The 132,311-nt window shown below is 42.7% G+C and overlaps 1 protein-coding gene and 1 long non-coding RNA gene across 2 annotated transcripts; one reads left to right on the top strand and one right to left on the bottom strand.

Moving 5' to 3' along the window:
- The first annotated feature begins 71,965 nt into the window (after positions 1-71,965).
- On the top strand, positions 71,966-126,206 carry raly (RALY heterogeneous nuclear ribonucleoprotein). Its single transcript, XM_077013678.1, has 8 exons — positions 71,966-72,364; positions 72,492-72,754; positions 78,704-78,776; positions 81,236-81,283; positions 113,466-113,623; positions 122,570-122,683; positions 125,356-125,495; positions 126,198-126,206. Exons 1-8 carry the CDS (start codon positions 72,354-72,356, stop codon positions 126,204-126,206), a joined length of 816 nt encoding a protein of 271 aa, XP_076869793.1. The 5' UTR covers positions 71,966-72,353.
- Positions 116,481-122,045, bottom strand: LOC143521187 (uncharacterized). Its single transcript, XR_013132688.1, has 4 exons — positions 121,107-122,045; positions 119,886-119,979; positions 119,642-119,730; positions 116,481-118,020 (listed from the first exon to the last, which is right to left on the bottom strand). It is a non-coding gene; the product is annotated as an uncharacterized LOC143521187 (long non-coding RNA).
- Positions 126,207-132,311: the final 6,105 nt, after the last annotated feature.

Raw genomic sequence — 132,311 nt, 5'->3', positions numbered from 1 at the left:
GGCGTGGCTGTCGGCCAAACATGAGGAAGAAAGGCGCTTCTCCTGTCGCATCGTTTCGCGTACAATTATAAGCATGTACTAAAGGCCTGACATATTTCCTCCACTCTTCTTTCCTCTTTTCCTCTAAAGTACCTAAGAGGTCAAGAAGCGTCCGATTGAACCTCTCAACTGGATTTCCCCTAGGGTGATAAGGGGTAGTACGTGACTTCACTCCAGAAAGTGCACACAGTTCTGCTACTACTTCTGACTCAAAGCTAGCTCCTTGATCACTATGCAACCTGCGTGGAAACCCATAATTACTTATGAAATTTTCCCAGAGAACTTTTGCCACCGTCTTGGCGGTTTGGTCTCTTGTAGGATACGCTTGTGCATATTTTGTGAAGTGATCCGTTACAACTAGGATGTTACGTGTATTACTTGAGTCAGGCTCTAAGCTCAAGAAGTCCATGCATACGAGCTCTAGAGGGGCAGATACCTGAATATTACCCAGTTTGGCCGCTCTTTGCACATGCGACTTCCTCCTTATACACCTCTCACATGTTTTGCACTTAGCTTCAATATACTGAGCCATTTTAGGCCAGAAAAATCTGGCTCTGGCCAGCTCTATCGTTCTCTCTATGCCCATGTGACCAGTTTCATCATGGACACCATGGAAGGCTCTTTCTCTGTGGCTGCTTGGTATAACCAGCTGGTAGAAAACATCCCCACTAGAATCATTAACCTTGCGGTGTAATACTCCATCCTTTAACAGGAGTTTTGTCTTTTCTCTCAAGAGCAATTTAATTTCTGGATGATGAACATACACTTCCGGGGTCTCCTGAGGGTTCTCCAACATCTCTATTAGGTAGGCCAAACTGGAATCCTCCCATTGCAACTGTCTCCAGTCTTCTGCGGACATCCCAGGAAGTGTTTCTTGACCTGGCCAAAGGGCCGGATCCAGTAGGTCGTCAGGAACGGCTCCCTCACCACACAGTAATGTTTCTACTGCTGGAATTGCACTATTAACTTCCTCACTTCCCCTTGGCGATTCTGTGAGAACATTAGCGTTGTGGTACATGCACAATGTACCTATCGCTTCTCCATCATAGACACTGTATTCTGAGGGCCGTGGGCTGGCACATTTTAACAGCTGAGCAATCCTTTGATCCAGTTCATCCGACTCCTCATCTGTCAGTGGCTGTCCACAAGGCCTCCTCGAAAGCCCATCAGCATCCGCATTATGCCTCCCAGACCTATAATGGATGTCGAAGTTGTAGATTGACAATGCTGCGAGCCACCTATGACTCGTAGCATCCAGTTTGGCACTCGTCAACACGTATACCAGTGGGTTATTATCTGTTAGCACCTTGAATTGAGCTCCATACAGATAATCGTGAAATTTTTCACTCACTGCCCATTTAAGAGCAAGGAATTCTAATTTGTGAGCGGGATAGTTCTTCTCACTCTTAGAAAGTCCCCGGCTGGCGTACGCTACTACCCTAGTCTGGCCATCTTGTACCTGGTACAACACTGCTCCTAACCCACTGGTACTTGCATCCGTATGCAACACATAAGGGAGCCGCCAGTCTGCAAAGCCAAGAATGGGTGCGGAGGTCAGTCTGTCAATAATCACCTCAAAGGCCGCCTGCTGCCTATCTGTCCACCTGTCTCCTAACACTGGTGACTTTGCTCGTGGACCATGTCCAGGGTGCTTATGCCTGGAGACAAAATCCCCAGTCAGTAGATCATTAAGGGGCCGGACAATCTTAGAGTAGTCACGGACAAACCGCCGGTAATAGCCAGCAAACCCTAGAAATGACCTAAGTTCCCGAACTGTTTGAGGGCAGGGCCATGTCTTTACAATAGCAATCTTGTCTGGGTCTGGCTGGATTCCTAGTGCGGAGATTTGATGTCCTAAATACTTTACTGAGGTTTGGAAAAACTTGCATTTTGAGGGAGATAGCTTAAGGCCAAAATCTGAAATGCGTTTTAGTACTTTCATCAACCTGTCCTCGTGCTCCTCTAACGTGCTAGAGAATATTATGAGGTCGTCGAGGAAAGTGATGACTTCTTGTAAATTCAGTCCCTCCATTACTTTCTCCATCGTACGCTGGAAAGTAGCTGGTGAATTGGTGAGCCCTTGCGGCATTCGCCGGAACTGCCATGTGCCAAATGGGGTTGTGAAAGCTGTTTTCGGCCTATCGGCAGGCTCTACTTCCAGCTGATAGTACCCACTCTTTAAATCCAGTACACTAAACCACTTTGAGCCAGAAAGTAAGGTAAATGTCTCCTCTATGCGAGGTAGTGGATACGCATCCTTCTTGGTGAGATTGTTTAATCTCCTATAATCTACTACCATCCTCAATTCACCATTTTTCTTTCTCACTAGTACAATCGGTGATGCATATGGGCTGCTAGATTCTTCAATGATGTTTGCTGCTAGCAGATCTTGTAAATGTCTCTTTAGGTCATTGAAGTCAGCTGGTGAGACTCGTCTGGTTCGTTCCTTGAAGGGAACATGTGGCTCCAACTCTATGCGATGTCGAACGCCCGAAGCAGTGCCCACATCTATATCACTCCGGGAGAAGGCGTGTGGGACTTCCTCCATGATTCTGCCTTGCAATCGCTGTCTGAGATGTTGGCTGATGGGGCTCTCATCAAAATTCAGTTCAAGGGGCTCCATGACCGGGGCAGTATCCTCATTCTGAGAGACCAGTAAAGAGTGTGCCTGTAGCAGGGTAGCCTCGGGAGGGCCGTCTAGATCTCCAGTAATGGGAATAGCCCAGTCAATGGGGGAGCATTCAGCTATGATCATCTTTGGAGGCAGAGTAATGTCATGATGGGACATGTTCTTTACCAGCAGCTCAACTTTAGTATGAGACGTGGTTTTCAAGTCCACTAGTTGGTCATAGACTATAAGGCCTCCGGGGGTATTTACTGTATCGGCTCTTGTGATGAGAGCACGAACCATGGCATTATTACGCTTAGGACGACACATCCCCTTTACCAAGTTCGTTTCACCCTGCTTCAGGTGAACTGGCCCCCTACTACTGAGCCTGACCTGAAGGACCTTGATATTTTCTGATTGAGGTTTTGACTTCTCATATGTTGCATATGCCATAGCCAATGTGGACTCGATGGGCAAGGTCTTAATAAATGCATTACCCCCTCTCTTTCTACACTGCTGCGTCAACTGTCTTAGAACATTAGTGCCCACAAGTAAAGGAAATTTTGCATTATATGACTGATCTGGGCTCACTAATACCAGTGATTTAAATATCTGACCTGAGCCACATGCACTTTGTGGAAACTGCAAATCCGCCTCCAAATATCCTAAGTAGGGGACACGTTGGCCAGCTGCACCCTCAATGCTGAGGATGCTGCCTATCGATTGCAGTTCACGGTGACCTAAATGTTGTGAGAAAAAGGACTGGCATACTATTGTTACTTGCGAGCCGAGTCTATTAAACAGGGGCATTGTATTCCATCTAACCAAGCGACACTTCCACAAGTGTCACCGATAAGGCCATCGGGGATCTGAGCATGTTCATCTGCAGGGGTTGACCCTCCAGGAGTGCAGTGGTTTAAAAGAGAGGAACTAGTTTGGTTTTGAGCTCCTGCCTGTTCCGCAGCAGGAGCCCTTACATGTTTAAAGGCTGTCTTGGTCCTAATGACTGAGACCGATCTTGTTTACTACGATGTCTCGCACACAACTTGCTTTGCACCAGATCTGCATTTGAAGAGTTTGTGCATTGAGGCAGCAGGTGGGAACTCTCACCACAATTATAACAGAACCTCCCCGTCACTGTATTCGTCCCTGAAGAGGAATCAGAGGTAGTCATGGGTCTCTTGCTGTTCTGTGGGGATTTGCGATTAATTCTATCACTCTTAGTGCATTGTCTACTCCATGCAGGCTCATTCTTGAGCATTTCAGCCTCAAGGTGCCGAATCCTCTCCTCAAGTTGCTCTCGGGTTGGGACATCCTGATCATCGTTATCTGAGGAATTGGGCTCTCTATAAGTCACATGCGTTTTAGTATGAACCTGAGTCACTACTTCTCCTAAATGCCTTCTTTTTCTTACTTCTTTAAGTAGTCTTTCCTTCTCATATGTTCTGATCTTAAGTAAAAGCTCAGAGAAGGTGAGTGTACCCTTTGTAGTTTCACTCGGTATACTTTTTAACTGTAGGGAGGCTATCAGATGATCATCCCAACAGCCCCTGAGGAACTGCTTCAACAACTGAGTATCAGCATCCTTGGCATTCACACCCTTCCTCTCTACAGCTTCATGCAGCAAGGTCTGAAGACGGCACAAATAATCACTAACCCCTTCTCCTCTATTTTGATGCGTCTCCAAGAACTGTATGTACAGCTCCTCACCTTCTGTGACATTCCCGTAGGCATTGTCCAGTTCCTGGTGGTAAGCATCTGGTGAGGCGTGTAAGCCTATCCGTAGTGCTACATTCAATGCAGGGGAAAGCAAACTGTCGAGCAGTGCCCTACGCTTCAGATTCTCGTTCAAACTTGGATCTTGTAGCATCTGTTCAGCACGCAGTCGCCACGTGGCGAAATCTACCTCATTAGGAGGTTTATGCGGTTTGCCCGAGAACAAAGGTAACTGCCGCATAGCCGAGGCATACGTCTGAGGATCCTGCCTTACGATATGTTCAACCAGAACGCGATGCGCGTCTAATGGTATGGGTATTACCAGTGAAGAGTCAGCCTTAGCATCTGGAGTGTGGACGGAAGAGTATTTCTGGCCACTCGCTGCTGACTCCATTTCATCTGGAAGGGCCTTCTGTTGGAAATGTGTGGCAGGGGTTGATGTTAACGGGCTATGTGTCTGGTTCCCCTTTCCATACATGTAACTCATAGCCTTCTGACTCAGAGTATCGGGGTTAACATTGTATGCACTTGCTAACTCACCAACTCTCTCCCGGAAGTTGATTGTCATATCATTAAGAACGCGAGCTAATGGGGCTATTCTCTCACTGCTAGGAGATGCTACTGTTTTATCAGGATGGTATTCCTCTAGTTGGAGAACTTCCCAGTAGGAGCCACTGCTATTTGCATACTCAGCCTCTAGGAGTATGGGTGTTACACATTCCCGAAATTGACATAGTAGGGTGCCGGGTTGCACGTCAATGTACTGAATTTTAACTACCCTATCCAGTGATGTGAACACTTCTTGCACTCCCTCTAAGCTGACCTCGGGTGCAACCCCTTTCAGTATTACTGTGTACTCTGGGTCAAATCCGTACTGTTCACAGAGCTCCATTTTACCTAGCTTCCTATTAACGTCTACAAAATGTATAATTTCACGTCACCCGAAGGAACGCTCCAGCCCCACGTTGGGCGCCAAATTTTCCTTATGTAACCAATCTGTGGACAACAATTATAATAATGACGAATAACTCAGTTGATCATTACGTGAAGGAATTTAATGTTGGGTTTGGTAGCAATATACTACCTGTACCTGATAACCTTGTTATCGGGCTGGAGCGTACCTCACAAGATGTAGTCACTCAACAATTTTTAACAATTAAACAGTATGACTAAACACCCTTGCAATTGCATCAGTTATTAATATACAGCACAATATTCGAAACCACATAACAATACATCTCAACTGTCAGATGGGAATGTCCAAAGTACATGACAAGTGTCCTTGGATAATTACACCAACATTTCTGTTGATGTCGAGTTGTCAGATTTGTAATAAAAATAAAATAAAAAATAAATAAAATAAAATAATGAATGTGTGTGTGTGTGTGTGTGTGTGTGTACTTGTAGAATGTCCAGAACACTGAGGAGCGTTGTAGACTGCTCTTTGCTCAATCCTCTTATCCGACGTCTCACTCCAAACACAGTCACAGCAATAACTTTACAGCAGGCTAACAGGAGGGTGAAAAAGCACAATTAGCACGACGGTTGCACATACGACCAACAACGTCGTGATGATCTTTCGCCGAAAGTAATCTGACAGGCGCGCTTTGTAGCACACTTACAAAAATAATCACAATAACAAAATACCACAAAGTTAACTCAACTATATATATATACAGACCACATTTTAACATTAACAAAGTTAAGCTAGATATTTTTGTTCAACAGAGTTAACTGAATTGACTAGCGACAACTAACCAACTCCTAGCATGTAACCAAAATTATTACTCTTGTTAAATTGAACAGATTAATACAAAAATAATATCCACAGTCACATTGTTTCATATTACAACACACTACATTAATATTTACTCAACAACATAGAGTCTGCTCACCTAACAGGAGGGTGAAAAAGCACAATTAGCACGACGGTTGCACATACGACCAACAACGTCGTGATGATCTTTCTCATTTCGCGCCGAAAGTAATCTGACAGGCGCGCTTTGTCCTCCAGTGACGTTCTTTCCAATCTACCGTAACGCAATCCCCATACTCGCAAACTGCACTAGTATACAGTAAACTGACGCAAAGCTCTTAAAGGGCCAGCATCTATTTAATAATGGCCTTGATCATTTTTAATGAAATTCCATGTAGGTTACATTTACATGGATGCAGCCACGAAGTCGCCAGGTTTGCTTCATGGAAAATTCATTTTTAGGAACGTAAAATATTACCGGAGCGGAGCTCGGAGCGGTCGTTTTCTGCATGGTCCTAGCGCTAGATTCGTCGCTATTTAAATATTTATTTTTAACCGTTAAAACTTCAGAGGACCAAACCGGCTTTTGAAAAAGTCCCCCCCAAATTATGTCCGTGAGATTAAATGTACTAAATGTTGGCTTACATTTCAAATATCATGTTCTGCAATTAGGACAAGAGAGGAGGTCAATCCGTCCGTGAGGTGACTGAACTAAACCGCGCGGTCTGAAAAAAGGTAAGGAGCCATTCTCTCCTATTGGCTGATGTTACTACGTCATAGGCTAAATTAAAGTTCAGTCACTAAATGGTCGAGGCGAAATACTCTCTGTAAATTTAGTATTGAAATTGTATACGTGTTACAAACTCGATATATAGACAGGAGGATTGCCCTACGACTCAAAGTCGGGAGGAGGACGCCCTGTAAACTGCCGTAAACGGTTGAAGAGTAGGCAGCCCACGTTCTAAAAAGAACCTTGGTTCTAAAAGAGAACGGTGGAGGACGCGCTCAGAGAAAGAGCAGGTAGCCCACGTTCTTAAAAAGAACTTTGGTTCTAAAAAAAGAACGGTGGAGGACGCGCTCAGGTCACGAGTAGGTAGCCCACGTTCTGAAAAAAAGGGAACTATTGTTCTAAAAAAAAAGAGAGAACGGTGGAGAATACGCTCGGTCACGGTTAAATGAATGAGTAGGTAGCCTGGGATTCCAAGAATAATAGATTATTCAAAGAAATTCCGGAGGACGCGCTCAGCCGGTTTTGGGGGGCCCCCGTGTGTTTTGTTGAAATTGCGTGCGTGATTGGTGAAACTACAGCTGTATCTGTGTATGCGTGTTTGCAAAATTGCAGTGTTGGGTTGGTTTTCATGTACCGTGTGGTTTTATGTTGAATAAAGACCTGTATAAATTGTTTGAGCATACGTGCTATAATAAAACTTGAGAGCCTTTCATTGGGGGACTTACAAACCCACGCCCATAAATCCATGAGCCTCTTATGTGAGGACATTTGAACCCCTGAGTAAATTGCATGAGCCCCCAAGAAAGACGTTCATCATTGTGTACACAAGCACAAGAGAAACATTTCATAAGAGGTTAAAGTGTAAAACAAAAATTATTATATATTTTCATGCATGAGATTATAATTTGGTTTATGACGCTCCGTAAACGTACGATTTAAGTGCTGGAAGTGAAACTCGCGCGAGCTGTGTTGAGCTGGAGTTGTTTGGAGTGTGGAGATATTAACTTGTGTTTGTCTGCCCTTGGGGTGCGCGCTGGCGAATCAAAGCGCTTGCGAACACGACGATAAAGTGATAAAGTTTACTGAATTGATTCTGGGGTATTAAAGTGCTAGTGAGTACAACGAAAAAGTTTTAAAATTTACGGAATCGAATTGCAGAAAAAGTAATTTGGAAGTAGTTTAAAAACCGGAGTTATATCATGGATAATATTAAGGGTTTGGAGGATTATTTGGTTGATACTATGGAGAAACGTGCTGTGCCGAGAATGACACGGTGATGTATGTGAAAAAATGTTTTGAAAAGATGCGATCCGAAGGGTTGTGGCCAGACCCGGACGACCGTGGTGTGTATCAGGTTGATTGGGAGCACATCGAGAAGCATTGGGTCACACAGGTTAATAAAGAGAAAAAAAAGATTAGAGGCTAGCGGAGCCCTAACTAAGCAAAAGCGTAAAATCCAGCTGGAAGAAGCTGAAACTTATTTGTCGTATGTGAGAACATTTCGGAAAATTTGTCAGAAGATTAATGATAAAGAACGAGTTGAAACCAAAAAGACAGAACTCCCTGTGCCCCCTCCCTATGCAGAAAAAGCGTGTGAACCCAGTGCTCCTCAATGTCCGCGTGCAGCGCTGATGGCGCCTGTGTCTGTGAGTGAAATGAGTGACGTTGGTGTGGACGGGGCTTCTGCACGTCCAAAATCAGTGAGAGAGCGTGAATGTGATGAGGGGAGACAAGTAGTAATGGAGGTTGTCAGTGATGTGGCTATGGACAAAATAGAGAGTAGACTAGCGAGGCTCGAAGACTGTGCGCGTGAGAAAACTGGAGAAACAGAGATAAATAATGCATTGCAAAGAATTGAACAGCGAATGGCTGAGAGTTTGAGTCTGAGTGCCCCCACACGGTTCGAACAGACGTTGAACAGAGCAGAGAAAGTGGTCTGTGATGTGGAGAAAGCCATCAGGCAAGAAGAAGCTAAGTTGGAAAAAGAGCATGCGAGACAGCTAGAGGAATGCGCTGCGGATGATAGGAGGAGAGATAGAGGTGCACCTGACAGAAGAGATACATTGATTGTGACTGGTGAAAATTTAGAATGGGAAGTGGAGAATGACGAGGGTGTGGCGAGCAGACGAGTGAAAACTCCCTCTTCAGAGGAGAGCGAGGTGGTAGATGAATGTATAAACCTGACTGAATCCGAGCAATGGGTGAGAGTGCCCGCCTACTATGACAGGCACGGTGTGGTCACGCAATCAAAAGCCAAGAACACGTCGACCCCTGGTGGTCATTATCCGATAATGGCAGTACCAGGGAGCAGTTACGCACACACATACGCTCCGTGGACACACAGAGATTTGTACACTATGATAGATAAATTACCCAATCCTAAAAAGGGCATTCAGTATTTCTTGTCTAAATTTGAACAGTACACGGCTGGGGACATGTTGGGTTTGGGAGACATAAGAACATTGTTTAAAGCCATGGGAGTTTTAAGTATGTTGTCTACAGCCGAGAAGGCGGCTGGAACAGAGCATCTGGCCGATGAGGCTCCGTTCGGTAGAATAAGAAGTGCTTTGTGGGGACAGCTGAGATTGCAGAATCAGGACACGTTTGACACGGCAGCCTTATCAGGGGTTAAACCTAAAGAAGATGAAGACCCGATGTCGTACTTAGATAGGTGCAAAGAAATCTGGCAAGCTAAAACTGGCGTTAGGCATGATAAATCAATCCCAGTGCGGGCTATGTACAGAACAGCGGTCGTGGCGAGTTTATCTGAGGGAGTGCAAACGAAACTGAAAGATGTGGTCGCGCTGGATCAAAAGGAAGACAGTGAATGGGAAGCTGCAATTACACACCATATGAAGCATGAGGCAGAGAAGGGCGGAAACACCGATAAGTTGATGAAAGATGCATTACTTAAATTGTTAAGGGAAAGGGACAATTCAAAGCCTAAAAAGCAATTAGTGTCAAAGGAAGACACTTCTATACAGGCAGTGGCCGTAGAGCCGCCCGCGCAACCAGTGATGCAACCCATACAACCCATGATGCAACCTTATGTTATGCCACAACAGGTCAACAGCTGGGCGGTGCCACAACAATCAATCAATCAATCAAATCAATCAAATTTTATTTATATAGCGCTTTTTACAACAGTTGTTGTCACAAAGCAGCTTTACAAGTGCCGAGTCCTAGCCCCCAGTGAGCAAGCCAAAGCCCGGTTACTACGCCCAGGCAGGCCCATACCGAGGCAGAGGCAGAGCCAAAGGTAGATTCAGGGGAGGCAGAGCAGGGAACTTCCAAACCACACAAAGCAACGGCTGTTTTGGTTGTGGCCAGATGGGCCACTGGGCAAGAGATTGTCCGATGACGCAGCAGCAGCAGCCAATGCTGTACCAGCAGCCGATGCAGCAACAGCCAGCATACCAGCAACCAATGCAGTATCAGCAGCAACAACCAGTACAGTATCAACAGCCAATACAGTACCAGCAACCCCAAAACGTAAATTACCAGCAGAAACCCGCACTCACACAAGGACAACAGGTTGTGCCTCCTGGCATGCAATACATGCCAGCGCCACCTGGTGGCCAATGAAGCTGCCCGATGTCCAGTTCGCCCACATGCAGTGAACCAGTTGTATGTCTATTGGTGGAGGGGGAGCCAGTGGAGTTCTTAGTCGACACGGGAGCCACCACGTCAGTCTTAACAGATAGGAAGTGGAAAGGCTACTTGTCGAAGATGTCACTATCCACTACTGGATTTCTGGGAAAAACCACACTGCAGCCACTGACTGTGCCCTTAAAGGTGTCAGTGGGCTCAGGCCCACAGGTCGAGCACACATTTTTGTTTTCAGAACAGTGCCCAATTAATTTGTTAGGTAGAGATTTGTTGTGTCAATTTTCAGCCATTATTGAATGCACACCGAGTGAAGGTAAATTAGCTGTCTCTGTCACCAACCACGATGAGCGCCTCAGAATACTTAATCAACAAGCAGCGGACGGCCCAGCTCACATTTACTGGGCCACATTACAACATCCTGAGGAACAAGCAACTGCTACAAATTTGCTTTACACGTTTAATTTATGGAAACCATGGTTCCTGTCACTTCAGAGTATGACCCCACCAATAGACAGCACACACTGCACTTTTAATTACATCAGAGGGGAGGATGGGGTTTACGGACAGCTGTGGAATAACATTGAAGGTAAATTACAAAATATAATTTGTGAATCAATGATTGTTGGACCTGAAGGTGTGGCTGCACTAGTTGTGTTAACAGGAGAACAGATGACGTACTGGAGAAACCCGGACCAGCAGGATTCACTACCACATGTCTCACTGTTGGTCTCGGCTGGACACGAACCTCGTGAGCTGGGCCCCATGCTGGCCACTGCCATGAAGGAACAGTTTCGCCCAACCTGTCTGCCAGGGGTAGAGGGTACGTCGGATGGTAAGTACTGGAGAGTCGCATGTGACACCAGTGACTTGGCGTACTTCTGTAACCAGCCCCTGACAGCCACACACGGCAGAGCACTGTTGGATCACCCCCAGGCCAAAGAACAACTAGAGATGGTCCCAGCCAACTTGTGGACCACGACAAAGGTAGATGTAGGATGTGCATCACACCACATGGCTCCTATTAGGTTAAAGCCAGGAGAAACAGTCGTTCATCAGCCACAGTACCGAATCAAGCCAGAAGCCATGGCAGGTATTACAGACACCATTGCAGATTTAATCAAAGTTGGAGTTCTGAAACCCACGACGTCACCGTGGAACACGCCCATACTACCTGTTAAAAAAAACCTGGAAAAGATGAGTATCGTATGGTGCATGATTTGAGGTGCATTAATGATGTCACTGTAACTGAGAACATACCAGTACCTGACCCCTATCGATCTTTGCAGAACCTGACGACTGAACACTGCAGCTTTTCATGCATAGATTTAGCTAATGCTTTCTTTTCTATACCAATTGATGAGAATGTGAAAGACATTTTTGCGTTTACCTTTAAAGGTCAACAGTACACATACAACAGGCTACCTCAAGGCTACAAAGACTCACCAGGCATCTTCAATCAATGTCTGTTGAAAGATCTGTCTAGATTAACTGACAATGATTTGATTGACTCTAACACCGTACTAATACAGTTCGTGGACGATTTGTTAATAGCTAGTACTTCACCTGATAAGTGCCTTAGAGACACCATAACCATTCTAACATTGTTAGCTGAATTAGGTTACAAAGTGAACAAGTCAAAACTCCAGGTGGCCAGGCCGATGGTCACCTTTCTGGGGAGGAACATCTCACACAAAGGTCACACCCTGACTCCAAATCAGAGACAGTCAATACTGTCATTTCCAAAGCCCACTACAGTGTCCCAAATGATGTCATTTTTAGGCCTGACAGGCTACTGCCGCAACTACATACCTAACTACAGTGATTTAGCTCACAGCCTCAGAAAACTCGCAGTGTCAAAAGGTCTGAGTAACGGGAAGGTGGAGCTTGACTGGACGGTTGAGGCAGAGAGGGATTTTATAACTCTGAAACAAGCACTTGCTAGCGCTACTGAATTAGCAGCACCAGACTACACACAACCTTTTCATTTAAATGTTTCTGTAAGAGACAATCATGTTCATGCTTGTCTCTTTCAGAAGGGGGAGAGTGAAGGAAGGAACATTTTATTTTTTCACAGTTCCAAATTAGATCAACCAGTGATAGGAACAGGACCATGCACAACATACATGGCAGGACTCACCACAGCGATAGAGAAGACAGCACACTTGGTAATGTGTCACCCACTAATAGTCAGCACCAATCACGGAGTAATGGCGTTCATAAACTCACAAGCCTTTTCTTTATCAAGAGCACGACAGAACAAGATAAAAGCCATACTCACACAGCCACACATCACGTACAACACTGCATCAAAACTTGTGAATCTGACTGATAACATTGAAGTAGCCGAAGATGCGACACCACATGACTGCGCTGACGCCACAGAAAGATACATTCAGCTCAGACCAGAACTGCACAAGGTCAGAATTACTAAACCAGGAGCATGGGAACTCTGTTCCGATGGGAGTTGTTGGAGACAAGGTAACGAACTGAAGGCCTCTTACGCTGTGGTACAAGCATGTGGGGAAGAGTGGGAGGAGGTGGAATCAGGAGTGGTTCCACAACCAGCTTCAGCTCAGCTGGCAGAAATGATCGCACTCACTAGAGCACTGGAACACGCGTCAGGTCAGATTGTGAACATTTACACAGATTCAGCATACGTGCATGGGGTCATCCACCATGAACTAGTCAGGTGGATGGATAATGGGTACACTAACGCCACAGGACAGCCAATCAAACATTTGAGAGCAGTACATGAGTTGAGTGAAGCTATCATGTTACCCAAAGAAGTGGCTGTGATAAAGGTAAGAGGACATCAGGGTAATGACAGTTTTGTTTCTAGAGGTAATGAAGCTGCTGACAGAGCAGCCAAAGCTGCTGGAGGGTACAACCCACAGAGCTTGTTGTTGCTGGAAACTCATAACATGCCTGAGTTGACAGAGAGCCACCTGGCACAGATCCAAGAACAGGCCACGGTCTATGAGAAGCAATTGTGGATAGACCGGGGAGCCACTGTCACTAAAGGACTCTGGAGGAGTCCAGAAGGGAGGGTAGTTCTGCCCTTAGAGAAGATGAAATTGATACTATGCGAAGCACATGGGCCAACTCACTCCGGAGTGTCGGCCATGGTGACCAAATTAGAATGTTTATGGTGGCATCCATACCTCAGAGACCACGTGAAGCAATACGTGAGCGAATGCGATATCTGTCAGTCATACAATGTGAAGAAACCATACCGGGTGAGAATTGGAGGATACCCAGTGCCCGCGGGGCCATTTGAGGAGATTGTGATCGATTACACAGACATGGGGCCAGACAACAGGGTAAGGGGGTACAGGTACTTGTTGGTCATGGTAGACAGATTCACCAAGTGGGTAGAAGCTATACCCACCAAAAAGGAAGATTCAAAACCAGTCATAAAATGGTTGCAAAATGAGTTGATTCCCAGGTACGGCCTACCGAAAGTGATTAGGAGTGACAATGGGTCCCACTTTGATAACAAACACTTGGCAGAAGTAGAACAAAAGCTGGGCCTAACCCACAAGTTTGGCACTGTCTACCACCCACAGTCACAGGGGTTGGTGGAAAGAGCCAACCAGACCATTAAGACTAAACTGGCCAAAGTGTGCGCAGCAGGAGACATGGACTGGGTTCAGGCGCTGCCACTAGTGTTGATGTCCATGAGAGCAACCCCCACGGGAGAATACAATCTCTCACCACACCAGCTCATGACAGGAAGACCCATGCCAGGGTGCCCTCGACCGAGGATTGAGGGACCAGCTTTAGAAATCCAGGAACAGGAGATGTCAGAGTACATGAGAGAATTAACCAAGTTGCTTTGTGAAATCAATAAGTCTGTTCAACAGGAAAAAGGAGAAGAAGACCTGGAATCACCCAAGGTGAAGGTGAAGCCAGAGGATTGGGTAAGGATCAAGGTGCACAAGAGGAAGTGGAACGAGCCACGGTGGACAGGCCCGTGGGAGGTCGAAGGTGCCAACGAGCACTCAGTGAAAGTGAGGAAAGACAAAGGTAAGACTTGGTACCACATTTCACACTGTGTTGCAGCAAAAGAACCAACAAGAACCACCGGAGAGATCAAGACACACCTGGAGGAGACAGGAGAAGCCCCAGGGAAGGAGTTGGTGGTGAGTACCGACCCCAGTGTAGCTTTTTACAGAGAATACATCACAGCGGAGGACTGGTGGGAGGAAGGTGAAGGAGACCTGTTGGAGACTGACTGTGAGGCTATAGCACACTGTGTGAGCGCGGACTTGAACCTGGGAGCTGGAGTGGCTCTGCAGATCAGACAAGCGTTCGGCACTACAGGTGTAGCCAAGGTGCCCATAGGCAAGTGTGCCACACAAACCACACTGACACACATCATATTCCATTTAGTGACCAAAAGATATTACAGGGAGAATCGATCACAATCTCTTAGGAGATCTGATTTCAAGCATACAACACCTGGCCACATTGTTAATATCATTGAACATTAACACTCTAGCCATACCGAAGCTGGGTTGTGGACTAGACGGATTAGACTGGAGGACTGTGAAACCAATAATTAAAACTTTACTTAAACCAACCGGTACCTAGGATGGAACTGTGGGAAATAAGAGACATGTTGTCGGGACGTGTCGGACGTCCAGATGAGGCTCAGTACCAACAATACGTTAGAGTAGGGAGATTAACTTTGAGAACATGGAATTGGCTATGGGGGGGAACGTTTCTAGCCGCGGTGATAATAGGAGCGGTGGTAATATTTAGTGTAGGAAATCAGAAACAACCCAATAACGTGAACGTAACTTTGTGTCGGTGGGACGACAATCACACTGTCTGCAAAGAGGTGAGGCCCGATGAGATCCACAGCCCTAACCCGCTAGTAAACGCGACCAAACCAGAGAAAATAGACTTTAAAGTAAGAAAACCAAGAGAAGCTGGAACCAGGCCAGTAGGACAATCCAAGGACCGGTGTGTACGGACATACGGAGGTGTGGAGTTGAGTTATAGAGATGGTACAGCCTCGAGCTGGACTTTTGACTTATGTGAGGTAGTGGACTGCGGGGGAGCCAATGCCTCATACAGAGGATGTGATTTGTACATATGTTGGACCAATCAAGTTAATGCGGGCTGTCAAGGAAGGGGGAGTTTCTACAGTGCAGACTGGTGTCCTGGTTGGGGGTCAGTGATACAGTACTCGGGGAGATGGAAACCGACATTAGGAGATAAGAAGGGTAACCCGTCCACGACCTCTTTGAGCAAATGGTGGGTCGATGTGTCGTTTCAGCGAGATTATCACGTGTCCCAAAATCCAGTAACTTTTTCTGTCAAATGGAATGGGCAGATATGGGGTAATAACAGACCGTTGTACTTCACCCTGGGGGTGGAGCAATCAGGACGTGACATATGGGGAATAATTAAACTCAGCTATTTAGCCAAACCCAAGCCACTCAGCCCAGCAAAACCTGAGGCAAAAATAGAAGAGGTGGAGGATTCAGCAGACAAGTTCACTCTAACCACAGATTTCACTAAATTATCGTCCCAGCAGTTAATAGAATTAGCAACCGGTTACAGCGGCTCGAATTTGTGGTTGTCATGGCTAGAACAAAACAGTAGAGAAAATGGGTTAGAAGGTTGTGTGGCCTGTGCAGCGGCCCGACCCGCGTTAATGACCTCACCAGCCCCACTGAATCCTGAAACAGATCCAGTAGGATATCAGTGTATGTTGAATTTAACTAAGGTGAGAAGCATTACGACCTCAAATTGTTCCAGCCTGGACAGTATTTTTCCGTATGTCAAAAATTTGGAAGGAGGTAACGCTCCTTTCGTGCCAGTGAAACTTAAAGGACAGTACCAATGTTTTAACTTGACCGAGAAAGACGCAGTCATGAGTGTGGGAGAAATTGAACCAGATTGGTGTAACGCCACAACGAAGGTCCCGGGGATAGGGAGAGTAGCCCGGGCAGGGATCTGGTGGTACTGCGGAGGACACACTCTGCTGGCATTAATACCAGGAAAAGCTAAAGGAATCTGTGCTATGGTTAGACTAATCACACCAATAACAATGATAGGGCTGAGGGAAATCACACCGCAGCCTGCTACCCGCCCAAGGGAGAAAGAAGCGTGATGCCTTTGATTTGTCCATAGGGTCACCAACATACATTGACTCCATAGGAGTGCCTCGGGGGGTTCCCAATGAATACAAGCTAGTTGATCAAATAGCTACGGGCTTTGAGAACATTCCAATTATATCAGCCTTGTTTCCAGTAACACCAAACAAGAATGTAGATAGGATCAACTTTGTCCATTACAATGTACTGAGATTAACCAACCTAACGAGAGACGCAATAGAGGGGCTGAGCGAACAACTGAGAGCTACTTCACTGATGGCCATACAAAACAGAATGGCTCTAGATATGCTCCTGGCAGAAAAAGGGGGTGTATGTTTTATGTTTGGCGACAACTGTTGTACCTTCATTCCCAATAACACCGCACCGGACGGGTCGGTGACCAGAGCTCTGGACGGACTGAAGGCTTTATCTAAGGAGATGCAGGAGGCCTCAGGTATCAGTAACCCCATGGAGGAGTGGTTCACGAAGGTGTTTGGGAAATGGAAGGCACTAATTATGTCCTTGTTTATGTCAGTAGCAGTGTTTATTGCAATTGTTGTTATTTGTGGATGTTGTTGTATACCATGTATCAGATCTCTCACCCAAAGGTTGATCACAGCTGCGATTGAGAAGGGGGACGCAAAGAACCCACCACCATACACTATGCCACTGATGGCGGAGGATGATGATGACATATCATCTGAAGAAGACGATTCTGTGTGAAAAAACTTGTTGTTTTTGATTAATTATGCTTGCTTTGTAGGTATTGGCAGCGTCAGCGACTGATGAAGAATGAAGACGCACCACACATTAGAGCACAACCAACAGCACATGAAAGCTGATTCACTAGTTTAAAAGTAATATGCATGACACATGGGCACATTAATAGAACGGGTCGAGGTGATCTCCCACCAGGCGGGACCTGGGTCTCGGGGACAACGTCAAGTCACGAGACCGTGGGAGATGAAGGGGGGCATCTCCGAATAGTCTGAAAGGTCTCGGCCCACGACTGGGGAGTGATCCAGAACCCACCAATCACATAAAAGAACACATAGACGTTGTACTAACTGACATAGTCACACTATGAATGTATACACATTTAGGGATTTTTATGATTGTCTTTCTTTTAATAAGTGCACTGGGCTAGATAGATTTTTGTATTAGACTAGAGCAGGGGTGCTCATTACGTCGATCGCGATCGACCGGTCGATCGCGAAGGAAGTGTCGGTCGATCGCGAAGAAATGTGCGTAGATCGCGTCACATAAAATAGTAGTAGATGAATCGCACTTCTGCACTGACGGTTGTATTTTGATTGACATTCACGGTAGCCAATCTGCAATCCACTCAACAAATTACGTTCACCACCCCCCCCCCCCCCCCCCCCCCCGCTCAACATCCTACGTTCGCCACCCCCCCCCCCCCCCCCACCCCCCCGCTCAACAAATTACGTTCGCCGCCACCCCGGTAGATCTTTCTGACTTGGTCATCTTATAAGTAGCTCGCAAGCTGAAAACTGTGGGCACCCCTGGACTAGAGTTAGACCAATGTTTTGGTCTAAAAGGGGGAATGTTGGAAAAAAGAAAATTAAAGGCTAATAACTTGATGTGTCAATTTAGTGTTTTTCAGGAAGACTGTGGGAAAGCAGGAGTAAGGAGGCCTCAGTGGCCTTGAGGAGAACAGAAGGGGCCTATTCAGTGCAGGATGTGTAGCAAGCAGTTTTTAGATAACCAGGCACACAGGCTGGGAGAAGAGGAGCAGGTGAATTTCCATGGAGAGCAGCCAGGATTGGGGAGTTATCGAAACTTAACAAATCGAAACTTATGGACAGAGAGTATGAAAGAAAGGACATCGCCCAGCACGAGAGGCTTTTCGCTTGGACACTGCTGAGATCCACTTGGGTTAGGTAGATTCCTAGGCAACTAGCACCAGTGCACTGAAGAGTTTGTACCACGTATACTTCTATTATATTGCATTCATTAATATTCTATATAAATCATTTTAAAAGAACTTTTGTTGTCAAGACTTTGCTTGGACCACTCAGTCAAAAACCAGTCGGTTCATCGGGGCGGTGTTGGGGCCCGTCTGGGTCGGAGAAGAAAATTCCCAACAGTTGCCAGCTTCTATCTCTCCCGAAGTCCAAAATAGTAAATACTGTTGCCATTAGGGCTGAACGATTAATTGCATTTGCGATAATTTCGCGATTTTTTAAAACGCGATTGTCTAATCGCACAGGCTGCGATTTTAACTGGTCACGTGACTTGGGAGCGAGCCGAGCCGAGGACGAACAGAGCAAACCCGAGCAGGAGGCAGGGAGGTGGAGAAGTGAAGTTAACACAGCGCACTTTAACTTGTTGCACAATGGCCTCAGGCTCGACAGAAGCTGACACAACTGAAAGTCTAATACCAAAGAGGGGCAGCACATAAGTTGTGTGAAATTACTTTGGCTTTTAAAAAGATGCTGCTCAACGTCGGGTACCCTGCAAAACATGCCTTGCTACTGTTGCTACGACGCGAGGTAACACTACAAACCTTCAGCATTAAAAAAACACCACAAAGCCTCGTATGATATTTGTAAGGCTAAAATGCCAACGACCAGTGCTGCATCTTCAAATACGCCAAAGTGTTTCTCTGCGCTTATACAGCTTTAGTATGCGGTGAGCAGCGAAATACCGTAAAATCACGCATATAGGCGCAATAAGATTTAAAGCGCGGATGAATCGCGAAAGCGTGGATAGCTTGACCGCGATCTAGCAGACAGGGTTCACTGACCGAACCGTTTGAAAGTGTAACTCCTTATGGATGTAATTCGAAGCGGCACGCTGAAATAACTCGGGCAGTAACGGAGTTCATAGTGAAAGACATGATGCCCGTTAATATAGTGAACAAGCCCGGCTTCATGGCTTTGTTAAACACACTGGATATGCGCTACCAAACGCCCTCACGCACATATTTTAGCCAAGTTCCTATACCTGCAGGGCTGCCAACTCTCACGCATTGAGCGTCTTAGACTAAAAAATTAGTAGTTCGCTCTGGCGCCAACCACAGGCGATCGATCGATCACGATATAATAATAATACTTAAATTTAGTCCATTTTACACCCAGTGGCGGACTTAGCAATTTGGAGGCTCAATGCGAATTTAGCTAGGGGGCCCATCAACATTAATATGCGAGAAATAAGTTCAGGTTCACACTACAAGATTTTAGGCTGGTTTTTCAGTCGCCGACTGTTTTTGTAGATCGCCGACAGAAACTGTGGTCGGACGCAAATCGGGGATCATTCGGCGCTCGCTCAGTCGTGTAGTGTGAACTGCTGAAAGACGCTCGCCGAGTGGTCGCCAACTCATCGCAGACGACCGGCAGATATCTAGCATGTTTAATATCTAGCATGTTTCATATCTAGCCCAGTCGGCGACTGTGAGTCAACAGCAGCGTCTAGCTTCATACAACTTTACTACAACACTGTGTTTAAGTTATTGTGACGATTGACTATATCTATGTTCACTGCAACGGAGAGATGAAATAATTCTGGCAATTTGGGACTATGGAGTAGTTAAACGGTAAAAAAAAAAATAAATAAACGAAACGAATAATGAAAATGTGGAGTACATGTACGTTGTTTTTATTTTCTTCGTGGTGTTGCTGGTTCTCGCGAGTGTTTCATTTTCATGTTTTTGGACGGCAGCCAGATGAGTCGGCGATTCCCCAGTCGTTTAATTCTTGAGCCCACGTCACCGATCAGTCATGTAGTGTGAAAGCCACAACAACTGAAAGACTTGCGATTACAGCACAACCAGTCGTGTGGTGTGAACGGCACAAAAACCTGATGACTGAAAAGTCGTGTAGTGTGAACCTGGCTTTAGCTAGACAAGGGGGCCCTACAGTGGGAGGGGCCCAAGGCAATTGCCTAGCAACGCCTCTATGCAAAGACCGCCTCTGTTTATACACCCCCCCCCCCCCCCCCCGCAACCCTGTATCTGAGCTGTATAAAAAATGCCGAAACAGAGTTTCCTGAAGTGGAACAATGGGAAAAAAAGCGCGATTTTAAATCGCAATTGCAATTTATAGATAAAAAATTGCAATTAGATTATTTTCCAAAATCGTTCAGCCCTAGTTGCCATTAACCTGCCCAAACTTCCTCTTTCTTCTTTTCTATTCTCTCTCTAAAGACCTCGTGTCCGTCCCTGGGTCCTACGCTAGTTAGGCAAGCCTTAGGATAGTCATATAATACATTTAAATCTCATGACCGTCGATAACTGTATCATTCGTTGTTTAATTTTATATTCTTTGTTGTTCACTATTATATCCCTGGTTTAAATTAGTAGATTCACATATAGGTTTAGTTTCGATTTGAGCCAAATCATTCATATGCTTTGTATCAATTGTAATATTAACCATTTAATAAATGTGGACAGTTATTCATCTGGTCACGGTGGTAAATACATATTTTGGTCGATGGTATTAGGTCACTGCACGGAACCAGAACTTAATCCTTTAGTAATGAGACTGATCAAACCATATTCCACCTAACTCCGTTATCACAATACTGGTTCCTGAGCAATCAGGATGGTGCCCCGTTCATAATCCATAAACTAACATATGTATCCGCTACACCCAATAAGAGTATCAAATTAACGAACGCCGTTAACGCCGTTAACGTCCCACCACAAAAAAATATAGAAACCTCAGTGTGTGATATCTCCAAAGCCGTAAAAAAATCTTACTGTAAAGCAGCATACGCTGCGGAGCGAGGAGGCGGACACAAACGCTGAGGAGTGCAAAATTTTTTTTAGGGAATTCCAGAATCATAATCGTAATGGCAGGCATGGGTCATATCGTATGGGCAGTCTGAACACAAAAAATAAATGGGCATAATGACAAACCCAAGGAGTACTCACAAAACCAGGCAGAGAAACAGAACAGGCAGAAACAAGTGCTAGAATGGACAATAGAACAAACCGAGTAAACTCACGAGAATCACAAATCAAAAAGAGAACAAATGAACAAAATAACCGAAAAAGGCCTAGGGAAACACAGGGACTATAAATGCACAGGTCTAACATGACACAGGTGGAAACGTGGAAACACTGAAGACACAGCCGTGGCAAATGGAGCGAAACCATGGAAAGAGATAACAAGGCGGGGTCGACAAGCAGGGAAACAACACAAGCACGAGGAACAGGGAACCTAGAAGTGACACCTAGAAGAGGGGAGCGTAGCCCTACGTGACACTTACTTTCAGTCACAGCGGGAGAACGTTCTAGACTTTCGTGGGGGTGGGGACGCACGAGTGGAGGTAAGGGGTATTCGGCCAATGGTTTATTCCACAAATCAGAGGCGGGTACCTTAACTTCATTTTAACTTTAACATTGAATTTATCCATTCTTATAAAACTATGCACTATGTGATTTATGTATATGTGTTTTGTAGCTCGAATAAAAAAACTAGGATATGTTTTAAAAAATAATGCCCATGCAACTATAACCCACCTGGGGCCAGGATTTTTAACTGCAGTGGGGCCCACAAATGTAACTCAACTGGTAACCGTCTTCTCTGAAGACGCATCTATAAAATCCGCAACTTTCTGCAGCGCTGCATTTACCAAGTAGCATTTACCATGCACTGCCAAGTAGGAAGTCACAGTTGGCTGTGACTCTTTTAATGGCTGGGATTTGCTTGAAAACACGTTGTATCATCTTCAAGCTTAGTACCCCCATCTAGTTGGACAATCCTGTGAATAAATTTAAAACATAATTGTCTTTAAATATTCTATTCATAAGTGTGCTATGTTAACATTGGGCTGTTTGATCATTAAAATAGGCAGAAGAAATTTAGATTATTGTCCTGTCCGTAAATTTTGTCATGTATTTGATAGGATATTTCACTTCATATTCGTTAACTGTATTGGGTGTGTGGGGAATGGGCACAATAAATTACGACAAGAGTTTCGCCATGTCAAAGAAAGAGGAGTGGAAGTTCAGGAAAACTCACCAGAACCAAGCACTGCTGGGGCAAGTTGAGTTCAGTTTGTTCTTTATGTAGCTTTCTCTCTTCTTTTGCCAGCTCTGTGAGAAAGTCGTCACCAATGTTCTGCATAAATCCTTAGCTCGGGCAGTGCGGTCCTTTTCGGTTTTCAGCACATTTGTAACAGCAAAATGCAGGTTATGGCCAAAGCAACTTGGCCTTTGCCAGCCAAGTTTACGCACCACAGCCACAATGTTGGCCCCATTGTTCGTCGTAATTCAGACCAGTTTCCTCTCGTCCAGGGACCAGTCTTTGACGGAGGACCTGAGGGCTTTTGCAGAGTTGTCACCTGTGTGGCTTTCTGGCACAAATACGGTCTCCAGGCACTTTGATTTTTGTTCTCAGTTAGCAGTGAGATAGTGAATGGTCAGGCTCATGTACGGCATCATATTCATGCTAGACCACATATCAGTTGTTGCTGAGAAACAGTCAATGTTTTTAAGGTCTTGTATTATGCCCTCCTTCACTCCTTCACATTTCAGGGATCGCTGTTTGAGAAATGTACTTTCGGTCAGGCAGCACATATTGTTTTTCAAAAGCCTGCAGCATGGCTTTGAACGCAGGCTTCTCAACAGTACAAAACGGCTCAATTTCTTCAACCAAATAGCGAGTCACACTGTCAGTAAGCGATTGCCACTGCTTGCTGTCACGCTGGTACTTCGCACCTCTCGCAAAGGCCTCGGAGAGTCGCTGCTGACCTAAGGTTGTGCCTCCTAATGCAGGTGTTCTGCTGTCAAGTTCGGCAAACGCAGATGGATGCAGGGTTGCCAACTCTCACGCATTGAGCGTGAGACACACGCATTTGACCGTTTTCACACACTCTCACGCCACACTTCCAATATCTCACGTGGAAAAAAAAATCCAGTTTATTTACCTCAGATCCACATATACAGTTGTGATCAAATTTATTCAACCCCCAATGCTGCGAAGGGTTTTATGGAATTCAGTGCACATTTGTAATTGTGTTCATAATGAAATCTTACAAGGACTTGTTAAAGAACTAAATGCAACTAAGATAGCATCAATTTTTTTTGTCATAAAGTATTAAATGGCCTTTTTGTGATTTCTTCATTGACACAATTATTCAACCCCTTTACGACTACCACTCCTAAGAACAGAGGTTCATTCCAGTGTTTTCCATCAGGTATTGAAAACATCTGTGGATGTCAACGAGCAGCAATCAATCATGATAAGCACCAATTAGGCAGATTTAAAAGGACTGTGATACTCAGCTCCTTCTAGACATCTACTGGTGTGTTTCCAAGCATGGTGAAGGCAAGAGAATGGTCCCAGAAGACAAGAGAAGAGGTTATTGCTCTTCACAAGAATGGCAATGGATATAAAAAGATTGCGAAGTTGTTAAATATTCCAAGAGACACTATCGGAAGTATCATTCGCAAGTTCAAGTTAAAGGGCACAGTGGAAACGTTACCTGGTCGTGGCAGAAAGAAGATCCTGACCGCGACTGCTGTGCGCTACCTGAAGCGTAATGTGGAGAAAAATCCCCGCGTGACTGCTAAGGAACTGAAAAAAGACCTGTCAGATGTGGGCACTGAAGTTTCAGCTCAGACAATAAGGCGCGCACTGCATAACGAAGACCTCCATGCCAGAACGCCCAGACGCACCCCCTTGCTGACTCCAAAGAACAAGAAAAGTCGACTGCAGTATGCCAAAAGTCATGTGGACAAGCCACAAAGGTTTTGGAACAGTGTACTGTGGTCAGATGAAACTAAATTAGAACTGTTTGGGACAATGGACCAGCGCTATGTTTGGAGAAGGAAGAACCAGGCTTATGAACAAAAGAACACCTTGCCTACTGTGAAGCATGGCGGGGGGTCAATTATGCTTTGGGGCTGTTTTGCTTCTAATGGTACAGGAAAGCTTCAACGTGTGCAGGGTACCATGAATTCCCTTCAGTACCAGGAGATCTTGGAGGAAAATGTGATGGAGTCAGTCACAAACCTGCGGCTTGGGAGACGTTGGACCTTCCAACAGGACAATGATCCGAAGCACACATCCAAGTCCACTAGAGCATGGTTGAACATGAAAGGCTGGAACATTCTAGAGTGGCCATCGCAATCACCAGACTTAAATCCAATTGAGAACCTCTGGTGGGACCTAAAGAAGGCAGTTGCAGTGCGCAAGCCTAAGAATGTGACTGAACTGGAGGCTTTTGCCCATGAAGAATGGGCTAAGATACCCATAGGTCGCTGCAAGACACTTGTGTCAAGCTATGCTTCACGCTTGAAAGCTGTCATAACTGGAAAAGGATGTTGTACTAAGTACTAAAAAATAATGTCACTAGGGGGTTGAATAAAACTGATAATGATGTGAGCACAGTAAAGACATTTGTGGTTATTCCATCATAAATATTATGTTATGTTTGTCTAATTTATAAGTGCCTCTTTGATATAATTGTAAATAAGATGACTGAAATGATCAAAATCAATGTCAAACTGGCCAAAACACTTTATTTCAGAGGGGGTTGAATAAATTTGATCACAACTGTATGATTCAATACGTTACTAGTTCGCTAGCTCTGGCGCCATCCACCGGCGATATAACACTGAATCTGTGTCCATTTTACGTTCAGAACCCCCCCCCCCGCTCAACAACTTTCGTTCGCCCCCAACCCCGCTCAACAAAATACACTCGCCACCGGCTCCAGGTTAAAATCTCACTCCAAGCGAACGTCAAAAGTTGGCAACCCTGTGGATGGTTCATTCTAAGATGTGATCTTACATTGGTCATATTTCCTCTTGACATGGATATTTATTCCTGATGTAAAAGATGCCCAAGTTTAAAATGGACACTTGCTGCTCATCCAACACTTCTCAGTCTTGACCATTTGCTATTTTATCAGAATAAGGGCACGTGGCTGCCAGATTTTGGGAAGTATGCAAATACCAATTAATATACCCTATTCTGCAGAAGCCGGTGTGCCCAGCTCATAAATAGAGTTATTAAACGTATTAAACATTGATGGAATTCCAAAATTTCCTATCCCATCTATATGCCTACCGACTTTTAGCCATCTACATGCAGCCGATCGCGAGAAATCCAGCTTGGAAGTTGGTGATGAAAGCGCCTCATGCACGGGGGTCTCCATACATATCCGTTTAAAAAACATATTTATGATGTGAGATGACTTCATGTTTTGTCACCTAAAATTCATTTACTAACAAGGCTTCATTATCACACTCTAAAATAGTAGAGAAAATGTTGGTAAATACTTTTATTTGCTTGCTCACTTCGCTGCAACATTATGCGTAATCCACTTCCTGGATGAGACGCACCGACACTTCTGCCCCTCAGCATCACTAAAGCGTTTTGAAACCTGATTTGTCCTCTAATTATCTAAATATAAGCCTGGAGGTGAATCAATGTGTTGGCCCAACTGTCAACTTCAGTTTGAGCCCTGAATGATTATTTTCCTATATGTACAACTTGAGATAACTAGTGTTAAAGTGTGGAGCTGGTTAGGGAATTCTGAGCCATCTCTGCCCATGGGAGAAACCTAGACCAATCAGCAGGATTATTGAGACAGAATATCCTTAAAAACTTTCTGAGTTCTTGATTGATTCGCTCACACTGGCCGTTAGACTGAGGGTGGTATCCGGAAGTGAGACTCACTGCGATCCCGAGTCGTTTGAGAAAAGCTGACCATACTTGAGAGGTGAATTGCTGTCCTCGGTCAGACACTATGTCCTCTGGGATTCCAAAGGTCCGAAAGACATGTTGGAATACGGCTTCTTATGGAGATTTTTTAGTGTCACCAGAACCTGAACCTGAAATCATTATTACTTGAAAAAACAGTCTGTAAAATCCATTCAGGTGTGCAAAAATTCAAGTTAAAATTAGGTTCAGGTCGAAATTCAGGTTCAGACTGAAATTCAGGTTCCCAGACATCCCAAGTTGCAAAAGTTGATTTCAGGGAGGTTACCCCCCCTGAGTGTAAGTTGTTGAGCAGGGGGTGGGGGGTGGCGAGTGTAATTGTTGGTTGCGGTGGGGGGGGGGGGGGGGGGGGGGGGGGGGGGGGCGGGGGGGGGGGGGGGGGGGGTGGTGGCGCAGAGGCTGACTCTTTGCAGAGAACAGGCCAATCAGAACCCTCTGTTTTTTTCTCTCTCCTTCCCCACTCGCGATTAGAGAAAAAAAAGTCTATTGCCTGTGTGCGCATTTGTGTGGGGCACTTTTTCTGAATTCTGGGAGATTATATGTGACTCGTGGGTATCAGGGAGCCACTACCCGAAATGCGGGAGACTCCCCGCAGGTTCCGGGAGACTTTGGGATGTCTGGGTTTAGGTTAAAAATTCGGGTTGGGAATGCATCCGGGATACTTAGGATGAGCAAAACAAACTCAGAGCTAATCGAACTGCATCTGGGCAATCACAAAAACATATCAGAGGTCATTGGGAGGCGCGTCTTTTCTGCTAAATTTCCTGTAAGGGTGCGGTCCCTGTTTGGCGTGTAAGTAGCATGTAAGCAGCATGACCTGAATTTCGACCTGAACCTGAATTTTTAAACTTGAATTTTTGCATACCTGAATGAATTTTTACAGACTGTTTTTTTCAAGTAATAAGGAATTTCAGGTTCAGGTTCTGGTGACACAAAAAAAATCTCCATCAGCTTCTGCAGTATGAAAGGCACTTGGGATACCGGGAAAAGGAATGAAACGCACTCCTCGCGAACACCGATCAATAAAACATATTTTGTGACATGGTAAGACAAACACAAGCATGGTTCTTTAAAAAATCCAAAACAAAAAATTATATCACTTTGAACAATTACAGCTTTGGCAGAACATTGTTCAAATCCTTGCTGGTGCTTAGTGTGACACTCCTATGAGCTGTAAAAACACACGTGAATGTGAAATGGGCAGTGTAAGGCCCTAAAAGTCATCACCAGGATTTTGCTCAAGCTTGCTAGATTTTCTAATTAGCAATCCAGGTAAAATTAGTGGAATCAACACAATCCAGGAAGCCTGAGCAAAATCCTGGTGAGGACTTTTAATCACAGCACCTGGAATTGACAGTACTAGTAAGAAGTAATGCTGGCTCCGAGGGCTGTGGGAGACAGGTCTTATTCACCGTATTTCGCCACGCCCACTTTCAAGTGTGTGTTTCTTCCGCCTTTGTGTTAGAACTTCCGGTCAGCTATTTTTGCATTAGTGTACACTACTACATTTTAATTATTTTTTTCATAAAATAGGCATTCTTGTCTATTTACTTCTTAAAATTACAAAATGAATGCAAGGAAAAGATGTGGCCACTGAAAATAAAATAGTTACTTATCTGATAGCCTCACAAGCACCGACGCGTTTGCTTCATAACCGAGCCATTTCTCGGGATAAGGATGATCTGGTGTTGGTTTCCCCTCCACAAAATGATAAGAGCAGACGTATGGAGGTTTGGGTGGATGTTTTAAATTTAGCACCTTCAGCCTTAGACGCAGGTCCTCTTCTTTGGAAGGCGGTGGATATAAGTTATAAGGTGCCCCGCAACACTCAGATCTTTTCGAGCTGTGTTCGTAACACTGTTGGTCAAGCCAAGTTTTCCTCTTCTTCAAATTACTGTGACACCCTCTAACTCAGGAGTGGCCAACCTGCGGCTCTTCGCCTGGTTTCATGCGGCTCCCCAGCCGGTCCGCTCTCACCTGCACTAACGGTCTGTGCCGTGGCCTGGTTAGTTAATCAGTTCTGGGGGCGACACACTGCTACACCTTTGTGCTGCGCGGTTTGTTTACAAGCAAGCTGCTACTACCGGGCGTAGTGGAAAATGGGAGACTAGCTGCATGAAGTATCTGTGATATTGTGATTGTGCTTTGAGTCTCGTTGGTGAGACGCGGTTCTTCTGTCACACGTTTTGTAATAAACCACATACGAGGTGCAGCAAAGGCACTGCAGATGACTGAGGGAGGTTTAAAAACTACTGACACTGTCTGTTCTCTTCTTCCTAAAGGTGAGCGCAGGTCAGTGGCATTGTGACGAGTGTTGATAACGGAGTTTATCCACTTTTCACCTAGAAAACAACAGTTGAGTACATAACAGAGCTCGTAGTGCTCCAAACGTGACAAAGTCCTGAAGCATATCACGCCATATGTTTATATCGAAGTTTGTGCTTGTTTTTTTATTTAATACTTAATTTGTGTTCATTTTACATCCCCCCGCTAATAATTTACACTCGCCACCCCCCCCCCTCTTGGTCTCTTGTGGCTCTTGGTCTCTGACGGGTTGGCCACCTCTGCTCTAACTGAACATATTATGCTAGTCATTTTGTGTTTGTTGTCGTTTTGCTTGTAATCGGTATCAGCGTATCCGTAGCACCAGAAGTTCTAACACAAAGTCAACCAAGATTGCCCTGCCCAGCGTTGTCATGGAAAATAGTGTGAATAGTCTCTCTCTGTGCGTGAGTGTCATGGGTTTTCCATCCACCGAGTTTTTGCGCATTTTGAAAATGCGCATGAAAAAAGCTGGATGGAAAAAGTCCAAAATTCGAAAAAAGCCCCAAATATCGCAAAAAGATTTTTACGCTAGGAGGAGGTGGAAAAGTTAGACTATTGCATCGCCAAAATTCAGAAAAACTGGATGGAAAAGGGTTTTTCGCATAAACAATGACGTATCATGCCAAGTCACGTGGTTCTGTACATGATCGCGATGTAAAGATGGCAAATGCATACAAAAACAGTTCTGGAGAGAGCAAAAATTGAATTTAACTTCTCCATGTATAGAAAAGAAAAAGAAAAAAACGTTTCAAAACCTCAATGTGCAAAAATGCGTAACTGCCAGATGGATGTAAAAACCACTATTGTTTTGCGTCCTCTTATGTGATCTAAAGTTTATTCGCATAACTGTAATGAATGGAAACAAGGCTTAATTCGCATTTTCTTCTGCCGAAACTTGGAAATTGCACATTATTTTTTCGAAAGGTTCGGATGGAAACCCACTGTGTGTGCGCGCGCGTGCGTGCGTGTGTGAGAGAATGAGCGAGCGAGAGAGCCGCTTCAGAGGTGGTTGTGATTGGTAGGGAGTTGGACTAAACGGTAGCTGTGTTAAACGAATCAAACGATAAATATTTCTATCATTTTGCATACACCTCGATAGCAAAATTAATGCATTTACTTTGTCGATGTCAGCCATTTAAAAATATATTATTTCTGGAAAGAAACAGAAAAACATTCACAAAATGTGTTTGTTCTGTTCTAAATTTCATAAATGATTGTTGTAGTCTTAGCATTCAGAAATCTATATCTAGCTGCACTGCGTAGAATTTGGAGCACCCCTACTACTCTACGTGTTAGTAATGGTTCGATCCACATCAATACTCTAAGAGCGGAACGGGTGCTCTCTTGGTTCACTGCTGATAGTACTACCTGTGTATGTGCTTGTCGTTGATCTCTGGTTTCGCAACATTTTAATCATTCAGACGTTTTAATTGGTGAGTACTTCTTTCTAAATTTCAAATGTATCTTTCATTTGGCCCGCGTCTGTGTTTTGTTTTCGTGTCACTTCTAGTTTTTTATTTATTTATGTAAACATTACATTACATTTATGGACAGGTTTCTGGTTTGAGTGTCTGGGGAAAAGTATGGGATACTTTTGTTTAGTCTCGGATGTTGGTGTTGGTGTTGCTGTAACATTTAAAACTGGGGTATTGAATGGATGCTTAAACGTCGCACACGGACGACCTAATGACATCAAACAATTTTCAGTTTTTCGGTGTTTAAATTTAGTCTCTTTATAATCTGTCGGAGGTTGACATGACGGATCGGTTGATCTTTGGTTTGTTTTATTTTTAAAAGAAAAGAGTTTAGTTTGCATACTTTGGGGGGCGACGAATTTTACACCGTTGAGGGAAACGCTGTTGCTAACCGGAGAGAATGTTGCATACATATCTGTATACTGTATACATATCTGTATACATATCTGTATGCAACATACTAGTGATGTGTCGGTCGCGAACGATCCGGCTCTAAGAGCCGGCGCTTTGAAGTGAACGATTGGAACCGGCTCCACAATGGGAGCCGTTTTAGGATCCTATTTGGGAGCCGCTTTTTCCTTCAGTATTGCGCTTGTGCTCTGCAAGTGCCACAGTTTTTTTCCAACATCGTTTTTATTTGTCCTCCGGTGCCTCGCTGTCTCTCCCTCTCCTTGCACGTATTGCTCTGCTTCTGCCAGTGGTAGAGAGCGGAGAGTTTATTTCCTCAGTCGGTGCTTAAGCTAAGTTGATACCAGCGCGAGGGTCCGTGCGCCCTGCGTGAGGACCCCCGTGCGAAGTGAGGTCGTGCACCTCTTCAGCGCAATGAACAGTTATGTATGCCGGGTTCATACACCTTTACAAGGTGGAATTCAAGCACTTGTACGTCACTTTTCAATATTGAAAAAGGCCATTTTCAATATTTCCCAGCACCTTAAACTTAAATATTTATACATATACTCGAAATTATTCGAAATAATTTGCTTGTTTATCACATCGATTCAATCAGACAGCTATTTGTTGTGAAACAAAATACAGTTACATTTTCAACTACCTTAGCACTTTTCAAACCTGGAACACAATGCAACATTAATTTTTGTCAGGTAAATGTTCCTTCCCCTGTTTTTAAAGGGTGTTTCTTTATACTACCACATATCGTTTCGGACAACACTGCAAAGAATGTCTCCACTGCCCGCATGTCAAGCGTGTGCTCCACACATCTGACCAATCACACGCAGCTTTCAGTTAATAATATGGTGGTAAAACGCTGAAAAAAAGTTATCTCCACTTTTTTTGTGGAAACGGCAGGCAATTGGCCAAGCTGTATTGCGTTCTATTTTGGTGCTATTTTGTGATAATTTAATAATTGGTTATAATAAAAGTTTTATTTATAAAGCATTGTTATGCAGCATTTTTACTCATCACAAGTGCTTAACAATGTCAATAATGAAACAAAATGTTATAAAATTAGGTTTAAGCTATTAATTAATAATGTAAAAAATATATATGGGGAGCCGTTTGGGAGCCGACAAGAGCCGGCTCTCCACAGTAAGAAGAACCATTAGAGCCGCATCTCAAAATAGAGCCAAAAATCCCATCACTACAACATACTTATCTGCAAATCTAGATATCTCTGAACTTTACAGTAGGTCACTACTGGCAGTCCTTAGAAGTTGTAAAACCAGGTATGCCTAGTTTGGTCATGTACTTTTCTTTCTTTTCTTTATTTGGTCTTTGGACAGAATCTGCGACTCCAGATTACATGATTCACACAATATAAGAGAATGCACTAGTGAGCTTTATGATGTTTTTCAATTCTATTAAAATGTCCGTGTTTCATCAGATTATGTGATCGTTACTGTTTTTACTATAAGTGATCGATTTTGTATGGACGGTGAATGCAGTTAAGAGATCCTTGTAATAACAAACACCTTGTAAAGAACAAAAACAGTAAAACGTAAAATTCGAGGTACACCCTGAGGTCACACTGTGTTGTAGCCTTTAGAGAATAGTCCTAATTCCAGTTATTTTGTGCTGCAAAACACTTAATTGAATGTGATACAATAAACAATTTGCATCAAAACAAATTTCTAAATGGACATAATTCAGTCATCAAATATTTTTTCATTTTCTCAATTTTTTTTATTATATTATTTTTTTATTATGAAAATTTCTAAATGTTCTAATTATATAACATTTCCAAATATATAATTATATATACCACATTTATTTAATTTCAATGCTTCTTTGAGTTCATATTAGCACGTTTTTTTTTTTCAGCATGGTGTTTCAGAGTAAAACAGTTGTAATAATTGACGAGCACTTTTGAATTTTGAGTTTTTTTTTACTAATAAAATATTTTGGGATGACCAAAACAAGATACTTTATATTCTATATTGAATAGTATTGAAACAGAATAATCTCCTTTCTATATGGTATATGGGGTAAAATTTTAAAATATTGTCATTCTTTTCCCTTGTTTATTAGTGTAGTACAGTGTCCTGTATGCCTAGAAGATGACCTGTATGACCTGTAACCTGTGGGCACATAAGGACAAATATCGACAACAGTCTATGCTTAATGTTCAGTTCTTTCATCATAGAACTTTTATCCAGTGCATATTTATTTTTGTTGCTTATATTCAAGACGTGAAATAGTGTACTTGACATTATATCAAAAGCATATATACATAAATATGCTTCCTGGAATCATCTTCATAAAATGCTGTATTTCTCTAATTTTATCAAATGAATTTTTTTTATTACATTTGGGCTTTCAGAATTTACATTAGTTATTTTTGTTTTGTTTGTGCCTTTTAGAACAGTGTATATGGTACAGTACTGCTAGTACAGCTTGGTATGTCATGAGATGTAATCTCAACCTCACCTTCTATCAGTTTCTCTTTTAGTTAATGCTATTGGAGAGGATATGCTTATCAAGAGATGATGCCCTGTGCTGTTGTATTGTTCCCTTGTACTAATGTGCTGAGTAGACTTTTGATATGTTCTGGACTGTACCAAGTCTTAACGAAAACTGCAACCTTTTTTAACTGCTTTGTGTGATGTCTTACTGTGTCATAATCAGTGGGGAACCGTCAGGGCCCTCTACGCCCTCTCAGAGGGCCTAAAATATTCTTAAAACATGAATATATATAATTTATCTTATTTTTTTTATCTACTTACAGTTTGACAATCGACATCTAAACAATTACAAAAATATAAGCAACTAAATTATTCACCTGTGTCTATTCAATCTGTGTTGGAAGGTGAGGGGTTAAGTGGAAGCCTGTGAGCCTGTGTCTTCCCCTATGAGGAGTGTGATGCCCGCTGTTCGTTTACAGAGGGCCTGGCAGTTATAATTCAACGCAATACCAGTTTCAAATGACAGTAAAATTGACCAATCATATTTTTCCTCTTAGTGGGCGGGCTTAACTGTATGATCATTTCCGCCCGCTGTGGCGACGCTAGCTGTCGTTAGCATACCACCGCTAGCTAGCGGGCCCAGGTTTAATGGTCACGGTTCGCTACTGGTCATAATGCCTGTAACTATTCATACTTCTAATGAAGAAGGAGTTAAACCATGTAACTAATGTAGGTGTGTGCAATAGGGATAATAAATGGCATGCAGTAAAGGTCATTATTATATTGCGTATGCTATAACCCAACTTTAAAGAGTTAGCACCACATTGATATGGCAATCAGATATAATTGGAATGAGCTTACAGCCTTGTTATAAAGGGTATACATTTTGTTATGCTTGCCTTTGTCATTCAGAGTGTATAGTGAAAAAATGTCAGACAAGTTTTTAGAGTGGCACATTGTAGCTTTTTGTTGTGTTAAAATTGTCCAATGCTACACTAGATTTGAAGTGCACAGCCATTTTAGATTTTTATATATATATATAAAAATACATATATATATTTTTTTCTATCTGGAATACATATTTATTCAAAATGTATCTTTATTACAGAAAATGCATACGACATTTGTAATGCATTTTTTGTTAGGTTTAGGTTAGATAGATAGTTTAGACAGGTTGATATCCAGGGTTGCCAACTCTCACGCATTGAGCGTGAGACACACGCATTTGACCGTTTTCACACGCTCTCACACCACACTTGCGATATCTCATGCAAAAAAAACAGGGCCATAAATAGGGATGCCATGCCACTTTTACAATAACATATTTTCTTGATGTTCTTTCTTGATTTTCTTTCTTGATTATTGTATAATGGTTCTATAATTACAGACCACTTTTTATATGTGTAATGGGTAGGCCTACAGTCAGTTTTCCATGGATATTTATCATTATTGCATGTACAGCGCAATCCAGTGGCAAGGAAAAATTCCCTATGATTGCAGGGATTGTGAAGAAACCTTGGGAGGATCAAGACTCAAAAGGCAACGTCCTACATTGGGTGGCCCACTAGCAGAAGTCCGTATTTATAGTTCTGTAGTTCTATTTCCAGGCCAAGTAGTCAAAGTTCCTTCAGTGCAGATGGTGAGTCTCAGGTTGGAGTTAGCATCATATGTCCTCTTGTGGCAACAGCACATCCAACCACGGCATCAGCACATCCACTGGCAAGCCAGACCATCTCCTAGGTGCATGCATGGACTTTTCTTTGGTAGAAGCATTCAACCAAGATATAAAATACAGGTTGAGTATGGGGGGGGGGGGGGGGGGGGGGGTGTCATATTTGACTAATATGGTCAAATTTTCTAGCCCTAGTTAGAAGTCTAGCTGCAGCATTTTGTACAAGTTTATTTAAGGAATGTTTAGAGCATTCAATTAGAAGACCATTACAGTTAAGTAAAGTAAATGGGATATTAAGTAAATTGGAAAAGGCAGCCTTCGTGACATTTGCATATCATATTCTCTGACTCAGGGCTCCCAGTGCTTTAACACTGGTCCCCAGGTAATGTATTCTCATGCTTTGTACTTGTACGATGTATGACAATAACGGTTATTCTATTCTATTCTATATATGTGTATCAAATGAAGATCCGAATCAATAGTGACACCTATGCTTTTTGCAATAAATTTAGGTGTTACTGAAAAGTCATCTAGGGTAAGAGGAATATCAGACCAATTGTTTCTAGCAGCTTTGGCTCTAAGAAGCAACACCTCCTGTCTTATCTGAATTTAGAAAAAGAAAAATAGATGCCATCCAGTTTATTTCCTGGATCATCATCATCATCTTTCAGCAATTCCCATTTAGGGGTCGCCACAGCGGATCAAACTCCTCCATCTGGCCCTGTCCTGAGTGTCCTCCACTGACACACCAGCCACTCTCATATCCTCTACCACTGCATCCATAATCCTCCTCACAGGTCTACCTCTCCTCCTCTTGCCTGGAATTTCCATCCTCAAGACCCTCCTACCAATATACCTCTCCTCCTTCCTCTATACATGTCCAAACCATCTCAATCTGGCTTCTCTAACTTTATCTCCAAAACATGCTACATGTGCTGATCCTCTAATAAACTAATTTCTGATCCTATCCTTCCTCGTCACTCCAAATGAGAATCTCAACATCTTCATCTCAGACACCTCCATCTCCCTCACCTGTCTCTTTCAGTGCCACTGTCTCCAGTCCATACAACATAGCAGGTCTCACTACTGTCCTATAGATCTTTCCTTTCATTCTGGCCGACACCCTTCTATCACAGATCACCCCAGACACTTTATGCCCTCCACACCACCCTGCCTGCACTCTCTTCTTTACCACTCTTTCACTTCCTCCCACTCTTTCACTTCCTCCATTACTCTGTACCCTCGACCCTAAGTAGGTAAACTCGTCAACCTTCACCAAATCAACTCCTTGTAACTGGACCTGTCCACCATCTGCCCTCTCATTCACACACATGTACTCTGTTTTACTCCTGCTCACTTTCATTCCCCTGCTCTCCAAAGCATTTCTCCATCTTTCCAAGCTCACCTCCACCTGCTCCCTACTCTCACTACAGATCACAATGTCATCACCAAACATTATACAGACCCTCCAGAAAGTCGCGATGTTGCGATTTGCAACTTCAAGCACACACCGCGAATTCAGGGTGGTGTTGCAACTTCAGCCAATCACCGCAACTTTCCCGCAAATTTGACCAATCACTGATGTCGTCTTGATGTGACGTCGACAAACTCCCGCCTTACTTCCGTATATACGTTCAAGAGGAGCAGACTGAAAGCAGCATGAGCGACGAAAATAACGGCAAAAAGATCGGGAAAAGCAGTATCCCAGTACACTACATGAAAGCGGGGATAAACTGTTTTTTTTTGTTTTCAGTGTTTTATTGTTTCACAACGATGAGTTCATACATGTATTTCCAACAAGTTTAACGTAAATGGCGTAAATATAGTTGCATAATAATACATTTACACCAGTAATGTAATGTATTGTAAAGCTCATGTATGGGGTAAAATTTGAGCTTGACCACATATCTGTAGTGGCAGAGTAAAATGACATGTCTTTAATCTCCTTCAGAATGCCATCTTTCACTTCATTATATAAGGTTGGAATGGCAGTTTTCTTTGGCAGTTCATACTGCTTGTCAAATATTTGCAGCATGTTTATAAATGTTTTCTTTTCGACCTTATTTAACAGCAGCATCTCTGGCTATATAGCGAGTTAAGCCTGGTTTAAGCCTGGTTTTATACTTGATGCGTCGCGAGGGTCCGCGCGGCGAAAATGACATAATCGATGTGGCTCTGCCCGTGCGCGAGCGCCTCGCGCGCTGTCGATTTGCAAGGTTGTGCGCAATGAGCAGTCATGTTAGCAGGGTTCATACACGTTTAAAAGGTGGAATTCAAGCATTTGTACGTCACTTTCAAGGTCCATTTCAATATTTACCAGCAAACTTAATTATGTTAAATATACTCGAAATGATTCGCTTAATCACATTATTTAATGGTGGTTTATTTTCAAAACGCCCAATCTTAACGTCTTAACGTAATACAGGAGAACTATTCAGTCAGACAGCTATTTGTTGTGAAACGAACAAATTCCAGCACTTTTCAAACCTGAAACACAAAGCAACATTTAACTTTGTCATGTAAATGTTAATTCCCCTGTTTTTGATGGGTGTTTCTTTATACTACCACATCGTTTCGAACAAGACTGCAAAGAAAAACAAGTATAAACACTTCCACCATTCACGGAGAGTCATGCGCTACTGTCACTATAATAAACAACCATTAAAATAATAACTAATAAAAAGCTAATTATTTCGAATAATTTCGAGTCTTATTAGCCTCGAATACGTTCGCAAGCTAACACATCTCCACCTGTGTGTGTGGAGGCTCTCCGTGTACTGTACTCATTTCCTAACCGGTAGATGTAGCTCTCAGATCACAGATTCGTCTTCCCTTAAGGGGGGAGTGGGGTGCAAGAGAGCAGCACTGCGTGCCTTTCTGAAATCTAACGTAGTTGCGGTTTATTCTCATGTAAACAAATTTGCGCAGAAACCCAATGGCCAATTATCGACATCAGCAAAAATGATCGCGGTAAAAAAAAATTATCGTCGATAATGTAATTATCGCGACAGGCCTAAGTGTGATCACAAAGCGAGAGTTTAGGGGCGCATTGTCAAATGGCCCCATGATGTCAATTGCCAGCTTTTCCCAGGCACTGGTAGGGTATGGCACAGGCTGCATTAACGTTGGGTGGGTGACAGCTGACTTATCATGTAATTGGCAAGTAGCACATGCTTTGTTGAATGCCTCCACTTGAGTATCCATCCCCGGCCACCAGTACAGCTCTTAGTCATTTTTTTGTCTGGACAATACCTTGGTGTGTATCATGTGCCAGAGAAATAAGCCTAGATTGAAGGTTTCCTGGCACCACAAGGCGGTTTGTGCCCCGTACCACACAATCGTCTTGGAGGGACAGTTCATTCTGTAGCTTGAAGTACGGCTGTAGAGCTGGGTCCAGAGCTTTCACAGACTTGGGCCATCTAAATGTGAGTAACTCACTAAGTTTAGTTTGCACTGGGCATGAGGCGCATGCAGTTTTAAACTCTTCACCTGCAACCGCAGTCAGTATAGAAGTAAGTGCAACAACCTCCTCATCATTATCCAGACAAGGCTCTTCACAATGCAGTGGCAGGTGGGACAAACAATCAGCTGTAACATTTTCCCGTCCTGGTTTATACTGAATGCCATAAGTATATGTCATAAGCCTAACATTCTGCGCGAGGTATCTGATCAGAAATGCAAATAAATATCGGTATCGGATCGGAAGTTCAAAAAGCTGGATCGGGACATCCCTAACATATGCCAAGGTAAAGTCAAGCGTGGTGGTAAAACTAAGAACTTTTAATACAAACAATCTAATCAAGCATTTAGCAAAATACTACCATAAACAACATGAAGAGTTTTTAAAGAAAACCAGACAAAAAGAAAAGTTGTGTAGGACCAACACTGGCAAAAACGTTTGCGAAGCGTGACAGTTTACGATATTTGCATTGATTTTTTGAAGCTTTGGTTTACAGTTGTTCAAGAGCACCGATGAGTACAGCACTCAAGAATACTGATGCTGTTAATAGACTATTTTCTACTCGGGTTGTGTGTTTTGCTTTTTAAATACAATTTACAATATTATTTGCACTTATGGCTTTTTAAGCCTTGGTTTACTGATGCCATTTCTGTTTGTTATTTATTATTTTGTCTATTTCGAGTTTATTAATTGTGTAACGTGGCTCGCGCCACGGAGCGAGAGGACGGACACAAGTGCTGAGAAGAGCGAGATTTATTCAGGGCAATACTGTAATCATCATCCGAAAGCCAGGCAGGGTCGATTAGCAGGAGGGCAGTCCGTGAAACAAGCAAAGACAGGCATTACAAAGACAGGGAGCACGGGTAACAGGGGAAACACGAATACGGTCAGGTACAGAGAACAGCGATGAAACAGACACGATCACAAATCAAAATACCGGATGAAGGACAAGGGAGACTCAGGGGCTTATATACACAGACATTAAACAAGGGGCAGGTGACGGTAATAACAAGGGGCGTGGGAATAAACGAGGTAATCACAGAGACAAACGAGCGGGGCGGGATAATCAGGTACGGACCACAGACACGAGGGGTTCGGAGTGACAGCTAACGGAGGGGGACACGGTCATACGTGACAAATTGCTAAATAAACAGGTCAGTTTCTCCTTACCAACCATTGTGTATTATTCAAACACACCTGTCACGTTGAGGACCCCGGCCCCTCTCTTTTGGGCGTGTGTTTACGTTGTCCACATGTCATCGTCTGTGTCTGTGGATCTGTGTGGTGGTGGTTGTGTCTTGTGAAAATCCGTCTCACCTGTGGCTCGTCTCGTAATCACGCGGGGCTCATGTGGTTTGTCTATTTAATGTTTGCTCGCGCAGTGTCCTGTGCTCGTCGTTGTCTAAAGTTGCACGTCTCTGTGTGGGTTACATGTTCTCCGTGCACTATAAGCGCTTATTTGTTATAAATAAAAGTGACGTTGATCGCCGCTTAGGATTCCGTGTCTCATCCTTTGCCGCTCAACCGCATGTCACAACACCTAATTCAGCTGGCTACTTATCAAGAGTAAAACGCTTTTCAACATGAGTTTGACAACAAAGTAAGTTGGCTAAATAACTTTCGGAAGTTTCTGAACTTCCGAAGTTAAAAAAACTGGACATCCCTACTCTATGTATATATTTTTGTAAATGTACTTGGGTTTTCTTATTTATTTTATTTACTTTTTATGCTTAGTTTTATATTTTAGATTTAAATGTTTAATATTTTTAGGTGTGTCTTATTGCAAATATTGTTCAGCACTTTGGTTGGCACTTGATGTCTTTTAAATGTGCTATACAAATAAATTGACTTAATTTGACATTTGCTACAAAACATGAACTAAACAGATAATACAGTGATCCGTCGCCACTTCTCGCTTCAGCTTTTGCGGCTTCTCTCTTTTGTGGGTTTTAATAAGATATTAATGGGAAAAAATGATTTGTGGATCTTCGTGGAATTCGATATATTTTATGAATTTTAACATGACAATATCCCAAAATGTATATTAAATATATTACAAATATTAATTATAACAAAGGAATGTTATAAATAATGGTACGAATTACAGTAAATAGTGCATATTTACACTCGCAAACGAGAACCAGAATCGTTTGCCTGAGACGCTACTCGCCTAAATGAGATTGTAAACAACACATGATTGGTTGCTCGCTGGAGAAGCACACATGCACAGAACAGTGTGGGAATGGTTATAAAGGGAATGGGAAAGGTTCATGTAAAAAAGTGTGGGGAGGATTTATAAAGCCTTAATATAGTGTATAAATAGTTTAGCACCAAATTCTGCAAAGGTTTATCAATATCTTCAGTCAGTTATTGATCAAATGCAAGATCAATTATGTATTAACGTATGTTTTTTTTTTGTCAAAAGCACAAACAGCTAATGTGTCTGTCTGCACTAAACTGGGTCAACAGATTGAACTAGTGTCTAGTTTTAATTATATGGGTTTCTTAATTGATGGTTATCTTTTTAAACTTTATATGCAGCATTTAATTGAAAAGCTGAAACTTTTGTTAGGTTTTTATTACAGAAAAAATTTTAGCTTTTCTTTTATTGTAAAAAATTATGATTATGGAGATATTTTGTATATAAATGTTCCTGTGCACTGTTTGATCACATCGGACAGTGTGTATCATGGTGCTTTGCATTTTATAACAAACCGCCATTGTTATATACAAAAGTGAAACGGACTTCGTTGCAGGCACAATGTCTTGCACTTTGGTATGTTTTTTATTTACAAAAGCTGCCTAATTATTTATCCTGTCTTCGGAATAGAAGGAAGAGTCTGTTCAGTCTTTGTTCGAGTGATTTTTTGCAACTTGCTGTTCCTAGAGCTCGAACAGAGCTGGGAAAGGCTGCTTTTAGATTTGCTGCTCCATACACATGGAACCTGTTACAGACTGATATAAAAATCAAGGACCTTGTTTCTTTGAGCAGACTTAAGACTCTCATAAGATCAGTTGGGTCCAGATCAATCTGTTGATTTTATGTGAGATTTTGAAATTTTGAATGTACTTTGAATGTTGTAATTTGTGCTGCAGCTCTGTCCGTCTTGGCCAGGTCTCCCTTGTAAAAGAGATCTTGTATCACAAGGAACTAACCTGGTTAAATTAAGGCAAATAAATAAAATGTTTTGATATGTTCAAAAATTCAGTAGGTTGAGAATCCCAGCCATTGCTCACTTTGTTTTAAAAGAAATAAAGGGGTTCATTTTTTTTATTTTGAGTTGATATGTATGGTGGCCCTGGAAGCCCATCGCGATGCAAGTGAAAAACCTGCTGCAAATGTGCAAAGCAAATTCATCAAAATGACAATGTGTGCACTATATTTCAGAAACGTACTGCAAATCCAGCCACAATTATTGAGTCCCTCAGATAGCTATTTAGATAGAAACTACATTGTTAAATGGGATTTTTATCAGGGTTTTTAAGTCTTAGTTTCTGTCTAAATAGCTAGCTAGCTAGATACATTTAAAGAGCATTTAGCTCTTTACCCGTGATATAAGCAACGACGATAAGCGATTTTATCACGGGTGACCTAAATGATGCAGTATGTCTCAAAACGATTCACCAAAATAGACAAAACATAACCTGTTAAGAGACGAAGGGAATAACACTCTAGTTTTTAAACTAGAAGCGAGATTTGTGTTAGACAGTATCTCATTGATGGTTGCTCCCTGATATGCCAATCCTGTATGTGACGGGATTAAGGCGCTTAAGCACAGTATATGGACCGTTATACCTGGCATCCAGTTTACCATGTGGTCCCATCCGGCCCTCCTTGGTGGACACCCAGACTTTGTCCCCTGGATAAGTGGGTGTGTCCCCTCTACATCTATCGGCTTTTCTCTTGAACCGTTGGGTTGTGGCATGCAGGCGTGGGTGCCTGTTCTCCCTCAAATGCTCACTTCTGCACCACTCCTCTATGGCAGGCTGCTCAGACACAAGAAAATTCCATGGGTATGGTGGAAGTTGAAAACCTAGAACACACTCGAAGGGCGTGAGGCCCGTCCCCTCGCGTCTGAGAGAGTTCTAGGCATACTCTGCCCAAGCTAAGAACACAGATCAGGTGTTGTGGTGCAAGGAATACACAGCACTGATGGCCGGACCTGCAGGGCTAAATAGGCAGGGTGTTAATGTGGAGCAGGTACAGGTGGTGATTGTCAATAAACGGGTGACACTGAATGTGGAAGTAAGGGTGTGGCTGAGTGATATGATTGACAGGAAGGGGGTGTCTTCCCTGAGCCCTGGGACTGGCCTGCCGTGATGATGGCTGATACAATGATATTTTGTTGACCTAGATTATTTTCATTTTTAAGTCAGTTTCCAAACCTAGGAGTAGCCGAGCGTCCACACAAGCATACAAATGCCTCTGACTGGTTACATATGCATACTGCTGTGCACCACGGACGTAATTTTGGGGGGGGACGGGGGGGACATGTCCCCCCCACTTTTTCAAAAGCCGGCTTTGGTCCCCCCCAGTTTTTACGGTTAAAACCAAATATTTAAATAGCGACGAATCCATGCCCCCCCCACTTTTGAAATCAAAATTACGTCCATGCTGTGCACAAAGATTCAATAACCCTGTTCTATTTTCAGTCGCAGTTCTCAAGTCAAGATTCTATCATTACTGTGTTAAAGTAAAGTCGTAGTGAGACCACAAAAAGCCATAACAGATGACATGTGGCTTGAAATTTATATAGAAATTTAAACAAATGCTAATGGTCTTAAGTCATCTGACCTCACCGTAGGACTATCAGGAATGTTGAGAAAAGAGTGAGAACATTAATTTACCATGTAAAGACCAAGACCATATTTGAGTACTTCTACACAAATGTTTATAATATTAGTGAATGATGTGTCTTAATATGTGTTTTGTATTTACCTCAAATACAAAAACAACATTAATTAACTAGTGCCAAAAAACTGAAGGATATCTTTTGTTTACTTGTTAATTAAACTTGATCTTTTTTAGGAGGGTGATGTGTTAAATTTGATGGCATTGAATGTGTGAGCTGTGTTGAAAATTTAATTATTATTGTTAATTATAGAGTAACTACAGGGGTTGAACAATGAAACTGAAACACCTGTCATTTTAGTGTGGGAGGTTGGTTTTGTGGCTAAATTGGACCAGCCTGGTGGTCAATCTTCATTAATTGCACCAGTAAGAGCAGAGTGTGAAGGTTTAATTAGCAGGGTAAGAGCACAGCTTTGCTCAAAATATTGCAATACACACAACATTATGGGTGACATACCAGAGTTCGAAAGAGGACAAATTGTTGGTGCAAGCTTTATCAAAGAAATCCCTACTTTCCCTACTTTACAATTTATTGAAATCAAAGATTTTTTTTAAAAGCTTTAATCTATATGAAATATTGTTTTGGATGAAGACTGATTGTGCATAAAATTTATTAAATGTAAATGTGTAAATGTAAATGTGCCTTATTTGTCAGTTGTGATTTTTTTTTTTTCACAGCAATCAAAATTTGTCCTCCACTTTTTACCCATCTGTGCAGTTAAAACACACACACACTAGTGATTACTAGGGGTCTGTGGATCACACATCAGCCCTAGCCCGGCGCCTGGGGAGCAGTTGAGGTTAGGTGCCTTGCTCAAGGGCACCTCAGTCATGGTCGCAGGTCTGGGAATCGAACCCACGACCCTCCGGTCACAAGACCAGTTCCCTACCATAGGATCATGACTGCCCCTTTGTAAATATACAATAGGGGTGTCAGGATTTAGATATTAAATCGAAATCGATCGAAATTGTCACAATCTCGAGCCTCGAAGTCAAAAAGTGGATTGACGATCCCTGCCTCTAAGCTACGCAAGCATCCACACTACACAAAGTAAAGCCTGGTTTAAACTAGACACGTCGCGAGGGTCCGTGCGCCGAAAATGACGTAATCGCAGTGGCTCCGCCCGTGCGCGATTCACAAGGTCGTGCACCTCTCGAATTTTGTAACTTTGCGCGCACCGTGCTTCAGCGCAATGAACCAAGTCATGTTTCCTGGGCTCATACACCTTTTAGAAGGTGGAATTAAAGCACCTAAGTTAAATATTTAAACTTATACTCGTAATGATTGGAAATAATTCGCTTTTTCATCACATTATTTAATGGTTGTTTATTTTCAAAATCTTAACGTCTTCACGTTCTCTCATGTTTCTTCCTGAAATTACAAGTTAACGTAATACAAGAGAACTGTTCAGTCAGATAGATATTTGTTGTGAAACGAAGTAGTTACACTTTCAAGCATTTTCAAGTACTTTAGCCTAGCGGCTCAGGCATTACGTCACACGCAGTGCGCAGTGCGGCCGTTACGGTTATTTAAACAAATTTAAACATGGGTCTGTGGTGGGAGCTGAGTGCAGAGCGTTGAAAGATTTCGATTGGAGGATCGTGCTCTGTCTGAGATTTTTTATTATTGATTTGTTTTGCTGATGCTGGTCCAGCGTGGCGCATGCCAGTGATTATGCCAGTGATTACGTGACACCCCTAATATACAATGATGTATATTTTAGGTGATTTTGTCACGTCCAGCTCCGCCCTTGTCCCGCCTAGTTTCCCCATTTCCTTGGTTTCCCTTCCGTCTGCTACACCCCTGTCCTCAGCGTTCCCACCTGTGTCTCGTTTTCTTCCCTGGTTGTTGTGTATTTAGTTTCCCCTGCCCTGTCTACCCTCATCGGTCATTGTACGTGAGTCTTCCTTGCCTTCTGTTCTTTCATGTTCTCGGTTTATAAATATTCCTGGTTCATGTTTCTGTGTTTGCTCTAGTTGCTTCTGTTTGTGTATGATTTTATCCCGTTGCGCTTCTGCTGTGTGCTCCGTGTAGTCTGTCTCGTTTATTGTCTTGTATTTGTTGTATATTTTCCCTCGTTGCGTTCAGTTGTAGTCTTTCCTTCGTTGTGTCAGGTTTTGTTTCTCTCTCTCTCTCTCCATTAGTCATTGCTTCCCTTGTTATTTATTGGTTCTACCCTTTACCTTTTGTCGTACATTTAGTTAGTTATGATTCAGTACCCGTCTTTATTTAGTAGTCTCGCATTCTGGTTTAACTATGTTACCCCGTCCTTATTTAGTGTAGTCCCTCTCTGCCTTCTGTGTTGTATTGTAGTGTTATTCCCTTTTTAATAAATATTCCTTATCTTGTGATTGCTTCACTCCTGTCTATGATAAACTTTACAGATTTGTTGTAGGTTACAGCCCTGCAACCAGTTCCAGTTGTGATTTAACCATATGGAGTCACAATGCACATTTTCTTTCTTATTGCAAAACAAAAAGCTTTAAATTGAGTAGTTAATCACATTTAATGTCATGGTATGGCCCCTGACTCCTCCCTTCAGGCGTGTTTGGATTGGTTTTTGTAAGTGTTTGCACGTGCGTTTTGTAGTGTGTGTGTGTGTGTGTGTGTGTGTGTGTGTGTTATCTATAGCGCCTGTCTGCCCTTATGGTGGTGTTACACTTGTTGCTTGTTGTGGTCTGTGTAAGTTTTTCTTTTCTGTTATTTCATCCATGTAGTGTGACTTTTTTTGGGGGGGGGCTGTTCCTTATCACCCATGTCCTGTTTACATTCCTGTCTGTAACGCGTGGAATGAGGAGACCAGCACCACGACGGTTACGGTGAACATAGAACATTCATTAAACGGTTGACGTGTAAGCTCCATGCGGAGAGTAAGTACGATCAGACAAACACTCACGCAGGCACGAAACTTTAGACAAAGACGAGCACAAGACATTGCGCGAACGCACATTAAATAGGTGATTAAACAAACCCTCGTGATCTCGAGACAAGGCACAGGTGCGTTTACGAACACGCTCACAGACAACCCACACCCACGGAACTACAAATATGGACATAACGGCACGCAGACGACATAACGACACGCCCACAGGGAGGTGTCCGGAGCTGTGACCGTGACACTGTCTAGTTGGTGTATTTTTCACAAATACACACAACCGTACTTTCATCTTTGTGTTTTCGCGCAACATACAAATAAGTATATTTATATTGTAAGCAACATTGCTGTTGTCTCCACTTTCTTCACAACCCTCCCGTTACATCTGAAGTCTATTTATAATTACATTTTTATAAATGTATGCATCTAGCATACATTAGGGTGACCATATTTTCATTTGGGAGAACCAGGACACCTTGGAGCGGAGGGTGCGGCACATATACTGTGGCATGCACTCACGTAACATAGGCCCACGCAATCCTACAATAACATGATATTTAGACTTGGTTTATTAAAAATTATTTTCAGTAAAAGTCAAGAACAAAAACTCTAATAATAAATGATAGTCTAATGAAGATAATTAAAAAATCAGGACATTTCCTCACTTAAAAAAAAAAAAAAACGAGACGCCCTGGACAGGATGTGAAATACGGACAGGTCCCGGGAAATACGGACGTTTGTTTGTTAAAATCCAAAATTCTACATCCATAATTCCATAATTGAGAATTTGGAACTGTTGACTAATGAGTCAGGATCAACCAGTCATTTGCAGATAAGGTGAATAGATGGATAGTTGGACAACAGACCAAAGCCAAAACCAGCGCATTGGGGTTACAAACCAAAGGGACATCAGGAGCAGAATAAAAACAAAACAAATAGGAGAGAATCATAAAAACCAATAGGCCCTTTTCACAACAAAGCGGAAATACGTCACCGCCGGGTAAAACAAGTTCTGGTACTCGCAGAAGATAGTTGTTGTCAATTCACCTCAGCATGGAGCATGTATTTACTTCATCCTTGTCATTGCTGCCGAGACTGAATTTTAAATACGTTTCCAGTATTGTTGGAGAACATTCAACAACGAACGGTTCCAAGTTGAATAGAGGCTACAAATTATTTGTAGAAGAATTTATTCACTCATACCAGGGTAAGGTGACACCAGCTAACGCTAGCTAGGTAATGCTGGTTTCATTAGTCATCCTACGGAGTGGTAAAACAGTCTATATTATGATATATATTATAATATTACGAATGATACTGACAGCTTTAGTTAACAATATCTAGCTAGGTTAAGCTGGGCGTACACTGCGATTTTTGGCCCATTTTCAGCCGATTTTTCACTCATGCGACTATTTTTCCGATAGGGCAAGTTTCGGCTCAATCGCGTTTCGTTCATCATGTAGTTTACACAGGTAAACGAGGAGCGATTCACACCTCACGACCAATTCCCGATCAGAAATCACAGCGTCGCAAGAATATCAAACATGTTTGAAATTCAAATCACTCCTCGTGAGAGTATCGCACTGTTGAAGCAGCTCCACGAGCCGAATCTCCCTGCGATTTAGTCGTACAGTTTGAGCTGGAGCTAGGGTTGCCACCTAGGTCTGACAAAAAACAAGGACACTGTCAAGTTGTTGAGCGGGGGGATGAACGTAAGTTGTTGAGCGATTGGCGAACGTAAGTTGTTGAGCGGGGGGGGTGCGTAAAATGTTAAATGTTACCGGAGGGGTTTCAAATGGACACAGCGAGAAAAAACAGATTTAAAGTGTGCAGAAACAGTCTGAATCGTGGTTTGAACTAACCTAGTTTTTTTTTGCCGGGACCGAATATTAAAAAGAAGAAAAACTGGGATAGCCCGGGACAGGTGGCAACACTAGCTGGAGCTGAGTACACGATTTAAAATATCGTGCAGTGTACGCCCAGCTTTAGCAAGCCAAGTGACGTCAGCTATTAATTGTTTGGTTTACATCAGTATCAATAAAGTTCATGACACACACCAAGTTATTAAGTGTTGTTTATTCAGTGTCCAATATAGTCGACAGCAAAGTCATGGTCAGAGCTAGATGCTACCGAGCAGCGCTAGATGCTAGCGGATCAGAGCTAGTTTCAGAGCCGGTTTCAGTGGAACAGTTGCTGTCCGCATTTGAAAGAGCAAACTCTCGACTGGGAGTAGACGTACATTCACCACGAACATGTACTCCCAGCCGAGAGCTTGCTCTTTTCTAGCTAGATGCTATCGGACCGGGGCTAGATGCTAGCGCAAATGCTCAAATCTTCCACAACCTCCGCCTCTGGTGGACGTACGTGTACTCCCAGCCGAGAGTTTGATCTTTCAAACGCGGACAGCAACTGTTCCACTGAACCTGGCTGGGAACAGTAACAGTAACCGGGGACAGTAACCGGGGACAGTAACAGGGAACAGCACCAACTTTTAGCCGCGAGCTTCCTACTATGTAGTCTGCAGCAGTGAAATGCTGGCGACACACAAAGATGCTCCGTATCACAACGTTTTCCCCTTCATCTCTTCTAATTGCACCAACCCATTTTCTTTTTTGCTCGTCGTCAGCCGGAAAACCATGGAAACTTGAGATACGGCTGTTTTTGCTTCGAGATCGAGCACCCTGGAACACTGAAAAAGCTCTTGTTATTGGACTCTGCCATTGTTTAATGTGTAACGGAAGTAACTTTACCCTGCGACGAGAGCTTCCGGAAGAAAAAATGCGGAAGTGTGAAAAGGGCCTATTAAGGGACCCATTTAGCCTGGGAAAAGAACAAGTGCAACTATTCACAAATAAAAAGGTAGCATCTTTATAAGAGGTACAAATGAGAAACTGGGTCCAATAAGTACTTTGGGGAACATGAGAGCGCTGTCTGATTGGGTGATTGCCGGTTGTGCACATCCACCTGACTCCCCTCAGGATTATGGGAAGTGGTGTGTGGACATGGGCTGAATCAGAAATGTTGTACTTAAGCAGATTTCAATGCAGTGCGTTCTGCTCAACCGTTAAAGCAGTCCGTTCTTTCAATAGGCCACTGGGCAGTTTTCATAACCTCGGACACACTACCTGTTATCTTGTACTGCTTAGGCGTACTGAATAGGAGGGAAGTACGGGAATTCAGACAGAGCCCAGGAATGCTTTATTGTTAGGGTTATGTGGCTGGAGGGCTGCTTACCACTGACATAGTTAAGATAAAGCATAATATAATGCATGATTAACAATAGCGTAATGTAGTAGTTGTAATTTTACAAGTAAGTTTATGTCTTCACAGCAATTTGAGACATTTGTTAATGTGATGTTAATTTCAGCAATTTTTGATGCAGCTTGGGTCAAACAACTTTCTACAAATAGATTTATTAAACCCTGTATTTATTAAACCCTGTAGCATTTTACTCAAATGCAGCGGATGCATGTGCTGAGCAGAGCAAGATTTATTAGGGTCAAATACGAAAACAGAGAGTCCTTAATACAGTACGCGGTCACAACATATGGGCAGTTCAACACAGGTAAGTAACCAACAGAGATATCTTGAACTAAAGCAAAACACAAAGGCACAATAGAAACTAGGACAAATGTATGCAAGGATAAACAAGAATAAACCAGGCTTAAACAACATGTAGACCAACATATAGACTAAATATATAGACCTGGCCATAGAAACATGGTGACTTGGAATCACAGGGGTTGCATACAAACAATGAGAGACAGAGGAGGTGCTAAATAAAACATGACAAGACTGACAATCCACCATAAAAGTTATAGGTGTTATAAGGTCTCTTGTGTGCAGTTCAAGAAAGCAATATGTCTATGTTCCCCCCAGAACACTACTTAACCAAGTTTAGAAGTAAATACATTAGTTTAGGTACATTTGACTTTTACATTCTATAGCTATAAGGTTTGGGTGGAGGACAGGGTGTTCCATTAGCATTCAGGACCATCTTTCACTTCATTCTTTAAAAGACCTACATGCCTTTTACGCTTTATCTCAAGGTTGTTGAATAAAAAACTTAAATGCCTGTGAAAGTGCTTGTCATTAATGTTCTCTTTTCGTTCTTCACTTTGATAGTCCTTTGCAGTTGTTGCTGTGGATGTCATTTCATGAATACTCCTGTCAAGTTGCTCATCTACTGCTCAATTTATTCCTTAAGAGAGGATGTCAGCCCTTCGTCTCGTAAACGAGACACAGGTACCAGATTCTCTGAAGCCATAATTAATAAGTAGGGGGCCATGTCTTCTGAAAAAAAAAAATGAGTGAAACATTTTCAGTGTCAGATTTTTTTCTTTACTCTTTTTAGCTGCTCTATTTGAGGTGATTTCATAGCAGAGTATCAATGTGACTTGCATTAGAATTGAAGCCTTAAATTCACTCTTGACCCATTTATGTGCTCTGACAGTTAAAACCATGCACTAGAATGCCTAAGGGATTGCAATGCAAGTATAAGCTTTACTTGTGTCATTAAAATCTTTTACAAAAAAAATATTGCATATTATTTTATGCATTAAACAAGAAAATATAAAATATGTTCCGTCAGTCAGAATGAGAGAGTTTCTGCAGTTAAATTTAGTGCGCTGACCTTTTTGCTTTCCTGGTGTTTCAGTAGCTCCAAAATATTCAGTATCCATTAGCATCAGTTCAGAGCAAGAGTAATCCCACTGCTCCAAGTCTCCCAGGCAATTACAGATGCTGAAATGTCATTGGCCAGTGTGATTCGGCAATGTTGTTGTGGTCTTCACTCTGATGACTGTCTTCAGGTAATTGAGACATAGGGATTATTTAAGATCAAGACAATGCTTATCAGATCAATTGGAGAACATCAGAGAAATTTATTTCTGTTGCTTGGAGAGCATAAGAAACTGATTTGCTTAAGCATTCATAGTTAATAATAATTCTGTTCTATTGTTTTTTCAGTTTTTAGTATGACAACAATTAGAGAAATGTGTTACTTGAAATCGTAGACATTGTTTTTCATTAGTCCAGGAAACAATTTAAAAGTATTCTGTGTGTAAATTTGTCTTTGAATAGGAATACATGTTTTTAATGAATTTTATTTTTTAAGACTGTTTAAAAGAATAACCTACAGTGCCACTGATGACACACAGTATATGAGTTGGAACTTATGTACCCAACAGTGTTTCCTATTAGGACCTTCAGAATATTAGCTAAATTAAAATACAATGCCAAGCTATTAATTAATCATGTAAAGCTTTTCAATAGCAATAGGATATTTCCAAAATAAGACACAAGACCTTTTATTGCAGTCAATTTGGTCTAGTGTACAGTGCAATATTCTTATTTTACTCTAAAAGTCATGAAGTCGAATTAGTTTGTACAAGAATTGATGCCTGTGTGTATAACCTTGTGCATGCAAGTGGTCTGAATTCATTGAGCCATCTTGTGTGTGTGTGTGTGTGTGTGTGTGTGTGTGTGTGTGTGTGTGAAGCATGTTGAGCGAGAGCTTAACAAATTGCTGGCCTATTGTGGTCTGACCTTTACTGTCAGCAGAGCACTATATACCCCAGAGCAAAACCTTCCGCCGGGACTGAATACTAAATAGTCCAGCTGTGATTTCCAGTTAATTACATGCTTCTTGCTCTCTGAATCTCAGTCAAACAATTTCAACCAGTTTCTCTCTATTCTTGTCTTCAGTGGACCAATTTTCATAATGTTTCATAATGTTTATTATGTTTGTCATTTTACCTTAAATGTTCAATACTATGTTTTTATTTGAAAGAAAACAAGCAGTGGTATTTTTGCATGGAATAAAAAAAATATATATTTTTGCACATATAGTTTGGCTAATGAACAGCAGCAAGCTGACAAAAGTGCATTAATCTAAATTAAAACTGGTCTTTGGTATTGACATCAGCTTTTTGACTGTCGTTTTTGACTGTAGTGTCTAGACATATCTAGATGTTTTATAGTGTTGTCTGTGTTGTAAGTTCTTCAAGAGGCTGTGCCTCTTGCCAGGCTGTCATTGCAAATAAGAAGTTGTTCTTAATGATTTGCCTGGTTAAATAAAGGTCAAATAAAATAAATAAAATAAATTTCGTCCGTCAATAGTGGTAATTTTGTACATGAAAAGTGTAGTGTAATCATTAGCGTGACAGAAGATTTAGCATTTAGAGGAGCACATCTTGCGCATTAGAGCACATTAGAGTCAGCAGCATCTAACATAGCAGGCCCGTTTGCCAAAGCCGTAGCTAACGAGCCCCCAATTCCGGCATTGGAGCCCTCCCAGGGGGGCAAATGGATGATGTCTCTGCGGCATAGCCGTAGGGCTGAGCACCGTTCATTTCAGGTTCATGTATCAACTGAACGTCCTGTTAAAAGAACTCTGGTTATAGGAGACTTATAGCTACGTCATGTGAATACAGCAACCCCTGTAAGATTAATGAAAAGATTAATGGGGATTGACACACCAGAGCCGAGGCCAGGCAGCAGACGAACAGGCTAAACCGACTGTTTGTGAGCTGCAGGGAGATATCACCTAGGTCACACTGCATTGAAACGGTGTCTGTTCGGTGATATTGATCATTCTACTGAATAGGCTGGAGACACTCATTGGCATAAGATGTCAAGCACTCTCCTGGTTTAAATCCTACCTGACAGATCGTTACCAATTTGTACTTGTAAATAACGAATGTTCAGAACGTACAAAGGTAAAATATGGTGACCCTCAAGGATCTGTATTGGGCCCCATATTATTTTCATTGTATATGCTACTGCTGAGCACAGTCATTCGTAGGCATAGTATTGGCTTCCATTGCTACGCAGATGATACTCGGTTGTATACAGTAGGACCCCGATGGTAATCCGTTCCGGAATTCTCGTCAACATCTGATGCAGTCGAGTTCTGAATCAAATTTCCCCATAAGAAATAACTGACCATCGACCATCAATTTATTACCATAAATTTCCCTATTTCCCTACAAAATGAACATTTACAATCTTTTTTTTTTTGGCCCACCTCCACCCCCCCATCTTTGGAGGACAACTTTGTTTTTATGTACAGATTTAAATGGCAATTATAACAATTCTGTATAATATATAGTATAGTGATAACAATATATAGTGATAACAATATGCAAAGTGATAATTATTGGGGTTAGGTGGACCAAGAAAAGAGGGGGAGAGAAATAATAAAAAGGGAAAAGACAAAGAGGTAGGAGAAGAAAGAAGAAGAAAAAATAAATAATAATAATAATAATAATAAAATAAAACACGCAACCAGCTCAAATGACCACTGCAAAGAAGTACAGAAAGTAAACCAAATACATATAGTACAGATGACTGCGATGTATGGGTGTGTGTGTGAGTGTGTGTTTATGTGCAACCTAGAAGTGCAACATAGGATAGATGTATGGAATGTACTTAGCAGCAAGGGTGGGTAGCTGCGACAACATTCCCCCAGAGGCCAGAGGCGGGCGGAGAGAGACCCGGGAATCCCACCCGCCCACGGCCCCCCACGGAGCGGTGGAGTACCAGAGCCGCACTTCCCAGAAACCCTCACATGCCCGCCCCCGCAGGCGGGAGAGAGAGACTCCGGACAGCGCCCCACCAGTCAAGGAGCGCAGGTCCAGGGGAACCAGAGGGAACAGAGCGCCTCCCCCCTCCCCCCCCCCCCCCCCCCCCCAGGGGCCAGCGGCAAAGCCACGGCGCCACGCGCCCGGAAAGCCACCCACCACCTGGCAGGGCCCAACCTCCCGCCGAGGAGCACCCGGCCGCCCCATACCACCACCGCCCAGGGGAGCGGGCCAACCGTCCCTACGCCGGGGGGCCAAGCCGAACTCCGGAGCCCCAAGGCGCCCCCCCCTCTGGAGTGGTGCAGTAGTCTCAGGGGAGCGTCCGGGAGTGAACCGGGCACGACCAGCCCCGACCCAGAACCAGCTGTCCTCACCCACACACCCAAACCCACACTACATTCGCCCCTATACACCCCCACCATGCACACACCCACCCCCACACACACACACATACACTCAAATTCATCCTCACACCTCCAAACCTGGCCATATGTCCCCTCCCTCCAACACGCACTCATTCATCCACCCATTCAGAAACAAGAAGAAAACAAGGACAGAGACACACACTTATCCAGACTAGCACACCCTCTGCGGCAGGGGCAAATGGCTGGACCAGCAAGGACCGGCAGTGGTCCTAGGAAGCCACCAGCCCAGTCCCATGCCAGCAATCCTCCCCACCACCACATCCAAGCCCGGATCCACACCACCCCCACCACAGAGAGCAGCCGGTCCGCACATCCACATACACCTAGACACACATTTCCTTCATACACGTATGCACTCACACACATTTAACCCATACATATATACACATATACATACATACATCCATCCATATATATAAATATATACATACACATACATACATATATACATACAGTGAGTCCAAGAAGTATTTGATCCCTTGCTGATTTTCTTCGTTGGCCCACAAATAAAGACATGATCATTCTATACTTTTAATGGTAGATGTATTCTTACATGGAGAGACAGAATATTAAAAAGACAATCCAGAAAATAAATCTAAGGAATATATATTAATTGATTTGTATTTAATGGAGTGAAATAAGTATTTGATCCCTTAGTAGTCATTAGCAGTTCTGGCTTTTACAGACCAGTTAGACACTCCCAATCAACTTGTTACCTGACCTGAAGCCACCTGTTCTCACTAATCACTTGTGTGAAAAACACCTGTCCACAGAATCAGACAGATCACACAGATTTCAAGTCTCCAACATGGGTAAAACCAAAGAGCTGTCACAGGACCTCAGAGTCAGAATTGTTGACCTTCACAAAGCTGGAATGGGCTACAAAAAGATTAGTAAGGTGTTGGATGTGAAAGTAACAACTATTGGTGCAATTATCAGAAAGTTTAAAGAGTATAACATGACAATCAACAGACCTCGGCCCGGTGCTCCAAAGAAGATTTCGCCTCGTGGGGTGGCAATGATGCTGAGAACGGTCAGAAATCGTCCTGCAACCACTCGGCAGGAGTTAGCAAATGACCTGAAGGCAGCTGGGACCACAGTTTGCAATGAAACAATTGGCAACACTTTGTGCAACAATGGATTCACATCCTGCAGTGCCCGAAAGGTACCCCTGCTGAAGAGAGCACATGTGGAGGCGCGCCTCAAGTATGCCAATGATCATTTGAAAGATGAACCAAGTTATTGGGAGAAGGTTTTGTGGTCAGACGAGACCAAAATTGAACTTTTTGGCCTCAACTCCACCCGCCATGTGTGGAGGAAGAAAAATGCTGCCTATGACCCCAAGAACACTGTGCCCACCGTCAAGCATGGAGGTGGAAGCATAATGTTTTGGGGGTGTTTCTCTGCCAAGGGTACAGGGCTACTACACCGCATCACTGGGAAGATGGATGGAGCCATGTACCGCACAATCCTGAGGGACAACCTCCTCCCCTCTGCCAGGGATCTGAAAATGGGCCGTGGTTGGGTCTTCCAACATGATAACGACCCTAAACATACAGCAAAGGCAACAAAGGATTGGCTCAAGAAACATCACATTAAGGTCATGGGGTGGCCCAGCCAGTCGCCAGACCTCAATCCGATCGAAAATCTATGGAGGGAGCTGAAGGTCAGAGTTGCCAAGTGACAGCCCACCAACCTTCATGATTTAGAGAGGATCTGCAAAGAAGAGTGGGCCAAAATTCCCCCTGGTGTGTGTGCTAAACTTGTGGTTAACTACAACAAACGTCTCACCGCTGTGCTTGCAAACAAAGGCTTTGCCACTAAGTATTGAGTGTGTTTGGCAAGAGGGATCAAATACTTATTTTCCTCATTGAAATACAAATTAATTAAAATATATTCTTTAAAATTATATTCTGGATTTTTGTCTTGATATTCTGTCTCTCCATGTAAGAATACATCTACCATTAAAAGTATAGAATGATCATGTCTTTATTAGTGGGCCAACAAAGAAAATCAGCAAGGGATCAAATACTTCTTGGACTCACTGTATATATGTATATTATATACAACGGGGAACTGGTAGTGACGTTTTAAAGTGTTCGGTGGTGTTTAATGTATGTGTTGGGGTTCAGACCAGTGTTATTGTTTGAATTCAGGAGGCAGAGTTCAGGAGTGTGACAGCTTTTGGAAAAAAGCTGTTCCGGTACCTGGTGGTCTTAGTCCGGAGGCTCCTGTAACGCCTCCCAGAGGGCATGAAGTTAAAAAGTTTGTGTGCTGGGTGGCTGGGATCCTTGATTATTTTCCGAGCCCTATCCATACACAGCTTCCTGTAGATGTCCTCTATGCCAGGAAGTGGTGCTCCAATGATGCGCTGGGCGACTTTCACCACACTTTGCAGCGCCTTCCGGTCTGTGGCAGAGCAGCACCCGTACCATACTGTGATGCAGTTGGTCAGGATGCTCTCAATGGTGCAGCGGTAAAAGTTCACCAGGATGTCTGAGGCCAGGTGGTTCTTTTTCAAAGTCCTCAGAAAAAAGAGGCACTGGTGGGCTTTTTTAATCAGCTTGGAGCAGCTGGTCACCCAAGTGAGATCCTCAGAGATGTGGACGCCAAGGAACTTGAAGCTGTTCACACGCTCCACAGCCGTCCCTTTGATGTGGATGGGTGGATGTGGGTCAGCATTCCTTCTGAAGTCCACAATGAGCTCTTTGGTTTTCTCAGTGTTCAGCTTGAGGTTGTTAGTGTCGCACCACTCAGCCAGACGATCCACCTCCTCCCTGTAGGCAGTCTCATCGCTGTCTTTGATGAGGCCGATAACCGTGGTGTCATCTGCAAACTTAATGATGACGTTGGAACCATCGACAGGTTTGCAGTCATAGGTGAAGAGGGAGTACAGGAAGGGACTCAACACACAGCCTTGTGGTACACCAGTGTTTATGATGATGGTGGATGAGCAGTGGTTGTCCAGCCGGACATGTTGGGGTCGGTTGGTTAGGAAGTCCAGTAGCCAGTTGCAGGTGTGGGAACTGATGCCTATGTCTGTGAGTTTTGTGAGGAGTTTTGAGGGGATGACTGTGTTGAAAGCTGAACTAAAGTCTTAAGAACAGCATTCTGACGAAGGTGTTGTTATTGTCCAGGTGTGAGAGGACAGAATGAAATGCTATGGAGACTGCATCCTCTGTGCTTCTGTTCTGGTGGTATGCAAATTGGTGGGGGTCTAGTGTGAGTGGTAGACAAGACTTGAGGTGTGCTAGGACCAGCCGCTCGAAGCACTTAGTGATGATGGGGGTGAGGGCTACCGGGCGGTAGTCATTGAGTCTTGTTGGGTTGGAGGTTTTGGGTATCGGGATGATGGAGGTGGTTTTGAAGCAGTTCGGTACCACAGCATGAGCTAAGGACAGGTTGAATATGTCCGTCAGCACTCCTGCCAGCTCTCCAGAACACGCTCTAAGAACACATCCAGGGATGCCATCAGGACCCGCAGCCTTGTGGACTTTAATCCTACTCAGCGCCGCTCCTACATCGGTGGGAAAAAGAGTGAGGGGTTGGTGATCTACAGACACATATGCCCTGGTTGAAGGTGTTGTATTCCCTCTCTCAAAGCGAGCATAGAAATTGTTAAGCTCATCAAGGAAAGGGACATCAGAGGAGGGAGGGGAGGTGTTGATGGTCCGGTAATCAGTAATTGTCTGAAGACCTTGCCACATACGTCGGGGGTCAGAGTTGGAGAAGTGTTCTTCTACCTTTTCCTTGTATTGGTGTTTGGCCTTTTTGATGCCCCTCTTTAGCTCAGCCCTGGCTGTACTGTAGGCCTGTGCATCCCCTGACCTGAAGGCGATGTTGCGGGCCTTCAGCAGGAGACGAACATCCCTGTTCATCCAGGGCTTCTGGTTGGGGTACATGGCGATCTGTTTCTGGATGGTGACACTGTCTATAGTGGTGGAGATGTGGTCCAGTACAGATGAAGTGTACTGATCCAAGTCTGTATGAGTGAATGTATTCCAATCTGTGTTCCTGAATTGGTCCTGAAGCACAGCATCTGTCCCCTCTGGCCAAACTTTAATTGTCTTCACAGTGGGTTTCACACGTTGGATGAGTGGTGAATACTGAGGTGTGAGGAAAATGGAGAGATGGTCAGATTGACCAATGTGGGGGAGGGGTGTCGCTTTGTATGCTCCAGCCAGGTTGGAATAAACATGATCCAAAGTTTTGTCCCCTCTGGTGTGGCAGGAGACATGTTGGTGGAATCCGGGGAGAGCTGTTTTTAAGTTGGAGTGGTTGAAGTCTCCAGCAACAATAAAAGCAGCCTCAGGATATTTAGTTTGATGTTTACTAATGGCTGAATAAAGTTCTTTCATAGCCAGCTTAGTATTAGCATCCGGGGGGACATAAACAGCAATGAGGATGATTGAAGTGAGTTCTCTTGGGAGATAAGGTCTACATTTGACCATAATAAACTCCGCATTCGGTGAGCAATGTCTCTCGGTAGTAGCAGAGTCCATGCACCAAGCTTTATTTATATAAATGCACAAACCTCCACCTCTGGTCTTCCCGGAGTCATCTGCTGTCCTGTCGGCGCGGTGTACATGCCGTCCTGCTAACTCAATAGCGTTGTTTGGGCAGCTGTTGTTTAACCATGTTTCGGTGAAAATCATGGCGTTTGAGTCCATAATCCGTCTATTATTGTTGATAGAGTCGTAATTCATCCATTTTATTAGCCAGAGAACGGACATTAGCGAGGAAAATGCTGGGTAACGGCAGCCGGTGTGGAGTTAGCTTTAGCTTAGCTCGAAGCCCTCCGCGCTTACCCCGCCTTTGTTTACGTTCTCGGCGCCGCCTGCGTCCACTTCCGCCCGGCCGGGAAGTGTGTGCAGCCTCCGGTGTTCTGGAGATCTCTGGAATGAGTTGGAGATCGGCTTTAAAACTGTCGCCGATTTGATTTTTGATGTCCAGGAGCTCGAGCCTGTTGTAGGACAGTAACGCCGAGCAATTCTGGATGAATAATCCATGTAAAAATAGGTAAAGAACCGTTAAAAAGCAGATTCTGGATAGACGCTGAGCCTCGCGTTGTTCACACGCCGCCATCTTGGTCACAATATTTGTAAGTTGATGTAACGCAGCACGCGCTGCGGAGTGAGGAGGCGGACTCAAACGCTGAGGAGAGTGAGATTTAATGAAGGGAATTCCAAAATCAGGGTCAAATAGAAAGTCCGAACATGAAACATGGAGAGACATGACTGAATGATCACTTTGAACTCAAACACGGGTAGAACGTAGAACAAAACGAAACAACCAGGAACAGAAAACACAGGGTGACTGGGCAGCGAAACGACGTACTCACAGAACCAGGATAACACAGGCATGAACACAGAAACACACTAGAATGGATTCAGGAATCACAATCACCGACAAGGGGCTAGGGAAATACAGGGACTGTAAATACATGGAAGTGAACTAGACACAGGTGAGGACAATGATAACAAGGGTGTGGCAGACAGGGGAAACCAGAGCAACAGACAAGCTGGGCGGGATCAACTGGCAAGGAATACCACAGACATGGGGAACAGAGACACCGGAGTGACAACAAGTAGAGGGGGGCGTAGCCCTACGTGACATGTGCGTGCATACACAGTTATATATGAACAAAGTTATATATGAACGGGCGTTTCCCGTGCTGAAGCCAGCTGGAACGAGCAGACTGGGTCCTGCTCCAGCTGTTCCAGTGTTGGCGTGGCTTCATGGCGCGGTGGCGAGGAAGGAGCGCGGTGATGCCGCTTGCTGGGGCGCTGGCTCCTCTTTGGCCGGGTCGTGTAGCATGGCATTGTTGGGTGTCTCAAGACGGCTCGTCATTCTGTGACGGTGGGTGCGGCGTGAAGGACGAGACACAGAATCCTTCCGTTTCAGCAAATGTCACTTTACTGACTACGTGGACTACGTAAACACACGCCCAAAAGGGAGGGGCCGGGGTCCTCAACGTGACGGCAACCCTGCGTTAACAAATACGAGCCTCTTGTAATTCCAGGACGAAACATAAGAGAACATGAAGACATTAAGATTGGGCGTTTTGAAAATAAACAACCGTTAAATAATGTGATTAAAAGCGAATCATTTTGAGTATATGTATAAATATTTAACTTAATTAAGTTTAACGTTCTGGGAAATATTGAAATGGACCTTGAAAATGACCACCTTATAAAGGTGGATGAACCCTGCAAACATGAGTTTGTTCATTGCGCTGATGCGTGGTGCGCGCGAAGGTACAAAATTCGAGAGGTGTACGACCTCAAACTTTCTTGCCCCGGGCCCCAGCAAGACTGTCAACGGGCCTGTGCATGTTATATGCGCACTCATAACAAGAAACAATAGACAATATAGAATATCTTACCAATGCTAACATAATGTCACGTTGCGGAGGGCCCTCTGCCGGTCGCCCCCGTCCACAGCGGCAGCTGTCCTGTTGTGGTGATGTCATGTTCGTCCCTCAGGTGGGCAGGGTCTGCGATCCGTCTCACCTGAGGGTCGTTTGTTCGTCTATATATGTCTTGTCTTTGTACCAGTTGACTGCTGGTTATTATATCCTTAATTCGGATCGACTCACGGGTTTTTGGTTTGCGCACTTTCTTCATTAAACCATCCTTTTTCCCTGAGACTTGCTTCCTTTTTAGTTCGTTCACCCTGCCCGTCACACATAAGATGACAAAGTCTTCTTAGATAAGCAAAATCTTCTCTGATGCTAGATGTAGAAAATGGCGACCGTCAACCCGAGAAAGTGTTTCCATGCGCAGTTTGGCATACAAGACCCAACATAATGATTTCTAATTCACTGTAAGCATGTTTTATAAGCTTACTATAAAGTTTTTTAACATTGCTTATAATTATTAAGTTGAAACAAAAACACATTTAAATTGAGAAAACATACGCAATTTCATAATGTTCAATTTACTAAGGCCCAAGTTCATTTTTTTTCAGTGTGCTTGAGAATTCTATTAGTTTTAACCTGTTTTGTGTCTGAATTTTTAGGCTGATATCAGTGAGAACTACATAGTGAGACAGATCCTGAGCTTATGACAGAATGCTGTGCTGATTAGATGGTTGGAGATATTTCTACTTTGCTTAATGTTATTTTCCTCTGTCTGTGTTGGTATGAGCTACTGCAAACCAAAATTTCTTGCTGCTATCGTACTTCAAAATAATACTGATTCTAATTCTGATCCCAAGAGTCACTTGCCAGGAAAGTAATGTGATGACCCCAATACCACAAAATAAGTCCTTTTGGAGAACATTTAATCTCAAATGAAAATTTATAGTAGTAGTAATTTATAATAGTACTCTCACAACTCATTAAATTACCTCTAGCAGTGATTGGTGTCATCATTGTTCTGAGTGTATGTAGTGATAAATTAGCATTTTTTCCAAGGTGGGGACAGGAGACTTTAGTTCTGTCTGAGCTGAATAGCTGAAAAGCCACTGACACTGATCGCTTGGGACGGTGCCAGCACGCTTGCTATTCATTGCTAGAGGCTTTACAAAGAGGAGCAGAGTCAGAACTCTATACATTTAATCTAGTAGAGTCTTTGTTCTGAAAATACTCTTTGCAAAACTATTGGACATAATGCACGCATAATCCATGTATTTTCATTAATTAGTTCCAGTCATCAGGTAGTTGACCAGTCGTTAGGTTAGTTAACCCGTTATAGAGGATTTGCTAAATTTTCCCTTTTCTAACACAGTGCCATCTCTTTTTACTCATTGTCTCTTCCACCTCATTAAGCATTTCTCACTTCTTGTCATATCTGCTTTCATTCTTTAGTTTTCTGTCACCTATGTCCTGTATTCTCATTCTTTCCTTTTTGCTTGCACTGGTGTTAGTCATTAACCCATACTTCTCTACCCATCTGTCTCAGTGAATGTTTCTCTCTCTCATGTAGTGACTCAGCATGGAGTTAACAGACATTTAGAGCCTGACAGGCATTTAACATTCGGGAGATTGGCCATCTGTCTTTTCTGATTCACTTTTATCCACACAAGTGGAAAAGAAGAGGAAACATACAGATATGTATCAGGTGACACTCAGAGGTTATATCACTCTCCCCCTCGCACTCATGTTTTATGTGATTTCTCTCCCACACTGTCAACCCCTTTTACTAATTTTCCACCCTCTTAGACTTATATATCTTTAAACAATCCTCTTTTCTTGCATTTGCTCCTATCTTCTACATCTACTCCAATTTTCCCATTTTTCTTGCACTGATTTTTCTGTTTTTATTCATCTTTCCATGGCATCCTTATTTCTACCCGGTCTCTCACTAACCATTCTAGTTGCTCTTCTGCACTACCCGGGTTCCCTGGGCCTGACATGTATGAGAAAAAGAGTGCAGGTTGCTAGAAGGAGAGGCCTAATGAGGAATGCATTGATTTCCTATAAGAAGGTTTTAATCAAAGTCCCTCGACACATTCAGAGGGACAGGGACCGCACTGCAGCACCAAATTACACTTCATACACTTCATCTATTTTTCAGCCACCGCGATAAATGGAGCTGCCCAGCAGATAGATGAGAGTCTCTGTAGCTCGTACATCATTCCTGAACAAGGGGAGGAAAGCAACGTGATTGAGACGGGCGGGAACCACAGCCAATGATGAATAGCCAGGGAGGTGGCAAGAGGGTGGAGTAAGCACTGTAGGGAGGTTGAGTGAGGTCAAATATAACTCAGCATTAGGTACAGATTTAGCTATTGCAGTATTTTGAATATATTAGACTGATGCGGTGGAGCTTTATATATGACAAACCTCAGTTTTCATTCAATTTTGCTTTGCAAACATATAATCCTTTTGATGAAGACATTAAGCAATTAAAGTTCAATCGATCAATACAGTAGTACATTAATGTGATATTGTCTGTGGTGACCCCAGTCTTGCTTGTCATTATGTGTGTATAGTTGATCACAAAGCACCCTCACACACATCCATAAATTTAGTACATTCAAATTATCCTTGCCAGCACTTTTCCACCAAATCCCCAAATCATGATATTGAATTTCCATTTTTTCAACATCAGAGCAAGGATATAATAGTTTTGGATTTTTCATTATAGTTTAGTTTTTCTTTAATTGTGACTTTTTTTTCTAATTCAGTTAGTTTTGATTCGTTTTTAGAGCATGTTTGCTAGTTTTTATTAGTTAAAAAAAATTTAAGCTTGGTTTTAGTTGTGACGGGCAGGGGTGAGCATCTAAAAAGAAGCGATCACGCCAAGTCTCAGGGAAATAGGATGGTTTAATAGAAAGTGTGCAAACCAAAAACTGTTCCAGATTAAGGAAATAATAACCAGCAGTCAACTGGTACAAAGACAAGACATATATAGACGAACAAACAACCCTCAGGTGAGACGGATCACGGGTCCCGCCCACCTGAGGGACGAACATCACGTGACCAAAACAGGACCGCTGCCGCTGTAAACGGGGGCGACCGGCAGCACACAAAACATAACAAAGGGGCCCCACAACGTGACACTATATACTAGATGTTTTCATTTTCATCTAGTATTAGTTTTAGTTTTTTCATACTTTGCGTTTTTTGTCAGGTGCCGGATTTAAAAAATTTCAAATTAAATATTGTGTAATAACTCATCAAAAGATAACTTTTTTTAAATGCATTCAATAACTGTTGAACAACCAATTGTCCACAAAAATGTAACGGTCTACAAGATAGCAGCCTTAAGTGCAAATTGTGTAATACTGCTACTAAAAATTTCCAGACTAAGGACAAACATGAACATAGGAGCATAACCCTATTTTGGTTTCGAGTGAAAGGCTAAACTTTTTGAAGGCAATCGATTGTTGACATCCATTCTCAACACATTAACTAGTACATCCACCCGCTTGCGATTTTCCTGCATATTAACTAAACAGCAGCTATTTGATCACTGATGAAAACGGTCCATTATGGTTCTCATTCCAGGTGTTCAGTCGAATTTTCCTACCCGTTGAGCACTTACTGCGCATGCGCAACTCACTATTACATCATGATTTTGGTGGCTGGCTACTACACCCATCGATTTTCCCTGCCTCCTCATTCTCAACATTCCATTTAGCACATTTCAACAGTGTAGTACTATTTGTGCTACCTCCACGTTTTCTACGGTCCTCTTAGTGCATTTCAATAGTGCAGCAATTTAATTTCTTAAATTCTTGCTGTCAATTTCCTACCTATATTGTTGATGAACTTAATGCTCTTATATAATGATATTTAGGCTGTCGAAATTTCTTATCTATAATGTTGAAGACACACAGGCTAAAAACATGTTCATGCAAAGATGTAAACAATCCAATTTGCTTGAATTAATATTAATAACAATACATGAATACACAAAATAAAACTTTTCATTTAAAGATTATCCTACCTTTTAAACGCTGATTTGCACTACATTATGACGTTTCCATAAGGTAAACAAACTCTACAGAGATACATCTACAAATACGCGATGCCCTCGTACATGGTAGGAAATATCGACAAGGTAGGAAAATTCGACAGATGTAAACTAATGTAAAACCTCTAGTGAAAGAAATCGATTTCATATCAGTCCACAATAAATAGACAAACACAAAAACAAAGGGTATCCTATCTAATTTCAGAATGTTTTAGTTAGTTTTCTAAGCATTTCTAAGCATAATACAGTTACAGTTAGTTATTTAATTACAGTTATTATTTATTTCAGTTAACGAAAAAAATTTTTCAATCAGTTTTCATTTTTTCATTTGTTTTTGTTAACGATTATAACCTTGCATCAGAGATGGTGTTTCAGAATTATTTTGTACTGTAATCATAATGTGTACTGTATTTTTATACTGTCTAACCTCTCAAGTAACCTCTCAACCCTGGTTACTGGAAATCTATTGATACATTTCATCTTATTTATTTTTCTTATATATCCAAAATTCTGTTGTACACTGTGCGAGCCTAAATGCAACGGAATTTTGTTCTGCGTACACCTGTGTACAATGAATGACAATAAAGATTGTCTAAGTCTGTAGTTCAGCTGTATCTCTGAATAAGGCAAAAGCCTGGACTATGTACCCTTCTTGCAGGTGTAGTCAGTGATTGTAATTGAGTCAACAATTATGTAACAACTTGTTTTTTTTGTTCATTTAGTAAATATGATAAAAAGCTTTTGTGTTTAGTCTATTATTTCCTTTGGATAGAACTGATTAAGAATCTGGAGCCCTATATTGAATATTGAGAATTAAGAATATTGGAGCCCTCCAATATAATTTAATGCGGTTGACGTCTACTGCATTCTATAGACAGCTTGCTGCAGAGGTACCTAACTAAGGTTACAGCACCTTCAAACAACAGATGGTGCCATATAGGCCAACCTGAATTATTTAGGGCTTGCTGAAGAGTGAGCTCTCAAGAGTGAGCTACCAGGCCAGATAAAAGGAATAAAATCTTGAAGCTTTAGCTGGTGGGTGTTGAACTGGGTGTTGAACTATGATTGATGCTTATTTACAGCAAACCATATGTCTTTAACCTATATTTTAAACATAGGTTTAAACAAAGTACATATTATTGTTCTATCAGTGCTCTTCATAATAAACTCATTATCCCACACAAACATTTGTAAATGCATATTTCACACCTCATTCATAATATAAGGAAGCTCCTGAAATTCGTCCTCTGAGATCCTTTAGTCAGGCCTACAATAATAAACCAGTACTAATTTCCATACGTAGACACAGTCTAAGCTTTAACTTGACTGCACAGACATTCTTCATATGAACACTCTGTATGCACAGAGTCTAAAAGATTATGCCACCTAATTATTTAATTGTGCTCATTAAAAGCTGCATTTAATAATAATAATAATAATAATTATTATTATTATTATTATTATTATTATAGGTATTATTATTAATAACTGTACGCATACAATACTCAAAGGTTTTAAAATACCTACAATTTAATACCTACAACTAATTGTGATGCACCATCTACAGTTGAAAGGTATAACTAAAATATAATATTTTAAGTTCTAGAGTTGCCAAACAAGTTTTATAATGACTTGCAAAGAAAACCTATATAAAAACACTGTATATTAATACTTACTTTAAGCAAGACATTGTATTTCTGTATGTAAATTTTGGTACTAAAGAATCAGCCTTAATCAGTCAAACTTAACACAATTATAAATCATTTGGTTAATTTGAAGTGAGGTTAATAGGTTGATAGCTGGAGGAATGTATTACCTAAGTCATCCATATTCTCTCTCTTTCTACACACACACACACACACACACACACACACACACACACACACACACACACACACACACACACTTAAGTATGACTGAGAGGGGAACTTCGAAGAGACCCAGAGGCCAATAATATCACCTAGCTGACTGCCTTAGCACAGCAGTGACATTGCCCCTGGGGTAGGAAGGCCATGAAAGCTGCAAAAGTACTGCAGCTCTGTTTATTTAACAGTGTTCAGCTGTAGGTGTGCAGACTCAAGATTTGCCCATTGGTACTGTTTATGGTCCTAAAGTCTGTCTAATTAATAATGCTTCAGTCATGTGAAACAGAAAGGGAGGAGTCATAGTGAGAGGTTATCAGCAACAACAGATGGACCCCATGGTTGATTGAAGCTGGTGTAGGCAAATGGTCCCCTCCAGTGGCTGGCAGGATGCCCTTAATGTAAAATAAGTTATTTTAGTTAATGCTTTGGTTTCATATCTTCCTCCAAGGTGTTTGTGTGATCAGAAGTAAATGTGACTGAAGACTGGAGAACATGTTGCCTTGTTGAGTTACTTAATTCTGTGTTTTGTTTGTTGTCTAATCCCAGATGTTGCACTTGACATTAAAGTTTAGTATTGATGTCTAGTGTGCATTTATGATGGTAGGCATTAGAGCTTGCATTGAGTTTTTTAGGGGGCAGTATCTAATTTGTTGACAGTACTTTTTAAGCATAACGAGTTCCTGCAGTAATGAAGCTTATAACGTCTTCTAAGATAAGAACTTCTACAAACATACACTGGCATGCACACAAATGGGCAGGAATATTGGTTTGTTTTTTCTGGGGGAAGGGAGTCTGTTACACAAAAGAAAACATTGTCCCTTCTCAGGTCAAGTGCTTTAATGAGCCAGCTTGACATAGGAATAGCTGTAGATCAGTGTCCCTTCAGGTCACCTAGTTCTCAAATACACACACAGACACACACATACACATGTATTGCCTTTATATCCACATTTCCTCCTGTCAACCTTGCCTAGCATCAGCAAAAGTAATGACAACACAGGTCCAATAACTCAAACAAGGGAGGAGAAGCAATCAATACTGTCATCTGTCCACTCACTCTCTCTCATACATACTTTCTCATCTGTGTTTCTCTCACTCTTTCATCTCTTCTCTTACAGAATATAATACTCTGACCTTCATGCATCAAAAGTCAACAAGCATTCAGTTCCACTGGTGAATTATTGTGCAGATGATATGGGAGCAAATGGTAATAAGCAAGACATCATCCCTAAAAGAGATAGCATTCTGTGCAGGGATGGATGGAGCAACCTCATCATTATAAGTATACTCATTTTTTATGGACTGCTCTTTAATCTCAGACAACACATCCTATAAGGTCACCCAAGCTTTGAATTTAGAGTTAAAGGGAAAGAGAGAGACAACAGAAGCAACAACACTAGGACATACAGAAGAGTTACCATCATTCACAGTGCTACCTGGAGTAACAAAAGATTACAAACATATCTTTAGGTAACACATGTAGGAATGGAATAATGGGTAATGTGCATATTGCAAACTAATGTGCATATTGCAAACTAATAATTGCCTAATTTAGCTTGTACACTCATCACCAGTGGTACTCATGAAAGACTTTTCTAAGAGCCATGTCAGAATAACACATCGAATGAATGTGTATGCTCAGTTTTCTATTTCCTAATATAGACACAATTAGAACAAATTAATTATTAATAATGACAAACCAGGTATCCAATTATCAAATGAACTTAAAGCAATTTCCCAAACAGTTAAGGTATTATTAATTTGTACAGAATGTGTAATTTTTCTCTCTTCATGTGTGTGTATGTGTGTGTTGTTTTTGGATTGGATGTGGTCTTTCTGTTTTGGGGGTGTTTGAGTGCTGTTTTGATGGCTAAGCTAAGTTTGTCCCTTATAATGCCTGATTATAATGTGAAGGACATCCTACCTAGTAACAAAGAGCTTTCTTTCAACATTTAATTTAAAGCCAAAAGTATTAATTGCCCAAAAGGTCTTTCACTCTGGGTCAAAGTTCAGCAGCAGATTCCAGCAGATCCCACTCTGCTAAAAGAGCAAAAGAACCCAGATCAGCGTTTGTAAGGCAGTAGTGTGACTTTGGGCTGACGGCACCTCGGTGTGTACATGAGTTTGCAGAAGAATGAGCCAGATCCTAAAGTAATTTAGAAGTGGAATGTGAAACAGATAGTTGAAGATGAGAACAAAACTGCTCAGTCTGATGCTCTGACAACTTTTTCTAATGCAATATTAATGCTCCAATACACAGAAAAAATAATCTTTGACTTATTATTAATTTATCTACCTGATAAACTATTCACATTGCCAAAGTAAACATTTTTAGGTAACATGGTGACAGTGATCGTAGCTTGTAGTAAGTTGTGCCTGTATTTAAAGTTTATAAATGAACATTTGTGAGATACTCCTATACAGAGTGACATACGTGTATTTTCATATGTATCCGCATTGATTTCTGTATTGTTTTTTCAACAGTATCTACCTACCGTACTGGCTAGGATACATTTTAAATGTAGATGACAAAGCACTTTTGTAAGTCACTCTGGATGAGAGCATCTGCTAAATGCCAAAAATGTAAAAGTGTGTAAGTGTAAATCAGTATGATGGTACATTTACACCTTGGGAAATTAACCCATGAACTTAGTGTAGGTGTTGTTTTACCAGGTGAACTGCAATTTAACATGTAAATGTATATAGGCTGAATGTGCACACTTTCTGTAAATTAAAATATATACATATAAACATTTTAAATAATTAATTAAATGTATATTGGTATCAAATTCATACATGTCTAAGGTCACATGGTTACTTCATTGCATGAGAAGATAGAGGGGGCTGTATTTGTAATTTGTATTACCTGCATGAAAATTGGCTTGTGAAAGAAGGTAAGATACAAACTTCAGAATTTGTATCTTCTTCAGAATAGTGAAAATAAGAGTGAACACATCTAATTTCTGCTTTTGAAATTTCACTTCACATCTCTTCCAGTTATCCTATTGGTCACACATTATTGGGAGTTAAATACTCCCAATAAATATTGAAGAGTCATGGCCTGGTGGTTAGGGAACTGGTCTTGTGACCGGAGGGCCGTGGGTTCGATTCCCAGACCTGAGGCCATGACTGAGGTGCCCCTGAGCATGGCCCTTAAACCTCAATTGCTCACTTGTATAAAAATGAGATTTTAAAAAATGTAAGTCGCTCTGGATAAGAGCGTCTGCCAAATGCCGTAAATGTAAATACCAAAAATCATGCAGTAACAGTCTGAGCACAGTAATTGCCTGAGGGGAACCAATCACTTTTGATTAGAAGGATCTTGACAAATTTATATTTGCAATTATATTCCTAAATCATGCTGACAATTAGTTAATGCACTGGGTGATAATACTGATCATAAGAAGGTAAGCATAATTTGACTGTGAATAGCATGCTTTGCAATTGGAGTTATCGATTTGCATCACGGAGTGTTGAGTTATTAAGGCTGCTAAAAACTTGCTGTTGGTCAGAAACCTCCTTCTTACATGAGGTGGAGCTACCTGAGGGGAATCAGACTAACAAGCCCCTGATTATTTGCTGGCTCTTTGCCTGTGGTGGCTGCCTGCTGTTGCTAGGAGACCCACATTACAATTATGCCAACATGACGATGTGCAGTCACATGCATGAACACATGAAGTCTAGTGGAAATAATATCTGTTCCTGCAGACTGGTAAAGCATGAGACGTGAGGACTCACTGTAATATTGTTTGCGCTTGAAAAAAGGAGAAATATTTAATTTTATTTTATTTTAACTTTTATGAAATTTTGTAGAGGAATAAGTTTATTAAAAGTTCATGCGTACGTCATGCAATTTAAGAGTTATAATAAAACATTTCAAAATACACGTGTAACTCAGTTAAATAAAAGTCTGTTGTCCAGTCATATAATTTGTCATTTAATTTTCTTAAAATCTCGTCTCGTTCTCGTGAACCCAATATTGTGTCTCGTCTCGTGAGCTGATTGTGTCGTCACACACCTATTCAGTACTGTTAAAATGTCAGTGTGTTACGACCCAGATTAACCCCACTCGCTAGATAGGGTCGCAACATAAAAAGAAATAAAAATATATTGGGTGACACTGAAATGGATATCTTGGCTGTTGCCATCCATTTATTTGTGTTACATATACACTGCTCAAAAAAATAAAGGGAACACTTAAACAACACAATATAACTCCAAGTCAACCACACTTCTGTGAAACCAACCTGTTCAGTTAGGAAGCAACACTGATTGTGAATCAATTTCACCTGCTGTTGTGCAAATGGAATAGACAACAGGTACAAATGAGAGGCAATTAGCAAGACCCCCCCTATAAAGGAGTGGTTCTGCAGGTGGGGACCACAGACCACTTCTCAGTACTTATGCTTTCTGGCTGATGTTTTGGTCACTTTTGAATGTTGGTGGTCCTTTCACACTCGTGGTAGCATGAGACGGACTCTACAACCCACACAAGTGGCTCAGGTAGTGCAGCTCATCCAGGATGGCACATCAATACGAGCTGTGGCAAGAAGGTTTGCTGTGTCTGTCAGCGTAGTGTCCAGAGGCTGGAGGCGCTACCAGGAGACAGGCCAGTACACCAGGAGACGTGGAGGAGGCCGTAGGAGGGCAACAACCCAGCAGCAGGACCACTACCTCCGCCTTTGTGCAAGAAGGAACAGGAGGAGCACTGCCAGAGCCCTGCAAAATGACCTCCAGCAGGCCACAAATGTGCATGTGTCTGCACAAACGGTTAGAAACCAACTCCATGAAGATGGTATGAGGGCCCGACGTCCACAGATGGGGGTTGTGCTCACAGCCCAACACCATGCAGGACGCTGGGCATTTGCCAGAGAACACCAGGATTAGCAAATTCGCCACTGGCACCTTGTGCTCTTCACAGATGAAAGCAGGTTCACCCTGAGCACATGTGACGTGACCGAGTCTGGAGATGCCGTGGAGAGCAATCTGCTGCCTGCAACATCCTTCAGCATGACCGGTTTGGCAGTGGGTCAGTAATGGTGTGGGGTGGCATTTCTTTGGAGGGCCGCACAGCCCTCCATGTGCTCACCAGAGGTAGCCTGACTGCCATTAGGTACTGAGATGAGATCCTCAGACCCCTTGTGAGACCATATGCAGGTGCGGTTGGCCCTGGGTTCCTCCTAATGCAGGACAATGCTAGACCTCATGTGGCTGGAGTGTGTCAGCAGTTCCTGCAAGATGAAGGCATTGAAGCTATGGACTGGCCCGCCTGTTCCCCAGACCTGAATCCAATTGAGCACATCTGGGACATCATGTCTCACTCCATCCACCAACGTCACGTTGCACCACAGACTGTCCAGGAGTTGGCGGATGCTTTAGTCCAGGTCTGGGAGGAGATCCCTCAGGAGACCATCCGCCACCTCATCAGAAGCATGCCCAGGCGTTGTAGGGAGGTCATACAGGCACGTGGAGGCCACACACAATACTGAGCCTCATTTTGACTTGTTTTAAGGACATTACATTAAAGTTGGATCAGCCTGTAGTGTGTTTTTCCACTTTAATTTTGTGTGTAGCTCCAAATCCAGGCCTCCATTGGTCAATAAATTTGATTTCCATTGATGATTTTTGTGTGATTTTGTTGTCAGCACATTCAACTTTGTACAGAACAAAGTATTCAATGAGAATATTTCATTCATTCAGATCTAGGATGTGTTATTTGAGTGTTCCCTTTATTTCTTTGAGCAGTGTATATTAAAAAGAAAATGGCAGCCTAGCCTTACAATGTTTTATTAATACCTCAAAATAAACAACCCCCAAAATCCACAATGTTCTTTATGCACTATAGACAAATACAATAAATGGGTATCAGATATAAGCATTACTTCTCACAACACTTATCGAAATCTCTCATAACAGACCTAACGGAAAAACATCGGTCTGAACTCACACAGCCAGTTACAACTCAAGCCAGAAATCATTAGCATCACCCAATGACCAGGTGGAGTCCACTGCTCAAGACACCACAAGGCACTGCTTCTCTCTCACAGCGAGCTTTTAAAGACCCGCCACCCAGTCTCATCCTGCGCCATGAAGCCACATGACTCCCGCACCGGAGGATAATCTGGTCGTGGCGCCAACTTCAGGAGAATCTGCAAAATAACTCCAAAACAAACACCAAAAGAAACCCAAAAAAAACTCTGACCGTAACAAGTGTAATTATGTTTTGTCATATTTCTTCAGACTTAACCAACAGTTGAACAATTCTAGAGGCAAACATGTTTTTAAGGTATAAATGGAAATATAGGCACTAAATTGCTCTATCAAGAAGCTTTCAAAATATTCTTCTATATAAGACAATGTCATTATTGTATCATTAACTGTCTTATTTATTTATCTATTTATTTATTTTACAGAGACGATATGTCATTGAAAGTCCAGACCAGCAACATCACCAACAAAAATGATCCCAAGTCCATCAACTCACGTGTGTTTATCGGGAACCTGAACACTGCAGTGGTGACAAAGAGCGATGTTGAGACGATCTTCTCCAAATATGGGCGTGTATTGGGCTGCTCTGTTCACAAAGGATATTCTTTTGTCCAGTATGCTAATGAGAGACATGCCCGTGGAGCTGTCCTTGGAGAAAATGGCAGAGTTCTGGCGGGACAGACACTTGGTGAGCTGTTTTAATCAATAGATTGACTATTTTAGAATTTGATTATCCGTAATTATTCATGCAACTGCAAGGCCTAAACAAATATATTTAGATTAATGGCATGTCGTGAGTCCATTACGAGTTCTATGATAGCTGTCTGATTGGTTGCCCTAAAAATTTGCAAGAAAGCAGCATATATCTGACTTTATCACATCTCTGTATTTTTATGATTCACAAAAAGAAAATGGCAATTTGAATTGCCTATAAACTGGAGTCTGAGTTCACTGATGCCACTCTGGGTGAGACTCTGGTCTAGAAATGGAGGGTAGAAAATGAGCATTGAAGAAGACACCAAGTCATCTACAGAGAGTGTTTGTTAACAATATCATTTCATGTGGCTCAGATTAAAAACAGTTTAGGAAACAGAATTGTGACATTGTGACATTGTGACTCGGGGGGGGGGGGGGGGGGGCGCCTCCTCCTCCTCCTCTGGGCAAGGCCAGTCACCATGACAACAACAACAATTTAGAAAGCAAGACAAAAAAAAAAAAAGAAAAGGAATAGTTGTGTGGGATAAAGTCCATCTTGGTGTAGATTTATAAACATGAGTTCTTTATGCAAGTCCTGTATAGTCCCAAACGTCTTGATGGTTGGCCCAGGATGGATAACTGGAAAGGCTTGTATCTCCTCATCTTAGTGTTCCTCGAGTACGCGGGCAGCCATGTGGAGAAAATAAAACAGGGAAAATTAGCTCTGTATAAGGACATATACAGGACAGATGATGATATAAAAATTTCTGGAGTGTGGCAGCAACTCCGGCATTAAGTTAAATTATTACAGCCTAGCTTAAAAAAAGGCAGAACCAGAAGGTAACATAGACTTGGGAGCATTCTGAGACAATGGCATCCATCCACTGCACTGTCAACAAACTTGAGTGACCACGAGCAGTGACAGGATGACAGCACCAGCGCCCCAGTCTACCATAAAACGGCTATGAACCCCTGAATCTGTACCTTTATCTGAGGGGGTATATTAATTATCAAATGCTAAACTAAATAAGTGGGTTTTCAACCTAGACTTAAAGATTGTTACTGTGTCAGAGTCCCGGACACATTTAGGAAGATCATTCCAAAGTTGGGGGGCCTTACAAGAAAAGGCTCTTCCCCCTGCTGTTACCTTATTAATTGTTGGAACTAATAAAAGACCAGCACCCTGTGATCTTAGTGGACGTGGGGGTTCATAATAGGAAATAAGTTCCTGGAGGTATTCAGGAGCAAGCCTGCAAAATATTTGAAAACTTGGAAAGTTGTAGAAGTTAAAGCACTGGCAAAAAGGGGACAGTCATTCAGTACTGCTCAAGCAGCTGTTCTGATACGATCGGGCTGCTCCTGTGGCAGGATTAGTGGATTAGTGAGAAATTCTAAGTGTTATTTCCCCCTTTTTTCTTTAAAGAAGAAACACAAACATTATCTGACATTAACTTCCATAATGCCTAGAAATACAGTACTCTACAAAAGCTGGTGTGGAACAAATGCTGCAATGCTTTCAAAAATAGAAGTGTTGATGTTTACTTGAAAATTATCAAACTGGGAAGAGAATGAACAAAGGAAATCTAAATCCACCAAATATTGCCTGCAAAATCAAACATTTTTGGGTATACCTACAAATTCGTTTTGAAGGAACTTGGCAGGAAGGTAGTTCCAAATATCTTGAAGAACTAACCACAGATCATCTGTGGATGTAGGCTTACTCAAATGTAATCTTAGAGACTTGATAATGTCAGGGCACTGTGGGAGCCATTTATACTACTAAATATATATTTATTTACACTGAAGATAGTTCTTAATGACATATGTTTGGGGTTGTTTTCTTGCTGCGGAATACATTTGGAACATTTGGTATTGCATGATGGATAAGTATATATTGTGCCCTTTTGGCAAGTTTCAAGTTTCTTTGGCCAGCCACTGAATATACAATGCATTTAAAATGATGATCATTACATCTGTTTGGTATAATTGGTTAATTATATACCTGACTAGAACCCTACAAAATACCTCACTTTGTGCATGTGTAATTTAAATGAATTTATACTGAAGTTAATGTCTGGTCAGACCAAATATTGATATAATTATTCTATAACTGAATAAAAGAATAGTTTTTTTTCATACCTGTAAGGTTTGTACAGCACTGTACATTTCTATGCTCAAATATGAGGATAAAAACAAGTGCATCACATCATTGTTTTATTGTATATATAATAAATCATGAGTGAATGTACTTGTGAATGTAGTTATTTATCAAAAGTGTTTTGCATAAAATCTGCATTTATCTGTTTTCAGGTAATACCAATTTCAGATTGTAACGTCCGGGTGTAGGAGGCAGGCACCAAGACGGTTAAGGTGAACATATAACGTTTATTGACAACTACACAAGTAAGCTCTGTGCGGAGCGCAAGCAGCACACACACACACTCACGCTGACACGTAGCTTTAGACAAAGACGAGCACAAGACACTGCGCGAACGAACATTAAATAGGTGATTAACACAAACCCTCGTGATCTCGAGACAAGGCACAGGTGCGACTACGAACACGCTCACAGACAACCCACACCCACGGAAGCACTAATATGGACATAACAGCACGCAGACAACGTAACGGCACGCCCACAGGGAAGGGTCCGGAGCTGTGACCGTGACGGAACCCTCCACCAGGGGCTCGCTACTCCCGGAGCGTCCTGCGCAGCTGGAAAGCCCCGAACCTACACCGACGGGCAGGTCCGGAGCCGCCGGGATCACGAGCCTCCGAGAGCCGTCTCCCCCGATGGTGGGAACCGCCGCGACCAGCTCTAGTACACCCTCCCTGGGAAGACAGGGGAAAATACATTAAACACGGGCACGTTCACAATCACACACACTGGAACATTGAACACGAAGGGAACAAGAGGGAAGAGGAGATTAGGGAAACACAGGGGTACAGACATACATACAGGGACAGGCAGCCACGTTATCAGTTGGGCTGCCTGCCAGAGCGCTAGCGGTGGCGCTATCCCTCCTGGGAAGACAGGCGGAAAGGACGGAGCAGGCGGTACAGGTGGCGGAGTCCCTTCGGCCCTCAGTGCTGCGCCTCCGGCGCGCGTTGCACCTCTCGGTGCGCCCTTGGACCTCTCGCCCGGGAGTCTCCCCCGAGGAGCCTCGAAGTTCCTCTTGGGCGACCCCGGAGCCGATACTCGGCGCCGCGCGCCGGCGGGCTTCCGTGACATCCCCAAAGGCGCACGGGACCCCCACCTCGGACCACTGACCACGCCGAATCCCTCTCGTGCTCCCGGGATCACCGACGCTTTCTCTGTCGTGGTCTCCATGGGCTCCACCTCCGCTTCACTCCGCCCCAGGGACATGGACTCTCCCGAGGCCGGGCAGTGTGACCAGCTCATCTTGCTCCCCACTGACGGAGCACGAGAGCCCTCTTCACTTCGCGGACACCCCTTCTCCCTTTTTACTGTCTCCTCCGAGCCCGCCGACGTGCAGTCCTCTACGTCGCTCCCGCTGTTAAACCCGGAAGGATTCGAGCAAACGGACGGGGAAGGACCGGCGCTCTCTCTCTCCTCGTAACACCACGTCGACTCGGCGTACAGGGACGGAGGGGGACTGACGTTCTCCCCTTCTCCGTAGTACACTGTGGACTCGGCGTACAGGGACGGAGGGGGGCTGACTTTCTCCCCCTCTCTGTAGTACACTGTGGACTCAGAGTACAGGGACGGGGGAGGGCTGACGTCATCCTCCGCCTTCTCTGGGTGCTCTTGGGCGTCGGAATAGATCGGTGGAGTGGGGCTGGTCTCCTCTTCCTCCTCCGACGTCTGGGGAGCCGCTGACGTGGGGGAAGGGCAGCTGACCTCGCCCTCACTCTCCTAGTCCGAACACACGGGGTGGGGGGGGGGCTCTCTTCCTCTCCGGAGTCCTCACTCCCGAACTCATATTCGGGAGGGGTGAGGGCAAAGGCGCCTGCACCCACCACTAGGGGCTCAATGGTCTCCTCCTCCTCGGGGAAGACCAGGAGCGGTGCTCTCCTCTCCTCCAATACGCTGCTGCCCTCTGCCATGGGTGGCAGCTCTAGGGACGCGGGAGGGTGCTTTTCCCTCCATATGCGCACCGCGGATTGGTGGAGGCTTTCTGCCATCTCTCTATCCTCCGTCTCTCGAGCCGCGCACAGCAAGTACGCACACAAGGGGTCCTGCTTCATAGCCTGCTCGGAGACGGGAGATTCGCGACGTCGGGCCGGGGAAGAGCCGTGGTGATGCCGGCTCTTTCTCTTCCCCTTTGGTGCACGGGTGGCGTATCCTGGCATCTCTCTCTTTGTTCTTTGGCTCGTCTTTCTGTAACGTCCGGGTGTAGGAGGCAGGCACCAAGACGGTTAAGGTGAACATATAACGTTTATTGACAACTACACAAGTAAGCTCTGTGCGTAGCGCAAGCAGCACACACACACACTCACGCTGACACGTAGCTTTAGACAAAGACGAGCACAAGACACTGCGCGAACGCACATTAAATAGGTGATTAACACAAACCCTCGTGATCTCGAGACAAGGCACAGGTGCGACTACGAACACGCTCACAGACAACCCACACCCACGGAAGCACTAATATGGACATAACAGCACGCAGACAACGTAACGGCACGCCCACAGGGAAGGGTCCGGAGCTGTGACCGTGACACAGATTAGTGTGTGCATCTGATGGTGAGGACTCATAGGCCATTTGCAAGGATCTGATTTGAAAGCACACCATGCATATTTAGCAGACTGCAATTACAAATACACTGCACTTCTGGGAAATGATGACTGGAAGATCAGCAATGCATCACTAAAAATAAATTATTGCTTCCATGATGTCATTTTTGCACCTTATCATGTTTGAGAAATACTAATTCATTCATTCATTAAATATTTGTTGCATTTCTCAAGTACTACTACCATCACATATTTTTAACTGTTTTCCCCTAAATCTAGTGGTCCTAACAGCTCACAGTCTTTTCCTCCCAATCTTTCCATCTCCATCAGTTCCACTTTTGCTAGTCATCCCCTTTGGCTCCATTGCTGATTCAGTATCACACTCGGCCATTTCCAGATCAGGTTAACAGGATTTAAGGATTTCTTTCCTACCTTCTATATGATACATAAGTCTCATCATTCAGTCCATCTCTACTAGACCAATCTCTACTTTATCTAAAACTGTCTATATCCCCTCTAATATAAGGCTGATGCTTTTTGACTATCTTATGCACTTTTGTCTGATTTAAGTTAAACATTGCTCTTGTTGCACGATTATTGTAATTAAAGCGCAGAGAAGGTTAAAGCTGGGCGTACACTGTGCGATTTTTGGCCCATTTTCAGCCGATTTTTCACTCTTGCGACTATGTTTGCGATCGGGCCGAGTTTCGGCTCAATCGCGTGTCGTGCATCGTATAGTTTTCACAGGTGAACGAGGAGCGATTCACACCTCACGACCAACTCCCGATCAGAAATCGCAGCGTCGCAAGATTATCAAACATGTTTGAAATTCAAATCGCTCCTCGTGAGATCGCATGGGAGCGTCGGGTCGTATAGTGTGAGTATATGAATCGTGAGCTGTGAACTTTTAAACCCTGCGATTTAGTCGTACAGTTTGAGCTGGAGCTGAGTACACGATTTAAAATATCGTACAGTGTACGCCCAGCTTAAGACTGAAGAGTGATATGGCAGTGCCATATGTTGCAGTAGATTTTTAATGCCCTCTAGTGGTTTATTGTCGCTATGAACTAAATTGTAATTATAATTGACTTAGTCTTAAAAGTGGTACTATTAAATACATTGTGTAGGCTACTGTAAATATTTTCTTCATGATCTACCTCATAATAATAATCATAAATAATGGAAATGTCCGAATACAGTGAAAACTATGATGGGGTCACAGTATGTTTCCTCTGTCTACAGATATCAACATGGCAGGTGAGCCCAAACCCAACAGGCCAAAAGGATTAAAGAGAACTGCAGCAGCACTGTACAGGTAAGGGCAGAACACATCTTAGTGCTCCACCTTTCATTTTTGTTTGAATTTAATTCAGGGGTAATGAAGCATTTGCAGTTTCCTGTCATGCTTAGTGTTTACTCCACATGTCACCTTTATTGTGACGGGCAGGTGTGAGCAACAAAACGGAAGCGATCACGCCAAGTCTCAGGGAAAAAGGATGGTTTAATATAAAGTGTGCAAACCTAAAACCCGTGCAATAGATCCGAATTAAGGATATAATGACCAGCGGTCAACTGGTACAAAGACAAGACATATATAGACAAACAAACGACCATCAGGTGGGAACGGATCACGGGCTCCGCCCACCTGAGGGGCGTACACGACGTCACAAAACAACAACAACACAGCCGCTGTGGACGGAGGCGGCCGGTAGGGGGCCGCCTCACCGTGACAGACCCCCCCACCAAGCCGCACTCCCCTCCACTGGGTGTGTGGCACACAGCGGCTGCACAACAACACGAAGGGGCAGGAAGGCAAGGACAGGCAGGGACACACCTCCTGCAGTCCACGAGCTGAAACACAAAACACATAACATTAGTCAGCTCACCTCCCTGGGCGGGACCCTGGACCGACCGGGCCGTTAACAACACAAAACCACGCCCCGGTCGGTCACAGGGCCCTCACGCCCTAACCAGCATTCAGCTGGTAAGCCCCATGGGTGTGAGGACGAGGGGCTATGGCTCCTCTCTCGTCCCTCGTGTGTGTGTGTGTGTGCAGGCTACCTCTCCAAGGCGTGGCTACTTCACCTCCTGGACCTACCTCCTCCCAGAGCTGACCCCTGCCTTCTGCTAGGGGTCACCCCAGCCTCCTGGGGAGCCAACCCCTCCCGGGGCCTCTCATCTCAAGGTGGACTCCTCCACCCAACCCAGGAGCGCCAGAGACCGAGGCCCAGAGCACCCCCGACGCGGGCTAGGGAGCAGCCCCAAGGGCCTCCTGGTCACCCCGGGCAGGAGGAAGGATCTCCATCCCCAGCAGGAGCTTTTCAGACCGGAGCCCCATGGTCCCCAAACATCCGGGGGCCCCAGCCCTCTAGGGAGGGGCTCTTCACGACCGGGCTCCGGTCACCCCACAACACAAGGGGGCTCCTGCCAGGTGGAGACCCCCACAAGGTCCAGGAACACTGCCAAGGAGAAGCACCTGCACAAGGAACACAACCTCACACACACACACACACACACACACACCACACACAAATACAAACACGAAACACAAACGCGCCCTACCCTATTCAGGGCCTCCCTTGGGAGAGACGCCCTCCGTGCCACACCCCCTGGCACGGGACCACAGCCGGTCCCCCCCCCAAACACACATTTAGGGGAGGAGCATGCGTGGAATTACATGTAACAGTTGACAACACGCTAGGACAAAACACACACGCAAATACTAGACAAACAAAACTGTGCACAAACAACGAACGGAACGGGATCCATACGTGCACGCTCGGGAGACACTGACGCGCCGCTCGGGTTCGCAGTCGCTCCCCCACATTAAACACAAGACGACGGGGGAGCGAGGCGACGGTGATGAGCGGTACCCGCGTCACACATGAAACATTCAACACAAACACGAACGAGCGACGCACACTGACCAACGTTACCATTCATACGTACACAGACACCACACAAGACGGAGAGCATACCCAGGGAGACTGCCCTGGTCCTCGCCGTGCCACACACACAACACAGGCACGGCGGAGCTCTTCAAACAAACAGACAACAAACACGAAGAGTTTTTCCCAGAGCAGACAGCCCTGGTCCTCGCCGTGCACACACAACACAAAAGCACGGCGGAACTCTTCACAAAACACCACGCAGACAAACACTTACCACGAGACATGACCACGAACGAAGGAGAAAGAAAAAGAGACTCGGCGGCTTCCGAAGGGTGGCTGGTCATTCTGTGACGGGCAGGTGTGAGCAACAAAAAGGAAGCGATCACGCCAAGTCTCAGGGAAAAAGGATGGTTTAATATAAAGTGTGCAAACCTAAAACCCGTGCAATAGATCCGAATTAAGGATATAATGACCAGCGGTCAACTGGTACAAAGACAAGACATATATAGACAGACAAACGACCATCAGGTGGGAACGGATCACGGGCTCCGCCCACCTGAGGGGCGTACACGACGTCACAAAACAACAACAACACAGCCGCTGTGGACGGAGGCGGCCGGTAGGGGGCCGCCTCACCGTGACATTTATTCATTGTTCCACTTCTGCTATCTCTCTTATACAAAACCAAAGAAATAAAAACCCAATTATTTATTAATCATATTATTTTCATTTTTGTATTTAATTTACTACCTTCTTACAGAAATATTGGACAATTTTGTGTAGGCAAAGTAACACAGTTTGGAAAAAATAAAATGGGTTAACTAAAATTTTTGTCATATTGAAGCCATTATCACTTTTGTTTATTTGTTTACGTATTTTACAGTGGCTATGACTTTGACTATGATTACTACAGGGATGAATTCTATGACAGGTGAGTGATTTTTTAAAAAAACAATTCATTTCACATATATTCAAAACTAGATTGAAACTTTGATTTCATGATGCTCAGAGTGCATTGTGGGTGAGGGATGGAACATTCAGTGAGCATAGTGCAGGGGTGGGCAAACTTTTTGACTTGCAGGCCACAATGGGTTCTAAAATTTGACAGAGGGGCTGGGTCAGGAGCATTTGGACACGCAATTTAAGTTATTTTATACATATTTTTATACAATTGAAGGTGCAACGTTAATGAAATCATTTACTGGTAAAAGATCAATGGAACACTTTCAAAATTCAAAACATATTACCCAAAGAAATACTCAAGCTCAATAATTTCTAATTGTTTTAAACCCCGCAAAATCATGGACAGATTGTCCTGAGAGATAGACTGCATTAAACATCCTGTCTGCAGCAGAAACTAGAAAGGAGTCTTTAAGTTGGTTATTGCTAGCCTTTGCTAATTTGAATGCCAGCAAAAAAACGTGCCTTGGTACTTGACTCTTGAATCGCAGTTTGTCTGTGAAAAAAAATCAGCTGAGCCTGTAAATTAGCTGCCTACCTCTGAGCAGTAGCTGCTCGTCCTTCTATTGACTACTTACTAGCGTAGTTTGCGTGCTTCGTAGCAAAGTGACGGCTGATATTGTACTCTTTGAAAACTGCAACCGTTTCTTGGCATATCAAGTATGGAGTGATTTTTGTTTCAATAGTTCCACAAAAGCAAAAGTAAATCCAAGAGCAGAAAGTATATGTTATGAATGCAAAACAGGAAAAAAATATATCAAAAGTATATTTTTTAAATATAATTGGTTATTTGAAACTTATTTTCGTTTGCATTTTGACAAGTTTTTGGTTCCATTGTTTTTGTTTTTTTGGATTTTCCCAGTAAAGTCTTTTGCTTCTGGAATCTCTCTTTGCTTCTGCTTCGTTTTTTGCTTCTGACTTTTGGAACACATTTCATGTTTGGGAGGGGCTTAGATGAAGGCGTTCCTGTGCAATCTCCATTGGTCACTGATTCCGGACTGACACAGAGCTCTGAGACCGCCTCTGGGACCAAGCCACACCCACCCCACCAGCTTCCCAGCGTTTACATGGCGGAACGCGGGGGTTCTGTTTCACAGTAGCATGTAAACTGAGTTTTACCATAAAAGTTTATACAAAGGTTATAATTAATTGCTAAATGGTCTGTAGATATTGCAAATGTACACTGTATTACGCGTTACAATTCTTTGATATGAAGGAGTTCAAATTCCTTTTTGCACTTTTTTATTAAGCAAATGTTTTGTCTTTGTTGCTTATTAAGGACATGTTAATGCATTTATATGCAGAAAATAGATGCATGTTGGTGCAATAAACATACAGATCTGAATTCATTTAAAATGTGTTCTTATTGAGAATAATTAGTAGTGTCTTTCATATCCAGTTATTTGAAGTGCGTGGTCATGTGGCCCTCCAATAATAGTGCTGAAAATTTTTTTGCCCTCTTTATCATGGAAGTTGCCCATCCCTGGTCTAGCACAAGTAAGATGATACACGTCCACCTGTCACGCTACAATGGTGAGGGTGCTCAGGATCCAGTCTGCACAGCTGTGAGAGGTTGCTTGGCATCATGGCTGGATGGCAGTCAACACGATGCATCTGGGTTTGTCACTGGAGGGAGGGACTACAGGTGCAAGTGGATCTGCTGCTGGAGCAGCATGATGATCTTGTAGCATTAACCTCTGGCAAAGGCTACAAGAAGAGTTAGTCAGCATGTTGGCAGTGGAGCTGAACATGATGGTTCAGCAGGCATATTTGGTACTTGAGAAGGCTGCACAGGAGGAGTTAGCACTGGGACACTTTCTGAATGTATTCTTGCCAGAAGAGCTGAAGCAGCATGTGGAGCCCCCACACTGTCCAGCCTCCATGCAGCTCCTGCGGAGACAGAGAGGGCAGAACTCTTCAGCACAATGGCACAGTGTGATGCTGCTCCTGAGAGGGTAGCAGCAGAACTGGTAGGATATTAGTGGTGCAGGAAGAACACCACTGGCAGCCTCGGTAAAGACAATACTCAGAATTAACACAACAACCACAAAGATATTTGTTGGGTCAGGTATAGAGAAGATAGAAACTGCCATACAACTGTCCAGGAAGAGATCTGCACCTGGTTGTAGGGGGTGTCTGAGCAGAGTGCAGAGAGCTTAAGGGCAGTCATTGCCTGGTGGTAGGGAACTGGTCTTGTGACCGGAGGGTCGTGGGTTCGATTCCCAGACCTAAGGCCATGACTGAGGTGCCCTTGAGCAAGGCACCTAACCCCAACTGTTGTAAACTCTTGTCATTTAATAGCCTACCCTGTGCTGTTTGACCTCTGTAATTGCAAACAAAGGCTACTGTAGCAAATATTAACATTGATTTTCACAGGTGTGTTCAAATACGTATTTGCACCAGTAATTGTAGCTGCACACACCACAGCAAATTCCATGTGATCCCAGCTGTCATGCAGAAAGCAATGGTACAAGTTTAAATTGGGGTAGATGGAGGCGTGTTTCTGAGAAGCACAGGAGGTTGCAGGTCACATAAAATGTGCCAGCATGTCGGCTGACCTCAGAGAGATTCATTTAAGTATTTAAGTATGACTTACAAGGTCTGCAGAGAATGCTAGTGTGACGCTGCCAGGGTGAAGCAAGAAGCCGAGGCAGCAAGCAGGAGAATGAAAACAAAACCACTGCATTTAGCAACCACGTAGACTGACACACCTAAATACGCAGACACAAACAATACACACTAGGGATGTATATATAGGGATGTATGAAGGCGTTCCTCTGCAATCTCCATTGGTCACTGATTCCGGACTGACACAGAGCTCTGAGACCACCTCTGGGACCAAGCCACACCCACCCCACCAGCTTCCCAGCGTTTACATGGCGGAACGCGGGGGTTCCCAGCAAGCAGGAGAATGAAAACAAAACCACTGCATTTAGCAACCACGTAGACTGACACACCTAAATACGCAGACACAAACAATACACACTAGGGATGTATATCTTCACCACTAAGCTAGATTCGATACACATCTCGATACACTGCCACCGATGCGATATAACTGCGATACTCTGAAACCCCTTGTCGATACGATGCGATACAAATCACTCCTGTTCACGATATGATGCGATTCAAAAATGATTGGTAACGATATGACTTATTATATGAAGATTCGGTTTGATAAGTGATCATTCGATACAGTTAGTTGAGGTTTGAGGATGTATTGGCCTAACCCATCAGTTTTCTTAACTCAATAGCACAATTCTACTTTATTCTCTATTAACATATTGAATATTATGATCTGCAACACTACTGTCTGCTAGACTTACGAGGGGGTAGTGGCCGCAGAGATGTCCACACTGTGCCGTCTTTTCATGTGTGTCACCAGGTTCGTTGTGCTACTAACGTATTTGATAGCCCCTCGGCATTGTTTGCAGATTGCGTGCGTCTTGTCAAGTTGACCACATCGCTTAAAAAACCCGAAATATTGCCACACGTTTGATTTGTGTCTTTTTTGGTGCCTTAAATATCTTTGTCATTGCTAATGCTCGTTTCCCTCCATCTTTGTTGTGTACATCTGCGTGTTTGCGTCAGTACCTGAGGACACGATGGTGCATTTATGTTGCCTCGAAAAAAAAAAGAAATCAATAAAAAAAAAATATGTTGCCTGTGAAAATGTTAGAATAAGGAATACATACTGGAAAACAAAACACCCGATTTAATCATGGTATTTGCCGATGCAAAAAGGCCAGAGGCGATGCATCGTGAATTCGCCCGCAAATTAAACCTGATGCACGTTGAATCTACCAGTGCAGTCGAATTGCACATCCCTAACCTCCACATCCCTAATACACACGTGAAATACATAATGTTGGCGAGACGGGAGACAAGTGACACGAATAACAACAACACACCAACATAACAGCACGCAACAAACACCAGTATATGTGGACATAGACAAACACAGAAAGACAAGTGGGAGGGAGGAGTTGTGGGATGTATTGTGACCCCTAGAATTATTAAATAGGAATGCTAAAATAGAATATATCCATGCATCTAGGAAGAAAGTAACAACTGAGAAATGACCGAACTGAACAGTGAGATCAAGCAAAATAACAGAGCGTCTATTCTTCACTAAAGCTGTGATACAGCCTAAATTCCATTTTTAAAAAAGTTAATGAATGTGATGTTTGCAACAGCTTTGTTGTCACAAAGCAGCTTTACAAGTGTCCGAGTCCAAGCCCCCAGTGAGCAAGCCAAGGGCGACAGTGGCAAGGAAAAACTCCCTAGTTTATTTGCATGATGAAGAAACCTTGAGAGGAACCAAGACTCAGGGGGGGAACCCATCCTCCTCTGGCCGACGCCAGTCACCATGACAACAACAACAATTTAGAGAGCAAGACAGAAAGAAAAGGAAAAGATGTAAGGGATAAAGTCCATCTTGGTGTAGATTTATAAACATGAGTTCTCCATAATATCTGGTTAGGCAGGAGACAGCCAGCCCAGGATGGATCTCTGGCCGACGCCGGTCACCATGACCATGACAATGCCAATGTGGGATGGTGTGGTTATTAGTATTTTCAGGTAATCGCATTACTCATCCATTTAAAACGTCAGCACTGACTAAACACAAACCTGTTAATCAGTCAGTAAAATGTATGGTCAGTTACTCAATGTACGACAAAGTATAATAAAGTTCATCCCAAAGTTCAATGTTCAATCTCAATGTTCAACTCAAAGTTTCAGTTCAAGGTTCAATAAGTGTCCTTTAAATCCCCAAAAAAAGGGGAAAGAAAAAAAGTAGAAAGGGAAAAAAAGGATCTTTGTACGTACTTTGCGTAGTTCAAAGGACAAAAAAAACAAGACCTTTAAAATCACTACCTGTAATGTGAGAGTTCTTATCTGTAGTCCAAGGGGGATGTGAGTAGGGTGCATCCAAGTCACAGGTTTGCAGGTTGACACACACACACACACACACACACACACACACACACGCTGGTCATGGTCACAGGTTCGCCGTATCTCTCTCTCCCTCAATCGTGGCAGAAGATGCACAACAACAAAAAAACCAATCTGCACATGGCAGTGTAAGACAGCCTCATTAATACCATGCAGGATTGTTTCACTTCATACCTTAAGTATTAACACTTAAGCTCAAATATTATTTCTCTATCTTATGTAAATCAAGCACTTAAACAATTGTACAATATAGTAACAGTTCAGTTGAATGACAGTGTCATTTGTAACGCTAGTTAACACACATGAGACTTGTACATTCACAGGTAAACAATTACCATATCAACAGTAAGCCATTAGCAATTCATTATATGTATACCACATCATATTACATTCAAAACGTCATCACGATGGCTTTAAGCTTAAAACATTAGCCCTATAGAGTAACCATGTAGCTCAAACATTGTTTGCACGCGCTCCTGTACCTCGTCACGGCACGGAAGCACACACACACGGTGCATGTGATCAGAAAAAAAAGCACCATTCTAAGCTAACATGGCGGTTTTAAGACTACACTAAACGGCAGTTTTATAATAATGATAAACTTTATTTGTAGAGCACCTTTCATACATACATGCTCAAACTCAAAGTGCTTTACAGAATAAATTTTAAAAAGAAACATTAAAAGGAGGCAAAGATAAAAAGACAAGGAAAATATTAATTAAAGATAAAAAATAATAAATTAAAGATAAAAAAAGGAAACAACTGTGATGTTGGGGCGAGGCGACAGACGAGACAGGAATCCTTGCTTTCGCTTCCGAACGTCACGTTTATTTGACAACACAAAGAGCGCTGATAGCGCACGTAGAACACGAACCACTCAAACACACATACGACTCTCACAACGACGAGCACAGGACACTGCGCGAATGCACATTAAGTAGACAAACCACATAAACCCCACGTGATGAGGAGATGAGCCACAGGTGAGACGAATCAGCACAAGACGTAACCGCACCCACGGTGTCACGCTACGGTCCCCGAACCCTTCCTTTGGGGCGTGTGTTAACGTTGTCTGCGTCTATTCGTCTGCGTCAGGGTATCTCCGTGGGTGCGTCTTGTCATTATCCGTCTCACCTGTGGCTCGTCTCGTCATCACGTGGGGTTGGTGTGGTCTGTCTATTTAATGTGCGTTCGCGCAGTGTCTTGGGCTCGTCGTTGTCTATGTCTGCACGTTGTGTGCTGAACGTCTTTTATGTTGCTCGTGCGCTATTGCACAATATACGTGTCAAGAATAAAAGTGACTATGAGTGAACCACCGGACTCGTGTCTCGTCCGTCTCTGCGCCACCGTCACAGAACGACGAGCCGTCTGAGACACCCCAAGTATGCCAGGCTACGCCACCCGGCCAAAGAGGGGCCAGCGCCCCAGCAAGCGACGTCACGCGCCTGCCCAACACCACACGGCTACCGTAACTCCCGAGCTATTGGAGCAGGACCCATTATGCAGCATCATGCTGCTTCGGGCTCGGGAGGCCTCTTCCGCGGAGGTAGCGGACTACTTCCGCGACACCGCGGAGCAGATGTGGTGGGAAAGACACCCCTCTCCTTCCCGAGACCTCTCCCCGATACGGGTGGGCTCAGTGGAGCTCTACGCCACTGAGAAAACACCGGAGGGCGAGTTCACAGACGAGGGCTCGGAAAGCGAGGAAGGGGAGGAGGAAGGCGAAGAGGAAGACCAGGCTCCCTCGGTTTGTTCCGCCCCCACGATATACTACAGTGAGGGTGGAGAGGGAGAAGAAGCCTACCCTCCATCTGTGTGCTCCACCCCCACCATAGACTATGTTGGGGGAGAAGATGACGTAGAGGACTACCCTTCGTCAGTGTGCTCCGCCCCCTCCCTTGACTACGGCGGAGAGGAGGAGGAAGGTGAGGGGTCCTACACTGAGGAAGGAGGAGGAGGAGAGCCCTCCCCCCTCGGAGCTGTCCGCCGGGACGGTAAAGGGGAGGTGAACTCCAGAGGTGTGCCCATCCTCCGATCGCTCAGAGGGAGAGGAGATGGACTACTCGCGGGGTAGCAGCCCGGAGCAGCCCTTGAGCTGGAGCCAGTGCAGTGAGGCGATGGAAGTAGAGGAAGAAGACCCCACTGCCGGCTCCAGGGGGTGGTCGGAAGGAGAAGGAGGGATGCCCTACGGCCCGCCGAGGGGAGAGACAAGTCGCGCTGCACCAGGCGCGTCCACACGTCGCGCTGCACCGGGCGCGTCCACACGTCGCGCTGCACCGGGCGCGTCCACACGTCGCGCTGCACCGGGCGCGTCCACAGGTTGCGCTGCACCAGGCGCGTCCACCAGCCACGCTGCACCCAGTGGAGGGTCCGCAGCGAGGGCTGAAGGAGGACCGATCCCCGCAGCGCCTGCAGCTCCTGGTCTCTCTCCCCTCCTAACTCTCCTCCTGGCGCGTAGCTTGGCGCCTGTTTCGTGTTTGTCTATTCCTGTGTTTGTGAGTCTTCCCTTATGTGTGCCTAATCCGTTATTCCCTTTCGTGCCTCTATGTATTAATGTACCAGTTTGTGTGTTTGTGTCCGTCCCGTTAAACATGTCTAACGTGTTTTCCCCGGTCTTCCCAGGGAGGGTGTTCTAGGCTGTTCGTGGCGGACTCTCCACCGAGGGCGGTCATCTCCCAGACGCAGGACTGGGCGCTTCGGATCCGCCCATCGACGTGGGTTCGGGGCACTTGGTCCTGTTGGCACCCCGGGACGGGTAGTGCCCTTGGTGGGGGCGTCTGTCACGCTACGGTCCCCGAACCCTTCCTTTGGGGCGGTGCTGAACGTCTGAACGTCTTTTATGTTGCTCGTGCGCTATTGCACAATATACGTGTCAAGAATAAAAGTGACTGTGAGTGAACCACCGGACTCGTGTCTCGTCCGTCTCTCCGGCGCCACCGTCACACACGGAGATCCACTGATGCAGACGAGTTGACGCAGATGTACACGCCCCAAAGGGAGGGTTCGGGGACCTCAACGTGACAACAACACAATAAAATAATGTAATAAAGTGAATACAAATTATAAAATAATAATAATAATGTAACTAAAAATAACATAAAATGTAACTAAATAAAATAATGTAAAAAGTAAAGTAAATAAGATAATAATAATAATTGGGAAAACTATTAAAAGAATTAGCTACTCACACTCACACAGAGCGCGACCTTCACTCTCACTGGTTTTCTGCAAGCTGTGTGCTCGTCAGCCCACAGTTATGCGCGCCCACCTGGTGCTCGACTCCCAGCCGAGGGTGAAACTCCCAATCACTCAGTTACCCTGCCTGGTAACCACCAAAGGTGCCACCTGTATACCCCCCATGGAGTTCCACCACCAATCCTCTCGACTCTTGTCGAGTTAGATCCCCTGATCCTGACAGTTCCCTATTAACTGCGTCAGGCGTCACAGTTTTCAATGTTATGGTTTTAAATCAATAACAATCGATTTTTTTTTTCCTTTTTAGCTCTACACATAACATAAAATACAAGATTAGACCATCAGAATGTCTAATGCACTGGTTCGCATTGTAAAACAGACACTCACCGGAGATTCAATGATTAAGACACTCTGGAGTGGTAATTCAACCAAAGACTTCCTCTTGGATAGGTAAAACAAAGAATTAATTAAATGTTTAAATGTCAAAATGTTGTTAAATCTTCATCTTTCTACACTGTTAACCCTAATAAGTTCAATCTACTTAAAAAAACAGAGGTAACTCGTTGCCTCAAAAAAATTAAGTAATGACTTCTGTCAAAACTAATATAATTGAGTTGTATGGATACAATACATACTTATATGATATGAGTAGAGTGAACTAATCAAAAGTTTAAATTACTCAATTTACTTAATTTAAAATTACTCAACTCAAAAGTTGCTTTTACTTGTTAATTTAACTCTACACATTTACAAATAACTTAAAATATTAAGTAAGAACTACTTAATATCAAGTTTTTTTTTACTATTAATACTTAATTGCAGTGTTGCGAATAACGCCGTTAAAAATAACGGCGTTAGGTAACGGCGTAATTTTGTTAGTAACGGGATAATATAATTAATTACTTTTCCTGTCGTTACAAAGCCGTTTACGTTACTGGTCATTAAAAGCGATGCGTTACTATATATTGATATACTAACAGTAATCCGAGCGGACCGCTGCCCAGGCTAGTGAGGAGTAACAGATCTCGATAGGTCACAGTTCTCGGTGTAACGCCTGTTTAACTTAACAAGTCAGAAAGCGATTGGCTAAGGCAGAGTTATGGTAGCCAATCAAAGCCAGTGTTTTTACACGCGCGCCGAAGCACACGACATAAACAGAGAAGAGACAGAAATGGCGAGGAAGAAAAATTTGCATTTTCAAGGTGGCGATATAAACATTATTTAAGAAAATACTTGAAGTTTCTGAATGTCTACCAGACTGGGTATTTGAATTATTTAATTAAGAATAGAGGTTGTATTGTTAAGTTTACTTCTGTTGTGAACAAACATTTGTCTCAGATTGAGAGAATTTAATTTTATGTGATAGATGTAAATGCACTTTATATAGTGTAACTGTTTACTATTTTTTTTTTTTTTTTACAAAGATTTGGGATATTAAAGGATTTTATCCTGCACTGGTCTGTGGATGTGCAATAAATATCAAAAGTTAAACACCTTTCTGATCTACTCATTTCAACTGACTATAAAAACTGCTTTCTCAAAAAAAATCCTTATTCATTGGCATATAACTTTTTTTAACTGTAACGCAAATAGTTACTTTCTCTGGTAACGAGTTACTTTTATTATAGAGTAATTCAGTTACTAACTCAGTTACTTTTTTGAACAAGTAGTGAGTAACTATAACTAATTTTTTAAAGTAACGTTCCCAACACTGCTTAATTGTTATAATTATTGTAAATGAACTTCACTGGCAACACTGGTTTCATATATATGAACTTGTTTATTAACATTTGGCGTCAAATAACATTTTAAACAACTACTGCTTTCAGTCAAAAAGTTTATTTACTTGCTTGTAACTAACATTTCTACTAACTAAATTCTAAAAAATCCTTTAACACCTAAACAAGCTGGTTAAGCAGTGACTGTATCTTAGGTTTGAGGACATTTCGCCCTAAGCACAGCAGAACGCGTTGTATGAACTCAAATGTGTTTGAGTGGTCTCGGGTAGTCCAGATGCAATGCATAAATTAGTCCAAATAAAATACACATAGCTGGTGGAAGGTCACGGAGGCCATTCATCACTACATTTCCTTCAAGAATGATGCCAACAGAAAAGGGGTGCAGATGAAGGGAATCGGGGGGCTGAAGAACACCGTCCTTCTCCACTATCACAATCCCAACTGGCACATCATCAAATGCATGATGAACGTCAGACTCCTAAACAAGAGACAAAAGAGATTTTAGTTACTTGGTCTACAACCAATGGTTCAATGATTTTAAATAACTGGCATAATTTCTAAAAGAAAATATACCACATACAGTAACTGTTAGCTGTGTTTTCCAATTCATTGTTGGTAGGTGTAGGCCTACAAATGCTTCCATAAATACATTCGTTGTCTGTATGATGATGAGTGAATTTGTTCTTTATGCAAATCTTTCTGGCTACCAATTAATTTAGGGTTATTTTAATTATTTTAATTTAGGGTGTTTTCAGTTCAAGTGGCCCTTTCAAATGTATGTAAGCAAATAATCATTTACTTACTGAGCATGCTTTGAAGAAAGGTGAATCATCTCCAAGGATGACCGGGAGACCTCTGAGCATAAGGGTACGCACCTCAGTTGGTTGCAGAGACTTTTAGAGTGAAAAAAATAAACATTACAATATTACAAACATCACTCAAATGTTACTCTTATAAAGCGAGACATTGTCAACAAAGTCATTTTTAGTTACATTGGTTTGTTGTAAGAAGTGTGACATTAGTTGTCCAGCAATCCCTATTTTAGCCCTAAAAACCTCCATGAGGCGACCACTATACTGATCAAGGCTGTTTAAGAAGTCCTGTTTCAGGTTCTTGCCTGCAATCCTGGTGAACTCCATGTAGATCTAAAATGTAATTTAAAGTATTGGTAAATTAGTAACAAAAACTGTTTCTATTTAAACATTATTTAAACATCATTTAAAGTCAACACAAAGATAGTAGACTGACATGCCACTTATGGGATAGCATTAAGTAAATGAATTATGAAGTGGTGGTACCTGAGGGGACAGCTTGGGAATACCCACACCTGTATAAGTTGGGAGTGAGGTTGAAAACTGGCCAGCATACTCATAGTGATGTGAATTTTCAGATTTCAAATGAGGCATGACAATGGCATTTAACACTTCTAACTCCACAGTGTAATGCGTATACTGGGAATAGATCATAGCAGGCATTACCACCCACAATGGACAGAAAAATGACCTCAATGAAAAAGACCCACATGCTGGCGAGTTCTGGTGTGGCCTACACTTTTACATGACATGAGTCCAATCAAGCATTTATGAGATGTGGTAGAGAAGTCATAGTAGAGATCTCGTCACGCGAACCCCCCGGGAACAGGGGACTCGCGGGGTTTTTGTACGAGATGAACCCAGGGGCAAAGACCCAAAATAAATCACGACAAACTGAGACCTCCGCCACTAAGCGGGAAACACGAAAAAGGAAAACTGAGTATAACTCAGAAAACGAAAACAGAAAAGGTGAAGACAAAACTCTGTAAAAAGGAGCGCAAAGAACAAAGAAAATACAAGCCAGAGAATGAAAAACAAAAAGCACACAGAGGAAAACCACTCAACATGTCGTGATCAAAAGGGAGCACAAACGAACAAAATAAATATAAGCCAGGAAAGGGAGCTGGCTGAAAACAAAAAGCACAAAAACAAAAAAATAGAGAAAAAACAGCTTGGAGAAAACTTGAAAAAGGCCAGTAAGGGTGCAGGAGAGAAGAGAAGAGAGAGAGAGAGAGAGAGAGAGAGAGAGAGAGAGAGAGAGAGAGAGAGACGAATGCTCAGCAACCGGGAATCAGGCTGGCTGCAAGAGCGAGAGGCAACAAGCAAGTCAGCAGTGAGGTACTGCAACCGTGCCCATTAAATAGGGGGAGGCACAGCTGCAGGTCCTCACCAAGGTTATAATAGTTTTGGATTTTTCATTATAGTTTAGTTTTTATTTCATTTTGATTTTTTTTTTCTAATTCAGTTGGATTTAATTAGTTTTTAGAGCATGTTTGCTAGTTTTTATTAGTTTTAATAATTTTTTTAAATATTAGTTTTAGTTTAGTTTTCATTAGTTTTAGTATTCGTTTATTTATACTTTGGGTTATTTGTCAGGTGCAGGATTCAAAAAGTCCAAAGTAAATATTGTGTAATAAAAACTCATCAAAAGATACCATTTTCAAAAATGCATTCAATTACTGTTGAACAACCAACAGTCCACAAGATAGAAGCCTTAAGTGCAAAATGTGCAATATTGCTGCTGAAAATTGCCAGACTAGGACAGACACGAACATAGGAGCGTAACCCTATTTTGGTTCGTGTGAAAAGCCAAACTTTTTGAAGGCAATCGAGTCACACAGTCGTGTTGACATCCAGTCTCAACACATTAACTAGTGCATCCGCCGCTTGCGGTTTTTCTGCATATTAACTAACCAGCAGCTATTTGATCACTGGTGAAGACGGTCCATTACGGTTCTCCTTCCCGGTGCTACCTAGCCGGGATGGTGCTTCTCTTTCGGCGGAGCTACTTAAGAGGCTAGCTTGTCAAGGTACTGGCAGCTAGCCCTATTGTGTGATCTTTGAGATTCATGGGTGTTTTCCTCTTGAGAACTACTCCATATATTTTATCACCTGTTTCCACTACAAGACATGTAGTCTTTCTCGTAATCATATTAAAAAATCATACAGGACTCGCCGTTTTCTCCCAACTTTTGTTGTCGTAATTGTGCAGGGTAGCATAGCGAGCAGGAGCTCTAAACAAAAGACGTGACGGACCAAAAAATCGATCTCATATCAGTCCACAAGACTTATAAATAACCTGACAAACACGAAAACGAAGGGTATCCTATCTATAATTTTAGTACGTTTTAGTTAGTTTTCTAAACATGTAATATAGTTATAGTTAGTTATCGTTTTTATCTTTTAATTACCGTTATTATTTATTTCAGTTAACGAAAATGTTTTTTCAATATTAGTTTTCGTTTTTTCGTTCGTTTTCGTTAACGATTATAACCTTGGTCCTCACCGCTGATTGCGTCTCCCACGAGTATTAGCTCCCTCCAGTGGTGACAGGAGGGACGGTCCTGGACCCAGCCCTGACAGATCTAGTACCAAAATACCAAAGGGCTATGGGTGCATATCCAACAGCAATTCAGATGTTTTCCATCCACTTGTTGAGTTGCAGCAATAGCAATAGAGTTAGACAAAATAGTAGTTCCTGTCCAATGACTTTTGGCATATCAGTGAACATTTTGTATTTAAGAACTATATAGATTTATAGAAGAAAACAGAGGAGTAATAGAATTATAGTAATGGAACTCACCTGGTTCTCCTGGAAGAGTGCAGGCCAGCGCTTAACAATATCCATGATGACAGGCTTGGACTCCACCACTTCTTTGCGTCTCAAAGCAAAGGTCAAATCCATGTTTTGTTTCACAAGTGAGGCATTTGGACTTCTCTTTTGAATCTCATCTAACAACACTTGGCAGGCTGCTTCAAGGCTGGAGTAATCTTGTCCTTCAGAAATGTTTGGCAAAAAATTAAGTTCACATTTTTTTGGCTTCTTTATGTTTCTTCTTGATGGTTCTCCTTCTGGGTGGCTCAAACTCCGCTTTCCTCCATTCACAGCCACATCAGGACATCCTGCCTTTCGGCGCTTTGTGCGGTAATTTCCAAGTTTAAATTTTAGGCTGTTTTTCCATCCAGCCCACCCAGTGCGTGAACCTTTTTCCATCAAGCAAGGATGCTTCATTATCAGGGCAGCAGCTACCTCCTCAAACTCTGTATCATTTGGATAGGCTTTGAATTCAAAGATGGTTTCGGCCAGTTTCTCTAAAATTCCATGTTTAAGTTCCTTTGTTACTTTGAGGCATGTTCCATCATTCATGTGTGCCAGGTTTGCTTGTCACAAACGATACTCAATATCCACTGGAAAGGTTGGTATCTCAAATTTCTCTGGCCATTGCTTGTGTCTGTCCAGAGCTGAGGGAGAAATGATCACTGTATCTGCTATGCTTGCGCTGTCGTCCAACACTTCACATGCTTCAAGCGGTATGAGGTCAACCATAGGGATTACTCGAATAGTGGCTTTGTCTTGGAGCTCTGATATGTTTGTTAAGATTGACTAGTGCACTGTCAAAATCTGGATCTTCAAATTGAAGGGAAAAGTTGTACTGAAGACCTAAAATGTCTTTAAGGCAGACAATCAAATCATCAAGTGAAGCAGGCTTTTCAAGTAGGGTGACTTTCCTAATATCACCTTCTGTGAGAAAAACCTGCAGAACAATCTTCTCGTGACAAGCCATCTAACAGGCAAGATAAAAAAAATTATTCAGCAAAGGACATAACGTTTAGGTGTCGCCATCAACCTGCCCTTAACAACATAAGCTGAAAGAGGGAAAATATCATTAAGCTCAGACATCTGAACCGCACAAAATGAAGTGACATGGTCACCACAGATTTCATAAGATCGTGTGTGTTCAACATACCATGCAGTCATTATTTTGCAAACAAACAGAATCTCAGAGTTGAGTGCTACAACATGAGTTATCTGTTTAAAGTCAGGGAGACCTGAGCATGACCCCACAGAGACCATCATATTGGCAGAGTATTTAATTCCATCTACCACAACAGATGATGCTACAAGCACTGTATTTAGCTGCGGTATTTTTTGATTAAACACCTGCTGGATGTTCTCAGGAAATGATGTGACCAATGCTGTTTTCACTGTGTTCATTTCAACAGGCAGTTTAAAAAATGAGTTTGAGTCTAGATGGTATGCTATCATTTTCTGATGTTTGGAAGCCAGTGAGAGAGCAACATTTTTAAAATTTTGAGCTTCACGCATTACCCTTTTGAAAAATTTGTGTTTGCCCTCAAACCTCATTGTCCAAACATCAGACAAAGGTCCATAGGCTTTAATTAGATGCGGGTAGTGCTCTATGAAATGGTGCTTTGGCCTCAGTCTAAAATTGGGGAATGTCAATTGTAATAGTTGTCTGTGTTCTGATATTTTGCAACTCAAGTAATCGATAGACTCTTCTGTATGATGTGAAGCAACAGTTAATTCAAGTATATCCTTCAGAAGCATCAGAATCTCCCATGCACTCTCTCCCTCAGGAACATAATGTCCAATTAAAAGTGGAAGGAGTCTCAGTAAGGTCTAGTTTTCATGACCATTACCTCCTATTGTCCCTTTGCTGGCAAAACCTTTAACAATCAGCTGAGGTTTGTTAGTACTGTCAGAAAATGTGTATGGAAAGTTTTTGATTTTATGGTTCAACAGCTCCAAAGAGAAGTACTTCTTGCTTATCATGTCTGAAAGGCAAAGTGATAGTTCAACAGGAACAATGCCCTCAAGAAGATCGTGCAAAATGTCTGGTGGGTAACCTGTCACTACATGAAAATGCTGCAAACTCTCAGAGAGTGGACAACCTCGTTTGACCCCATACTGAGTGCATAAAGAAGTATCTTGCTTTACCTCCTGAACATGTCTATTGTGACTTTCTTTTGTGCGAAGTTCAAAGCATCCTGAATTTACCTCTTTGTGCTGGACTTCGTCTCTGGTGGCCATGCAAAACCGGCAGAACCTCTCAACAGTAAAATTTTCAAAGAATCCTGCTAGAGAATGAGCACCAAGATTGTCAGCTGCAACATATAAAACTGTTCCTTTGATTGATGCTCCTAATTGGTCAATGTATAAACCATTCTGCTCTAGCTGGACTAGATCTTGTAAAAGAGGTTGGAGGATTTTTTCATAGCCGAACTCTTTGACTGTACCAGAATTGCAGAGAAGACAAAGCTGAATTGAGTGCAGTGTGGACCTATATTTTGCTGGGATGTTCGCAATGACCCAGTACACAGCACACATCTTGTGTTTTACTCTAGATGTACCTAATGGATTGGCCACTTCAAAATCATCAACATACAGTCCAAGAGCAATGTTAAATTCATTAACATTGAGAAGACTATTTTGCTTAAAATAGGAACCATCGTGGTATGTCTTGTATACATTTTGGGTGCATTCTGGTAATGAGAGCACTTTATGCAAAATTTCAGGCTTGTTGAGCATTTTCTGTAACATTGGTTGTATTGGTACATATGTTGCTGGTTTCTTTTCCTTAGAAATAATGTATTCTACTGGTGATACCAAAGGAAATTCATGTAACACATAAGAAGCCCTCCTTTTCACTGTTGATAAAGCTCCACCTGTGCTACAGCATTTTGAAAGAACATTGCTTTCTGAGACAGTATATACAACTTCTCTAATAAGGGACTCATCAACATCTGGGTAAGTTTTCCTGAGGATGTCTGAAACTGATTTATGCAACAGTGGCAGAGACAGCTGATGAATTTGCATTAAATGCTGTATTATGTCTTGCACAGAACTATCTGGAAATTGAAAAATACTCTGCATCTTTAAAAACAGAGCAGCCAAATTGTGCTCTAACTGATCTGCTAAAGCTGGGAGTTCTATTTCACTTGATTCTACTTCTTCATCTTCTGTCTGAACACTCTCGACTGTAGATATGTTTTCTTGTGCATCTTTTGTGTCATCGGTATCACTAACAATGGATACTATTTCTGTCTTTAATGTTCTATTATGTATACCATGTTGTTTACTTCTATGTGAATTGAAGGTTGAGTAAACACTGGTTTGGAAGTGGCAACCCAGGTATGGGCAACCAATTTTCTGATTTAGTTTCAAATGCCTAATTCGCAAGTGACCAATAAAATCAGCTTCTGTGCATGGCTCAGAAAAGTCACAATGCTGACATTTAATTAGTGCTGGTGCATTTTTACACTCTTGGTCATTTTTTTTTCCTGAATGAATTCTAGTTAGGTGTGCCTTCAAACTATTTATCGAATGAAACGTACAAGGACAGTGTTGGTGCAGACATGGAAAAGAAATGGATCTTGTTAAATACCCGTGTTTTAATCGATAGTGTCTGAGCAAGTCTCCTCTTTTTTCACAGTTAAAGGTACACTGTTTACATTTCCATAACATGTTGTTTCTTGGGAGCAATTTCTTTTTTTTGCAAAGTAAACTAAAGTATTTGCTATGTTTGCTATTCTCCTTTCTAAAGCTTCACTGTGCCGACATATAATATAGTGCACTTTTATGCGCGTCCTACACACGAATATCTAGTTAAATAGAAACGCGTATATATATGTGTTTATATCAATGTGTAACGCAAATAGTGTGGAGGATAATGCTAACTGAATGCTAACATGTAACTGTATGCTAACGTTAGCAGCAATCTAGCATTATCAGCAATCTCTCCAAATTAATACATTGCTAACATCTATAAAACAGTTCGTCCCTGCCACACAATCTAATTGGTTAAGAAGCGACGGGTGTCTGGTGGGTGCATGTTTTGTTCTGTTATCCCCCTGTGGTGTGTTTTGTGCACAAACCAGACATCATGAACAAAAATTTTGGTGTGGTTATTCCTGGTGTGTGCCAATGTCTGTCCCTATCCCCCCCATTTGTGTGTGTGGAGCCTGCGAAGCTGTGTGTTGGGCTGTGGCATCTGTGAAGGCATTTTGCTACTGTGTCGCCTGTTCTGGTGTGTAAAGCACATTTGATGATTGCAATTTGTGAAGGCAGTAGCACGGCCTCCAACAGTTGTGAGATTAGTTGGTGGTTTATCTTTGACCTTGAGCTGCTAAGGAACAGTGAGCTCAGCTGCTTGGGCAGAATAATGTGATGGGAGTGATATTGTTTCCAAAACCTCTGTGTGGATAAATGTGCTACTTTCTGGTCCTGTAAAATTTGAGAAACAGCATGTTTGACCAGAAGTGAAATGTAGTCTAGTAGGTCTTGGTATCTTTAAAATGGAATCTATTCTATCTCTTGACAGAGAGCGAGTTTCTTTTGAGACGTCATGACACAGGAAGTGCACTTTTTGCAATTTTGCTTAGGGACCTTGTGGAATTCCCTTGCTAGGTAATGTAACAATGCCACTATGGCCCTCTTGAATGAATGAACGTTCAACTTATATAGCGTCTTTCTAGATACTCAAGGTCGCGTTACAATTTTAACACAGGTACAACTCTTAGGGCGTACTCACACTAGGCTCTGCGATCCGGGCCCGGGCACGATTGCCTGCCGAAGCACGGTTCGTTTGGCTAGTGTGAGCGCTCCAACCGTGCCCGGGCCCGGATCAGTTAACCTTGCTCGGGCCCGCTTTGAAGAGGTGGGCCAGGGCACGATTCACATGGACTCGGGCACGGTTCGCTTCTAGTGTGAGCGCTATCCGTGCCCGGGCCCGCTTGGTGCCTCGTGTGATTGGTTCATTTCGCTGGAACTCAAACATAACGTCAGTGATGCGACGCTCACGTTAAACAGTCATAGCGGCAAAGCGATTAGCAGACAATCGTTGTGTTAAATGATCGATAAATCTGTGCTTGCACCGTGTTTCTGCACTCCCAAAACGACTCCAAAAATACAATAAAAAGAGAATCATGAGCTCTATAGTGTTGTGCGAGCGCGCTTTTTTTCCAAATAAAGCGGCGTTGTGATGACGTAAGCGTGCTCGGGCCGGGTTGCTGAAGCGAGTGTGAGTGCAGGCCAGAGGGGGAGTGGGGAGTGGGGATAACCGGGCCCCAGCACGGATCCAGCAAACCGTGCCTAGTGTGAGTACGCCCTTACACTACCATTCACACACTGGCGAGAAGCAGCAGCCAATTGCACACAGCGTACTCTCTACCGGGATCCACAGACCCCTGGGGGACTGAATGGGGTGCAGGAAGGGGAGAGAGGACAGACCCTAGTGACAGAGCACCAACCACCACTGGGCATACAAACACACACACACATTCATGCACACACACTCAGACAACTGCTTTTTTTTAACATGAAGACACACAGACACACTCAGGGAGAATTTGTCAGGGAATCAGGGAGGGCCAATTTACCTAACCTCCATGTCTTTGGACTCTTTGCATGCTTCACGTGTCTTTACACAGAATATCAGAGCATCTACGTAGTGCAACAGTGCAATGCCCTCTGGAAGTTTCAGATCACAATCAATCCAGCTTGTCTAACTGATTGGAAAACTGGCCTAATTTCCCTCGAGCACCTCAGGCTTCAAAGGGTATTGATGTTGCTTTGGCCTATAGTCAGATTTTGGGGTGATGTGAATGGGCTCACAACCCCGTATAAGCCCCAACATCGCTCCTACCTTGTGCCCATAATGCTGCAGAAACAGTTCTGAGTTCTTCCTCTCTTTTCTTTTCTGAGAGGGTGAGGGAGGCGGCTAAAAATACCAAGGGGGTTAATCAGTTCCACTCCTGCCAAGAACTCTCTCCCAATCAGTAATGTCAGATATCTCTATCATGCATTCACCGATGTCCTGCCATTGTGGTTCCTCATGTGTACTTTAGATTGAGGAACTGAGAACAGGTCTTCTGTTCTGATGTGGTCTGCACCACTCCCACAGGCCACACACAGTCCCACACAATAGCAGTGACAGCCAAACAATCACATTTTCTAACATCAAATTTATTCTCAAAACTTCTATCGGGACCCTCACTCACATGCAGCATGCAGTGCAGTGACCCCTGCGGTCTCAACGTTAAATCACCTGGCAACAAACTCCGCACTTGGAGTGCTCCCAACACTCTCCTCCTGCACTCTGCAGCTCATAAGCATACAGTGGAATTCCTGCTGATAACTGAACCCCAACACAGCTGACTCCCACTACATAAACAACCCCTCAGGCCTGTTACTGATATTACATCCCAATTTACACATTAAGTCACAACCCATAATGGACATGCAGTTGAAATAAAAAATTTATGTTCAAATGTGGTATTATTTAATTTACATCGGAGAGGCTTTTTTTCTGAATAGGTGGCACCACTATCAACTAAAAATGTCACGTAGGGCTACGCCCCCCTCCCTTCGCTGTCACTCCAGTGTCTCTGTTCCTTGTGTCCATGTTGTTCCTTGCCCGTTCCTTGTCTGTTGCCCCGGTTTCTGTCTGACTGCCACGCCCGTGTCATGATCATTTTCAGCTGTGTCTCGTTATGTTCCTTGTATATTAGTCCCTGTGTATTCCTAGCCCATTGTCGGATATTTGTGGTTTGTTCCAGTATGTATTGCTGTTCGACTGTGGTTCTCGCTGTTTACTCTCTGTTTCCCTGCCTTGTTCGTGTTTTCCTGTTTGCGTCATCCACCTCGTCCTCTTCCCCCGCCTCTGCTGCGGCCCCTCCCGCGGTCTCTGTGAGTGAGCATGTGCTGGGTTTTTTGCACCATGGTCAGCATAGTCTGGTTTTGCGTGTCAGCTTGCTTCTGAATTTTCTTCTCGCTTTCTTTGCAAGTAGTTCTTCGTGGTGCTGGGTGTGACCCTCTGTGGTTTGCAGGGTGGCGCTGTTGTACCTGTTGCACTGGGCTCTGATGATGTCGCTGATGCCTTCTCATGATGTCTTTTCTCATGCTCATCAGGAAGCTGTTTCTCAGGTGGGCTTCCCATGGGCTGATATCTGCTGGTCCATTAGCCCGCTGTGCTGGCACCTCAATTCCACAGTGGTCAGTCTGAACTCTGATCAATCTCTCTAGAAAGTTGTAGGGACAGCCTGCAAGAATGAGCGAAGGCCATGAGTTCTTCTCTGATGTGTCGTCCTCCTACATCTGCTGGTTTGCCCAGGCCTTCATTGCTACGGGGCCTGCTACCTCGACCATCGATCGGGAAGGTCGCTGCACACCCCCGGGTGACTAGTTTGAGCATCACCACTCTCTGTTCGCGGTTTCTTGTGTGCGATGTCACGGGTGAAGCTGGCGGCGGGGTGGCGGTGGGAAGATGGTACTTTCCATTGCCTGGCGTGCTTCCGCGTATGGGGCCAACAGGCCTGCTGGATACAGTGGAAGCTGTAGATCTTGGGCCGGTGGTGAGGTTGGCGGCATCTGGGCTTGCAATGGTTGGACTGGAATAGCTGGGGGCGGCCTTGGTGGTGGCCTCGGTGGGGCAGCATCGAGGTCGGGATCAGCTACGACACACTGAGAAGTTCTATTAGTACATTTTTAAAGCCCTACCAGCTGGGCTTGCCTATTCTCGGCTTCTTAAAGCCAACATTTAGCTGATGTCTTCCATGTCTGCTTTATGTTTAGCTTTATACTATGAGCCTCCGATGCTTTAATCTTACTATATATTTTACAGATTATATCCAAATCTTTACCCATAATCCTAGATGACCATTCACACTTTTTTGTGAACCTCCTAAACCTGGCTGCAATAAATGCACAAATATTGTTCAAACAGTGCATGAACATTAACCTGAGTGATGGAGGTTTATTCTCGAGTTCACAATTCAATACATAAAGGTGTGACGTGCGGAGGAGCAGACACGACGACAACGGAAACAGTGCAACACAGAACTTTTACTGGACACAAAACACGTAGCTTCAACACGGAAGTGCAAGCACGTTACAAAGACTCTCACACTGGCATGAAACTTTAGACAAAGACGAGCACAAGACATTGTGCGAACACACATTATATAGGTGATTAACACATACCCCCGTGATCTCGAGACAAGGCACAGGTGCGACTACGAACACGCTCACAAACAACCCACACCCACGGAACTACAATTATGAACATAACTGCACGCAGACGACATAGCAACACGACCACAGGGAATGGTCCGGAGCCGTGACCGTGACAAAAGGGAACTTAACTTGAGCTGGGGAATGAAACTTACACAATCTGTCAGGTAGAACCTGAACCAGGAGAGTGCTTGACCTCTAAGTGCAAATTAGTGTCTCCAGCCTAGAATATTATGATCAATGGTGTCTGCAGCACTGAGGTCTAGCAGTACGAGAAAAGAAACATGTCCTTTATCAGAGGATATTAAGAGATGGTTCAGTACATTTGTCAGTGCCATTTCAGTGCTGTGATAGGGTCTAAATCCAGACTGAAATAACTCTGACATGTTCTGTCTGTAAGAATGAAGAGAGTTCTGAAGAAACTACTTTCTCTAAAATTTTGGATATGAACGACAGATTAGAGATTGGCCTATATTTGGACAGTTCCTGGGGGTTAAGACCAAGTTTTTTAATTAGCGGCTTGATGAATGCAAGTATAAATGAAAGGAGAATGTAGCCCAGGCTCAGAGAATAGTTAATTATGGTAAGCAAAGGTTCTGCATTTCTATATTCTTTAAGTAGATGGGTTGGTACGGCATCTAATATGCATGTGGAGGGCTTAGCAGATTCCACCAATGAAATAAGCTCCTCCTGACCAATTGGGGAGAAGGACTCTAACAGGGCATCAGAGCTGACCAGACAGCTGTCAAGGTGCATTGGCATGTTGACAGGCTCTGAGATAGCATGACAATTTTTTTCCCTAATTTTATCAATCTTATCATTAAAGAATTTCATAAAATTGTTACTGCTACACTCGAGTGGGATTAGTGAATTGCTTTGTTCATGACTTCTTGTTAGGCTAGAAACAGTTTTAAATAGGAGTCCTGAATTGTTTTTATGTTTTTCTATTAAAGCCGATAAGTATGAGGATTTTTCCATATGGAGGGCATGCTTATATTCAATAAGGCTGCTTTTCCATGATAGTCTATACACTTCTAACTTAGAATTTCGCCATTTATGCTCCAGGATTCGCGCAGCTCATTTGAGACTATGTGTGTGCTCATTGTGCCAAGGCACTTTGGTGACCCCTGGGCCTGGGGGCCAGCTTGTCAGGGAATTGAGTCTCTGTGGAGATCGGGTCCAAAACCTGATTATCCGGGACCCATGAACGTTCCTCAGGGCCGTAACCCTCCTAGTCGATGAGGTATTGTAAGCTGTTGGACTGCATCCGAGAGTTCAACACCTTCCAGACTGTGTAGGCCAGACCCCTCTCCAGCTCCAAGGGTCCAGGAAAATAGGGTTTGAGGAGAGACACATGAAAGTTATGAATTTGACTATGACGAGGTAGTAGCAACCGATAGCAGACATAGTTTATCTTCTCTACAATCTTATAAGGGCCAGTATGCTTAGCTCAGAGTTTGTGAGAAGAGGCCCCAGAGTGCAATTCCCTTGTTGAGAGCCATACGCAGGCACCTGGAGAGTAGACTAGGGTCTGCCCCCGACAGCGATCGGCCTGATCCTTATAACGATGAAGGAGTGTGGAGATGTGGCGGTGTATTTGCGCCCACACATTCCCACACTGTTGCAGAGTCCACCGCTGGTGAAGTAGTCTGCTGTCCATGGTGGTTGGTACCCCAGGCAGACTGGTGTCAGTCCGGTCATGGCACATGTAAGGGAGTTTTGAGCAATCCCAGCCCAGACCAGGTATTTGGGCCAGTCGTTCGGGCACAGTATATCCTCAGAAATTGTCCAAGCCATGGTTAACACGCTCACACTGACCATTTGACTGGGGATGGTAACCTGATGTGAGGCTGACAGCGATTTTCAAATGTTTGCAGAAGGACCTCCAGAAGGACAAGATAAATTGAGGGCCCCTGTCTGAGGGCCCTGAGTCCTCAGGAATCCCAAAATTATGGAACACCAGGGTCTCCGCAGTTTGGAGAGCAGTAGGCAGAGCAAGAAAAGCCATAAATTTGACTCCTCTGGAGAAGCGGTTGACCACAGTCAGAATAGTAGTATAACCATCTGCCTTGGACAGGTCTGTGACAAAACTATGGCAAGGTGGGACCATGGGCATTCTGGAATGGGCAAAAGCATGAGCTTGCCTGTGGGATGCCTATGCATGGCCTGTAGATGTCCTGTGGCATGTTATCCCACAAATATTTGACCTGTAATAAATTGAGAGTGAGTTGGCTTGCTCACTGGGGGCTAGGACTCGGCAGCTCGGAGCTGAGGGGGCATGTACCTATGATCAGGAGAACAATTTGACAGTATCTCTAGGCCCTCATTAGCGAGGTCGATTTAGTCATCGAGGTCCCATGACCGAGACCTGAGACGGCAGGATAAAGGGAGTATTGTTGGGGTCTATGCAGTCCTTTTTGGATATCCGTGAGAGGGCATCGGCTTTGGTGTTTCAAGTACCGGGACAGTAAGAAATGCTAAAATTCAACCTGCTAAAAAACAGGGACCAACGAGCCTGGCGAAGGTTCAAACATTTGGCCTGGCGCATATATTCCAGGTTTCTGTCAGTAAGAACCTGAAAAGTGTGGGCAGCACCCTCTTAACGAGTGGCGCCATTCTCCTAGCGCTAACCTCACGGCTAACCTCACTGTCACTTAACCCATAGTTCCTTTCTGTAGGACTAAGTTTCCTAGAGAAGAAGGTGATGGGGTGAAGTTTGAGGCCCTCTCCCTGATGTTGCAACAAAACAGCCCCCACACCCACATTAGAGGCATCCACCTCCACTGTTGGTGGTCTGGGTGCTTCAAGACAGGAGTCCTTGTAAAGGCTCGTTTGAGGGCCAGGAATGCCTCCTCAGCCTGAGGCGACCAATGGACATGTTTAGGCTTTCCCTTGAGCAAGGCTGTGATGGGGGCGACTAATGAACTAAAATCCCTTATGAAATGCCTATAAAAATTTGTGAAACCAAGGAAGTGCTGAATCTCCTTCACCGTAGAAGGACTAGGCCAGTCTAGAATGACCTCTACCTTAGCCTGGTGCATGACTATCCCTTTGGGAGTGAAAATGTACCCTAAGAAAGCTACCAGCTTAAAGTGGAAGGCACACTTCTCAGACTTGACAAAGAGGTGGTTCTGTAAAAGGCATGTAAGAACTTGACGCACATGTTGAATGTGCTCTTGGTAATTACTGGAGTAGATCAGGATGTTGTCAAGATAGGCTATGACAAACCTGACCAAGAAATTGTGCAGAGCATCATTGAGAGCCTGAAAAACTGTTGGGGAATTGGTCATAAGGCATGACCTTGTACTGGTAGTGCCCTCTAGTGGTTAGGAAGGTGGACTTCCACTCATCACCCCCCTTTATGCACACTAGTTTGTAGGTGCTACTCAAGTCCAAATTATTGAATATACACGCACCTCATAATTGTTCCAGTGCAGAGGGGACAAGTGGTAGAGGAAAGGGGTATTTCTTAGTGATATTGTTCAATGTCATATACAGGGGTGATAGTGGGAAAAATTCCTGAGCCTGAACTCTTTCTGAGCACGGGGGGGGGTGGTAGAGTGGAAGTGTACCATATTTAGAATATTTAATAATTAATCTTTAAATTAATTAATAATAAATAAGACAGGTAATCATTATAGTGAAATAAAAAAACAAATTTCTATTAATATTCTGAGAAAATGCTGTAACCTAAAGATTGTTAACACAATTAGACACAATATGTTAAAAACAGGAATGATTAATTATTTATTCATTATTGTTAGTAAATTATAGGATACCAGACAACTCAAAGAAATTATGCAAATAAAGTTTAAAAGAATTACAAGTATTATGATTATAGTTAGTTTTAATATATATATATATATATATATATATATATATATATATATATATATATATATATATATATATAAAATAAATATTTTGTGTTGGTTTATTAGGACATACATTTTGTGCTTTTGTTCATGTACTACACCTTAGGCCTTAAGTTACAGGTGGCCATGATGAATCGGATCGTCTGACCACCTGTACCGGCTCAAAAAAAACACTTTCTTATATTTCTGATAAAAATTTAACTTAATCAGAATAAAGATAAAATACTGAATTTATCTTGTATCTACCTCTGAAGCTCTTCCGATGCAGGCGGTCCCCGGGTTATGACGTTGATCCATCGTAAAAAGATTTTCGGTGTAAATCGGAACATACGTACATACTGTACATAAATAACATACTATACACAGTTATCCTATCCTAAAGCTAGCCTTTTGGCAAATACCTTTATCCATAGCTGCGTTTAACTAATCCTGACGCCGCGCACACCAAACACCAAGTTCCGTTTACGACGCAGAACCACTTAAGTCCAAACGAGGCTTTAAACAGTAAATGGGAGATGTGTATTAACCACGAACAATCGTAACTCGGGGACCTTGTAACCCCTGGACCGCCTGTATGATGTTTATGTTGATTATGTCGGAGCATTAAGGTCTTCTGCACGACCAAACAAGTTGAAAACATTAACTGACCAAAGCAAACTGGACTTAAGGCAGAAGGGAGGTAGCTTTTCTACCTAATGTCCGTAAATCAGAAGGCGGGATGACCTGCAAGTCAATCAAACGACACCGCCGTCATCCATCCAGCGCTGATGATCCAGTGACAGGATCATATTTCCTCAAAACAGATAGCATGCGTGTGATTTATTATTATGATTTGACGGGTCATCCCCCCCCCCCACCCCCCAAATGTTTTTTTTCTCGCGGACATGTCGGTACGCCGGAATTCCGGCATGGTGCCTGAAAACTATCAGGCCTGCATATAATGTCTCCAGGGCCCACCCCCTTCTTGACGAAGAAGAAGCATGATGCTACCGGAGATTTAGAGGGCTCTATAAAACCTTGGGCTAAGGTCTCATCTATGTACTCCTCCATTGCCCTCTGTTCCTCCCCGGTGAGGGGGTACATCCAGGCCTTGGGTAAAACAGGGTGCTCAACAAGATCTATCGAACAATCGTATGGGCAAAGAGGAGGTAATTTGGTGGCCTCCTGTTTATCAAAAATGAGTGCGAGGTCAGCATACTCGGGAGGAGTAGGAAACTGGACTATAGAGTCTGGACTCTCTACATAGGTAGACGAGAGTCTTACAGGTGAGGGACCGAGTTATTCTGACAATACTGGGACCAGGACATGATCTCCCTCTAGGACCAGGAAATCAGAGGGTTGTGCTGCATGGGCCAAGGGAGTCCTAGCATCAGGTCATGATTGGAGACCGGCAGTACTAATAGTGCGATTATCTCCTTGTGCAAACAAGAGACAGATAGTTCAACAGGGGAAGTGATATGGGTGACAAGTGACTGGCACAACTGTTGTCCGTCCAGTGCAGTCAAACGCATGGGTCTGATGATCCAGCTATCTCTACCTCCACACTGATGAAGTTGCCTTCAGCTCCACAATCGATGAGGGCTGAAGCAAAAAAGGAGCTGGACTGAACGCGGAGGATGACTGGTAGGAAAAGAGATCAGATTGGAAGACAGGATACTGACCGCATGAGCACTCGGAGACCTCCATGCCCTGTTCATTCTACACTCCCAATGAACACCACAGTAAAAGCCTTTTACCTCAGGCCTTCATGGGCCCAGACATTCAGTAGCTGTGAGCCTTCCATAACCCACCTCCATGGGATCAGGTGGGTAGGTACATGGATTCACAGTCAAATCCTCCTGGCAGGTAGCAGGAATCCTAGGCAGGGACCATGATGACTTGGTCACAGTGTTAGACTTTGCTTGGGCCTGAGCACTAGAAACCCCTGGACACCTGAGAAGCTGGTCCAGTCTAATAGCCAAATGAAGCAATTCGTTCAAAGGCTTCTCGTCCCCCCTACAGGTAAGTTCCCACCCAACCTAGACATTAAGTTAATTACGGAATGTGGTCATAAGAGCCACCTCATTCCAGCCGCTCCCTGCAGCCAGTGTCCAGAACTCTAAGGCGTAAGCCGCCACAGATCGCTCGCCCTGTTCCAGGCTAAGGAGCAGGTCTCCATGTGATAGGCCCTCCCAAGGGTGTAAGAAATCAGTACATGGCTTCTCCTGATAAATGGGCCATACAGCATTAGCCCTTTCCAGGGCCCTAGAATGGGGCCACCCCCACTTGTTTATCACCCCAAACAAGTGATAAAAAATGACAATTTGGATGCATCAGTACCCGCGGGTTAAAATAACGTTGACACTGCAGAAGGAAGCCCTCACAGTGTTCAGGATACACCAAGTAAACAGGCTTATTTACAGGATACGGGGTGAAAGCGACTAGGAACCGTGGGGGCCGTGGGGAAGGGACCTAGTCAAATCCCTGACCTCACCCACTAACTGGGACACCTGTTGTTGGTAGGTAAACAGTTGAGCCAATGAGCTCACTGCTTCAGAAACCTCTTGCAGCGTCTGCTGCTGCTGCCCCAGGAATTGTCCTTGGAACAGAGAGTCTAAGAGTGGCGGCACAACACTCGCATGCAGAGATATGAGAAAGGGAGCACAGGGAATAATAACAAACGTGGCAAATGTGACAACCAAAGAGACAAGACAGACAATGCAAATAGACCAGAAAAAACAAGTACCTGTGAAACCGCAGGTACTAGATGCAGGTGGGCTCAGTACACGGCAGAGATATGCGGAAGATGGCTGGTTATAAAGCCGCTCTCGTCATCTATAAATACATCTTGCAGGCGTGCCTAATCACTGGTTGTTAACTGGAAGTCCTTAAAATGCATGGAAACCCCCTGGGGAGACTCCGCACTGTGACACACTGCCCAACACGCTCGGGGCGTCGGGGCGGGGCGTAGCATCACTGGCTTGACAGACCATCACAAAAGTCCACCATGGTAATCAAGTTATTATTTAATATTACAGCTAACATGAAACAAGTCCAGATTAGTGGTTAGTTTCAAACTTTACATGAATGCAAAGATAAAAAAAAAGTAGATGTGAGAGTTCCCACCAGACTTAAAATATTCAGTTGTCAAGCATGACAACCTTATCCTATAGTTGTTGTCATGGTGACCGGTGTCGGCCAGAGGAGGATGGGTTCCCCCCCTGAGTCTTGGTTCCTCTCAAGGTTTCTTCCTCATGCAAAAAAACTAGGGAGTTTTTCCTTGCCACTGTCGCCTTTGGCTTGCTCACTGGGGGCTAGGACTCGGCACTTGTAAAGCTGCTTTGTGACAACAACTGTTGTAAAAAGCGCTATATAAATAAAATTTGATTGATTGATTGATTGATCCTCAATACAACAGCAAAATGTAACAACATAAATGTACATAAAATAAATTACAAAATAATTAAAATAAAATAAAAGTATATAACTGCAGTTCTCAGTGATATATAGTCATACCAGTACAGGGGATCAGTAACTGTAATTAAACAATTAATAATTGTTCAAGAAAAATTCTTGAATGTGGTACCGTAAGTAATACTACATTTATTTCACAGACTGAACCTAGGGTTAGTTGATTGTGTACAGAACAGTCACAGACTATTTTGTATCACTACAGCTGTCGTCTTACATTTATTTCCTTGGATCATTCATACAAAAGCTGATAACTGACAAGCAGAAACAATTTAGTGTGAAATTGACAGTGTAAAAAGACTGTCAGACACAAAGTAGGTCTGTTAGCACATTACACAAAAGGCAGTTATACTACTAACTGACATGACTCATCAGTCAAAAAAAGTCACTATGGTAGAGAATATCTTCAGTCTCAGTGTGTTTGATCACGTTGTAACGGTTACAGCTACGCTGTGCCTTTAAGGGGGAGATAACTCTTATTCATAGGTGGGTGTGTCTTTAGAGGATTAGAGAGAGAGAGAGGTTAGTAGTAGAGGTCCCGGGAAGAAGACAGTATGCTATTACAACGGCTTTAGGCTGCACCAGTAACATTGTTAAGGAGCTCATCGCTGTTTCATCTTTTATGTACAAATGAGTAACAGCCGTGTGACCTGGCTTCGTATGGTCCGTATAGCAAATAAACGAACCCTCATGCTGCCTACCTCCGAGTGTACGGTGTCCTCACTGCTAACGCTACACCACATGACTTCCAGGCCTGGAGCTTCATATTTCCCCCGCACTGAGGGTGAGAGTTGTGTGGTCCAGTGTTACAACCTGTATTGAAGGATTTGAAACTCTGAAAGCAACTGATCTAGTGCTTCTCTTATTAATTTATTTTATGATAAATACAATGAAGAGTGTGGTATTTCTGCCTGGAACAGTGAACTGTGTTCTGCAGCTGGGACTGACATACAGATTGATGCAGAGCTCACAGCAAGATAAGAGAAAAATCAAATCCCCACATTAGAAGACATTTGTGATGAACTGTAAAACACAACATCAATCAAAGAATAACAATCTATCTATCTAGCAATACAGCTGTTTTATTGACAGGTTGATTAAGAAACTGAACACAAACTGAGCTGAAAGTGTTGTCTTTACAGAACCTGTTATGTCTTTAGAGGAACATTTATATTTAAATTCAAAGTACATTTCTTTATTTCTTAGACAAGCATTGCCTTTTGTCAGTGTGTATACAGTGTGGCATATTTGACAACAACTTCTGTGTTCAGCTTCATTTGGCAAAACCAACCTGTGGAAGGATGTAATGCCTTTAAATGTTTTTAATATTGTAAAAAATTGTGCTTTCATCAAGACAATGTCTTTGGTGAATTTTAACATGGACTTTACAGGTAGGGGTTTAAAAAATATTTATGTATTACAATCAGTGATGTCAGTAACGCGTAACTTTTTTCAGTAACGAGTAATATAACGAGTTACTATTTCCAATAATCAGATTAAAGTTACTTATCCAAGTACTGTTACTATTTTTATTTTCCTTAGTAAAAATTAGGAGTGGGCATAGATAAATTTTTAAAATCTAGATTAATCTCACTGAAATCTTGAAATTAATCTAGATTAATCTATATTAAAATGGCTCATATGCGTGCTACCCAAGTAATGACTGAAAGTCAGTCTTTGAGATAGGGTTTCTTAATACAGAGGGTGCATTAGACCAGGGGCTCATCTCCTGTTTCCAAAATGCATCAATGACTGCTTGAGAAAGCTGTTCTACTTTGATACTTGAAGAAAAAAACATGCTCAATAAAATGTAGGCTACTCGTGTTCAATGGTTTATTCAGTTAAACATGAATTTGGAAGCCTACATACTGTACATTAAAAGGGGTTGATAACATGTTTATTCAGCTAAACATGATATTTGAAATGTAAGCCAACATTCAGTACATTTAACCTCACGGACGTAATTTGGGGGGGACTTTTTTTTAAAAAGAAATATTTAAATAGCGACGAATCTAGCGCTATAACCATGCAGAAAACGACCGCTCCGAGCTCCGCTCCGGTAACACTTTACGTTCCTAAAAATGAATTTTCCATGAAGCAAACCTGGCGACTTTGTGGCTGCATCCATGTAAACACACGTACGATTTGTAATTCACAGGTTTGAAAACTCGTTCTCGCCACTACTGTGCAATTTGGTCAGGAATACAGCTGAACTATCAAGTTGAAAGTCATCATAGTTTGCTTACCCATTTTGACCAAGTTCCCAACCCAACTTTAAGAATAGATTAACGGCGATAATTTTTCGGCGAAAACTTATCGCCCGATAAGTTTATCAAATTAACGAACGCCGTTAACGGCCCACCACTAGTAAAAATATATTTCTTTGCTTTCTTCTTGGCTCAATTATATTTTTGCATCTGACCGTAGCGCTCGACTCCCCACGCTGCCCGCGAACCTGTGAGAGCACGAGCGTGTTCACGTCATTCTGTGCAGTGTTCTCCGTAACGATATGTGGTAGTGTAAAGAAACACCCCTCAAAAACAGGGGAAGGAACATTTACCTGATGAATTTTAATGTTGCTTTGTGTTCCAGGTTTGAAATGTGCTGGAATTTTGGCTAACGTAGCCTGCTTAAAAATGCTTGAAATTGTAATGGTATTTCGTTTCACAACAAATAGCTGTCTGACTGAATAGTTCGCTTGTATTACGTTTACAAATATATTTACAAATAATACCACGCAGCAACACAAACATAATGTCAGGAGATACACTTTTAAAAATGTACTTGCAATAAAGTGAGTAGGCTATTGGAAAAACTCTCCCTGATTTTTGCTGCTGAATGTAACTACTAATATAACTTGTAATCTAACGTAGTTACTTTTTTAATCAAATAATATGTAACGTAACTAAGTTACTTTTTAAAGGAGTAATTAGTAATCCTATTACTTTTTCAAGGTAACTAAGCCATCACTGATTACAATGCTCTAAAGGTTACCTAGCATCTGTTTGCTTGGTGTCCCTTGCTTTCTTTGACTCCAAATATTTGGCTGACTGTAATTTTTCTTTGCCTTTCTCTTCTCTCTTTTCTCCTGCAGACAGTTTGAATACAGAGGCAGAGAGTCAAAAATGCCTATAACAGTACCAGTAATGCGCCCTCATGTGGCAGTGCCTGTGACGCGCAGGATGAAGCCTTTACCTGTCAAACGACTGTCCAGATCTAGCATCCTACCAAACAGTTCTGCCAAACACAAACGTAAATTTTATTTTCACACTTTCTTTGACTGATTGTTAGATGATGTAAAACAATTTCATTTCTTTATAATTTCTTTGTAGAATGTAATTGCTGATCATAATTGAACTTACTGTGGCACCTAAAGAGTTACCATAGTTGAAAAGAGAGGTTTACATTTCTGGTGTAGCTTCAGAGCAGTGGTGGACGAAGAGCAGTGGTGGACGAAGTACAGCAATTATGTACTTGTGTAAGAGTACAGTTACCTTGCATTGAATATTACTCAAGTAAAAGTATTCACCTCAATTGTTTACTTGAGTAAAAGTACAAAAGTATCTGCCTTCAAAAATACTTAAGTATTAAAGTAAAAACTTTTTTTTCTTAGCGTCACATCAAACCCCCTAGGCCTACTCAATCAACAAGTGAACAACGAAACGGTGCCTTACATTTGCCTAGCAAACACAAAATACTCAAAACGATATTATATTTAAGTAAGACAAAGTGCTTTTGAAGCAACAACACAAAAGGTATTCAAGTTTCATTATTTTATTTTTCATTTATTTCGGTTGTCAAAAGACGAATAACAAATAACACCATCACAACTGATGAAAATCAATAAAAACACAACTGATAAATCATTCACTATAAACATTACATTTGATGAAACATTACCTAAGTTTTGAAGAGGCGATACAGTATATGAAGAGGTTATACGTTGTCCACCACATGGCGGGACAGGGAAGCTAGAAACTCTAGCACCTCGAACTAGAACTGTTCGAGGTGCTCGAGCCCAACCAACTGAAATCATAATATTTAACTTGGCCAAATAATTAATAATAATTAATATAATAATAATAATTTTAATAATTTAGCTTTGCTTCGCTCATATTTGTTTGCCTTCGCCTCCCTTATAGGAATGAATTGCGAACTTTGCTTCGCTTGGCCAAATTCGTGTGTATGTGTCCCTGGCTTTAACGTTTGATGTGGGAGTCTCCTGTGTTAAACTGTCGCTTAGCATCTCCACAGATTGCAATTTGGGTACTAGCACATTGCTTTGGATAAAAGCATCTGTTAAATGTAGTGTATTTCAATGTGATATAATTAACCGGGGTATATAAACCACCCTGTTGGTAGTACTCATCTAATGGCGAACTTACCTCGATGTGTTTTATCAAGTTTGACAGCGAGTTCATAAATGATGACCGCGATGTGTTCTTCGGAATGCAGAGGAGACACTTGAAAGAATACGAATCATTTTTCTCTTCGAGGAATTAAAACAATTCGATTGGGAAAGCCATCTGTTGCAGCCATGTCAGATCCTCAGCCAATTAGCGTACAAATCTTAATCTCTTACTCAGGCATGAAAATGGGTCAGGGGTTAAAAAGGTGACAAGACCGGGGGGGGGGGGGGGGGGGGCATGTGACGTCATGGGTATACTGCGACGGGGGGTTGGGGGTGGCTGCTGCTGTACGGGGAAACAGCGACAGGTGATGCCAAATATTGCTCGTAAGGTGACATCATGTAAAAAATATAATAACGCGTGGCCACGACTTACTAACGCATGCGAACGACTTACTAACGCGTGCGAACAAGATAATTAAGTATTACTTTATATAAAGCCAGGTTTACCTTCCTTGGGCAGTCAGTTCGCGAACATCCCTGGGATCTGCTTGCTTTGCTGTGAAAAAATAAACTTTGTTGCCGCGTGTGAAAGGCGACGTTAGTATCTCGTTCCCACGCGTTAATAAGTCGTGGCCACGCGTTATTTATTTATTTTTTACATGATGTCACCTTACGGGCTCCGTAAAATATAGTGAAATCCATTAAAAAAATTTTTTTGACTGTCATGTCAATGGATTCAATGTAAACGCAATCCGTAAATGCAAGAAGCCGCTCTTGCCATTCCGGATGGCTCAGTCAAAACCATTACGTCTTAATGAACCAATAAATACATCAGCGGCGAAAATGAGTGTAAAAATACCAGGTTCACGTGTTTTTATTTTCTAACCTGGGCTAAAGCACAGGGTAGACTCAAACGACAAGCGTTTACAACTTCATCTTCAACCTTTTCAGCCCTGGTGCGAATGTGATCCTCACACGTCCCTGGATTCACCAGTTACAACTACAGACACACTAGAAAAAAAAATCTTGTTTCTTATTTTATGTCACCGTTAACTACACGGAGTTGACGCGAACTTAATAGGCCCATCTATCTACCTATTTATCACAAGAGCTTGTGGTTAGATCTGACAGTGTTCAACGCTGTAGCGAACGGCAGTAACTTTGTTTTACCGCAAAATATGAAAATGATTGAAACCATTAATATCCCAATTAAATCCACCCAATTAAAAATGTACGATCTGGTAAATGTAGTGGTAAATGTACGCTCTTCTGCCTTGTCCCCGGTGTAGAAAGCACTAGGTCCTGCTTCTCGTCCCGCTTAGCAGTAAATGAATAACATAAATGAAGAACGTTTGTATGATTGAAATGCCATTTGGCCTCTATGAAGGTTCTGGGCGGAAACTGCTGGCCACTGTCATTGAAATTGCCAATTTCGGAAGTGCTCTGTTTGCTTTAAGTCAATATGATAATTAAAATATATACATATAATCTCCCGACCCCCCCCCCCCCCCCCCAACAAAAAACTCATCGGATCTACACGATTCACGTAGGTCACCCTTTTCAACTTCAAAACGGCGAATTTCGCCGAAAGGTGACAGATTTTCATGCCTGTTACTGAGCACTGATTGGTTATAGTCTGTGACACGGTACACTTTGACCTTTCTGTCAGGGCTGACTCGGCTGCCACTCCCTCTACCACCAGGAGGGGCACCCGAGTCAGTCCTAAGTTGCGTCCGAAATCGCGTACTTAAGCAGTACGTTCTAGATTTCGGTGCAGTACGTTCTTCCCAACCGTCAAAGCAGTACGTTATTTAAGTACGAGATTGGTCAGTATGCATCCAACTTCGGACATACTACGTCCGCCATCTTACCTGTCACATGACCTATGACGTTACGCTACTAAATTAAAAGCCCCATTTGACAGTTTTCTAGTTTATGGTCTGTTCGCGATTTACATTAGATTTGCTTCATTTACATTTGCTTCATTTACATTTCATTTTACATTTACCTCGTCAAGACAGTTCTTGCGATGGTATTCTCTGCAAGACGGCGTCGAGTAGTAGCTCGGAGAAGATTCCTCAGGAATTTGATCATTTACCTCAGGAGAAATGTAAGTACCGCTATCGTCTTTAGCAATCGTAGCCGGCACTTACTACATACATATTTGTGCTATATTACTCATTGGACAGCACAAATCAATGACATCTTAATAATAAGATGATTAAAAATACAGCTTCAAGTTATATTTCTAGACCAGAGGTCACTAACAGGCGGACCGCGGTCCGGATCATACCTGTCAAGTGTCCCGTTTTGGCCGGGACAGTCCCGTATTTTACCGCTCTGTCCCGGCGTCATACCGTATTTTTATTTGTCCCGTATTTCCGATATCTCACGCCGAAAAAAATATCCAGTTTATTTACCTCAGATCCCCATATATGATTCAATACGTTACTAGTTCGCTAGCTCTGACGCCATCCACCGGCGATATAACACTTAATCTGTGTCCATTTTACGCCCTCCTTAACTCTGCAAATTTCTATTTCCATGGTCCGCAACCAACGGACCCAAATGCCATCCCATCCGGACCCAGAATAAATTGTTAAAAATATTTTTTAATTTTGACGGGAGAATTAATTTTAAACCGGAGCATTTATTTCAGCGCTATTGAAAAAAACACTCCGTTACAAGTGTTACGTTCGCCACCTAAGCCCCCCCCCCCCGGTCGCCGCCGCCGCGATTAGCCCTGTTAGTGGAGCTAGAGTTAGTGGAGCTTCGAGCGTAGTGGTAAATATCTGGTTTGAATACCGCGGAGCAAAAAACATTCTTTGTGCTCATGATTATGAAATAATGTATAGTCAAACCACTTTCACAAAAATATTTATTCAATTTATTTTACAGTAAATAAAAAACCAAATTCTAATTGGATCAAATAAATAAAGTATTATTATATACAAAGAGGGCCTATACCCACCTAGAGGAATGTGCATCCTTGGTGATGGGGGTTATCCGTGCATCAGCGCACCAATCCAGCTCCTGACCCCTTATCGAGAGCCTGTGCAGAACCCTGTACAGGCTCGTTTCAACAGCAGACTCTCTCGGGCCAGGAACATAATTGAAAGAACATTTGGAATGCTGAAGACCCGCTGGCGATCCATTTTCTTTAAAGCCCTTGAGGTGAGCCCTGTCTTCGCACCCGAGGTTGTGGCATGCTGCGCTGTGCTCCACAACCTCTGCATTGCTCACGGCGACATCATAGACCCAGATGTTCCAGAGGCTGATGACACTGACCCACCAGAGCCTGTCGGCACAAAACAAACATCTGGGGAAGATGCACGAGAGATTCTGGCTGCAGCTGTCTCAGCACCACAACATTGTGTTTTAGCTCTGCACGAGCATGATTATATTTAGGCCTTTCTCTTTGAGTGTTTAAAACATCGCTTTAAAACCCAACGGCTCTTTTAAGAGCCACCCACACTTTCGCCAAAAGAGTTTCCATATTCTAATTGTACATGCGGCACGACGACCAATACAGTTTGTAATTTCCATTTGGCGCCTGCATTCAGTAGGCCAGCATTTCTGAATTAATCATTATTTTTAGTTGGTCTAATCAAGTTTTCAATGAATGTTTTAGATATTCATTGGCTGTAATCATCAACATTAACAAAAATAAACACTTGAAATAGATCACCTTGTTTGTGATGAATCTATATAATATATGCGTTTAGTTTATTTGTATTTAATTACTGAAATTGATTAACTTTTTGATATAATTTACTGAGATGCACCTGTATTAGTTTCTCTATCTCCCTGCTGTAGGCTGACTCATCCCCACCAGAGATTAGACTAGTGATGGTGGTATCAGCAAACCTCAAGAGTTTGGCTGCTTCACGGAGGCACAGCTGTTTGTGTAGAATTAAATCATTAAAATCATTCCAAATTGTACTCAGACTTGTTGGGTGTAAATGATGTATTACCTTTAGGTTATGAATATCATTTAGCATTAAAGTTTAAGCAGAAAGCTTGCTCCATCAATACATTCAAAAGATCTATGAGAATTTCTACTCAGTGTGGCTACTGATCAGAAGACTAAAACTTGTCTAATTAATGAAGTTGTTTGGGACAAAAAGATCACACACATACTTTATGCATAAGCTTGAAAACTATGCCCTACCTATAGTATACCTATAGTATAAGACTTGTATAAGACACAAAATCTAAACATATTTAAATTAAATCTACAACCTAACTATTTCTAGTTGCAAATGTATTACTGTCATCATTCTCACAATATATAACACCAAAAGACTTGAAAGCTGATATACAACTATTTATTTTTTAGCTAAAATCTCCAATACATTTAAAAATCTTTCCTCTCTCTCTCTTGCCTCCCTATCCCTCCTTTCCTCTCTTATTCTAGCTTCTGCATCTCTCTTCTCTTCTCGTGCTATTGTTTCCCTCTCTCTTCTTTCCTCTCTTTTCAGCCTCTCTCCATCTTCTTTCCTCCCTCTCCTCAGCCTCTCTCTGTCTTCTCTCGTCTCTTTCCTCAGCCTCTCTCTCCCTCTCATTTTCCCTCTCTTCCAACTCCCTCAAATAGTCAATTAAATTCCCCCGCCTCTTCTTGGCAAGGGGTTCCTTTACAGAGGGCAGTGGCTCAACAGCAGCACCCTGGCCAGATGAGGCAATAAGGGTGGGTGGACTAATTGATGGCCTCCCACCTATTGCCTCATCCATGGCAGCATACCATTTCCAGGATGCTGCTGTTGCTACACCACCCTCTGTACTCACCCCAGTAGGGGGGCACTTCAGTTCCTACAAAATTCATAAAAACACGGAAGAGGGAACGGGGGACAACACCTTGTATTATAACTAAACCTTCACTGAATTATTTTAATCTGATAAACTATCAGGAAGAGACTTACCTTATATTTTTGCTTAAGGTTCTCCCACTTTTTTTTTTACATAAAGTGGAGAGATTGCCTTTGGCAATTTTTTCTCCAAGACGAAGGCTCTGCAAGATAATAGACATAACTGTTAACTACAGTAAAATGCATACACTGTCTTTTAAAACTGTTAATACTATATCTCTATTACATACAGCCTTTTGTAATTAATAGTGTACATGACCTGTAATGCAGATGTATTAATTTAACCAAAGTTACTTACTCAAAACCTCGTACTGCTGCATTTCTTTTACCGGTGAAGAGATGCGCATTGGCCACCCTCCACCGGATAAGGTCCTTGGTGTCTTCATCGGTCCCTGCAATAATAAACTTTAGCTTTAAAATTGATGGTTACTGTATCAGTGTAGCAAAGTTACAAAAATCAATAATCACAAAGCTAGATATATTTTTATAGTATAGAATATGGTAAGAATAGGTTAGCCTTTCAATAGTATTACTAAAAAGGTGAGGTGAATGCACGAACGTCGTTATATCAGTATGACAAACAACCAAGATTTAAAATAAAAGAAAATGAACATAAAGGAATTCGACCTGCAAACCACTTGTAAACCAGATTAAGCTAGTCATGTCTTAAAATCATTGCGAGCAAAATGGTCTAAAATTGACGGATGCGCTTCAGATTTGTTGCGAGTTAATCGGTACAATTAGTATTAGCTTGACGGGTCAACTAGCGAGCTAACAACAGGCATGAAAATGTACGATCTGGTAAATGTAGAGGAAAATGTACGATCTGGTAAATGTAGAGGTAAATGTACGATCTGGTAAATGTAGTGGTAAATGTTCGCTCTTCTGCCGTGTCCCTGGTGTAGACAGCACTAGGTCCTGCGCCACAACACGAATGAAGAACGTTCGTATTTGGCCTCTATGATGATGTATCCGGGCAGAAATGGCCGATTTCGGAAGTGCTGTTTACTTAAGTCAATATGATTTTATATAAAAATATCTCCCCACCCAAAAAAAACTCCTCGGATCTACATGATTCACGTAGGTCACCCTTTTCAACTTCAAAACAGCGAATGTCGCCGAAAGGTGACAGATTTTCATGCCTGTAACAATATTACATCAGCTTGGACTCGCTGATGGTCATAAACACTAAAAAAATACAGAAATCCACAGCTCCATTCGGATATTCGCATATGCATATAAATCTAACAAAACCAACATTAATACCGCATATTTTTCGCGTTATCGGATATATGAGTTAATCGGTATTAGCTGACGGGTTAACTAGCGAGCTAACAAGATTACCTCAGCTTGGACTCGCTAGCTGTGTTAATAAAAAAATTAAAAACTATATATATGTAATCTAACAAATTGTATTTTTCATTCTCAGTGACACTACTTGTAATGTCACTTGGGTTGCACTTGGTTTGCACATCGTCATATTTTTTAAATGTTTTATTTTGTGTTTGTATCTACTTACACTTGTAAATTGCTGGCTCGCCGCTTTCCGCCATTTTATTTTTCTAACTTCGAACACCTCCGCTGCTCCAGTTGCATCATGGGATAGGACAGTGTGCTGCAATCACATACTTAAAAATGGCTGCCGATGCAGTACGTCATCCGGGTACGTTTCGCGTACTGGTTTAATGCATACTGTGGTTTCGGACGTACTAGGTTGCTCGCGTACTATATAGTACTGTAGTACTCGGTTTCGGACGGACCGCTAGACTTGCTGCACGTAATCAGCAATGATTCGTTTCAGCTGTTCTAAGGCTTCTTAAGAAAGCTTTGGGAAACGGATCATTGCTGATTCGTTGTGGTTTCCATGCGCTTTCAGCCGGTATCCTCGGTCTCTGTGGTATACTTCTCACGAGTTACAAGGTGTCTCATCACCTCTCTCTCTATCTTTGTTTGTCTCCTGAGATTTCTCTCCTGCGTCGCTCCCTGACCTTCCTCAAGTTTTCACAAGCCTATTTCTCTTCCTGTCATTTGTTTGTCTTTGTTTTTGTGAAGGGTTTTGTTTTGTTTGCGGCGTTTTCTGCCTGCTGGCCAGCTTCCTTCACTGGCATTTTCAGTTTCGTTTTCGCGTCGCTTTCATCCGCGCTATTTCTGTTACGTTTGTTTTATTTTTTTTTTCTCCCGTCTCCTTACGGTTGAGCTTTTGTTTTGTCACGCGTTGAGTTTTTCCGCGTTCGTTTTGTTTCATTGTTTTTACCGTGCTATCACGGTTTATATTGTTTCCCCTTTCACGCGTCGAGTTTTCCGCGTTTGTTTTGTTTGTTTGGTTCAGCGTGATTACTTTCTTGTGTTTTGTTTTTACATACGCTGGCGTGGTGTTAGACGGCACTTGGGTCCTCCTATTCTCACTCACTATACGCGGTGGGTACTTTCCTGTACTCCCGCGTTACACTTTCGGTATTTTATTAAGCGTTGATTTAAAAATAAAGGAACGAGATGTTTTTGTACATTTACATTTTTGTAAATGTAACGAAGTGAAAAGTAAAGTTTCGCTTTGAAATGTATTGAAGTAAAAGTATAGTCTTACCAAATAAAAGTACTTGAGTAAAGTACAGATACATGGAAATGTTACTTAAGTACAGTAACAAATTACATTTACTTCGTTACTGTCCACCACTGCTTCAGAGTTAAACCCAGGAAAAAGAAAGATCAACTGTCAACAAACTCAGCCAACTCAGAACTCAAATACTTAATTGTGTGAACTCTGTGTGTGTGAACTCTGTGTGCTGGCTTGGGATACGGTTTATTTTTTATTTTTGAATGTTCTTCATATGGCAACACTGAAGAACTCTTTCAGACATTAACTATATATTATGCTGGCATTTTCTCTTCTGAGTTTACAATATTTTGATTATTAAAGCAAATCATTTTTGTTCTTTTTTCAAGTTTGTTCTGTGTGTCTGTATGTGCACATGTGACCACCAGTAAAATCCAATGAACTGCAGACTATCAAATCAGAACTTACTCAGATTAAGTCCAACATCGATGCACTGCTGGGACATCTAGATCAAATCACAGGGGACAAATACTGCGCAAGAGGTGAGAGACTAAACTACAGCAAATTCTCTCACACTTTGAGAGAATGCTATTGAAAACACAAAACCATTACCACTTTTATTACTTTTGGGGGGGGGGTTAAATATATTAGTCTGCAAGTGAATGTTCAGTTTTTGAAGTGTTGGAAGCACGAAAAATGGGCAAACAAGCGACACAGACGTGCTCCTGGATTTTACGTGGACGTTACACTGACATGTACCAGTGACCTAGGGTTGCAGCGGTAACCGGTTTCACGGTATACCACGGTATTAAAATGCACGGTTATCATACCGTGTGCGTTTGCTTATTACCGGTAAAAAGCAAGCCAGCGGAGAAACTGACCCGCGCATGCGCAACTCCGCTCCGGTTCAGCTACTCAGCACAGCGGTGAGAATGGCAGAACATGTATCAGACTTAACAAATTTTTTAACAAAAAAAAAGCTAAACTAATGTCAGCGGCAAAAATAACGTAATCGCGGTGGCTCCGCCCGTGCGCGAGGGTCTCACGCGCTGTCGATTAGCGAGGTCGTGCACCTCTCGAATTTTGTAACTTTGCGTGCGCCGCGCCTCAGCGCAATGAACAAAGTCATATTTGCAGGGTTCATACACCTTTATAAGGTGGAATTAAAGCACCTGTACGTCATTTTAAAGGTCCGTTTCAATATTTCCCAGCACCTTAAACTTAATAAAGTTACATATTTATACATATACTCGAAATAATTCGCTTTTTCATCACATTATTTAATGGTTGTTTATTTTCAAAACGCCCAATCTTAACGTCTTCACGTTCTCTCCACGTTTCTCTTCACGTTTAGTCCTGGAATTACAAGAGGCTCGTATTTGTTAACGTAATACAAAAGAACTGTGCGGAGTCGCGCGCTACGGTCACTAGTGAAAGTATAATTCTAGCTTTTTAAGGTCCTTGCTTTCATTGGATGTGAAAGACGCCATTAATTGACATGCGTTCATTTTCAAATTCTAACGTGCCTGTTTTTCATATGTTAAAACCAGACTCGGTGTGAAAGCCTTAAAATAGAAATCTCTATTGTGATGATGTCAGAAATAAATCCTCTCTTTCTGCAGTATCTGGTTATATTCCAACTTGGCAGTAAAACGGACGTTTACAACAGTTGTTGATCAGACACTGACCCAGGCTGAGTTTGTCAGATATTAAATAATTTAAACTTAAATAATTGTAATGAAATCCATGATTTAGGTTTCTCTAATTTTGCAGTATTTATATAAACATGTTTACAGCTTATTTTTTTAAAGGAGACATTTTGTATACAATAGTTGCAGGTTTCTACAATAAATAGTTAATTGAACAAAAAAAACTTGTTGTAATTTCTTTAAGGGTCAGTGTATCTTTTAATAATATACAAACTAACTGTGATACCGTGATAACCGTGATACCGCGGTATTTTCTGAGACGGTTATCATACCGTGAAAATCTCATACCGTTGCAACCCTACAGTGACCTAAACACTGTTGCAGACCAAATGCTCTATTTCATAGCAACAGTATTCCTTGAGGGGAGTGGCTTCTTTCAGTAGTATAATGTGTTATACCACACTTCAGAAATTGTGCCGGAATGGTTTGAAAAACATGACAAAAAGTTCAATGTTATGACTTGACACATTTCCCAATCTAATTGAACATCTGTGGGATGTGCTGGAAAAACAATTTAAAGTGTTATGATGACTTTGTTATTCCAGTAATGTTCTGTTATAGCTCTGGGTGTATCTACAGTCAAGGTTTACTCCACTGTATCTAGGGATAAACTTTGAATGGTTCTTTGGATGCTGCTTCTTTGTGAATTTCTGTGGTCTGGGTGCCAGTGTTGTTACCCTTTATTTAGGACACTTTATTTATGGGCTAGACATTGCATTTGACTAGTATTTGACTTTATTACCCTTCCACTGCTATCTGGCATGTAGCCAAGTCATGTTTATCTGAGTTTTCATTCTTCCATACTTCTAAAGTAGGGCATGGAAAGACTCAGTTTTTTTTTTATTAAATGTAAATGATAGTGTTAATGAATAACATTTTGGGGTTTTTTTTTTTTTTTGCTATTCTATGGTGATAAATTTTGATAATTTTATCTATAAATTATGTATATATGTATTATGCATATATGCACTTAAGTACTGGGCTAAAAATGGCCAGTCATGGCCTGGTGGTAAGGACCTGGTCTTGTGACCGGAGGTGCCCTTGAGCAAGGCACCTAACCCCAACTGGGCGCCGGGCTGCCCACCGCTCTGGGCACGTAAGTAATCACTAGTGTGTGTGTGTTCTAACTGCACAGATGGGTTAAAAGCGGAGGACAAATTTCGATTGTGGTGTAAAATCACAATTGACAAAATATGGCACATTTAAAAGCTTTTTCCAAAAATTAGTCAACAAATTTTTATGCAGTTTTATGGATGCATCCCATTAACATAGCACCTTGGAAAATATAGAACAGGCTAACCATAAATAAATTCAAAAAATAAATGAAAGAACTACTAAAAATAATTACTTTTCTTTTTCTCATGTATTAAGAAAAAATCTATGACTAATAATTGCCTTCATTTCTAGAACCTGTTGAATAATAAAAATCTGTGATGATGTGGTTGCTTTGCATCACAGTTATTCACAAAATTATGTTGAACTCCCTGTGTATGTGTTTGTTTTAGACTTGCAGAATGCTGATATAATCAAGAATGAATCATATCTGAATGAATCTGGATCTGACTCAGAGGAGCCAGCAGATGAACAGCAACATAGTGACATGGAGGAAGGAGAAGATGGCATACATGAAGAGCATGATGACATGGTAAGTGTGAAAAAGAGAGAGGGCAAAAGAGAAGGAGAGCATAATAAAATGAGAGTGCAGAGAAAGCACAAAAAAGTGTAGAAAGAAAATAAATAGGAATATAATATATGGGTGAGAATATAGAGCTGGTTAAAACATTAAAATAGCAGTAAAGAAGTTTAAGGGTTAATATTGTACAACGAAATATCATCTGTGCTGATTTGGCCTGTGTCTTCACAAATCATCCCTGCAAATATGCTGCACTGGATGATTAATAGTGTGTGTGTGTGACAAACTAAAATCCACTGTCAACACAACATTACAAAATTATTTCTCAGTTCTTTTCTCGCCAGGAAAATTACAACTTGCCAGAGATGGACCTTATTCTTCCATAAAAGGCACGTTTTGGAACAAGGATACTTTGCATTTAAAAAATGTTTCCTCAGTCATGTTAGGTTTACAAACTTAACCAATTCATGCTTCTTATAAGTGGTTATATACACTGCTCAAAAGAATAAAGCGAACACTTAAACAACACAAGTCAACCACATGTCTGTGAAACCAACCTGTTCAGTTAGGAGGCAACATTGATTGTCAAATTGCTGTTGTGCAAATGGAACACGCAACAGGTAAAAATGAGAGGCATTTAGCAAGACACCCTCTATAAAGGAGTGGTTCTGCAGTTGGTGACCACAGACCCTTTCTTTGTTCTCATCCTTTCAGGTGTTGTAAGGAGGTCATACAGGCACGTGGAGGCCACACACACTACTGAGCCTCATTTCAACTTGTCTTGAGGAATTTCCACTGAAGCTGAATCAGTCATTTGATTTTCCACTTTGATTTTGAGTATGATTCCAAATCCAGACATCCATGTAGTTATGGCGGTATGACCACAACTCTATATCATGGCATTTTTCAAAATTATATCGGTTTCATGGTATTTTATGTTTTTTTCCCACCCCATGCATGATGGTAACTGCATTGATTGCAATATGAATTACTGCAGTAGAGTGGTTAAGAGTACCCTATTCCACTGTTGGAAAAATGTCTCCACCTAAGTATTACATGTAATAGAGATTTGCATGGCCCCACATTTTCAAATGGTAGCACTAAAGTTGTGAATGAATCATATAGCATGACAGTTGCAGTAAAAATGTAAAACCTTTTATTTAACAAATTTTTCAGACATCAAAACTGTACAACGTATGTAATCCAGCTCCACATAATATAAACTGCACACCAGTTTGTTAATTTGCAACATATCTAAACAAATAAGAGGTATTTAGACAAAGTAGCCAGGGCTGTTTGTCAATGCTTGTATTGTACTGAAATGTCCCAGATATCTTACCTTTAATTAAAGGGCCAGATTTCAGTTTCATGTAATGTTTTGAACTACATTTCTACGATGTCATTACGTAGAGATATTAATAAAAACTTAGAACATTAATAAAAACAGAGATTAGAACATAGATCAGAGGGTTAAAGCCACCTTTGAAATTATTAAATTAATCATAACATTTTGTCCAGTGTAATTTATAGAAAACACTTCCACACCATTAATGTCTTACACCTCAAACTATTTAAAAAATGTTATTTTTTTAATAGTTACATTTTATTTTCCTATAGCCATCAAGAAAACAACCACCTCCACCATATTTGACTGTAGCTACTGTGTTCTTTTGTTTGTAGGCCTCATTCCATTTTTGGTAAACAGTAGAATGATGTGCTTTACCAAAAAGCTCTATCTTGGTCTCATCTGTCCACAAGATGTTTTCCCAGAAGGATTTTGGCTTACTTGCATATATACTGGCAAACTTCAGTCTAGCTTTTTTATGTCTCTGTGTCAGCAGTGGGGTCCTCCTGGGTCTCCTGCCATAGCACTTTATTTCATTTAAATTTCGGATAGTTCGAGCTGACACTGATGCACCCTGCGCCTGCAGGACAGCTTGAATTTATTTGGAACTTGATTGGAGCTGCTTATCCACCATCCGGACTATCCTGCGTTGCGGCCTTTTATCAATTTTTCTCCACGTCCACGTCCAGGGAGATTAGCTACAGTGCCATGGGTTGTAAACTTCTTGATTATGTTGCACACCGTGGACAAAGGAACATCAAGGTCTCTGGAGATAGACTTATAACCCTGAGATTGTTGATATTGTTGCTCCACAATTTTGGTTCTCAATTCCTCAGACAGTTCTCTTCTCCTCTTTCTGTTCTCCATGTTTAGTTTGGCACACAGACACACAATGCAAAGATTGAGTCAACTTCTCTCCTTTTTATCTGGTTTCCGGTGTGATCTTTAAATTGCCCACACCTGTTGCTTCTCACAAGTGAGTATGAATGAGCATCACGTGCTTGAAACAAAGTTATTTACCCTTAATTTTTAAAAAGTGCCAATAATTTTGCCTGGCCCATTTTTGGAGTTTTGTGTGAAATTATGGCAAATTTAAACATGTGTATAACAAAACGTGTAATTGCAATAATTTTCTGGGAGAAATACTTCATTTTCTGGAAGAAATTCAGGGATGTCAACACTTTCGGCCATGACTGTATTTCAGTTTAGTTAGATAAACAGTGATACAGGAAAAATAAAGCCATGTGTAAATTTTCGTAGAGGTTGAACCCTTTTATGTCCTGGTTTTGTCCTGTATGTCTCACCTTGTGCTTCTTCTTTACTATTGCTCATCTTGATGCCTCTCTTCATCTCCCTGCAGCTAATGCCGAAAGGGAGCAGGAGAACAGTTGACTGGAAGTTGTTTGAACACCACAGACTCAACGGGAAGACATTAAATGCAGAGGAATGCAGTGGAAAGTCCAACATTAGTTGTCAATCAGACTGACAGCTTAGTTAGCTATCTGGGGAAAGAGTGGAGGCATGAGTACTCCCACACCCCAAAAAACAGTCAGATGGATACCCCTGAACCAACCCCTGAGCCTCTGAGAAAGACATTGAAACTTTAAAAAAAGTCAGATTTTTTCCTTTTCCCATTTACCCCTTTTCAACATGCACCCCTTATGTTACTGATACCTCCTTCTCCTGCTGTTTTCTATTCTCATATTTTTTGAGATCTATTTTTGCTTTATTTATATAATTATCTAAAAAAAAACACATTTTTACTATAAGAACCTCTGAACAAACCAATAACAACTAGTGTCAAGACCAAAGAGTTATGTTCAGGTTACATAAATAGTTTCCAAAACCATTGGGCTTATTTGTCGTTTTGTTGTATTTTGTTTTTCGGAACTTGCTACTGTTAAACAAATTAGGTTAGGGTTCCTTACTGTTCATTTTCAGGTGTGCCATAGATAATTTATTAATCTCATATTTCTCACCTTTACCTGAATATTTCTAAAACAGGTGACGAGCAAGGTTATAATAGTTTTGGATTTTTCATTATAGTTTAGTTTTTATTTCATTGTGACTTTTTTTTCTAATTCAGTTAGTTTTTGTTGTGTATAGTAATACACCCTGATTTAATACATATTGTTCATTAAGAGTTAACCTGTGTTGTGATTTAGATATCAAATGTCAAGGTTGTAACCAATCAGTGTGCATCTGCGCAGAGTGACGTGTTGAGCTGCGCAGTGACCAGATCCGCGTTGGCGGGCTTTTCTCATGTTCGACAACGGTTGTACAGTCAGCAAATGAAGACAAGACATTGACTCAATCTACGTGGTATTTATTGATGTGAATACACGACAGAATTTGGCGACGAGGATGGGATTGTCTGCCTTTATGTGCGACGGATAGTTCCCCGTTTTGACTGTGCACTATACCGAAAGATATATATATATATAGATATAAAAAAATAAAATGGCGCTGTATACCAGCGAAACTGGCTTAGTCTTTGACGAGACCGTGGAGTCTTTTGAAAACTACGAGGAAAGGCTGCAGCAATTTTTACTTGCCAACAAAATCGAAGGAGATCAGAGCAGAGCTGTGTTTTTGTCAGTTGTGGGAGCAAAGACATTCGCGTTGCTCAAGGATTTGGTAGCGCCAAGCAAGGTAGGCGAAAAGAGCTTGACAGACTTGCTAAAGGTGCTGCAGGATTTTTACACACCGAAGAAGAATGTGCTAGCAGAGAGGTATGCTTTCCGTAATCGCAAGCAACATGTGGGTGAATCGTTCGCCGAATACGTCGCGGTTTTGAAGGGACTATCTCGCACCTGTGAATTTGGAGCTAACCTGGAGGACGAGCTGAGAGATCAGTTTGTGTGTGGAACTACCAGCAAGGATCTGCGCAGCAAATTGTTGCATGCTGCCAGTGATGGGGGACTGTCATGGACAAAACTCCTTGATATAACGAATCATTTTGAATGCACTGCTACGGGATTGCAGTCCATGCAGCGCAGTCCGCCGCCGCCGCCGCCCCATTTGCGCGCGGACCATGTGGGTCTGCGGCAAAAGAAACAGAGAGAGCCAGGAGCTTCGCAGACTGAACCGAAGCGAGTGAGTCATGCCCCTGGTGAGTGTCACCGATGCCTGAGAAGAGGACATGCGCCAGCGAACTGCAGATTCAAGGATTTCCAGTGTCATGGATGTGGTAAAACCGGACATTTGGAACGTGCGTGTAAGGGAAAACACACCGAGTTTCGCAGGACCTCAAATTGCTTTCGGCAGCACTCGGCTGGCGGGTCCGCAGGCCGCAGTGCACCGCCAAGGAGCGGTTCAGACGTGAATTTTGTGGACGAGAGAGAGACACCGGATCAAAGAACCGACTCCTTCCAATCGGTTCAAATGGACAAACAGACTGATATGGAACTGTATGTGGTGAAAAATGACTGTGAGTACGTTAAACCTTACAGAGTTATGGCCCGTTGTAATGGGGTTAAGCTGTGTATGGAAGTGGATACTGGGGCTGCGATGTCGGTAATATCAGAGAGTTTGTACAGGTCGAAATTCCACAAGGTGCAGTTACAGCCATGTAATGTTAGCCTTAAAACCTACACGGATCAGCCATTAGATTTGATGGGACAATTTGCAGTAAAGGTAGAGTGTGGGAAACAACAGGTACAGTCCACTCTATTAGTTTCTCGCGGAAAAGGGCCAGCACTCATGGGTAGAAATTTGATTCGCATGCTGAACCTAGACTGGTCTAAAGTGAATCGCATAGACGATCCGTTGGAGGCATTGTGCGCGGAACACAAGTCAGTGTTTAGTGCAGAGTTAGGTTGTGTAAAAGGGGTGACTGCCACGCTCAGAGTTTCAACCGAGGCAAAACCAAAATTTTGCAAGGCTAGACCAGTCCCATATGCATTGCGTGAAGCTGTCGATAAACAACTTCTTGAAATGGAAAAACAGAGTGTAATCTCCGCGGTGCAGCATAGTGAATGGGCTGCGCCAATCGTTTGTATCCCAAAACGCGACGGGTCCGTACGTCTATGCGGAGTCTACAAAGTGACCGTTAATCCATGGTTGGATGTTGACCAGTTTCCTCTGCCCAAAACACAAGATTTGTTTGCTACGTTGGCGGGAGGAAAGCAGTTCACTAAGTTAGATTTGAAGCAGGCGTATACGCAATTGCCACTGGCTGAAAAAAGCAAGCCCTTCCTCACCATTAACACTCAACGTGGTTTATATGTCTGCAATAGGCTACCATACGGTGTCGCTAGTGCACCAGCGATTTTTCAGCGCACTATGGATCAAATCCTACAGGGTCTAGATGGCGTTGTCTGCTATTTAGATGATCTATTGATTACTGGAAAAAATACACAGGAGCATTTAAGCACTCTGAAAAAGGTACTGTCGAGGTTGGAAGAATGCGGGTTACGAGTAAATAAGGAGAAATGCTCATTTTTTCAGAACAGTGTTACTTACCTTGGGCATGTCATAGATGCAGAGGGGTTGCATCCTATGAAGGACAAATTGGAAGCTATCGAGAATGCACCGGTGCCAAAAAATGTTTCGGAGCTAAGGTCTTTTCTAGCCATGCTCAATTATTATGGTAAATTTATACCAAACCTGTCAACTGAGATTCAGCCTCTAACTGAACTGTTGCACAAAGACAAAGAATGGGGCTGGTCAGAGACATGTCAATCAGCGTTTGACAGCACTAAGAAGAAACTCATGTCTGCACCAGTATTGACTCACTATGATCCCAGACTGCCAGTGATTTTAGCCTGTGATGCTTCGTCTTATGGGATAGGGGCAGTTATTTCGCATCAGTTACCAGGTGGGCTTGAAAAGCCAATAGCATATGCATCTCGAACTTTGACCAAGACGGAGGTCAATTACTCTCAAATTGAAAAAGAGGCACTCAGTATAATTTTCGGAGTAACCAAATTCAATGAATACTTGTACGGGCGCAAGTTTCCGTTGGTCACAGACCACAAACCCTTAGTGAAAATCCTAGGACCAAAAACTGGGACTCCTACTTTAGCTGCCGCTAGACTGCAACGATGGGCTTTGATTCTAGCCGCATATCAGTATGACATACAGTACAAGCCTTCTCTGCAGCATGGTAATGCCGATGCGTTATCTCGTTTACCCCTAAACATTGAGGGCCCTGAATGTAATCCAATTTTCAGGGTATCTTTTTTGGACATGGTGCCCATATCCTCAGCAGAGATCGCTAAAAACACCAGACTGGATCCAGTATTGAAGAGGGTAAAATATTTTACTTTAAACGGGTGGCCAAAACATATTACGGAGGAAGAGCTTAAACCTTATTTTGTGAGAAACACCGAACTGACAGTAGAAGATGACTGTGTGATGTGGGGGTTGCGAGTAATTATACCCGAAGTGTTACGCTCACAAATGCTAAAGGAATTGCACGCAAATCATCCAGGAATTGTCAAGATGAAAGCCTTGGCACGTAGCCATTTTTGGTGGCCATA

The sequence above is a fragment of the Brachyhypopomus gauderio genome, chromosome 8 (genome assembly GCF_052324685.1).
Source record: "Brachyhypopomus gauderio isolate BG-103 chromosome 8, BGAUD_0.2, whole genome shotgun sequence".
Classification (NCBI taxonomy): domain Eukaryota; kingdom Metazoa; phylum Chordata; class Actinopteri; order Gymnotiformes; family Hypopomidae; genus Brachyhypopomus; species Brachyhypopomus gauderio.
This window is presented reverse-complemented; position numbering and strand designations above follow the sequence as displayed.

Coding starts and splice junctions, on each gene's coding strand:
- raly (XM_077013678.1), top strand. Junction 81,284..113,465: donor AGGGATGAATTCTATGACAG/GTGAGTGATTTT, acceptor TTTCTCCTGCAG/ACAGTTTGAATACAGAGGCA. Junction 122,684..125,355: donor GGACAAATACTGCGCAAGAG/GTGAGAGACTAA, acceptor TGTTTGTTTTAG/ACTTGCAGAATGCTGATATA.